General features: G+C 41.6%; 2 protein-coding genes and 2 pseudogenes across 2 annotated transcripts; all 4 read left to right on the forward strand.

Moving 5' to 3' along the window:
• Positions 1–59,024: 59,024 nt before the first annotated feature.
• LOC147447420 (uncharacterized) lies at positions 59,025–59,627 on the forward strand (annotated as a pseudogene).
• A 1,506-nt stretch (positions 59,628–61,133) lies between these two features.
• LOC147447421 (uncharacterized) lies at positions 61,134–67,223 on the forward strand (annotated as a pseudogene).
• A 16,836-nt stretch (positions 67,224–84,059) lies between these two features.
• RIN1 (P-loop containing nucleoside triphosphate hydrolases superfamily protein) lies at positions 84,060–119,374 on the forward strand. The gene is made up of 12 exons (XM_086523224.1): positions 84,060–84,307; positions 84,400–84,588; positions 92,954–93,085; positions 93,233–93,382; positions 93,563–93,718; positions 93,795–93,929; positions 94,328–94,393; positions 94,492–94,598; positions 118,443–118,542; positions 118,617–118,708; positions 118,958–119,027; positions 119,135–119,374. The coding sequence occupies exons 1-12, from the start codon at positions 84,227–84,229 to the stop codon at positions 119,225–119,227; spliced, it is 1,371 nt and encodes a 456-aa protein (XP_086379350.1). The 5' UTR covers positions 84,060–84,226; the 3' UTR covers positions 119,228–119,374.
• Positions 105,646–108,292, forward strand: LOC147447423 (uncharacterized). Its single transcript, XM_086523223.1, has one exon. It carries the CDS (start codon positions 106,976–106,978, stop codon positions 108,290–108,292), a length of 1,317 nt encoding a protein of 438 aa, XP_086379349.1. The 5' UTR covers positions 105,646–106,975.
• Positions 119,375–144,179: the final 24,805 nt, after the last annotated feature.

Genomic DNA, 144,179 nt, shown 5'->3' on the forward strand with positions numbered 1-144,179 from the left:
CTGAGACTTTAATAGATCCAAGAGCCTCAATGATACTCTTGATCTTCAAGGCATAATCATTGATTGAGAGGTTGTTCCTCTTAACCTGATTTAGCTCCGACTTTAGTTGAAGCTTCTTGGCCTTGGTGTTCACCTCGAACACTCTGCCTAAGTTTTTCCATGCAATGGCGGGGGTTTCAGCATCCTGTAGATAGCCCATCATGCCATCTGCGATGCTCATAGAAAGCCAATACATCACTTTGCTCTGGCCTTGTTGCCAGTCCCTCAAAGCTTTCCTTTGTTCTGTTGTAGCATTTGCCTCGGGAATCTCTGGTTCCTTTTCATTGTCCCCTTCTACATAGTCCCAATAACCTTTTCCTTTTAGGAAATTAGTTATTCTGAACTTCCATGCAGGGTAGTTATTTTTCTCAAGCTTCTCAGTAACAATCTGACTGAAACCGTCAGACATCTTGAAGCACTAAGACAAAATAGCTGCAATCTGCAAAAACCTGCAAATTTGCTGAACCTGCTATCGTGGTACCTGTAACGCTTTCTACACTCAACGAGTGTCCACAATCAAGCGTACATACAACCACTGTACTTGTACAGTAAATCTCTGTGTACTGCACTTTGGAGACCTCTTCAGAAACTTGTACGAAAAACCTGGTCGTGGATTGCGAACGAAGGGATTGTGATGCTCTTGCTCTCTTAGCCTCTCTTGCCTGCACCAGGCTCTGATACCATGTAAAGAATGAGGATGCAAGAGAGCTACACAAGACAAGCACAAAGCACACAGAGATGGAAAGCTTCTTCTTCTTCTTTACAGAAAAGAGAGTACAAAATGACTAAGTGCTAAAGCTGAAAAGTAGCACATATGTACATGCGGTCACTAAGTGTGAACTCGCTAGAAGCGTACTAGGCTGGCACTATATGTGTAGTCCAGCTGTAGAATCACTGGCAGAGATCCTCCGTGTCGGTCACCTAACGCGCCAGTGAGTAAATGTCGTAAGCGGCCAAGACCCGTAGTGGATGCCAGCTCAAGATGTAGAGCTCGACATCTCAACACAGGATGCTCCTGAGAAGTTTATTTAATACTTTGTATTTAGTTTTTCACATCCACATTTATTTTCACACTTTCACACTTAGTACTTTAGTACTAAGGTACCCAGACATTGTAACAGATTCACCACTTTTGTATCAGTTTGGTCTCATAGGTCATTTTGGCCTTTTGAAGACGTTAGTATATAACATTTCATTTCATTTCATTTCTCTCTCTCTCTCTCTCTCTCTCTCTCTCTCTCTCTCTCTCTCTCTCTCTCTCTCTCTCTCTCTCTCTCTCAATCGCATATGAAGCAAGTCAAAAGGTCCAAAAGGCATGCAAGAGCAAAATACTAAGTTCCGGGTGGATGCTTGACATCAAGAAATGGTTTGGAAGATGGGATGCATGTCGCTTGGTCAAGGATGCGTCGATCGACTCCCAAGTTAATCTGGCCTTCTTACAACGCCAATGTATCACGGCTTGGGAGAAATATGGAGGTTCTCGCTTTAGCCATTACACCACACACATTGCCCCAAACTACAAATCTCTCTTCTTCTCCGAACACGATAACCGAACCCATCCCTACATCCTTGAGCCCATCCCATTGAGTGCAATCCGCACCATTGCCTCCATTCGTCTTAGCTCCCATTCTCTATGCTATGAGACAGGACGTTGGGGCATTGGTGAGGAGTCTCATCGACTTTGCACCTTATGCCCTCGTCAAGTGCGAGAGAGTGAGTACCACACACTACTTGAGTACCACATTAGGTCCTCTTTTCCCCAACCATGAGCTCTCCCTACATACCTTCCTCTCCCAACCACGATGTGGACTCTCTATTGCGACGCTCATTTCAGCCATTTTTGAGCATAGAGAGTCACTTATGACCTCCACTCACACCACGTGACATTTTCATTTGGTCCCATAGGTCATATTTGACCTCCACGGACGATAATAGAACTCTCTCTCTCTCTCTCTCTCACACACACACATACACACACACACACACACACACACACATGTTTATCTATACAGTTGTTTGATTATATATATAGAACAAAAAAAGACATGTATCATTTTCTTCATACGCAGGTCCCTTGTGGAAATATTTTTTGAAAAAGGAATTAGTTGGTGTGGTGTTTTCTTAAATGGGGGGTAACCCTCCCCCTCCCAAACACCACATGGGAACCCACCCCTTGGTGGATTTTTTGAGGTAGTTGCTTCATTACCTTAAACCTCACACCCACTGGCTCAGTCTGTCACACTTAACTACACTGCAATGCATATGATACCCCCTACATAGGGTCTCTCTCCCTCTCAAACTCCCCGTATGTAAGCAGGAGTGGCCATAGAGGCGGCTTGGGAGGCAATAGCTACTGAGTATTTGATCGTGGGCGTCTTCACCTTGAAAATGCCAGAACATGCTATATAAGGTGAGGGTGCTCTAGCCCCTTACTTAGTCTATGGGTTTATTTTCCTCTGCGTGTGTTTTTTAAAGAGAGGTGTGAGGGCTTTTTTACTAAGCAACAAGGGAAGTTGTTGAGCTACCATCTCAGGTCGGTACTCACCTTGATACCTTAATGTGATATTTAATGGTTTTTTTCTGCTAAAACATGCAGTTACCAACTGACGATACCTGGTTTTTCTCCTTTGATATAATTTTTGTTTCTTTGCGACGACTGCATAACTAGGCAATTGAAGATGGCTTGTTTAATGATCATACTAATTAATGTTTGGGGCATTTGTGGTATCTCAAGGTAATTAGTTTCTGGATTTACAGCACCTGTAAATTATTTTTGAAGAAGTTTTGATAACCTATACAAGAGGTGCTTGATGTGGCATTATTTGGAAAAAAATAATGGGGGATCCTATAAGTGATACTGTCTGGGCTTTTTTCACTATATCAGATACATGGAAATTCCTGCATACTATTGCGTAGTGTAAAGGGGCTTAGTTTCATATGAACAAAAGGTTTGTTTTTTTTAGCTTGTACAGCACCTGTAACTCATTTTTGGATGATTTGGTAACCAATGCACAACCAGTATAGTGATGCTTGTTACCATATACATGTGGTAGTGATGTGTGTGAGCACACTAGGACCGCCGGGGCATTTTTTCCCTCTTTAGGAGGTTTTTCCCCCAAGCATTGTATATATGCCCATCACTCTAGGGCTATCTATCTTTCCATTGCACACTAAGTAACATACTCTCTATTGTGTGCCTTGAGCTTCCTTCGCCTTCTCCAAGCCGTGTGTGTTTCTCTGCAACCCTAATTCCAACAATTGGTATTAGAGCAGGTTACGTCCTCTCGGGCTTAGTCGCCAGCTACTCCAGCACATGCCTGCTCATTTTCTCCGATTACAATGAGGTTTGGCGAGCGTTCAAAGGTCGACAAATATTGCCGGCTCATTTCAGCCTCCGTTTCCATTAGAGGCAAGTCTGCACAGGCAATTCTGTCATTTTGTGCAAAATTTTTGTCAGTGCCAATTTCTGCATAACAGGTGGCTTACAGTCTACTATGGTTGTGCTATATAGCACGTGTTGTTCCCGCTCCGTTTCTCCTATTTTTAGGCAATTTTCACATCAGGTGCAACATTTATCATGGCTGAAACAACACAGATGTCTTCAAGATGTTTGCTGCTGAGGACAGGTTGGATGGGGACCATTACCCTATGTGGGCTTATATGATGCAACACATTCTTGTGTCAAAGGGCGTCTGGAATATTGTTCAGGGCATTGATGTACGTCCTGGTTCTGAGGATGTAGGCGATATTGGGGATGTTATAGGTCTTGCTGCAAGATTGTTGCAATTAGAGTTGTTTTGCCTACGACAGAACAAGCTCGTTGGGATGTAAAGGATGCGCAGACTCATGCATTCATGGCGTTGTCTGTGAAGCGCACTATTGTTGCTCACATCCGTTCAGCAAAATCTACAAAACAGGCTTGGGATATTTTGGCTGGTCTTTATGCAAGTTGCAATGAGGCTAAAATTGCTTTGCTGCGTAAAGAGTTGGAGTCAAAGATTATGTATGAGGAAGATGATATGGACACTTTCCTTGCTAGTGTCAAGGATATCAATGAGCAACTTATTTCTGTAGGTGAAGTCATTTCAGATAGTTTCCTTGTGCAGACTGTTCTTGATGCCTTACCAGATTCTTACCAGACTTTTGCTAGTACTTGGAGACTTATGACCCAAGGAAATCCACAAGTTGTCAAGTTTGATGCATTATGCACATTGCTATTGCAAGAGTCACTTTTGAGAAAAAACAGGACTAGAGAGCGTGCAGTTGAACAAGCTTTTATTGCTTCTCAAGAAAGGGTGGTAACAGCAATGCAGCCACTTCTTATGGTTCTGCTGCGAGTGGCAAAACTTCTGTTCCCAATGCTTCTACTGGCAGCACTTCGTCTGGCAATTATGGTGATAAGGGCAAAAAGAAGATGCGTTGCCATTATTGGAAAGCTAATGATCACTTGATCAAGTCGTGTCCTAAGTTGAAGGCCAAAGAGGCTAAGAAGAAAGAGGGTGGTTCCACTGCAAATGCTGGTTCCACTACAAATGCAGCCATTGTTGAGTCTTCTGTAAAAGGAGACTGTAATGCTGATGTTGATGCAGAATGGGCTTTTAGCGCAGAGTACACTTACAATCCTATTTTCCATGATGCATGCTTGTCAGTTGCTGTAAATTCACATGTGTGGTATTTCGATAGTGGTGCTACAAAGCACATTACCTCACATCGTGAATTGTTCACCTCTCTTGAGTCTGTCCCTCATAGGAATTCAGTCACTTGTGCCAACAATGCCTCTTATCCTATTCAGGGAGTTGGAAAGACTGTACTTACTGCTGCTAATGGCAGTTCTTTCACACTTGTTGATGCACTTTATGTACCTGGGATCAAGAAGAATCTTTTGTCTATATCTGCACTTGCTAGACTTGGACTTGTAGTCAAATTTGTGGATGACAGATATACAGTTCATGATCTCAGTTTTGGTGATGAAATCGTTGCATCTGGGCTTTTGTGCCGTGGGCTGTATAAGCTCACTTTGTATGACAAGTGTGGACAAAATTTTGCAAATGCAGTTGCAGATTCAAGGGCTATTTCAGATGCAAAACTTTGGCATGCACGTTTTGGTCATCTGAATTTTGCCAGTTTGCTGCGTTTGCAGAAATCTGATATGGTTGCTTCTTTGCCGCCTCTTGAAGCACCTGTCAAACATGTTTGTGAAGGCTGTATTTTGGGTAAGATGCAGTGTTCTAAGTTTCCAAAGGATGGTTCAGTTCAGGCAACATGCAGGTTGTAGCTTGTGCATAGTGATGTTTGTGGACCCATGCAAACTCCGTCCTTGGGAAATTACCTGTACTTAGTGACTTTTCATTCATGATTACTCCAGGCATGCATGGGTATTTCCGCTTAAAGCAAAGTCCGAAGTTTTTATGTGCTTCAAAAAATTTCTGGCTATGGCTGAAAATGTCTCGAAATGTACTATGGGCACCCTCCGTTCCAATCGAGCGAGGGAGTATATGTCTAATGAATTCAATGCATTTCTCGCTAGTCGTGGGATAAGACACCAATGTACAGTGCCTTATACACCTTAGCAAAATGGTGTTGCTGAGAGGAAAAACAAGTCACTTACGGAAATGGCACGATGTATGGTCAAAAGTCAAGCTTTGCCGCATTCTTTTTGGCTTGAGGCCATCATGTGTGCCACTTATGTACTAAACAGGTGTCCTACGAAAGCTTTGCAGTCTATTACTCCATATGAAGCATGGCATGATAGAAAGCCTTCTATTGAGCACATGCGTGTTTTTGGCTGTTTGGCATATGCTTTAGGGCCACAAACACAACACAGAAAATTGGATGATAAGGCTGTCAAATGTATTTTTGTTGGTTATAGTGCTGAAAGCAAAGGTTATAGGTTGTATCATCCGCAAACAAAACGTATTCTAGTTTCAGGATGTAGTGTTTGTGGAAGATTCTGTTCGGCCCTTGCTGTCATGTACTAGAGACAATAATGTAAGCTCACATGACATTTATGACACTTTGTTGCCTCTTTTCAATGGTGGAAATACGAATGTAAGTTCCAATGAGGCAAATGTACAGCCTATGGGGGTTTTCGAAAATGTTACAGATCAGCCTATTACTGATGCAGATGTACATGATGTACTTGATGAGGAAAGGGCTGAAAATGAGCAGACTAGAGGTATGCCAAAATGGCTGGTGCACACTTTGCATGATAGTAAATTGGATGCACCTTTATCTAGTCATACTCGTTCAGACTCTCGCCATGCATCTTATGCATCAGATTGTTATGCTTTGGCTGTGTCTAGATTACATGATGTCGAGGAGCCTCTGTCTTTTGATGAAGCACAAATTTCAAAAAATTGGATGGCTGCCATGCAATCAGAATATGATGCACTTATAGAAAATGACACATGGACTTTATGTGATTTGCCTCCTGGCAAAAAGGCCATTGGTACAAAGTGGGTCTACAAGTTGAAATGCAAGCCGGATGGTGAGATCGATCGCCATAAGGCTCGACTTGTTGCAAAGGGTTATGCATAGCAAAAAGGCATAGATTATGAAGAGACTTTTTCTCCCACTTGTCGTATGACTACTATGCGTTTTCTATGTGCATTGGCAGCTCATTTTGGTTGGGATGTACATCAATCAGACATTGTTACTACTTTCTTGAATGGTGACATATTTGAGGAAGTTTATGTAACGCAGCCTCGTGGTTTTGTCAAGAAAGGACAAAGTGTGCAAACGTAACAAGGCTTTGTATGGGTTGAAGAAATCTCCTCGTGCTTGGTATGAGAAAGCTGACACTCATTTGGTCAAACAAGGCTTTCGTAACAGTCCAACAGAAAGCACATTTTATGTAAAGCGTGAGGGTGATGTACTTCTCATTGTGGTTCTTTATGTCAATGATTTGTTGATTATTGGACCAAATGAGAGACATATTGCTGAATTTAAGGCTGATTTGAATGCTACTTTCAAGATGAAAGATTTGGGGCTGTTGCATCACTACTTGGGTATACAGTTTAAGCAATGTGATGGTGGTATTGCCTTGTGTCAGAAAAGTTACCTAGAGACATTGCTATGTAAGTTTGGACTTGAGGATTGCAAACCTATTTCCACTTCCATGGAAACATGTTTGAAGTTGAGTCTACATGATGCTAGCGATCCTGCTGATGTCACCCTTTATCAAACTGTTGTTGGCTGCCTCACTTATGTATGCAACCCGAGGCCGGATATTCAGTTTGCAGTCTCATAGGTCATCAGATTTATGCATAGCCCAGGGTCGAAGCATTGGCAGGTTGTCAAGAGGATTTTCCGCTACCTTAGTGGCACTTTACATCTTGGCTTGTTTTATCCCAAGGGCGGATCATTGCCACTAGACTTACATGCTTTTTCGGACTCAGATTGGGTTGGTTGTTTTGACACGCGAGTGTCCACAAGTGGTTGAGCAAGAAGCAACCTATTGTGGCCACTTCGAGTTGTGAGGTTAAGTACAGGGTAGTCTTCACAGCTACGGTTGAGTGTATATGGCTCAGACGCCTTATGGCTGATTTGGGTGTTGGACAGGACACTACCAACACTATCTACACTGACAGTTAGAGCGCATTGGCAGTTGCGAGGAACCCAGTTTTTCATGCTCGCACAAAGCACATTGAGGTGCATTACCACTATGTCAAGGAGAGGCTCTCAGCAGGAGAGATCAGCTTCGCTTATGTGCCAACACAGGACAACCTTGCAGATCTTTTCACAAAGGCATTGTCTCGTGAGAAGCTTGAAGCTTTCCGCAAAGCTTTGGGCTTACTCCCCTTTGTGGACTGATCATGTCCTCAGGGCATGGCACTTCCCTTTACTTATGTGCCAACTCTCATTCACCGCATCACTCCAGGGGGGATTTGTTACCATATACATGTGGTAGTGATGTGTGAAAACACACTAGGACCGTCGGGGCATTTTTTCCCTCTTTAGGAGGTTTTTTCCCCCGAGCATTGTATATAGCCCATCACTCTAGGGCTTTCTATCTTCCCTTGCACACTAAGTAACATGCTCTCTATTGTGTGCCTTGAGCTTCCTTCATCTTCTCCAAGCTGTGTGTGTTTCTCTGCAACCATAATTCCAACAATGCTTAAATGTGGAAATACTTGGATAGTGAAAAATGGGGGACCTTATACTTGATACTGTCATTTTTCTGGCCTAGAGTCAGGGTTGTTGAGACTCTGTATCAGATGCATGGAAATTTTTGCACACTATTGCGTGGTGTAAAGGGGTTTTGTCCTCCTCATGCCACTTTCGGGATTGCTACATTTACAAAGGATCCCACGTAGTAAGTTATATTTCATGAAGTTGACAAGTATTGGTAACATATGTGGGTTTTTCCTCCTTACTAATCTTCTTAATTTAAGCACTTTTAGTGGTTTTTTTCATACAAACTCTGGTAGGTTGAGATTCATAAATGAATATGAATTGTTGATTCGGCTTGACAAAAGTCGAGAGAGTTTTTTTCAAAAAAATGGAAGTTATCTATAGTTGGCATTGAGAAACACTTTATGGCTTCATGATACTTAGTAAAGATAGTGTAATCGGAGCCTGTCAAAATTGGCTAAGTTGTTCTGGTATTGGTACATATCTCAAGTTGTTAATTAGGTTACTTTATGCTTTATACTTAGGAATTTGGGCCTAACAAATTGGCATAACAGTATTTAAAAAACTAACCTATGGGTTAAAATAGGACACTTGGATCAAAAGAGGTAATGGCCTTTTGATCAAAATGATATATCTGTTAAATTTCTATTTAAAGGTCTTTTAAAACATTGGGCTATAAAGAAACCATATAGTTACTGACATTTGATGAGATAAATAAGCTGTTTTTTCTAAAAAGAACTAAAAGACATAAACATTTTTTACAGTGGTTTTAAGTTCAAAAGGGTTGTAAGTTGGACATGGATAATAACTAATATAGTCCATTGACACCTATAATACACATCCAAGGCTAATGAATTTGTTGTCTTGTTTGGATGAATGCAGGTGAGGACCATCCTTTCTTGAAATTTTTTTTGTGGCTTAAAGCTGTTGTCTATCGAATAGTATACCTGCTCTTACCACTTGGGAAGTAATTTTATTGGACCACTATCATCGTATACTAGAATGAGGCTTCATTCTCATATGCCATGTACAAAGATAATTCTAAGACTGAGTTGTTTTTGTACTAATTTTTTCCTTTTCTCTGAAGCCAGCTGTATTTTGAATGTAAAAGCTCATTTATGTCTTATTATATAAGTTCATATTCCAATACTATAATTTGGATCTAATTTTATGCTCAACCCAATCCAAACATTTGGCATTGTTCACCAACCAAGCCAAATGATATCCAAGATATTGCACTAGCTGATCAGGCTTCACTATCTCACCAAGTCATAATATAGAATGCCAATCCATTTGATGCAATGGCAAAATCTTAGATTTTTGGAAGTTACCATGAAGACTATTAACCAACCCATAAATGTGCAAGGCATCCATGATAGAACAAACATCATTTGGATTATTTTTGGGCCAGGAGATAGAATCATCAGCATACGCTTGCACCACAAAATGATTGCGAGAAAGTAATTGTAATCCATGCAAATGACCAGATGCTGTCAAGGAGTCCAAGTAAAGAAATAGAGGATGAGTGGCAATAGCATAGAGCATGGCACTTACAGGGCATGCCTAAGATCCCACAACTGTGTAAGCTCACCATCATTTATTCCAGAAGATTGATTATGTTCATAAAGAAAGTAGACCGCACGACACATCTTCAATCCAAAACCCAAGCTTGCCATAACTTGTGAAATGAAGTCCCTGTGAACATTATCAAATGCTTTGTCTATATCAACTTGCATGATAAGCACATCTTGTCTAGTATATTGCGCATACTCAATGCCAATGAAAACATTGGCAAGATTATCCATAATTTGCCTATGAGGAATGAATCCGTATTGAGTGGCAAATATACCGGTCAAAAAATGATCTTTGATGCGTGTAGCAATCATTTTTTACAGTAATTTATAAATGACCGGCATAAGCATAATGGAACGCCAATGAGAAAAGGATTCACAGAGTGCCTCCTTAGGCAAGAGTTTCACCAGGACTTCTTTCCATGATTGTGGCTAAGATTGTGTATTCCATGCATGGTTCATCATGAAAAGTAGAGGTTGTTTTAGGGATTCCCAAAAGCGAAGGAAAAATCAACCGTAAGACCATTCCACCTAGGAGATTCCCGATGACCAAGATGCAACAAACTAGTTTTCAATTCAGATTTGGTAAAGTCAACTCCAAGTGTATTTTCATCATCCATAGTCACTATGGGATGTACAATGATAACAACAATTGTCTACCTTGCAAGACCTCTCACGAAGGAGCCTCAGGAGCTACAGACACCTGTTGAAAATGATTCACCATGGAATGTGCTAATTGAATTTTAGTCATAGTCCATTGTCCAAAATTATCCTTAACTCTTTTAATGGCCATAGATTTCCGTGAATGATGCAAGTGCTTTAAGAGACTTTAGCACCACATAACGTCTCTTTCTCAGAGACATTGAGGAGTCTAGAATCCACAAGATTTTCTAACTCTTGACAGAGGCCTTATTTGCTTTTACGTTTCCTCTTTGTTGTTGCATATACCATGCACAAAAATCTTGTATGGCTCTCCAGATGCGCATAACAAAATGATACCAAGCTGCATCCACATCAATAAACATATGAGACATAAGAGGAGGAATCATTGCTTCAACCATATTTTGGAAGGCTTTGTGCAAAAGATATGCATTAATTTCTTCTGAGGAAGAGGGGCCTCATCAAGCGATGCATCAAAATAAACTAACAGCCAAAGAGGAAAATGATCAGATAAAGTGAAAGATCGATCAACCCTCATAGTACATGCAAACATATCACATTGTTAAGCACCTAATAGGTACCATTGATCCAATCGTGATCGATGTCTTAAGTGTGCATGTGGTCATTGTAAGGGTTCACCTCCAACATAAAGATAGAATGGTAAGAAAACTACCCTTGTAGCTTACATTCAGAGCTTAACATCATCTCCATCTCTAAGTTTATCATGATGGAGAGAGAAAAACACTATTTAGCTATAAAATAGTTTTGGAGAGACTTTTGAAAGTGGGAAGTGATGTTTTGAAATTGAAAAATCAAAATTTAATTTTTGGGATTTTTAGTGCACGCTTTTGACTTTTGGAGGTCAAAAAATGATTTTTTGATCGTTAAGTAGGTTTGGAGGCTTTCAAGAGGGAAATTTTGAAATTTGAAATTTTGTGATGTATTTCTAAATCCAAGCCAAAAAGTGGGAAAAAAGAGGTCAAAGTGGTCCCCCCCCCCCCAACCATCCCTTTCCCCTTGCCACCTCCCTTACCTTCTCATTAGATAAGAGGCCATTAAGAGGTGTAAGGCTACCTTGTTTCCCACTTTTTTTGAGGGCATAAAGTGTGTCCACCACCCTCTTACTATTGGCTGGACTAACCTTAATCCCAAAGGGCCCTTAGAGGGTTCATATTTTTCCTAATGTAAAGAAAGCATTGTATGGGTTGAAGGAAGCACCTAGAGCTTGGTATGAGAGGATTGTGGCATTCTTCATTTCATTAGGCTTTGAGATGTTTGATGCAGATCATTCATCGTATGTGTTGAAGAATGAGGCAAAAATTGTGGTGATATGCATCTATCTAGATGACTTGATTTTTGGAGGTGATGATGTAGTTGAAGTAGAGAGTGTACAGGCTCTACTTATGGAGGAGTTTGACATGAAAGACTTGGGAGACTTGCGGTATTTCTTGTTGGGGCATAAAGCCCAATGTGGTTGCCTAGGTAAGTGGGCGGGCCGCCAAGTATGTACACATATTCTTTTGTAAAAACCTAATAAGAACTCACTATGCTCTACCCATTATAGTAGAGCGAGTTCACCATATCGTCGTGCTCTTCTTCTTGCACTCTCTCTCTCTCGCATCGCACTTCCTCTTGTACTCCTTCAACTGGTATCAGAGCTCAGATCGAGGCTTGGGGCAGCATTTGCAGGCAGCCAGAGTCACCTGCTCAGACTGGAGTGAGATTAGACAGGCGAAGACACGGCCCAAATTCCTATGGGTAAGCCCAAAGGGCTTGGTGTTCTCATAATTTCATTCTGAGGTCATCTCGGCCACCGTTCGGCTTCGACAAAGTTTTGCGCAGGCCATTTTCGAGTACGTGGTCTCAGCGGGTGCAGATCCGACTCTACAAATTTGGGGTTTCGGCCTACGACTGCAGGTGTTGAGGATATCGACACTCCCAGAGTGTTGATTTGTGGCTGTCTACACATCGAAGGACGGCTCACAGTTCTTGGAGGCGTGTCGCATACGACACAGGCGCATCTACACACAGACTGTAGGCGACATTCACTAGTTCATCAGGTAGCTTGTGTTTGCTTCTTGATATTCCAGATTTCATCCTGACATTGCAGGTACTTCCACATGGGATGTATTGTCAGAGATGATATATGTCTGTTGAGGGTTTGTTGGCTGTGAGTCATGTAGCAAACAACCGCCGCAACGGTTACATCATATAGTGGGAAATTTGTGGATGTATGACTTTGTGGGAAGTCTATGTACTGTCAGATTTACTGTAGCCTTTGTTGCGGGTCGAGTGAGGTTTTATTGAGTTGGGGGATTCTCGAATGTTGAGATCCTTTCGGTGATACAGGTCTTGGAGCGATCCCTCGAGCACCCTTAGATAGGCTGCTAGGATGTATTGACTGTGAGTTAGACATTTGGGATTGCATCTTTGATTTACTTCCGTTGAGGCATTGTCGTAGTCTATGCTTACAGGACAGTGACAGGACAGTGAGAGACAGTACAGGTGCAGGACAGGTTTACCCACAGCTTACAGTGTTAGAGAGATAGTGGTTTTTTGAGCTGTTTTTTGGTCTGTTTTTTAGTACACCATAGCCATTTTACAAAGGAGACTCTACTGAAATTTATGCAGAATCTGAAGCTTTCTTGATTCATTTGACAGGTTGATATTGGTTCAGAGGTCAGTTTACAGGGGAAACTCTGCCGAATTTTTCCCAGGAAAGTAAACTACTGTGAACCGTAGCTATGGCTGGATCACAGGACACTGCTCTTTACAATATCAAGAAGCTGGATGGAACCAATTTCCCATTGTGGAAGAAGCAGATTTGGCACGTGTTGGTACAAAAGAAGCAGATAAAACCTATAAAGCTCAAGGGGATAAAACCAGAAGATATGGACGAAGATGAATGGAGCAAAATGGATGAATTGGCACTTTCTACCATTATGCTGACTTTGGCAGAAATCGTTTACTTCAATGTAGCAGACGAGATGTCGGCTTATCAAGCATTGTTAAAGCTGAGTGATCTTTATGAGAAGCAGAGTGCAGCTCCACAGGTATACTGGCTTAAGAAGCTTGTTGACTTGAAGATGAAAGAAGGGACACCTATGTCCAATCATCTGAATGAATTCAACAAAATCTACAGTCAATTGTCAGCTCAAGGTGTCAAGTTTGATGAACCTGTTAGAGCTATGTTTCTGTTGATCACATTGCCGGAAAGTTGGGACCCTTTTCGCACAGCTTTGAGTAATTCTGCACCTCCAGATGGTTTGAACGTAGCAGGTGTAGAAGGAAATCTGCTTACTGAAGAAACCAATAGAAAGACAATGGACAAAGGTAAAGGAACAGCCTTAGTTGTCAGGGGAAGGACCAAAGAAAAGTACAAAGGTGGAAAGAGGAATCAGTCTCGTAGCAAGTCCCGCAGTGCTAAAGGCAAGAGTGACATAGAATGCTACCATTGTGGCAAGAAGGGTCACATGAAAAGAGACTGCAGAGAATGGAAAGCAGAAAAATGCAAAGAGAAAGCTGAAGACCATGGTGAGAAGAACAAGTCCTCAGTGAAGATTCAAGAAATAAATGTGACAAACACTGTTGCAGAGGATGACAGTCTAGTGTCAGGAGACATCTACTTCTTGAAGAATACAATGGACTCAGCTCTTCTTACAGCATCTGATGGAAATGCACTGAGTGACTGGATTATAGACTCAGGGGCATCACTTCATGTGTCTCCAAACAAGGAGTGGTTTACCTCTTATGTGACCACTAAAGATCATGTTCGGCTAGGCAATGGGCAGACATGTGAGATCTTAGGTGTTGGAGATGTTCAATTGAAGTTTCAGAATGGCTCTTCTTTCACGCTAAAGAATGTGAGACATGTTCCTGCAATTACAAAGAGCTTGATCAGCACAGGTTTACTTGATGATGCTAGCTACATCACCAATTTTGGACAGAACATGTGGAAGATATCCAAGGGTTATATGATAGTAGCACATGGAGTAAAGTCTGGAGGACTTTACATGATTTATGTATCAAATGTCTCTAAAAATGTAATCAATGTAACCAAGCAGCAGAACGTTTCTTTGTGGCATAGCCGGTTAGGACATATGTCCAAGAAGGGAATGGAAATCTTGTCTCGTTCTGGTTATTTGCCTGGCTTTTCATTTAATGATTTTGAATTCTGTGAACATTGTCTGTATGGTAAGCAAACACAGCAGCCACATAAGCATAGAAGCAGTAGAAGCAGTAGAAGAGATACACAGTTGGCACTTGTTCATAGTGATTTGTGTGGACCTATGCCTAACCTATCTCTAGGGGGAGCTTCTTACTTTATGACATTTATAGATGATTACTCGAGGAAAATATGGGTTTACTTTCTCAAGCACAAGGATGAAGCGTTTAGTGTTTTCAAAACGTTTGTGACACTTGTGGAGAATCAAAGTGGCAAGAAGCTTAAATGCTTACGCACTGACAATGGTGGAGAGTATGTTTCAAAGGCCTTTCAGGAATTTTGTGAGTCAAAAGGTATAAAAGGTGAACTTACTGCTCCTTACAATCCTCCTCAAAATGGTGTTGCTGAGAGGATGAATAGGACCATACAAGAGAAGGTCAGAAGTATGTTGTCTAATGCACAGCTACCAAATGGTTTTTGGGCTGAAGCTGTATCAACAGCTGTTCATCTTGTAAATGGATCTCCTAGCAAGGTTTTGCAGAAGGGTTCAGTGCCAGAGATGGTATGGTCAGGCAAAATTCCCTCATACAAGCATCTCAGAGTTTTTGGCTGTGAGGAATATACTCACGCTCCAAAGGAATTTAGGAACAAACTTGAGCCAGAGAGTAGAAAGTGCATCTTTCTAGGCTATGGTAATTCTGGTGAGATGGGGTACAGACTTTGGGATCCCGAGTCCAGAACGGTTTTCCGCAGCAATGATGTTCACTCTAATGAATCCAAATATCATTCTAAACCAGAGAGGTTTGAGGAGATTAGAAGAGTTGTCTTCCAAGAAGATGGACTTGCACGTGCAAGACAAAATGTCAGGGCTCAAGAGGAGCAAGGACAGGATAGATTGGAACCACAGGTTGTGGCTGAGCCTGAGCCACCTATTGTGCGTAGATTTGGACGTGTCACATGACCTCCTGATAGGTTTGTTCCATCTATGAACTATGTCATTTTGACTGATTGCAATGAGCCTTCATGTTACAAGGAAGCAGTGAAAATGAAGGACTCCGGGAATTGGCAATTGGCCATGCAGTCAGAGATGACAACTCGGCATAAAAACCAGACATGGAATCTAGTTAAATTACCACAGGGAAAAAAGGCTCTACCTTCTAAATGGGTTTACAGGTATAAGATTACCACTCATGATAGTCAGCCAAAGTACAAAGCAAGGCTTGTTGCCAAGGGCTTTAAGCAAGAACAAGGCATTGACTTTGATGAAGTCTTCTCTACGGTGGTCAAGATGACTACATTGAGATGCTTTCTTGCATTGGTTGCCATATTAGATTTGGTGTTGCACCAAATGGATGTCAAGACAGCGTTCTTGCATGGTGATTTAGATGTGGAAATTTACATGCAGTAGCCAGAAGGGTTTGTTGCGAAAGGCAAGGAAGATTGGGTATGCTAGTTGTTAAAGAGTCTTTATGGCTTAAAACAATCACCGAGGGCATGGTACCATAAATTCCACAAGTTTATGCTTTCTCAAGGCTACAAACGTAGTGAGTTCGATCACTGTCTATATACAAAGAAGGCTAAGGATGGTAGTTGGTTGATCCTTATTTTGTATGTGGATGACATGTTGATTGCTGGCAAGCACTTGGAAGAAATTTCAGCTTTGAAGTCAAAGATGGCAAAATCGTTTGACATGAAAGACATGGGTGAGGCAAGTCATATACTTGGTATGCGCATTGAGAAGATCAAAGAAGTTGATTTGGTTATCTCAAACAGAGTATATTGACAAGGTTTTTCAACGTTTCAATATGGAGAAGGGAAAGGCATTGAGTGTTCCATTGCCACCATATGTGAAACTTAGCAAACAAGATTTTCCTGTGTCTGAGGAAGAACAAGCTGAAATGGATAAGATTCCATATGCATCTGTAGTGGGTAGTTTGATATATGCAATGATTGCTACTCGCCCAGACATTGCATTTGCAGTGGGAGTAGTAAGTCGATACATGTCAAACCCAGGCAAGAAACATTGGGAGGCAGTGAAAGGAATATTGAGATACCTGAAAGCTACAAAGAGTATGCGTATATGCTATGGGAGTCAGGAGCTAAGTGTAAAGGGTTTTACAGACTCAGATTATGCAGGTGACTTAGACAACCGAAGGTCTACGTCAGGGTATGTCTTTACATTGGCTGGTGGAGCAGTATCATGGCGTTCTAGATTACAAGATTGTGTTACTCAGTCTACTACAGAGGCGGAACATGTTGCAGCATCAGAGGCATGCAAAGAATCAATTTGGCTTAATCGACTAGTAACAGATTTGGGAATCAAAGAAGAGATGTCTGTGTTATATTGTGATAGTCAAAGTGCTATACAATTGGCTCGCAATCCAGTTTATCACTCAAAGACAAAGCATGTGGATGTGAAGTATCATTTCATCAGGGAAATGCTCGAGGATAAGCAACTTCAGCTTGTCAAAGTTCACACCACAGAAAATCCTGTTGATCTACTTACAAAAGGACTTCCCTTAGAGAGCTTTGCATATTTTCACAAGCAGTTAGGTGTAGGGTAGTACATCACTTCTCTACATCTCTTGTATATTAGCTTGTATAGTAGCTTCTCTCACACTTAAAGTACCACATTGGACTTTAAGTGGGAGGTTGTTGGGGTATAAAGCCCAATGTGGTCGCCCAGGTAAGTGGCGGGCCGCCAGGTATGTACACATATTCTTTTGTAAAAACCTAATAAGAACTCACTATGCTCTACACATTACAGTAGAGTGAGTTCACCATATCGTCGTGCTCTTCTTCTCGCACTCTCTCTCTCACGTCGCACTTCCGCTCGTATTCCTTCATTTCTCGGGCATTGAAATTGTTCTCACAAAAGAGGGTGTGTGGTTGTCACAAAGGTAATATGCTTTGGACATGTTGAAAAAGTATGGTATGGCTGATTGTGATGCCCTTAGATCAAAATTTGAATTTGAGAAATGATGTAGGTCAAGTACTTGAGAATGCTACCATATACAAGAAGATTGTGGGTAGCTTGATCTACTTGACTATCTCACATCCAGATGTGAGCTACACAGTTGGATTGGTGTGTCAGTTTATGTCATCTCCTAGGAAACCACACTTGGATGTAGTGAGTCGCATGTTGCGCTATGTGAATGCTACTTTGGATTATGTAGTGCAATGTGGAGTTGCAACTCTATGGTTACACAAATTGTAGATTGGGTTGGTAGCACATTCGATCGCAGGTCTATCAACATATTCATGTTTTCACTTGGGAGTGTTGCTATCACATGAAGTAGCAAGAGACAACCTACGGTTGCTCTTTTGAGTATAGAGGCAGATTATGGGGGTTCTGCAATGGTGTCATGTGAGGTAGCACGGTTGGGATTGCTACTTCAAACTTTGGAGTACATGTACAGAGGCTGGTTGGGCATCTATTGTGACAACCTCCATAGCATACAGTTGGCAAAAAACCAGTATGTCATGCCAGAACAAATCACATTGAGATGCATTACCACTTCATCAAAGAGAGGGTCCTAGTAGGTGACATCTATCTTGAGTACGTGGTGATGGATGAGCAGGTTGCAGATATCTTCACAAAGATCCTTGGAGAACGTACGAAAATTTTGAGCAATGCTTGGCATATGGGAGATGGCATTGAGCTTAAGGGTAGTGTTGAGATTTCAAGCTCAACATGTACGACTCTTGGATGACTATCACCTTCAATCATCATCAGTGGCACGCCTTGGTAGATATGCATATCTTTGCCATCGATACTACACCAAGTTGGTCTACCTACCCAAGTGATGGCACACTTATATATTCATCTCCTCAGTGGCGGTTCATACTAGACTATTGTACTATTTTCCCTTTATGTTTTGGAGACCTCTTATCTTGAATTACTAAATAAGAAGAATAATAATAGGTTTCACCTCCATGTGTGTGTGTGTGTGTGTGTGTGTGTGTGTGTGTGTGTGTGTGCACACGCGCATGCGTGCACGCTTGCAAGAGCTCAAGCTCTCTCTTTCTCTCTTTCTTAACAATGCTCGGGGCAATAACTCACCTAGTATGAGTGAGCCCCTTATTCTTCTATGTATATAAAGAATAAGTGCGTGAATTAGTGAGGTCAGTGGGTGGCCGTCTGTGCTAGGGCAAGGAGTCACATACCACCTTTACCCCAACATCTTGTCCTTGTTGAACATTTGATGAGAAATTTTCAGCATATTCATGTGGTCTATACATGGCATCAACAAATAGATTGGTTAACTCGAGAGCTTGAATAGTGGACTTGTTTGGAATCAACTTAAAAAGTTTAGTCTTACTAGATATCCAACATTTTCTGGCCATTGAAATTGTTCTCAAAATTGCATGCTTGAAATGGCCTAAAAAACGTATTTGACCAGCACATAGAGACTTTGTCACAACACATAACCAAGAAAGAAGCGCCATTTCGGTCCCAGAAACTCATATTCTCCGCATATGGAGTAGGACTCATATTATGATGTTAGTAGATATGACATCCATCAAGTATGAGAAGTACATGTGTATGGAGGTAACTAGAAACATTGAGCAAGTGAGAAGGACCCTCATAAAGCTTGCTCCACATTGGCTAAACCAAACTCCATGACTCACGAACATGTGTATGGAGGTAACTAGAAACATTGAGCAAGTGAGAAGGACCCTCATAAAGCTTGCTCCACATTGGCTAAACCAAACTCCATGACTCACGCACATGACACTATGTACATTGTAGCATTTGGTCCTATATATCAAAAAGCATAAAGAGTGAGGTGAACATTTAAATTCACATTGTAAACATACTGCAGCAAAACATCCACCCCCTCTATACCTACACATTGTCCCACATGTGCCACACATATCTCTTTACACGTTCAGTCTTCATTCAAGTCAACATACATGTCAATCTTATTTTCATCTTCAATAAAGTCTAGTGCATCATCCTCCCTTTTTTCATCCCCATACATGGCATTTTCATCGTGATGCTCATTTTGACTTTCTTGCGAGTCAAAGGAATCTATGTCTCTCTCGTGAGTCAAAGGGAACTCTATCAGCTCTTCTTTTGAACATCTTGATCCTTTTTTGTGCAATGGGAATCTTCATTTCTCTCCCATCCAACTCATACAAATTGTAAGTTGCATTCCCATGTACATGCTTAAGCACATAAGGACCAAGATCAAACCCATCTTTTTGAAAGCTTTCTTATTGTTGGATGTTGGTTGTCAAGACTATTGTCACACACCCACACCCAATCACCTTCCTAAATAGCTATTGTTTTGAGCCTATGGCTTTTGTCAAACCTGTCTTTATTCTTTAACCTTACATCTTTCAATCATGCTATTGCAATTTCAATATCTTGAGGCCTTCTTTTGAATTGTTGTATACAAAAAGAAAGAAGGTCTTCCCTACTCATTCCATCCTCCCAAGGCTTACATGTGGGAATTATATCCTCAATCGGCATTACAAGTTTTTGACCTACATCAACTCAAAAGGCATATAACCAATGATTGAGCTATGAGATGTAAGATCAACCCATAAAGCATAAGGCAATAACCTTAGCCGCTCTCCTAGTTAACCTTTGCAAGTATTATCTAAAGATTAAATGATAGGAGGATGTCCACATTACCATATCCTCTAAGATTGTAAGCACTAGTGAGAACAGGTTTGATGCCCAACCTAGAGAAAAAATCTATGGCATTGTCAGCATCTAACTCACCTGTGTCTGCTAATATTTTTCCAACATAGCCATAACGACTAATCACATCATCCAAGAGGAACCTACATATCTCTTTTGTGCTTTTTGTTCTTAGAGCATGACCTTCAACGTGGTTGGTTAAGTCTTCTTGTGCAAGCACTATGTATCTCATTTGACATAATTGACATAAGCACAATGGCATTGTAGCTAGATCTATTACCCACTTTTAGTGCATGGCCAATGGGTAACTAGGGTGAAAATCATCACAATAATGCACATTTGAATACATTTGATAGGTTTCACAAGACTCAACAAAGTGAGATACATCTTTATACATACCTTTCTTCCAATATCTCTCTTTCATTTTAGTAAAAGTGGCCCATACACCTTTGTATCCAGCATAAAGACTCTCATGAAACCTTTTGATAAGCTCATTTTGAGTGTCCTTGTCATTCACAAGTCTCAATGGCATCCCATTTCTTTGTTTTGTATGCTTCCACAAGTACCCATCTTCAAAAAGTATCCATAGGCTTTTGAACTCTTGATCAGTCCACCCTTCTTGCCTTTTCAAAGTGCTCACATAACATCCAATGAGCAACCAATCACTTTGATATAGGTCCTTTGTAAATGATTCAAGTGCATTTGATATGCAAACATGAGAGCTACTTTAAAACCTCATGCCTATATCATCACCCTCGACAACCATTTCTTCTTCATTTTCATACCTTGCTCTAGAAAGCATATTTGCAAAAACTGGATTAGCTTTACTCACATATATTTAAATTTTGGATTCAAGGACTTTATGTAGGAAATCCATCTCAAATAGCAATGTTAGAAGTTGAAAAACTTGTGATCGTTCCAAGAAGGGGTAGATAATTAATCTCCACTATTACATTTGCTCTGATCAAATACTCTTTACCACATTTTAGTGTTGTGATTGTTCCTCATAATTCTCTTTTTACCTATGGATAATTGCATTGATGTGAACTTAGGACCTTTAATCCAAATCTCACCACATATCACTTGACATCATCATCATCATCATCTTGCCTTGTCGTCCATCCAATTCTTGTGGGGCTAGTATCCACTATCATAATCACATGTCTTCCACATTCATAGTTTACTTTCCTTCAAGTTGGAGATCTAAGCAGAAACTTCTTAATTTCCTCATGGCATGTGTATGTATTTATTCCCATTGGAATTTCTGGTTCTCTCTCAAGAGTTTGTGCGAAGGTTTTGCCACATGCGCATAATGTGGAATCCAGATAACATTAAACACACATGAATCCAAGGACCTTCAAAACTTAGTTACATTAATACATGTCTCTTTCATTCCTTGAATTGCATCGATTTTTGCCCGACAAGGTCTTTTACCATATGGTTTGCACATATGTCCTACAATAAGAGCTTCATTCACACCAAACATTGACTTATGCTCATACAAGGAAAGGTTCACTTTTTCTAACCTTGACAAGATATTATCATAATCATTCATACGATTTGTTGCATACTTGTAAAACACCCTCAAGTCCAAAGCCGCATCTATATCACTTACATCACATCCTTTGATTGGCACATCATCTAGAAAGGGCATTGTAGTTTGAGAAATGATGTCATGTAGGACTTTGTTCATACCATTCATCATGTGTGCAACTGAATTAGTTGCTCCTTGAGGTAAGGTGAACGTAATTTTTTGGCGAGCATTTTTTGACAAGCGCTTTTTGAAATCCAGTGAGCATATTCCAAAATGACTCTCTCTCTCTCTCTCTCTCTCTCTCTCTCTCTCTCTCTCTCTCTCTCTCTCTCAGATGTGTGTGTGCCTTGCCGATGGTTGTATGTGTGTTAAAAAAAAAAAGTAAAATGGTTCAACCATTCTACCACCCAGCTTGGTAGATGAGTTTAAGGTATTTCCATCCTGAATAACCTGTCTTGAGTTCAGCTCTCCTCATTGGATAGATCTCCAAGATTGGGATAGGGATAGTTTCCTACAATGTTTGATCAATCTGTTTCTTCTTCATCATCATCATCTGCTTCTCTCTCTCTCTCTCTCTCTCTCTCTCTCTCTCTCTCTCACACACACACACACACACACACACACACACACATCAACAAACACTCCTCGATCAAACATTCATCATTTATAAATCTCTTTCTCTCTCTCTTGTCTCTTGCATGTGCACTCATACAAACACATAGTCTTCTCAAATGTTGTGATATATGTTGGGCAACAAGCTTAAACACCAACGTGAGAAGTGTCCTTCTATTTTGTAACACTTGTGTGCACTCATACACAATCACACTTGTATACAAACACAAAAAATATACCCATAGTAGGGCACACACACTCTTTTCAAACATCATGATATACACCGTGCAACATGATTAGCCATCATCCGGGCAATAATACAAGCACAAAAAATGTTCACAACAAGCCAATTTCAACGATTAATACTCCATAAAAATCAAATTCTATTTTGAACAACATTTAAAGATTGTAATAACAAAACCACGTACTAATATTAAAAGGGTTTAAAGTACACAAATTAAAACAACAACTACAATAAGATAGATATGGACCAAAACAAAACATTACAAAATATGAATATGGTGTTAAGGGCTTATTTCTCTAATATTAGCAAGGAAAGGTGAAATCTAGTTGTCCTCATTGCTAGTGTATTGTTGTCATTGTTGGCTTTGTTGTTGTTGTTGTTGGCTCCATTGCTTTGTCCTTGTGCAACAATGTATGTCATCCACACTTCTACCCAAGCCTCCACATGTCGTTTGAAGGTTGTACACTCCAAATTATGATTGCATTGCTGGCTAGAGCGGCAACTTGCTCGATATCCCCTTCGGTTGGATGTGCATTGATATCAAGGTCTTGCATGGCATTGAATATGATACATGTGGCCGTGCTGACTGCACAGAGAGCATCTGTGTAGTTATGTGCACTCTGTCCAGTGCATACAGCATTCATAACATATACATTGTTGACAATGTAATTAGTGTGTACATTGTTGATGGGATCAACACGGGGGGTGGTTGGACATGCTAATTGTGTTGTCCACAATTCTCTCGATGCTCCAAAATTTGTGGTGATGAGAGTCGCAATGAAGAGCCCACATTGGGGTTGGGAGAGGAAAGTGTGTAGGTCTAAGTTATGGCTGAAAATGTGAGAGAAGCAAGTTCGGATGTGATCAAAAGCTGAACACTCTAGTAGTGTGTGGTACTCATACTCTCAAACTTGCAGTGAACATAATGTGCTGAGTTGATTTGACTCTTTTCCATTGCCCCAACGCCCTATCTCACATCGAAGGAAATGGGAGCTAAGCCGAATGGCTACGATAATGCATATTGCCGGATAGGCTCAAGCATGTAAGTGTGAGTACGGTTTCCTCTTTCAGCGAAGAACATGGTTTTGTAGTTGGGGGCAATATGGGTGGTGTAATGTATGAAGCGTGACCCACCGGATTTCTCCCAAGCTATAATACATTGGCGTTGTAGAACAGCTTTATTCACTAGGGAGTCAATTGAAGCATCATGTAGCAAGTGTAATTTTGAAAGGGCTTTTCCCTTTACCAATGGGAAGATTATTTTTGGGATAAAATATCTACAAGATAATGTTGTACCACAAACATTTACTGCTTTGCATGCAATTGTCATGGTTGGGAGGACGAGTTGACAATACCAATGAAGAACAAGCAATCACTTGGGAAGGAGTTTTATGTTGCGGACGAATCACTCTCTACAACGTTCATGGTGCTAGTCGAAGATGACACAGTCTCAAATTCAAGTGGCGTGGTTGCTCCCTTGGTGGATGTTCCCTACATAGACCTTACTAGTTCAAGCAAGGAACAACTCTTTGGAGAGCAAGCATTGCAAACCTCTATCGAGGTAAGGAGTACAAATAGTATTTTGTCATTTTTTAATGCAATGACAAAGCCCAACACCTTTACAAAGCTTCTTTCAAAATAGTGGAAACCTAACAAGTGTCGAAAATACCATAGGTGCACAATGGTAACTTGGTGTTTGAGTTTCCATTAGGAAAGGTTCATCCAATGGATTCTATGGAACATAAATATGATCCACACCATTGGACCAAACCGCAAACCTTGAACATCGCATTTCTTGGAGTGTGTCGCAAAAGTCAGTGTGTAGGTGCTCTAAAGTGTTGAAAGGTGTCCCAAATTGATTAAGTTGGGGAAGTCAGACACAACGCATTTCAATGGCAATATGCTAAAATACCTTGCACTGGCAAGTTTTGCGATGGACTTGGTGGCAAGCTTACTTGCCACTATTGCGGTCGACCACCCATTTATTTGTGTACATGTGATTGCTTCGTATATTATGTCATGCCAAGGGATGAAAGCATGAGCAAATTGATGGCAAGGAACTCACCAATATGACATGAGAGATGGTTCGTCGAAAGGGCTCATCGATAAAACCAAAGAAATGGTTGCACGAGCTCTCAGTGTGGATAGACATGTAGACACAAGAAAGGTACAAATGTGTGTGGCAAAGAAAATTGTGACAACAACTTTGATGCAAGAGGGGGGATCTAGCCATGTACTTGGTGAGCAAGAATTTCTAAATGTTGTTGAGCCAATGGGTCCTTTACTGAAGGACAATTGGTGAACATGCTTACTTGTTTCTCTTGTTTATGCATGATATTTCAAAGTAATTTAACTCTGAAATACAAATTTTGAAGGTCCATGGTTGCAACAAGAAATGGGCCAACAAAGGAGAGCTTCGGTGTGGACTCCTTGCTGCGGCTAAAAAGAGATTGCACATATGATTTTTTTCACAAAAGCAGGTTTCCCGGGCAAGAGCAAAAGGGGGAGCAATGCTTTGTGTTCAAGATGTCTACAGTTGGTCCTGCATCTGGGTTGGATTTGGATAATCGAATGTGATGTACTAGACCTAGAGTTCTTCGGCACACTTGGTTTGATCACACTGACCAAGTGTCGGATTGGGTGACCATGGCATGCCACATTTATTATCCAAGGTTTTTTGGTAACATATTTATGAAGTTTGGCATATCTTAAGAAACAACCAACAACAAGTTAACTAATGTGCATGTCTTATGTTGTAGCATGCAAGATCTCCTCACTATTGCAGCTTGTGAGATGAAAGAGGAAGACATGGAAGCACAAGTTTTTTTCTGGCAATGCATAAATGAAGTTATGGAGGGTCATGGATGTGAGAGAGAGGATTTCCATGGATTCATGGCAGACGAAGCTCAAGCCAACTAGAATGTAGTTTGCACCATGTTCAATGGTCGTGAAGACAATGTTCTACAACATTGAGAGTGATCTTACCCTTTTCATTGGAAACAAAGCATGGTGGCACACACCACAAAGTACATTGTCTCTTCATCTCAACAAACTCACAAAGACATGTGCGGAAAGTGGCATTTAGCCCCCTCATTTATTGTGAATACCGTGAGCTATATAGGGGCATTTGTGTGTGTTTTGGGTGTGTTCCTCATTCCCCTTCTCCATCTTGTATGGTGATTGAGGAGCACACGAATTGCTCAAGTGATGGCATGGTTTGATAAGATGGTTCCACATTGCAGGCTAGTGTTCATAAGTGAAGAAGATGTGGAAGATAGGATATCAGATGTGGATCTATGCATGATTCAATGCAGCTAGTGAGACTATTAAAGATAGGTTAACGGTTGTGCCACTGTTGATGTGACTCATGGAAATCCAAAGCTTTGTTTGAGAGGTTGGAAGTTGTTGATCGATAGTCATGGAAGATGGTTCGAACGCGTTTTATCCAAGACTTGAAGAAGAGGATTTTGCGTATAGATTTGGATGCAAAACTCCAAGGTATTGAGATAGGATGTATGTGAAGAATTTTGTGTGTATTTTGATAGGTTTGAAGCTATTTGGAGGCAGCTAGCTACTGCTACCTGGTTGCAAATTGGAGAAGTTCTTGGCATGTTTACATCCAACGATTAGAGAGAAGGTGGAGTATGGAGATCCAAATAACTCTACTGATGCAAGTGGAAGTTGGAGCTAGGGCTCCTCAATCATGAAGATTATGCTCCCCTATCATGCAAAGAGAAGCCAAAGATAGCACAAGCGAGAGGAGTTGCAACAATTATAGCTAATCTATGGGTAAAACAAGATGCATATTTTTGAAAGTACCAACCTTATGTTTCTCATGCAATCATATGGGACGGTAGTGATAGTTTCTTCAATAAGGAAGCAAGCCTCAAAGAGACTTTAGATATGATTATGCACGAAGACTAGGGTGTAGCAGGTTCTAAAGGCTATAATGCAAAGCAGAATGTCAAGCTTGACATAGAGATGGTGGAGCTAGTTTAAAAAGAAGATGAAGCACACAAGGCAAGGTTCAAGATGTCAACAAATTGATGGTAAAAGAGTTGCAAGTAGAAGGTAGCAAGGGGGTTGGGCAACCTTGCCCTATCGATCATCTTGAAGAGCCTCATCAATGTGCTCCAGAAGTGATGGTTGGTCGTGAAGAAGGAGCTCTGACACCATGCTTTGTAGAGATAGGTGGAGAAGCCCAAACGACATGAATTGGAGCGGAGGAAGCTGGGCTTATGCTGCTAGATTTGGATAATGTCAACCTACCAAAAAACAAGGTAGGGGCCAACTTTGTATCTTGTTTAGCCAGTGATATGGCAATAGAAAAAGTGTTTGAAGAGCAGGTAAAAAAGATGTGTGTTCAAGATTTGGTAATTGAGAAATTGAACTTGCTTCCACTTGAGAGGTTGAGGATATAGTATCCAAGGTTATGGTGGTTAAGACTTGCATGTTGTCAAGTACAGAGTGTCTGTCATTTGAAGAACCAACTAGTTGAGGTGTGTATAGAAAGCAAATATGCTTGTTTATGTAAGAAGCAAAATTGAAAGACAAGGGTACTAAAGGTATATGTTATGTTATTGATGGACATGCTATTGACGGTTGTTTAACAAGCAGCTCTACACCGACTACAAAGCTTTCTTGAAGTAACATGCTAATATTGTGTACAAAGATGGCTTATGGATATAGATTGTTAAGGGGCCATGCTGTGAAAAGCTACAGGAGTGACTTATGTTTTGATTTACAGGTGCAACAAAAGGATAGAGTATGCATGTTTTACAGTGGGTGTCAATGGTCAATGCCATCTACTTGATCAAGAGGTGGAATTCACATCACGCTTGGGTGAGATTATGGCATTTTGTTTGACCCTAGAGGATTGTGCAAATGATGACTTTCACTCTCTGTGTCTCTATACTAGCTATGTAGCTACTATATTTCACTTTTTTCTTATGCAATCTCCTTCTTCAAAGGCCTAGGGTCCTATTGCATGCTCATGTCCACCCATCAATACTCCTTTAATATGCCATTGGCCCTCCTAAAGGAGACACCTTGACATACATGAGTAGTTTAGGCCTTGCTCTCCCTGGTCTTACCATAGGGCTGACATTACTCTTCCCTTGGAGGAGATATTTTTTCCTCAAAAACAAAATTGGAAAATTTTTCTTAAAGACACTATTGTTCCACAGTGGCACCTCCCTTGATTCCGACTGTCCCCTTGAACGACACCATATAAACAAGAATATGTGCAGCTTCATACAATTCAGTAGGAGGTTCAATGGAACCAACAAGATTCAGGAGGAGGTTCATACGATTCAGTAGGAGGTTCAATGGAACCAACAAGAATGTCTTGATCATCTACATTGTTGTCCCTTTGTAAGAATTTTTGGAAATGGCTTATATTCAACGAAGGATAAATGAGTTACCACAATTATGAGGTAACTATAAAAATGACCAATTTTTTGACTTTCTGGAGGTGTTAGAACACATAAGAATACCCCTTCTTAACTTTTTTTGAAAGTGACTTGCCGACATGTCTCATCAGCATGGTTCTTATATATATCTTATCAATGAGCAACATTCAACATATCCATATTATCATGGACAAAGTCCTTGACTTGCTGATGGTTAGCGGTCAGGGAAGTGACTCAGATGGGGAATGGAGAATCTTTGAGGGTGTTAGTTCTCAAAAAGTAGACCTAACCAAAAAAAAAACAATAAGTCAACAAGAAAATCACCAACTCCTAAATCAAAAAATTTGCATGTCCTATCTCACCACTCTCAATCATCATGCCATTTCAATGACTAAACATACTCAAATAGCCACAAAACTTTAAGGGAAGCTATATTAGGTCTAAGGGGACAAGTCTACAAATTTTGGTAGCAATCTAACAAGGTACCAAAATCATGATCCATCATCTACTAGGTCATGAAAACTGCAATAGAACTATTCAAACAAGTTGCCCTAAGATCTACTAGCACTCTCCTATGGTCGAAATGTCAAAAAGCAATGATCTAAGCACCCAAAACTAAATATAAGGCTCGTAGACCTGCAATCACAAACCACGATAGAACTTGACATGCTTACACTTGAATGAAAGAGCAAGGGACAAGCAGCACAATACAAATCTCAATTCAAAATACGATTACCTAATTATTGGAATCAAAAAAGGATTACCCAATCATGAGAAAAGTTGATTACAAGTTAGAGCTACTTGGTCGCTTGAGCGTAGGTACACAAAGTTCCTTTTGTTCTCCAAAAAAAAAAAGACTCTCTTTCATACTAAGGTTATTATCTTTCATACTAAGGGCTTTCTAACTGTCCAATGGCTAAACTCAAAAAGGCCTTTACAAATATCATAAAAGAATTACAACTCATAGACTAGATTTTACATTATGGAATCAAGATTTATAGATAGTATTGCTACACTAGCTCGAAAAAATAATAGAGTACAAATATATTAAAAACGTGGTGCCTGGCTAGGTGGGCATACGTGTGGTAAAATGGCTAAACACTCCTCCCTTGCTATCTCATGTCATCCCTTGACACGACCATGTGCAATCTGGTTGTTAGGGTTGTCTTCAAGTTTGTCTTTAATGTAGTCTTTAGCTTTGAAATTGCTTTGTAGTTGATGATACTCTCCCCTTCCTTAAGTGGTTCATATCTGATGTGTTCTGGTTGATACGTGAGTTAGGCTTCTATTGTTGAGTCAACTTTGCATTTTGTTGCGTGTTCTCCTTTTTGTTGCCACTTTTGGCAGTGACGATGGCTATTGGTGTTACCAACCTTTTTGAGAATTGAGCCTTTTTGGATAGTTGACTTTGTGATGAATCTTGCCCTCAGGTTCCATTGCAATGCTAGTCCTCTATAATATTTCACTAGCTTTAAAGCACTATGTGTGCTTGTTGTTGATGGCTCTCTTGCTAAATTTGTCATTGCTTGTCAGTTGTTTTTGTATACCATTCTACAACTTGTCATTGTTTAATGGAGATTTGTTGTTGTCCTTGAAGATAAGATTTTCTCTTGACAAGCATAGTTGAGACCTGCAATTGTTGCTTTAATTCTTTGCCGATTGATATATGGGTAGCAATTTCCTTATGGCTAGTACCTGATATACAAGAAATATATACAAGAGGATAGTGATGAGTGTTTCTAGATTAGGGTCTAAAACCTGGATGATGAAAGGAGAAAAACCCAATGGGAAAGATTTGCATTTTGTATACACTGTTATTGGAGTTGAGCAGTTAGACTTTAAGTACCTTTTCATGCAAGGTGAGTGCTTGGGAGAAACAAAGGAACAGTGTCTAATGCAAGTGTCAATTATGGGACACTCTGCATATAAAAAAAAAATTCAAACAAAATCATGCAGTGTGAAAGATGGAGTTGATGGGTGCTTCAAGGAACAAACACAGCACATGTGACATCAAAGGATGTCGCAATAGATTCACGTTTCCAAGAAGGGTTTTCAATGTAGAAGCTTCTCCACCCATGCCTCATTGTGCTCACTGCGTGAGTGTCTTTTGGACTCTTCATTCACTGCACTAGGCTTAAAATGCATAGCCTTCGACTCTTATGCTCACCTATACTTTCCAACTTGAGCAGTACCTGAAATAGCTAGGACTCTTAGACCACAAAGAATATTACTTGAAGTTTTGGGACTAATGCCTTGCTCATTTAGTGACTTAGTTGCCTTACTCTGACTCTTATGCCATGTATTTTCAATGGTAACTTGAACATACATGTTCAAGGCCAGAAACCCAATTCCATAGGTTCTTGAGATTTAGTGCCTCTTTCATTGTTTTGGTCTTTGGATGCCACCATTTTGTCCAATAGGTTGACATACTTCTGCTTCTCTTGATTTGTTTGTCATATGTTGATACTGCTTTGTGAAACAGGTTCTACGATTGCAGTAGGGATTGATGGAGCCTTTGCTTTATCTCCCACGAGAAGCGATCATAGATGTTTGTGGGTTCTCTATGATTGAGTTTCCAATAGCAATTTTGGAGCCCACCTTGTTTTTTAGTTTTCGTGTGACTGTCTTTTGCATTTTCCCTTTTGGTATATGACTTGATGGACACTAGGCTTTGGTATCCATATCTTATTATCACCGTTGTAAAAGCCTTATTTTTGTAGTAGAAGACGGGGTATACATTTGGCGGTTGTGTCACCCTCGATTGTGATTGGCTTTTGTTGTCTCTTGGTTGTGATTGCTTGCCTTTGGGTGGATCTTTGTGGCACATGACTAATCTTAGTTGTTCCATGTTGTGATTGGCTTTCATTGGCTCTTGGTTGTGATTGTTTGCCTTTGGGTGGAGCCTTGTGGTACATGACTAATTTTAGTTGTTCCACGTTGAGCTACTACTTTTGGTAACCATATTTGAGAGTTACCTTCATAAAATCCTTGTGCTTTGAGCAACTTGACTGGAATTATATGTTGCTTCACATGTCTTTGTTGGGTAGCTTGGTAGAAATCAGACTTTGGTACCCATACTTGTCACATTTCTTGTTTCTTTGAAGGTCTTTTCTTTTGCCTTTTGTGGTTGTTCTTTTGTCTGATTGAGGTGTTTTTTTTTTTGTTGATAGCTTGGCTTTCTCTTTGTAGAAATCTTTTCTTGAGGTGACTAGGTCCAAGCTATTACCTTAGGCTTTTTGGCCCAAACATTAGTGTTTCCTTGAAAGTAGCCTTGAGCGGTGATTGACTCATTTGATGTTACCCACCATATTACCTTTGGTTGTTGAGGTTAAACTTGGGATTGGTGTATCCAGATTGGATTTTTAATTTTAATGTGCTCTTTGGATACTAACACTTGGTTGATTACTTTCGGCTTTTTTTGGAGGCTTTGTTGTGATGGAAACTTTCGTTGATAAACTTTTTGCTTAGATTTCATTGCATTGTCGATGGTTCGGCTTTTGATGTAGAGGTTGTGTAAAAAGTTTGATGAAGACTCGTTCAAGGTAAAGTTGACTCATGAGGTTAATCTTCTTTAGTGTTTGCTTTAGCTTTACCTTTTTCTATCATGGTTGGTTGTTTCTTTTTTTCATGAATTTCAGATGCTTCTAGGACTATTACTGTTGTTGTTGTTGTTGTTGTTGAAGCTTTTTGTTGTCGTCGAAAGAAGATGTTCATCTAGCTTTTTGTCAGGACCAGAATCTCTTTGACGTTGGTGCAGCCAAAGCTAGGCGGTCCTGTGAAGCGGACAAGGTAGTGCTATGGGTGCCTACAGATGTAGGCCAGCGGGCTCAAGTAGGTAGGAAGGACATGGGCAGACATGTGTTTGCAGGTATGCGTGCATAATGGGGTTGTACAAGCTAAGGTACCCTGCTATGACACCCATCAAAAGTGACAGGTCAAAAGTTTTTTAAGTGTTGAAATTAAGTAGCAAGATGTGGTCCTTCAAGTGCTCTCTAAGCTCCTCTAGACGGCTCATCAATCGGGGTTGTGGGAACCAAGATGCGCCCAATTGAAGTTGGAAGCAGTTGCAAGCGGGGTGGTATCAAATGACTTTCTCCCCATTTTGGGTGCTTCGTTTGCGGTCTTGAGAACGTCAAAATGTGGTGCAGCTCTTGGGACTCAAAGTTGGGAAGGTGGACATTAGCCCAAGCCTTACAACATGTCCAAACGATTCAGGAGCTCGGAGCTATGAGCTTCTCAAGTGGTAGGAAAAAGAGGCTTTTTTGTATGCTTTTCAAACCCCAGGGGGCGCATGGAGTGTGGATGGGCCACATGGCGGAAAAAAAATCCCACATGGGGAAGTCGAAGAAAGGAGCTCGAGGTATATATATAATATCAAGACATTACATTTGGTGTATCAAGGGAGAGAAGGAAGGAGGCTATGGTGCTCTCACCTCCCCCCTCACACATGGCGCAGCTGGTGCTAATCGTGGCCTTTGGTGGCAGGTCTAGGCAGTTTTGGTGACGGTGGCTGCCGCATAATGGTAATCGGTGGTACTATGTATGCACGGTGGCGCTGATGATGTGGTAGGTGGCAACCCACAAGGGGTGTTCACACGGGGGTCCTATGGGACCAAATAGATTCTAATGTAAATTTTTTGTTTAGAATGCTTATTTGGCAGTCTTGTAAGGTTCTAAATTGAAAATCAAGGTCGTTTTCATGTTCTAGTAGGTCAGACGGACATTTTTTTTTCATTTTGGAAAAATCTGCTTTTTGGACGCTTTTCACACTACTTTTTAGTTTTCAAGATTTTTAGTGTCTTTTATTGAAAAGCAAGTCCGCTTTCTTGTTCCGATGGGCAAGGGGAACTTGTGGTTTAATTTTGAGAATTTTTTCTTTTTTTGCTTTTTACGCTATTTTTAGCTTTTCGTGCTTTTCAACGTTTTTTGAAAAGCAATATGCCTTTTAAGATGACCTAAACATAAAAATATTATTTTGTCACCATCAGATTTAAAAATGACCATCCAAAGAAAACACAAGATTAAATAAAATTTTACAAGAATTATTTTTATGAAAAGGCGACCCGTAAATATACCGTGGCCGTACGGGAAAGTCACAATTATGTCGAGGCATCACAATGCAACATAGTTTAGTTACGGTCACATTAATTACCAAGATTCTATCCAATTAGCCAATTTTTACTGTAACAATTGAAGAAAAATTGGGAGAGTTGACCATCAAAAGCCAAGCCATGTTTTTAGCAAAGTGTCCAAAAGTTGTGTAGCTATATCTAGTCAAAGAGGTAGCACTAGTAGTTGGCTTGGGGCACACTCCAACCTCATCCTATGTCTATGAATTCACATATAGGCCTCAGTTTTAAGTGCCGATAGTTGTGTCTACTGCCACATGGCAATATGTACCAATTATACGGAGTGGTGCAAGCTCTCTAGCACCCTCTCCATAAGCTCTTCTCTCTCGTTCGCAAAAAGAAGAAGAAGAAGAACACACACACTCTCTCTCTCTACTTGCTTAATATCTCCTCTCTCTTTTCAAAGTGTGCGCTCTTCAACGACTTTCGTAGTGAAAACCTCTACTTAGCTCTCATCATCGCTCTCTTGCAGCAAAGCAAGAAGCCTTTTGATAGCTCATAACCAATTCTAAAGCACGGTGAGAAGCTCTAAACTCCATAGACGTAATCTCTTTCTCTCTCTATGTCGTTTTCTAAGTAGCTACCCTCTCGATGGTTTCTTTTTCATATACGAGTGCATGTATGGACTTGCCGGGTGTGTATGAAGTTGCTCCATGCTTATTTCAACATGTTTAGCACGCTGATTTATGCCCACAATGTGTTTATGGTCATGTGTGTACATAAAAAGAACTTTTTGTTTCGCATCACGTAGGCAGTAGGAACACTATTTTGGTCATATCTCACAAACCATTGTGAATCAGGCCAAACCCTTTAAGCCAGTGATAAAACACATCATTTGGAACATTTTCTCTCTTGGGTGTCATGTGAAAATTCCACACGAGCTAAGAGTTATGGTCAGAAAACAACTTTCTGCCCACTGCAGTCAAAATTTTGGACCCCAAGCTCCTTAGAGAACCACTATATAGATTCATCGGATGAGAAAACCCACTTAGCCAACTATCAATCTTGATTAAACTTGATGATAAATGCATTTAGCTCTTCGATATCACTTTGTGAGTGCGAGTTATTAACTATTCCATGACTGGGTTTATCTACGCATGTAGGGGTGCTACCTAGGAGGAGTACCATATGATGTCGTGAGTTGGTCGAGTTGTTTATATATGATTTATAGTTTGTTTTGGTGAGTTGATTTCAAGTGTTACATGTCCATAAATTTATATGAGGGTATATGGTTAGTCACTCTGAAACGTATAGGCAGATATGAATAAAGTGGCTTTCTTTTCGTGTTACCATTCGTTGCATTAGTACCATATGAGAAAAGTGATGTGATAAAGTGTTAGTCTATATTATGGATTTGAGCTTGATGCTTTGGTTTGAAGTCAACGCACTTTCATTTGTGCATTATACATGCACCCAAAAATGGCAAAAAGTTGTTTTTCACATATATGACAGGGTTGTTTTGCATCAGTTTATGTTAATGGAATGATTTCATATGGTGTATGGAACCTCATGGATGGATGTGGATGCCTCATGTGCATGTGTATGTTGCTTTCCACACTTTCTAGGTCAAAACTAGCTCTATGTACTAGGGAGGTGAGATGCAGTCATAGTGTATCGCTTATGCATGGTTGGGTATTGTCAAAATTGGGTTTTGATATCATGTTTAGTTTCTTTTTGGACTTATTTATGCATAAAAATTTCATGTCTTAAGGGCCATGTGTGTGGGCTCAGTTTGATTGCAGTGGGGATATGCCAAACTTCAAGTGTGGGAGTCGGTTCAGTATGGAATACGGTTTATGGTCAAGGGCTAAAATCCCTCATAAATTATGGTTGTGATTTTTGATTGTGGAAGCCAGTGTGGCTTTTGGATCTATTTTTTGGGATATGGTTATGCTACCAAATTTTTTGAAGTCATGTTATGTGCTAAAGTGGTTTTGGAGGAGTGGATGTGCATCACCCTGACTTGGATGGAGTGCTCACCCATGTGATGTGATCGGATTATAGTTTATGGTTTGGATTAGATCATGAAGTGGTTTTGATGGTTTATGGTAGACATGTAAGGGTAGAGATCATGTACTCTGTGACTACTTGCAAAAGATTGTTTGTGCCTATGGAAAGTGCTATTGTGATTGGACTCATGTGTTGTGTTTCTCATGGTAGCGTTGCTACAAAACTAGGATCACCTACATCGCTTAGCCTTAGACAAAAGGATCGATGACCTAGGCTTCACTGGATCAGGGGTGTTGCCTAGGTCTTCTTTTCTTGTTAGGCTCACACAGTTAGTGTGTTGGGGGTTGAATGGTCTACACGGCTAACATATCGAGGATCTTGCCTTGGCTTTGCCTAAACACCCGATGTTGGGCATCGAAGAGACGTGGTGCCTAAACTGGTATGGTTGGTGTTGATACCATACAAGCTACTGGTATTTCGAATCCTTTTAGAGCAAGGAGGGAGACGAAGCGGCCTCAGCCTATGTCTGGCTCAGGTAGGTTGAAGGTGTTCTGGTTTAAGGTCTCCACTACCCTAACAAAGGGGGTCTCCATGCAAAAGTTTAAAACAATTAAATTTATCAGACCATTTCCGTCATAAATAGAAAGTTTCTATTGTTAGCAGTTTGTTTACTACTGATGAGTTAATGATGTATATATTAATGCAGGCTTTTCAAAAATGGAACTTTTTACTTTTTTGTCGCTTTCATCTAAAAATAATAAGTTTTGAGGTGCTTTCACCTAGCTAGACGTGATCATCTCATCTAAATCTACCCCACCCAAAAATTTTATAAAAATAGCTATATGTTCCCAAAACTTCTAAATATAGCAAGTGTGTGCATTTGACGCCTTAGTTCGTTGTCCTCAAGCTTGTCTTTTAAAATCAACTTTCAAAATTGAATTCTAATGAGCTAAGCTCAATCTAGTCAATTATCATTATCCTAATGTCAATGGAATTATTTCACAATTCTAAGGCATGTATGTGTATGCATGTGCATGTGTATGCATGTCCATGGATTCCCATAGAATGACCCATAACCATGGACCCATCTCTTTTAAGAAGATTGACTCTAAGCATGGAGTTACATGAGGTGTAGACCCAAAATTGGTATAGTAGTCAGACGGAGTGGTCACTTGACACCTTCATTGGCAAGTAATGAGACTTGTGACACCAATCCACCTTGTAATAGCAATAGGGGGCACCCTAGGGAGGTATGGGCAAGCTTGGGAGGCAAAGAAGCACCAAAAATCTATAAAGGGGACCTTCTCTCACTCATTTTGGACACACACTTGGAGGAGGAGACTATGTTGTGATGTTGCTACTAGACTTCGTGATTACTCCATAAAAGCTTTGAGAGATCAATAACTCCAAAGCACAATTATTTAATGGAATTTACTGTTTTCTTATGCTTAATCAATCTATCTTCATTCTCTTCTCTCATTCAATTGGAATCCTTTCCAATTGTTACAATTCTATCAATGCTATACTCTTATTCACTTATACTTAGTAGGAAATCGGCAATGATTACACCTATTCTTTGGTAAATTCTCTATATATACTCTATGGAGTAATGATAATGGTCTCATTGCTTGATTATATAATCATTTGTGTTGACCATGCGCTCAAATTATTCATCAGTTTAACATAGATGCTTGTAGAAATTTAGCCAGTCTCGTTCAAATTTTTGTCCAACTAAAATGATGGATTGTGCTTGCAAGTAAATCTATGTAACTAATCATGTGATTAGTGTACAAATGGATAGTATGAATGCATATGACTTTTAAGCTTTACATAAGAAAAATATTTGCTTGTCCTAAGTATGAACCATTGGAAAAAGGGGTGTAGAATTGATGAAAGTGCCATCCTCTAGACCTCATTATCAATTGGTTTTTGTACAATTAGTTCTTACATATTTTTGAGTTAACTATTAGTGGTGAGATGGCCCCAAAAAGGACCCGTATTAGCGAGACTCACTTTGATGAGGCTGACACTAGTGAGGAAGCTGATAAAGAAAAAAGAATCGCAACGTAGGATGTGCCATTGAACTTGTCAGGCACCGATGTTACACTAGAAAAGGTTAGAATAAATAAGTTAAGAATCGCATGCATTGCATAGACGATGAAGGAGGAAAGGAAAAACAAGCTCAAATGGAGCAAAAACCATTGCAAAATGCGGCATATGTTTTCTTTATCATTTTTCTTTGTAGTAAAAGATTGTTTGGAAAGTAGACTGATTGATCATAAGAAAGAAATGTTTGCCTAGTAGAAAAACTCTCAAACCTTCTTCATTCAAAGTCCTATACTGATATAGTCAAAACTCCCTTTGATATCCAAGGAGGCGGTCTTAGCGGAGTGAACACTAAAACAATGCATATGGGTGCACATATCTTGCGGGTTTGTGCCCAGATTGCAAGATTGTTCGTGCAGGTTTGTGCCTAGATTGCAAGAGAGTCTTGCATGTTTGTGTCCATATTGCAAGACAATTTGGTTGTATGGATAGCCAAAGACACCGGGAGCAATAAACTCTCGCCAAGAGGAGTGAACTCTTGGAGTTTGGATATTTTAATGAAGAAGAGTCTTATGTTGTTTTCCTTTTAGGAAAGATTGTTTTGATGCCAATTGAGATCTTTGAAGGGAACTTAACAAGGAACTTTATGTTATAAAAAACCAAGTGGTAGTAATTAAAAAACAAGATTAAAAGTGTGAGTGTGGGGGTGGAAAGTGGGGACTTTCTCATGTTGCAATGTCAATGGATGGGTGGTTTCAATTAGTCGAGAAACTCTCCCTCCCTGATCGTTTAGCAAAAGAGAAATTAGAACCTCATTGCGCCAAGAGTCGAGAAGTCTCAAATGATTTGTGCCTCTAGAAACTATGGGGAAAAACGCATTTGAGTTTCTCTCTTTTGGACGATGAGATTTAGGAACGTTTAAATATTCGTGCTTTCCTGTTGAAGATGATGAAACAGGAAACAGAAGGAAGACAGCAACTCAGAGTAGGAAGAAGATGGAGAAGGAGAAGACACAGAGCTTGTGTACGAGATCTCTGTAGTCTGTCTCTCTGTATTGGAATAATAATAATGTGTATACAAACTCAGAGCTACAAAGCTTATATGAAACCCTAAGAGATAAGGTGTCCTTTCACACCAGATGTCCAGGGGGAAAAACCCAGTGGGAGAAAAGTGCCCCTGGTGAAGCGCGTATACACACTAACACTACTACATGTCTACAAATCCCCCCTGTAGTGATAGTGTGAATCCGTACAAGGTAGCAGATCATCATGTGTATGAGAGTAAGCCCAAAGCTTTTCGGAAAGCTTCAAACTTTTCTCGTGATAACGCCTTCGTAAATAGATCTGCAATGTTATCCTATGTAGGACAGTAAGTTAGTGTGATCTCCCCTGCATGTAGCCTTTCCCTGACATAGTGGTAGTGAACCTCTATGTGCTTTGTTCTTGCATGAAATACTGGATTCCTTGCAACTGCCAGAGCACTCTGACTGTCAGTGAAAATGGTAGTGGGTGCCTGTTGACACTCACAAAGATCTGCCAATAACCTGCGTATCCATACACAATCAACTGTTGCCGTGAAAGCTGCCCTGTACTCAACTTCACAAGTTGATGTAGCCACTGTGGGTTGCTTCTTGCTTAGCCAAGATATACATGCATTTCCCAAGAAAAAACAATTGCCACTTGTGGAATGTCGTGTGTCAAAATCACCAGCCCAATCTGAATCGCTGTAACCAAGAAGCTGCATAGAACTGTGCTTTCCATACATATCCCCCCTTGGAAAGAACATGGCAAGATTAGGGGTACCTGAAAGGTAACGAAGTATGCGCTTCACAGCCTGCCAATGATGCATACCTGGGCTGTGCATAAATCTGCTTGCTTGTGAAACCCCAAATTGAATGTCTGGACGAGTGTTGCCTGCCAAATATATCAAGCAACCAACCGCTGCTGCATAAGTATGTACATCAAAAGTTTCTCCAGCATCATGCATGCTCAACTTTGATCCAGTTTCTACGGGTGTAGAGATTGGCTTACAATTTTGCATACCAAACTTGTCCAAAATTTTATGCAAATATTTTGCCTGCAACATGTATATGCCATCCTCTGATTGCACAAACTGAATACCCAAGTAATAATGTAGCAAACCAAGATCAGACATCTCAAAGGTTTTTCTCAAAGCATCTTTAAACGCTTCAATTTCATCTGCAGTATTGCCTGTAAGAAGCATATCATCCACATAAAGTGTTAGCATAATGAGAACTCCATCTCTCTTTTTGACATACAAAGTACTTTCTGTTGGACTATTCTGAAATCCCTGGCCAATCAAATAAGTATGTATCTTCTCATACCATGCTCTTGGAGCCTGTTTGAGACCATACAAAGCTTTACGCAATCTACATACCTTTTGCTCTTGACCTTTTACAACAAAACCACTTGGTTGACTTACATAAACTTCTTCCTGCAAATCACCATTCAAAAAAGCAGTTTTGATATCCAACTGATGCACTTTCCAACCATGATGAGCAGCAATTGCAACTAGTGATCTAACTGTGGACGCACGAGAAGTAGGAGCAAAGGTTTCATCATAATCTATGCCTTTCTGTTGCGCATAGCCTTTTGCCACAAGCCTTGCTTTGTACCTGTCAACAGTACCATCTTGTTTCCTTTTTACCTTAAAAACCCACTTTGTACCAATAGGCTTTTTACCTGTAGGCAAGTCCACTAGATCCCATGTATGATTCTTATGAATAGAATCAATTTCTTGCTGCATAGCATCTTTCCACTGAACACACTCTAAAGCTTGTTCAAATGAATCAGGCTCATCTGCATCACAAAGAGTGCTAAAGCAAGCCAAATCTACTTGCTCTCTGCCAAAAGTAGTACCAGCACGTGTTTTCCGTGGCAACGGTGCATCCAACTTGCTATCCTGCAAAGTTTTCTGAACCCATTTAGGCAAGGTTCTTTCTTCCCTGAGAACTTCTTGCTCTTCACGCACAATTTCCTCTACATCATGAGGTATCACATGCTGATCAAAAGATTGATCAAGATTATCAACCTGTTGTGAATCTTGATTTTCCACAAAAGAAGGAAGCAAACCTTCAAATACATCATGTGTCTGCATATGAGGTACATCAAAAGCAACCATAGGTTGAGCAGTAGTTTCTGCAAAAATTACATCACGACTTTCAAAAATCTTGTTTGTAGCAGGATTGTAAAGTCTATAACCTTTACTTCCACTACTGTACCCCACAAATATACATTTGATTGCCTTATCATCAAGCTTCCCACGTAACTGCTGAGGGATGTGAGCATAAGCAAGACAACCAAAAACACGAAGATAACTGACTGAAGGTTTTTTGTCATACCAAGCTTCATATGCAGTAATGGTCTTCAAGGCACGAGTAGGACACCTGTTCAAAACATGTGCTGCACAAGCAACTGCCTCCATCCATAGCTTATGAGGCAAACTCTTAGCCTTGAGCATACATCTAGCTGTCTCCATTAAAGACCTGTTCTTCCTTTCTGCAACACCATTCTGTTGTGGTGTGTATGGCATAGTGCATTGGTGTTTAATGCCTTTCTTTCCCAAAAAATCCTTAAATGCACCTGACATGTATTCACCTCCTCGATCGGTACGAAGAGTCTGTACTTTGCAACCTGTTTCATTTTCAACCATGGCGACATAATGTTGAAAAACTGCAAACACATCTGACTTTGCTTTGAGTGGATACACCCAACAAAACCTGGAAAAGTCATCAATGAAGGTCACAAAATAAAGGCTGTTTCCTATAGATGGCGTCCTCATAGGACCACATACATCACTGTGTACAAGCTGCAACTTTCGTGTCGCTCTAACTGAACCATCCTGCGAAAATGCAAATCTGTGCATCTTTCCAAGAACGCAACCTTCACATACATGTCTTGGTGGCATCTCCAATAAGGACAAATCATGCACCATATTATGACGTTGTAAAGTCATCAAACTGCCATAACTAACATGCCCAAATCTAGCATGCCACAACTCAGCATCCTGCATGGCCTGAGTCTTTGTTTCTGCAATACATACCTGAATCTGCTTTTCATAACGATCTAGCACAAATAGTCCATTGTCCAGCGTACCTGTAGTGATAAGAGAATAACCATTCTCTCGATCTCGTACAACACATCTGTCATCCTCAAAAATGACCCGAAGACCATTTTTTGCAAGAGAGGATACAGACAACAAATTCTTCTTGATCCCTGGAACATATAAGACATCTGGCAAGCATAAATCTGAACCATCTGAAATGGTAATCAAAATCTTACCAACGCCTTTGATTGGATAAGAAGCATTATTTGCACATGTCACCTTCTTTCCTGCTGGAGCTGCATCCAATGAACAAAACAAATCCTTCCTTGAAGTAATATGCCTGGATGCACCACTATCAAAGTACCAAATCATTTGTGTCTTGTCAACACTGTAAGCAGAAAAATTTGAACATACTACAAAAGCATAAGAATCCTGCACAAAGTTTGCAGACTCTTCTTTAGCTGTAGAAGAATCACCAGAAGCTGAAACAACCAAACTTGACTCTTTCTTCTTTTCTTTAGCAATTCGCTTTTTACACTCACTAATGTAGTGACCAGGTTTCTTGCAGTAGTGACATTTACCTTTCTTCTTGGACTTGTCTGAATCACCTTTAGACTTCTCTAAAGACTGTCCTGCACCAGACTTGGAGTGATGAGCACTCTCTTTACCCCTGTTTTTGTTCTGTACAACAAGAGCATGATCCATACCATCCACCTGTAAAGATTTGTTCTTACGTGATTGATCCTCCTGCAATAGCAATGCCACTAACTCTTCAAAATGAAGAGGGTCAGGATTAGCTCGCAAAGACAGAGTCAAAGAAGTCTGAAAAGTCAAATAAGATGGTGGTAGTGAATTGAGTGTTTTGGAAACCAAGACCTTCTCTGGAATCACTTCATCAATGCTAAGCAAAACTCTACACAAAATCTCAGCACAAAGCTAAGACAAGCTGCTTCCCAAAAGAACTGTTTACCTGAAGAAAATCTGTCAGAAAGCACACCCTCTTGATCTAAACGCCTCGGAAAAGTAACTTCTGCTACGCTGCTCAGAACGAAATTCTGAGGGCTCGAACGGCTTCGAAAGGGGGGTAAAACGCCAGGTCGCCTGGTCAGAATACTCCCGGAACGTCGAGGATGCTCCCGCGAACAAATTTTCCGAAAACTGCCTGAAAACTGCGATTGCGCGCGCGGACGCGAAAACGCAAGTAGAGGCTCTGGAAATCACCTCGCTCTGATACCAATTGTTGAAGATGATGAAACAGGAAACAGAAGGAAGACAGCAACTCAGAGTAGGAAGAAGATGGAGAAGGAGAAGACACAGAGCTTGTGTACGAGATCTCTGTAGTCTGTCTCTCTGTATTGGAATAATAATAATGTGTATACAAACTCAGAGCTACAAAGCTTATATGAAACCCTAAGAGATAAGGTGTCCTTTCACACCAGATGTCCAGGGGGAAAAACCCAGTGGGAGAAAAGTGCCCCTGGTGAAGCGCGTATACACACTAACACTACTACATGTCTACATTTCCCTGGGAGACAGGACTAGAAACCTATCTAATGGGTTAAGCTCAAGTTAAATTGTGATGGAAGCCTGTCCATTGGAATTGATCAGGTACCCTCCAATTGCCAAGTGGACTTGGTGACGGGACAGGGAACTCACATCTAGCTCACTCTCGACGAAGTGAAATTCTCTATGTCTGTAGTGAATGTGGATGGGTGGACGGATCGGTCCCTACACATGGTCTAGTGCTCTGCTAGTCATTTTATATATTTGATATTATGGTATACCCAAATTTTGTTATTGCCTTAATATATGGTTGTCTGTTTCATTTAGATGGGGCATTGAAAAATTCTCTTTTGTCTCTACACACTGTATTTCACCCTCCACTATTCTCTCTCTCTCTCTCTCTCTCTCTCTCTCTCTCTCTCTCTCTCTCTCTCTCTCTCTCTCTCTCTCTATCTATCTATCTATCTATCTATCTATCTATTCATGCAATGCGGTGTACAAATACATTCACCCTCCACAATGTTATTTTTCTTGAGAATTATTTCATTCATATCACCCATTCAAAGGTAGCACTAGTCGCTAGTGCCTTTGGATGTAGTCTGGCTCATGACCTAACCTCCATGCTAGGTCGGACGTTGAGAACTCCTCCCCTATAAAAATGCTTTTGCAACTCTGATTGTTGTAATTGTATATTGAAAATTTTATAAAGTCTAAGTTGTGTATTTTGTGCTTAGACCCTTGGGGAGGGTATCTCTCACTAAGTGCTTTTTCCCGTGGAAGCAAAGCCAAGGTGAGAGAGTGAGGCTTTTTCACTTGTAAGAGAGCACATGTATGGTGTCTTTGAGTGTGATCAAGCTTCCATAGCATTTTTCTCAAGCGTCATTTCCCATGTCCCTCTTTTCTACTTCTTCTGCTTTTGTGTTGTGGTGCCAGTGGGTGTGAGAAGGAAGAATCCCAATCTCCGAGCGAGCACTAAACCGAGAAAACAAATACAAAGACATTGAAAACATTTAGACACATATTTGTTGATGACCAATAGTTTCCAAAGAAAACCCAAAGGATTCATATAGCAGGCAAATCAGAGTGAGCACTAAATCGAAAGACATTGAAAATATTTAGACACATATTTGTTGATGACTAATAGTTTCCAAGGAAATAAATTGGTAGTTTATCGTGCCTCTGACGAGGTAAACCCATATGATTTAGAACTATGTTGTCGTATAAGGTAAAGCCAATATATTCAAAACCATGAACTCTCTTACCACGGTTGTTGGTAGTGAATGCAAAGACAATGTAGACATTCAAACACAGTGCTATTGATGACCTATAATTTTTAAGAAAATATAGTCGAGAGCATACTAAGTAACTGAACTCACGCAATTCCTTACACGCAATTCCTTACAAGGTAAAGCCAAAAGATGCAAAAATTGTCAAATCCTAGGATAGAAGCTGATAGTAAATCCAAATGCCAACAAAAAACGACCACAATATACTAAATACATGGAAAGTTTATGTGTTCGAAGCCTTATATGTTCGATGTATCCCAAAAATTCAAAATTGCAACCTAAAAACTCCTAAGATGGTGATTGATAGTTAACAGAAATGCCCACAAAAAACTACTGCAACGAGCAAATCTGAGTGAGCACTAAATCGAGCAAAGACATTGAAAACATTTAGACACATATTTGTTGATGACCAATAGTTTCCAAGGAAATAAATTAATAGTTTACCGTGCCTCTTACGAGGTAACCCATATGATTTAGAACTGTGTTGTCGTACAAGGTAAAGCCAATATATTCAAAACCATGAACTCCCTTACCACGATTGTTGGTAAGGAATGCAAAAATAGTGTAGACATTTAAACACATTGCTATTGACGACCTATAATTTTTAACAAAATATAGTCGAGAGAATACTAGGGAACTGAACTCACGCAATTCCTTACAAGGCAAAGCGAAAAGATGCAAAAATTATCAACTCCCAGGATAGAAGCTAGTAGTAAATCCAAATGCCAGCAAAAAACGACAACAATATATTAAATACATGGAAAGTTTATGTGTTCAAAGCCTTACGTTCGACATTTCCCAAAAATTTCAAAATTGCAACCTAAAAACTCCTAGGATGGTGATTGATAGTTAACGTAAATGCCCACAAAAAACTATTGCAACGGTGTGCAGTATATAATTTGAACATCATGTTGTGTAAGTATCCTAAGGACGCACAGCTGCCCTAGTGCCCCCCAGAGCCTGAAAAATTTCTACCTTGGATAAAGCAGCCTGGTGCATGAACTCATGGGCATGTGAGTCTAACCCAAGAATATGAAGAAATACATAGTACATGTGTTTGCACGGCACATAGGTCTGTTTTTTTTATTCTCTCTTTTGGAAGTCCTCGCATGTGCATCGTGGAAAATCAGAGATTGTCACTGAGTATGTTATCCCCTTTGCCTTGGACCCCTCTGTACTGACATAGAAAACATGTGTTTCATTGCACACAATAATCACTTCTTTCACCAATTTTGCTTCAAGTGTGCTCCCCAAAGCAATCCTTGTATGAAAATCTTTTGTCAGCTTTGATCTCCACTTAACAATCTTCCCACCCCTATACCTAGGACGGAAGGCACTGGGAACACTATTTCTTGATCGCAAACCACTACCTAAATTGGTAGCTTTTGTTGTCGATTGAAGGACAAATCCATTTGCTTGCAAGTGCTCCACCTCAACTGGCAACAATTGTGTTCCCTGCGCTATAGGCCAAACACCTGGTGCTCGCCCTGGAGCCCCTACAATCATTTCATGTATCCACCATGTATGCATGTTATTGGAGTTGCAAAACCACACAAAACCTTCCACTAAACCACCTGGATTTGAACCAGAGGCAAGATACTTTCTGCGTCCCCAAAAGCATGGAGCAACAGTTCCACGTGTGACATCGCATTCCCTTCATTGATGTATCGTGCACATCTAACACTCTGATTATCAACCATCCCAAAGCAAGTCATCTTTCGACCAGGCTCAGTTCTTCTTATAGCCCAAAGTGTCTTTGGAACATTAACCTCGTGCCAATATTTGCCAACTACACAGCTAGTCTCTGGATGCACATCTTGCCCTACAACCAGCTCTGTAACTGTCACAAATTCTGGTCTATGACTGTCTTCATCAAGCAGCTCATCTACATCAACAAATGTTGGTCGCTTCTTCTTAACACTCTTCTCTCACAAGGGAGCTCTATTCATTTCAGGGCTTTGAAAACCCATCTCAGACATTGAAGAGTGTGTCAAGTCAATGAGGGATTTGGAAGCTGACGTTGTTGATGATCGGCCCAAAAATCGCTTTGCGAGATCATCGATCCCAGGACCAGTAGACCTAACACCTTTTAGATAAGCATTGTATTTGACGCTTTGTAGCACTGCCATTTCCATGTCTGCACCAACTGCCTCATACAAGCTAATTTTCTCTTTGTAACCAATAGATGCACGCATGCTTACATGCTTAACCTCAGACAAGTTTGTTGTGGGCACAAAAATTCCAGACTCATCCTGTGTTACAAATCTCCCTCCCCAATGTTGTACTCTTACATCCCACCAAGCCATCCAAGTCTCTAAACAAGCCATCTCTCCATCGACAACATGCCCTGCCTTCCAAAATTGGCGTAGATCTTCTTTACAAATGTCTGCTTGATTCTCAGATGGTGCACTCCGCCATTTTCGGCACAAGATTTTGTGATCCTCTTGTGAAGATGGACGGATACATTTCACTGCATGTCGAATCATGGACTGCTCCCAATGAAAGCCACATGATCGTTCTTTGGAAGGTATTTTTGTTTTTGCCCCACCAAAGTAAACAGCCCAAACAACAATCCAATTTGCATTTGCTTCATCTGCCCCATAAACCCTCTGAATTTTGGCTTTTCATACCCTTGATCTTGCACCACTTTATTTAACATTTTCCAAAACTTCATTTCAGCAAATTTATTTTCAACAGTGAATTCACAGGTGGCAATTGTCATTAATTCACGCACAAATGGATCGTAGACATGAGCAGACATTGTTGGCCACCCTTGAACACGGTGCACATGATCAAAGTGAACCCACATTTTCTCTACTAAAGTTCCTCCTGGACGCATCTTATTCACCAAGTCAACTCCACTCCCTGGACCTATGATCGACATTTTGAACACATGTGGCTGCTCTGAACCTCCAAGCTGTCTAGGAAAAAGTACACTATGAATGAAATGATACCTACACCTGCTCTTGAGGTCTAGGATAGCTTCCAAACCTTTTGCACTGAAATGCTTTGACCTCTTGGCAATCTCTAAGCTCCTCTCTATTCTTCGCTTGTTAGATAGAGGAGTAATGGTATCAAGAAATTCTGAAAACTCTCCATCTTCAATAGTGTCATTTTTGCCAACAGTTTCCATCACTAGCTTATCTATTATCACGTCTTGGGTAGCAACACGTTCTAATTGCTTGGCAGTTGTGAAAGGATCTTGGTTTGCTTTAGTTTGCAGAAGCGAATCTATCATTTGCTCAGTAGACCTATTCTTTCCCTGAACAAAAGGGTGCTTATGCTCTCCCATGTGAATAGCACATCGAGTAACTCTTTGCTTATCTTTTGGCAAACAGTAATAAATAACTGTAGGACATGTTGCAACACAAAAAGGCATTTGATTGCAATGGACACAAACCACTGTCCCCAGCTCAGGTGTCAATATTCCAATGGAAATAACTTTAGAGAGACGACCACGCCATTGTGATTCATTATGAACTCTTGCTCGCAAATAGAAAGGACATGCATCATTGACACAACGGAGATGACCTGAACACCTACTAAAGCGAATGGCACCAGGAAAGCAATCACTACTACAAGTGACATATTATGTCCACAAATGACAATCATGACGCTGCTCCATGCCAACCATTGTATTGTCGTTGCTTGTTGGTGGCAATTCAAATGCAACATATCCATCGTATTGAGCAGGAATCTCCTTACATTGAACAATTTCATTAGTCTTTTTCAAAGCAGAATCAAGATTGTTTTTATTGGGCATTGATTGAATTATATCCATGACACTGGTCTGATTCTTTGTGACATCACTTGAACCAATATCCAGAACTATTGGAGAAGCTTCACTTCCCAGGGAGTCTTGATGTTCATGAGTGTTTGTTATTCGAACTTTAAAAAACTGGCACACTTCATGATCCAGTAAAAAGACCTCTTCACCAGAACCTGACCTCAAGGATTCCATTTTTACATGTTCACCATTCAATGTTAATGGGTGTAGAGTAAAACAAGCCAAAACTTTCTCTCACTGACTGCAAAGGTAATTCATGGAATCTGTTTTCAAGAAGTAACAAAAGTTTCTGACCACGAACTGGACCATATATAGTAATCTGACGACCCATTGCTGCAATCCACTAGAATGACACAACAGCTTTCAAATATGACGATTCCCTCTTTAACAAATCTAAATATGTTTTTTAATGTTTACAAAAATAAATAAAAATGATTTAATATAAACTTTAATTTTTTTTGCAACAAAAACGTTTCATGATTCTCATGCAAATGATTATTCCATATCCTACTGCCATAAATGCAGAATCGCACGTTGCAAATGATTATTCCATATCCTGCCCGCAATTCAAGACACATTAGTTACGATTTTCTTTTCAACATATTTTCAAAAAAATAAATACAATTAGATTTAATATAAACTTTTTAAAAATCAGAAGCGTGAACATTTAATGATTGAAAATTATTAAAAACTAAAATAATGAATGCACCAACAAACGTCGTTCAAGACAAATAACTACTCCACCAGCTCAAAATCACTACTCCACTCAAAATTATTCTAACAAGATCTCTGGATTTCCTATGAGAGCTTGATGTGAGCGCACATTAACATGTAGTTCTGGAAGCAGCTCTCAAATCTGCAACAGAGGCACGCACTTTGGGAGCAGGTGTCACAGCTCTAAACATGCATATTAACGTGCAGTCTTTGGGAGCAGGTCTTTGGGCGCAAAGTGGTGCAGGTCTCGATCGGAGCAGTTCTCAAAAAACAAAAGCTAAGTTGTGCGCACGTTAACGTGGGGCACAGGTCTTTGGGCTCAAAAAACCAAAGTCTTTTGAGGTCATTTCCTACCCTGTGTTTGATCGAAGATGCTTGTAGCTGAGCAGTGAGCGCACGTTAAGGTGCGCTCTTTGGGAGCAGTCTCAAATCAGCAATTCGCGGCAGGTCTCGACAAATCAGGGCAGGTCTCAAATCGGCAGTTCGCGGCAGCAGTTCAACAGCGGTCTCAAATCAGCGCAGTTCGTGGAAGCTCTCGGCAAATCAGGGCAGGTCTTGGCAGTTCTTAAATCATGGCAGGTCTCAGCAAATCAGGGCAGGTCTCGGCAGTTCGCAAATCGCTTCTTGGCAGCGCCAGTTCTTGGCAGTTCTCAAAGCGGCAGTTCTCAAATCGGAAGCATGGAGAGGAGTTGCTCACTCACTCTGTAGTGGAGAGCAAGATTCGAGCAAGGCGTGCAGTCCCAACTCTGTCATTGTGAGCTCAGATTCGTCATGAATGAGTGAGGACGCAAGGCGTGCAGTTCGTATTGATGAGTTATTAACAAATGGGATAGTGTTTGTAATACTATAACTTGTTGAGTTCATTTTCATGTATTATGATTCACTTTCTTAATTTGTTTGCTCGGATCTGTGTTCGCTCAGAAAATGTCGCTTGGGGTATGGTAAGACTCTGTGAGAAGGTGTGCCTCTTGGGCCATTTTTTGTCGGCAAAGAGAGAGTGGGAGAGAGGTGTTGAGTGTGGCAGTGGTCTGTGGATTGAAATGAGCTATGAAATGTGTGTGAGTGGTTTTGATGATGTGCAACCGAGTGTGGTTTTGCTCTTTGTGTGTGTGTGTGTGTGTGTGTGTGTGTGTGTGTGTGTGTGTGTGTGTGTGTGTGTGTGTGTGTGTGTGTGTGTGTGTGTGTGTGTGTGTGTGCGTGTGTTGTGGTTTGTGTGCAGGAGATGTTCTATAGTGAAAGGTGTGAAATTTTGAAGGTGTTTTTGAGAGGACAGGGGTGTTGTGAATACCCTGCGCTATAGAGTGGCAAACTGTGTGTGTTTTGTTCCCCATTCCCCCTCTCCATCTTTTGGTGTCCCCAGTGAGGAGCACGTTGATATCTCCTAATTAATTTAAAGTGGAATTTGAAGCCGATGAATGGCTAGCATATGGTGCGGTGAAATGTTTGATGGTCGAATTGCATGTTGATTTTCACAGCAATTGAAGACCGAAAGGATTGGGTAGCAGACTTTGAGCTATGGATGTTGTTGATGTGCATGGTGATAGACACAGAGAAGTTGAGGACAGTGCCACTACTGATGCACCGACATGCGAAGGTCCGGCTTGATGGTTTGTGAAGAATGAAGATCGAAGCACATGGTAGGGATTGCGGACTTAATTTCTTGAGTAGCTTCAAAAAAATTGTTTCTCCTAGGGAAGCAAGTGCAAAGATGATGGCGCTACGTCAAGATGTAAGTCAAGATTTTTTGGGTTTTGTTGAGAAATTTGAAGCTTGTTGGAAGCAGTTGGAGGTTTCTACGGGGCTCAGCGGAAACCAATACTTCAAATTGTCAAATTTCCTGAATTTGTTGCATCCTAGGATTAGAGAAAACATGGAGTTTGGTGGGGATAGTTATGAAGATATGGTCTATTTGGCCAAGGTGAAGTGGAAGCTGGAGTTGGTCTTGCTAAAGCCTATAGATTATGTGTCTATTGCAATGTCAATGTGTCCTATGGGTCAATCAAAGGTGGTTTTAGTAGTTCAAAGTGCAGAGTTTGTAAGGCCAATGGTTAATTATGTTCCTTTGAATTTTTCTATTTGCAGTATTCCCATGTCAATGGTGGACCAGCTCATCAACCAGGATAACAGTCCTATCGAAGAGGCCCCAAGTGCAAACGGGGTAACTAATGCCATGTCTTGAGAGCAGTGTGAAGAGGAAGAAGAACATGTTCCCATGAAGTTTATGCATGTGGAGGTGGAAAAATGTAGCCAGGTTGCATATGTCAAGGGCCTGAAGTTAGATGAAGAGTGTGTGTGAAGCCAAGACAGTGGTTAAGCTTTTGTGGAGCAACAAGAAGATGAAGATGTACACACGGAGTCAGCTTATGGTGATGATGATGAAGATACAAGCTAGAGCTTTTGGGTGATGATAAAAGAGGATAGTTGGGAGGATGAGTCCACTTCCTATGGCAAGCAGACAGGCTCCCATGAATTTGTGTTGGTAAGAGTGAAGCTGCCTTGTTGTGTGTCTAATACTATGATGGTCGGCAATGTGAATGAGGAGCAGGGGAAAGTGTCGTAGCTGCTATGTGGCACCATGCTGATGACTATGCTCATGAAGGTCATTGTGGAGTGTGCTACAGTGGTGCAACAGGTGTGGAGCTCTTCCAATAAGGGTAGAGTAGCCTCATATATGGGAAAACAGTAGGTAGGCAAAGCGATGGTTACCAATCTACCTTGTGGCTATGGCAAAGTGGACCCATGTTCAAGTTTGGTGGAGACGAACAGTGATGAAGTGGGGAAAAGTGAGTACACATTCTCCTACGAGGAGGGAGATTTTGTCGATGCTATGCTCCACGGTGATGCAGTATGGGATGATTTTCTCTCTTCTTTATATGAGGATGTGGTGGTAGAACAGGTGATTGAAGAGGAGGGAGATGAAGTTGACCTACAAGAGGTGTTGATTGACCCTTGTGGACCAGCCAATATGAAAGGGCTTGATGATGTTGGGATTGAGGATCCTGTGGTGATGAAAGGCATGCCTGAAGCTAAAGATGGAGGAGTTTCCAGTGTAGCAGGTGTGAATTGATCGTGCATGAAGGAGAATCCCAAGGTGTGGCCTCGTCCAAGCTTTCTAAAGAGGTATGTGTATCATGGCTGAAGGGTATGCTTGTGATTGTAGTTGTGCAGTGGGCCATTCCTCAGTTATACAGGGTTCTCTTGGGGAGGACTCTACTCTACATGGTTGGGATGGAGGGTCAGGTATGTGTAGTGAATGTGATGGTGTGCACTATGGTGCTCTCTTGTAGGCAGGTTGGATGTACGGTGATTCTTGGCGCGGTGTGAGGTTTTTGTGTGCGTTTTATATGCATTAGTGGCTATGTGCTTGGCTGCAGCACTATGTGAATCCATTGTTGCATGTGGATGGGCATGCTCAGTTGGCAGGCATTTGATCTAGGTGGAAGCTATGTTGTGATGCAGGGGGTTGGGCAACCCTCTTGTGGAGAGGCAACAAGAATTAGAAATAAATCTTTGTACATATGGTAGTAGCAGGTTTTGTGTATGCACATTGTTTACTTAGTTTTATGGTTTTGAAGTTCAATAAAATGTGTTTGTGGTTGAACATAAATGTTCAACAAGGGGGTTAGGCAATGATGGTGCAGCCAAAGTTGGTCAGTGCTATGAAGCAAGCAAGTAGTGCTATGATTGCCTATAGGTGCAGGCCAACGGGTTCAAGCAGCTAGGAAGGTCATGGGCAGGCAGGTGGTTGTAGATATGTATGCATAATGGGGTTGTACAGGCCAAGGTTCCCTGCAACGGCACCCATCGAATGTGATAGGTCAAAGTGTCTAAACTATTAAAAAGGACTACTTTGTAGAGTGGACCACGTTTGTCAGTTTTGCAATTGCCTTGTCACTTTGCCCCAAGAGATGGACCAGAAGGTAACTAGTTTGTAACCAACACTAGCAATTGAACCCCCAACCAACCATGGAAACATTTTGAGTTCTCAACGTTTTTAGTTTGTAATCAACACTAGCAATCGAACCCCCAACCAACCATGGAAACATTTTGAGTTCTCAACTGGTTGGAAGCGAGGCATTAACGTAGACTAGATCTTATGCAAGCGGGTGTATAGCAAATTAAATCATGTGGGCATGAATGACACGTGTGTCAAATGATGCTGGTATGTAGAAAGCTTGAAAATTTACAAAGACAAGGAGTTGTCTCTTCTCCCCTCAATGGGCTAAAGGAAGCTCTTAGCCCTCATTTTTTTCAACTTTGTTCTATCAAAGCGTTTATTGTCATAGATTTTCACACAACATTGCATTATTAAAGTGTAACGCCTAAAACACAAGATAACAAAGCACAAGTGTTAGATGTAGCTCACACACGAGCCCAACTTCCTAATTTTAGGTTCATTTCCAGCATAAACCTACAGGCCTCAATTACCTTGGTATATAGTGTCGACGAGCTTATAGGTGCTATGCATGCACAAAAGAAGGGGTTTGTGAGCTGTTTCTAGCCCCATGCTATCAGCATGTGAGTTAAAGGAAACTCAATGCCCCTACGTATAGGGGCTCATGGTTTGACAAGCATCACAAAGGCAAGTAGCTCCATGCTTTAAAAATAAGGCAAAATAATAGTATGACAATGCCCATTCTTGGTGTCCCAAGTGTTTATTGCCGTCTAATTCCGTTCTTGAGAGACAATGGACACACACAAACATCATGTGTGCATGTATGAAGTCTCCTTCTAAGAATCCTCTCACTCCTTGGGAGTTGAATTCTTTCCACTGGTGAATAGACGTGGCAAAAGGCCATTTTCTTGCCTTCAAGCAAAGCTATGGGAAGCAATGTTAAGGGATGCTAAAGTGACTATTCTTGCACTTCCAAAAGTTGAGGAGGCTAATGTTCGTAGGCTTCAAAGTGTTTTATTTTATTGGCAAATTTTAATTTGGAATGTTTTGATAGTGAACATATTATTTGTAAGTTGCACATGCTTCTGTCATGGGCAAGTAGATAATCAACGAGTCTAGTAATTCCTTGCATAGTTGTTTCTTGGAAGAGACATTATTTTGTCTAGCTTGTGGATGTTCCCTTTCATTCTATGGTATCATTGGATGATTCTTGATACATAGATAAGTTGTGGACTACAATGGCGATTGAATTTTTAATGGATGTGCACCATTTGGCTTCGATCGGCCTCATTCACAAGCACACGGAGTTGCGCATGCTTAGATGGAACTTTGTGCACTCACGGTGGCAGGCTCTTTTTTAATATTCCATTTGATGGATCAAACTTGCCTTCCATTGGTGTGCCTCATTGGGGCCTTTGCATAGAGGATCACATTCAAGTTGTCAAACACCTTGCATTCTCAACCTTGAGAAACTCTTGGTGACTCTTATTCATATCCCTCTTTACAAAGATTGACTCAAATACAAGTTCATGACATGGAATGAAATATAAGTAAGCCCAACATCAAAAGAAATACATAGCGCAACATGGGTTGATGCCATTTAGATAAATTTGCTCGGGTTTTGGTTTGCTCGAGAAATCTCGCTTGGGCTATGGTAAGACTCTGCAAATTTGACTTTGGGAATATGTTTCTTTATGTCTTTGCTACTCAATGTTCAATCTTTACCTATAACGTCAGACTCAAGTACATGGATGGCGATCCATGTTCCACCTCCTTTTGACATCAAACTTTGTCAACTTGTAGTCTCTGCTATCTGGAAGATATTCCCAAAATCGTTTTTTGTTTGGATGAGAAAAAGTCACAAAAAAAAACCAAATTTGGTCTAGTACACTAGTTTCTAGATTTTTCCCATCAATTTCTTGATTTTGAGTGTCTTTTTGAGCTCAATTAGATCCCAAAATTTGGTCTTAGTCAAATGAAGTCAATACTATCAATTGGTCTCTGTTATGCCCAGTTTTGTCTCAGGGGTACATGGATCACGATCCATGTTCCACCACAAGTGAATTTGCAATTTTCACAGTTGCTAAATGTTGATTTTGTTTAAGTGGTCCACTTGGTATTTTGGATCTCAGATCATCAAGATATGCCCGATTTTGTGTCTAAAACCCTTGTTTCTAGGGTTTTTTCCCTATCAGCCAATTTTGATGTCATTTTTGAAATTTTCTTGCAACCAAAAGTTTCTCAGAGTAATGCATGGCCAAGCACAACATTTTCAGCATAAATACTGGCCAAAGCATTGTCATGAACAACAATGGCATGCATATTTACCAAAGCATTGGTAAGTACCACTTACTACCGATCCACACAAAAAAAGACATTTTTAACACTGCCATGTTTGGTATGATCCCACTTAGCTCTTTAAGTACACCACATTTGACTTACATACCAACCAAAGCATTGCCAATCACAATATATAGTGTACACATCAATTAAATCATTTCAAGTCACAATATATGGTGTACATACCAATCAAAGCATTGCCAACCGCAATATCAGGCATGCATTTCAATCAAAGCATCAACAATGAGGAAATTTTTCCCAAATAGCCTATACCCAAGTTGGTAACACATGCCAATAATCCACTTGAGTGATACTATTGTCCAAAAATCAAAATCCTCTCTAAATTTCTCCTTCTAGACGTGGAGAATCATGACATTCACACCCTTTAAACTTGCACATCCTTTGGCATGTGCCAACCATCTTCAAAAATTGCAAGTATAAAATTTGTCCTCATGCAACTACTATCCCACTATAAGCATGCTATCAATAATATCCCAACCTTTGGCTTCATGCAACCATAAGCCTCCTGCATCATAAAACCTGTAAATAAACTACCATAACCTGTAAGCATCATGGACACCATCGAGATCATACGGTATATAGATCAACTACCACAGACCATGCACATAACCATGTCCTCTTGGATCACATGGCATAAGAAGCAATTGCCCAAACACCAGAGCTTCATAATATCTATACGAACATACATTTCTTGGTCCAACCAACATTGAACATCCTTGTGCACGTATGCTATTCCTAGATCAAACATCAAACAATGACATTGTGCTTCCAAAAGAACCCATACATATTGAACCTGCTTCTTAAGATCCATAGAATCTCTTGGATCGACTACCATTGAGAGCACATTGCATTTTTGAGCCCCACAATAAAGTAGAGCTTCCCTTGAACGACAATGCAACATCTACATCCCATAAAAAATTGACACCTTTTGGTCATAGCATATAAAGACACTTACTCAATTTTATCGGCATCTATAACATCATTGGCATGAGCATCAATAGAAAGAGAATCCAAACCCAACCATAGTTGATACACTGTCCAAGAAAACAAAAGAAAATGTGCATCCTTTAGAATAACCAAGTGATTTATCATCATCACCCCTCTGAATGCATAGTCATCATGAATATAGTAGATCAACCTGGCTGCTTCCTCTTGCATCTTGTGAGAAATAATACAAGGAGAAATTTCCCATGTATCCTGCACTTCACTCATTTCAAAAATATTAGACACACAAAGAACTTTGTCCATACAATCTTCATATGTAATGGAAATGGCCTATGAACTTTGAGAGTAGCGGAATTAGGAAATTAGGTGAAGCAATTTTGAGAGATTACTTTGTGAGCATAGCAGGTGAACTTAATTGATGGTAGCAACATAAACATGGTACTTAGTTAACTTGGCATGAACAATACTTTTGCAAGAGAGAGAGTTTAGAGAACATGACAATAGTTGAGGACCAGATTCATATGGAGCTGGTCCCCTCTCCAATAGGCATTTGTATTATAGTTTCTCCCATCAAGAGAGACTTGGTACAATACAGCCTTTGTGTTCCTTGTGACCTACGTGATGCAATGAAGATGGAAAGCTTCATGCATCACAAGCATAACATAAACTTGTAGAAAACATTAACTATCCCAAGCCTCAGTCCCAAGGCCTCAAACACCTTCAAAGGTGGAGAGAGCTAGCAGGGAATGAGGGTAGGGAAGAGGAAGAAGAAACATTCCATAGGAGAAAGAAATAGTTCCTCGACTCTTCTTGCTAGCATACATAATAGCATAGTAATGAAGATGGAGAAGATGGCAAGCTTAAGCATTGAAGCATGGATCTTGGTTGGATTTGCATTCCATAGCCAAGAGTGTTGATGTAGGCTCTCTCTTCTCACAAGCTTGGAGAAGGAGGTGGTGTTCCTCAACTTTCACCAAGTGAGGATGAGTCCCCAAAATGAGTGTGTGCGTGTGGTGTATATCCCCCTAGCACTCCCCTTGCTTGCTTGGGGCGAGTTGTAACTTTCCCACATGATGCAAGCTCATTGGACCCCTCTCCCTCTAGCCAATCACATGCTGCATGCATTCAAGTACATGGGTAGTCTTTTGACAAGTGTCCTCCTTACCCCTTAGAGAGAGAGAGCACCTTCCTTCCTCCTTACTTCCTCATTAAGTTTGTAGGGTCTCTTTTTGACTCAAGCACCTTACCCCCCATGAATAGAAAGCTTCTCAAGCACCTTCCTCATTAAGTATGACAAGTACCTCAAGTACCTTAGTCATCAAGCATGACAAGCACCTTAGCTGGAGTTCCCACCTCAAGCTCAGCCCTAGCTTGCCTAAGGTCAAAGGCAAGTTTAGGTCGGGTTCCCACCTCAAGCTCAGCCCTAGCTTGCCTAAGGTTAAAGGTAAGTTTAGGTTGGGTTCCCACCTCAAGCCCAGCCCTAGCTTGCATAAGGTCAAAGGACTTTTAACACTAACCATTGGAGGTCTTTAATGAAGCTAACCCTAAGGTCTTTTAAGCTCCATTAGATGCACATTGCTCTTTGATAGACTACCTCATTTTGGACCCTTAGTGAGATGTAACCATGTCTCCTCTTGGTCCCTTGCTGAAGTAAGCCTAGAATCACTTATTGCACAGTGCTCTTTGATAGACCATCTCCTTTTGGACCCCTATTGAGATGCAACCATCTCTCCTTTTGGTCCCGTGTTGAGATAGGTCTAGAAGCACATGTCTCTATTCTAACTCTTGTTCCCGTTTATTCTCCCACATTAAATGATCAGTTTAATATGAGAAAATCATTTGGTAAAGTTAGATATTATATTTTATGACATTACCTCTCTCTTGAAATCATAGTCGTCCTCGACTATGAGGTAGAGAAGATAAAGCCTAGTCATTAGTCCATGTTACTTAGCGGGTAGAGGATCCCTTTTTACCCTTCGACATCATTCCAAGATGGATGACTAATCCATTTGGTGCTTGGGAGACTTAGCTGCCACAAGCATGTGTGCTCTTTAGTCCATATCATACTTTCGAAGTAGAGTGACAAGTTCTACTTGGTATTTGGGAGACGTCGTCACCACAAACATGATTTTAAATTTGTGCACAATAAAAAGAGAACCGGTCTTATAAGACAAAAACATTTTTCATTTAAAATGCATTTTCATATGCTTACTGTAGTGCAACATTGTAAGCATTGACAAGGTTCATAGTATCCTTAAGCTAGGTTCCTTGCATTGAGTTCTACCAAACATCGAGCGAACTTATCCGAGCAAGTTCAAAACCGAGCAAAGTTACTAAGTGAGTTTCCCACATGTATATATGCTTCTTTTCTAAAAAGAGATATCACACACACACACACACACACACACACACACACAGATTTCTCTAAACCCAATCAATAAGTGTCAGTACCATTACTCCCCAATCATGATTATACAAATCTAGTCGTCCTTATACATGTCACCATTGCTAGCAAAAATATGTTTTTTCGGAAACTTAAATAAAGATCAATTAAACAACTTAGTTCACAAAGATGGAAGATTCAACTCCTTTCCATTTTGGATCATTGTTTGGAAAAACCTAGCAGATGTCTAGAAGGCCATAATTTGTTTGCGGCAAATTTCAATCTCTTTTGAGCTTGATTTGCAGATGATAGAGACTTGCCAAAACCAAGAGCTACCATGTATGTCCACTAGGAAGAGTGCTAATAAGTGAGAGAAGATGCTTAGATCTCTCTCTCTCTCTCTCTCTCTCTCTCTCTCTCTCTCTCTCTCTCTCTCTCTCTCTCTCTCTCTCTCTCTCTCTCTCTCTCTCTCTCTCTCTCTCTCCACGTTGAGCATACACTCATTAGAAGTATAACAAGCTGACATTTGTCCAAAAATGATTTGCAGGAAAAACCCAGCAGCAGTACCACAACGTGAAACTTACTTTAGCAGTGCTACATTCTAGAGAGTCACCTACCTAAGATTAATTAAGATAATTCTCTGGAATCTCAACATCCCCATCGTCAATCTCTGTTTGCAAAACCTTGGGATCCTTCCCATCCACAGAGCAACCCACAAAAACGCAGTGCTGAGAATTTCCTTTACTGTGCCAATGAGCTCCTTTGCCATCGAACAGGGATGCATCACACGGGCAATCTCAATCACATCATCGAGAGAAATGTTGGCATTGTTCTTGATGTTCTTAAATGTATAAGGAGAAGGAAGAGGAATCTGCAGGTCGGAGACCCACTAAGAGCTCATGTAGCACACTAGCATGGAGCAAAACCCTCTCTCGTCAATGCTAGGACTGAGGGGCAAGCAGAAGAAGAAGAAAAAGGCAATCGAGTGATGTAGCGGCTTGCATGGCCACATTAATAAGAGGAATTCTGACATTGTAATTATGAGAGTAGTCACTCATGAGGAGCACCTGCAGTATAACAATGTCATAAATAAAAATGATGGCATCTTTGTTGTTTCTGTCAATCGGCTTCATCATTGTGGTATTAATTATGCATTGAATGGACAGGAATCTGATTGTCAGATCTCGCCCTCTTAGAGATTAGGAAGGGAGATAATTGCTACACGAAACTCAGAGCGGATTAACAAGGCCCTTAGCACTAATCATGAGTAGCTCTAGCTGTCTTCAGAGGCTGTGTTCACACCAAAGCACAGGCGCCCACCACAGCAATACTCGTTCTTGAGCGATAATTATAACACATTTAGCTACTATTTCAGTCCCGCGAGGAGCAGCAGCTCCAGCAATGCATTCATCTTCTTCCTATCGCGCTCGGGCTCCTTGAGGGCTCTGATCACAAGGACAATGGCGCTAATTTCTCCCTTACTTCTAGTCCTGCTCCAGTTCAATGTCACCATTGAGGGAGCCACCCGTAAACTCCACTAGACGGTAGACACAAAGCTGAGTGATGCATGCTTTGCACCCACGATGAAGATGCAATGCTGATAAAGAAAGGGCAGCAAGAATATGAGGAGGTTGTTTTTGTTCGTTTAACAGGAGGGGAAGTTGGAGTTTCCTCTTCATTGGCGCCCAAGATCGGGCCTCTGGGTCTATTGCCCAAGAAGGTAGGAGAGGACATCGCCAAGGAGACTGCCAAGGACTAGAACGGCCTGCGCGTTATCGCCAAGCTCACTATCCAGAATCGTCAAGCCAAGGTCGTTGTTGTCCCTTCCACTATCTACGAGGGATCCAATTTGGACAGCATCTCTTTTGGCTTCGTCTCCTTTCTTTATGCTGCTTTTGCTTTTGCTCTCGCAACCATGCGTTGCCCTCACTCACTCGATGATCTGTGTGTGTGTGTGTGTGTGTGTGTGTGTGTGTGTGTGTGTGTGTGTGTGTGTGTGTGTGTGTGTGTGTGTGTGTGTGTGTGTGTGTGTGTGGAAAGAAAAACCTTTTCTGAAATAACTATGCAGCATCCAACAGCAATAGAATTTAACATCAATACAGTTTGCCTATCTGAACGGGTGCAAACCTCACAATTAAAAAGTGTCATTCTTTGCACTCTTACATATGCAAGAACATGCCATCATAGCCCGCGCTAAGCATGACACATTTCAGTTGTATGTATGCAGCACCCCCCAACCTCATAAGGCACGACAAAGCAAAAGGTTACGAGAGTGCACTGACCTGTCTTTTTTTGAAACCATACTTCTTATGTTCATTGAACAAATCAGTTTTGGCACTGCCAAGGTTCACAATTTTGGGGCAACCATCTCTATCCTTGTCCTGTTGGGTGCACTCTTTACAGTAGTAAGCATCAAAAATGCCGGCACCTCCGCAGATGATGCAACGCCCTTGGAAGGAGCCATAATTGCACTCGTTGCACACTCAAACCAGAGTACAAGGGCGCACATATGAATCGCAAATCACGCACTCACTCCCATGTCTGCTGCTGAGAGAGGAGGGAAAGGATGGAGGCAGTAGTCTGCCTGTGGGGTTGAGGGTATTTAAAGAAGCGCTGCTTGCAAGGAAGAGCACTCGGCAATTGAGTTTTCTTCGTGAGCAAGGACCTGAGGGTGAGGTCACGAACAGGGGACATTGCAGAGATGGTTGGGCTCTGCGGATAGCGAGTAATGGTGGGACCCAGACAGCGCAGTGCCCCTATTGCCAGACATTCTCGAGCTTCCCCTTTGCGCGCTTCAGTGATGTCCGCCTGCTTGTCGACCTCTTATGATTCACCATGGCTGCTCGTGAGTGCCCGCTTGCCCTGCGTATGCTGAGAGAGAGTCTCTCTCTCTCCCCCAAAAACAAAAACTCAACTCTATCAAAGAGCGCACGCCGGCGTGCGGTCTTAGAGAGAGAGAGAGAGAGAGAGAGAGAATCCATCACTTGCATTCTACGCCACCTCTAGCAAGGTATTCACTAGTCAATAGTGTCTGTTGTAGTACTGCAATGGCGAGCTCTTCTTATGTGGGTAGCAACAAAGGTCTGGCACTGCTACTTCTTGCCATGCTTTTGGTGATAGGGGTGGTGAGCCTCGCGAACGCAGTAGTAGCGATGAAGAGGTTGCCGGAGAAGAGAGAGAGCCAGCTTTCGGCCTGCAACGCCCCTTGGAGTTGGCCTCATTAGACACTCAGCATGCCAGGTATAACCCAACGATGGCAGACCCGTATGAATTCCTTGTGAGAGAAAGCACGGTAAGTTCCTCTCAGGAGGATGTTTTGCAGTGCAGTCTGTTATAGAATTGATATTTTATGCAGTTAACAGGTGGAAATACTAGACCAAGCTAGGCCTATGCGAATGGAAATATATATATATTGTACATTTTATTATTCAAGTGCTCTTTATGAGCCTTGACCATTTATGATCGGCCGGCCAGTTTGTAATCACTTTGACCATTTAAGAAATCTATAAATGAAATACGTGCAAGAGGGAAATGGTCACTCTTGCATGGGGGGAGATTGCACCCAGCGTCGTCTTCTTCTTCTCTCCTCTCTTCTCTCTCGCCGTGCTGGCGTAGCACTCCGCTCTAGGAGGTGCGCCTGCACGTGCTCTCTCGCTCTATCTCCTTCTTTGTCTCTCTCTGCTGTGTGCAGCTTGATTATGTGCAAGGATGGTTGCCAGGTATGCAGATTTGTGTGTTTCATCGTCTGTAGTATCTAGTTCTGGTATTTTGCAGGGCTCTCCACGCTCCCGTATGTAGCAGTGGTATCAGAGCCCGGGCTACGCTCCAGAGGTTGCAGATTCAGATAACCAAAAGCTAAGTGCTCTTGTTTTCTTCTGATTTTCAAAATTTATAATTCTATGTCCTTGTTTTATATTATCTTTTTCATGCAAATTTGACATTAATCCTTCATTAATTTATAATTAGTGAAAAGATTTGAATAAGATAGTAGAAATGATAAATTTTTAGTGCAAGAAAAGTTTACATAATATTAATGTGTGTGTGTGTGTGTGTGTGTATATATACATATATCTTTTAATATTAATAAGCATGATAGATATCGTCATACGATTTGTATAGGATACGGAGAAGAAGAGCTGTTGTCGATAAATTTTAAATACTTTAGGAACAATCTAGCAGTTGTAGAGGGTGAAGCATTTGAGCAATTTTTCTCATTAGTTGTAGAAGGGAATCACGGCACTGTGGCAAGAGTCTCGAGCCCAAGATCACGTTATAGAGAGGGAATAAGGATCAACAAACAAATTTGCATGGGAACGAAGCCCAAAAACATATACTATTTTTATATTATAGGAGCAGTTACGGTCTATAATGGGGATGTAATCATTGAAGGTAGTAATCAGAGAAGTGCGCCAGCAATCGGATCAACAATCGTCAAAACCGTAGCATTAGTAGTGAGCGACGACCTAGGTGACGACGGTTTGGCAATTGACGGCGTCTCCTATCTCCCAAGCACTTACACCGCTTCTCACCACCCACAGCAAGCTCACAACAACGCTGAGGGCGACTGCCTAGCAGCTTCTCTATCTCTCTCTCTCCTCGTTCGCTTGTGGCATGCACATCCCACCCAATCTCTCTCTCGTAGTCTAACTCTCTACCTCTCTTTTTTCTATTGCGTTGCACCAACCACAGCTTAATTAACTGCCCGCTCTCACCCACCACCCACTCGCATGCTGCTGCACCCAACCACTCTCTCTCTCTCTCCACGACCACCATCAAATTACCCTCTCTCACTGGCCGTCAACTAACACCCACACAAAAGCTGCCATCAGCGCTACCACTCTTCTCGGTACTGCTCTCCGTTGCATGAGGACTCCAAATTGGTTGTAAATCCCCACACTCACACACACATGCGCTGGTGTGGGATGACAATTCTCAACCACTCCTTTTCGGTCCAGCGCTTGAGCTTGTCTAACTTCGACTGCAGATATATACGCTTCAAGCTCACTTCAGCTCTTTATTTCTCAGCCTCTCTTTTATTCAACCTCACTCCTCCACTAACTCTAGTCGTCGCCATGTACTCTCCCTCTCTCCCAACCTACAACAAACCGTCACCCTTACTTTTGCATCCTATTAGTGTTACTCACACACCCGACATTCTGACAGTAGCCCGCTACCCAGCACACTCTCTCTAATCTTCACACACAGCCAACCTTCAATCTCGCCCAGCACACTCTCTCTAATCTTCACACACAGCCAACCTTCAATCTCGCCCACTTTTTATTCGTGGTCTGCACAGGGTCCCCCAACCACACCAGCCGCATAGAGTTTCCGATCTTCTTCTGTGTATCAACGTAGATGCTTCACAAGTGGTTATTGCAAGAATTTGAGGTACTGCCCTTCGGGCCATGTCATAATCCAACACTCAGTGTATGGTTGTGAATGCATGTTGAAGGGGAGTCAGAAGCATGGCCGCTTGATAGGAGGGAGCATAAGCGAAGAAGGCGACCAAGAAGGACTTGGCACATGGGGAGCACTCTCTCTCTCTCTCTCTCTCTCTCTCTCTCTCTCTCTCTCTCTCTCTCTCTCTCTCTCTCTCTCTCTCTCTCTCATTTGCCTGCATGGCATCAACCACCCAAAAACCAGTCGTGTGTAGACACTCAACATGCAGCTTAGCTTGCAACCGGTTGCTCTCAGAGTCTCAACTACCTGCCTCGCTAGTATCCTACTTTGCGTTGCTCGTGCTCATACTAGCTGCATGTCACCGAGTTGTCCTCTCACTGTTGTTGCTACCAGACATGCAAGTGGCATCTGCACGTTAAGCGGGGCCGTGCCTGGACGCTATCCTAGCCGAGTACGACTACTTCCACAGGCGGACATTCATGAAATTCTGCTGCGAGACGGCTGCAGTACTTTCTTAGACAACGTCCAATGCAGGGCATTGTCGACGATGTTGCTGATGAAGATTTGTTTATTTATTTATTTATTTATTTATTTATTTTCAACTTTACTTCCTTTTAATTTTTACCCTGGCATTAGATTAGATTCACACGGAGTTTGGCCTCATATTTAATTTGGTCTTTTGAGGATGTTTAATGTAACATTTCATCTCATTTCTCTCTTTATCCCCCCTTCCACTAACGGCTCCCTACAAAGAGGCGGACAGTCACAAAGCTTTTCAATAATCAGTGCAATACTCTCTCAGACAACGTTTTCGTCTTCACAATCTTTCATTTTACTACATTTTATTTTTATTTTTATTTTTGTCCCCATACATTAGCTTAGATCCATAAGACTTGTATCTTTTGGTCCCATAGCCATTTGGCAAACGAGTAATTTAACCTTCACAACGTAATTTGAGTCAGTGGACGAGAGATTCACTTTCACAATAAAACTTCAAGCAAACAGTGCTGATAATTGCAATATGGAACCGATACAGCTCTTAATAACGAGGAAGAAAAACCATGGCTGCTCAGCTAACTCCCTGCTCTATTTGGCACACTATCCCTAGCCATTGCTTGTATACCCACACATATGCACACATATTGTATGCGTGTCTTGATAATGTGCAAATTGGCATCCCTACTTAAGCGAACCTTTTTTTAAAAAAAAACCAAGCTCCTTACACATCTACCTCGCTAAATTTTACCAAGACTACAACCACTGCGGTCTGCACTCACCGACTTTCTACGCATTGTCTAGTCAAGTCTAGGTCATTTGTATAAACTGCCAACTCCCATCCTACCTCCTCCTAGTTAACATCCAGAGGCTTAAGTAGATCGTTTTGCAAGGGATTTTCTTGCTGCACCGCAAATCTACATTCTCATACAAAATTCTAGTTCTAACTAGCAAACACCTATCGTAACTAAAGGCTTCTAGGAAAGGGCCGTTCAAGATCAAATTACTTTTGGGTTGTTTGCCCAATCAGTCCCATCTATCTTTCTATTCGTTCCACGACTAATCATCGTAGACATCTGTAAATCCTCAATGTAATTTTGCCTCCCACAATTGCATTATACACTCCAATCAGATCTCCTTATCTACATTAGGACTTCAACATTTTCTCACATTTCCATTTTTGCAGGGCTCTGGCTAACCTTTTTATTTGTGTTCCAGCCTCATTTTATTTATTTTGTGAATCAAAGTGCTAACACTGTCCGTTCTAAATATGTGATCGCATACTAATCTTGAATCAAATTCTACATAGACAACCTATTCTTTTATTTCATTTCAAATTACTAACACACAATCAACATATTTGGATTTGTTAATTATACTATGGTGCAAGTTTGATAGTTGCAATTCTCCCTAGCTTGTACAATCTGTTTGACACGCCTCATATGCAAGTTACGATCATATCTCTCTCCACAAACACACTGGCTCAAATATTTTTGCTCAAGGTATGTACATTAACCTCACTCCCTTTTTCATAATTCCTTTCCTGACAATCTTTTATAAATTTGGCAACCCAACATCTCTCATATCATCACTAGTACTTATAAAATGGAACCACTTCCTACATCCTGTCGATAGGTATCTCACATACATCACTCCTATTTTTTAATTTCATTTCTCTACATTATCTGCTCAACTGAATACTGCTTCAAATGTTAAGATAATGACTTCTACTTGTACTACAAGTAATTTCTGAGATGCCTTGTCGATTAGCTATGCAGTTCTTCAATTGAGCTAGGGTGCTCTCGGATATCAAGCCACACTTCATAAGTGCCTTGTTAGTGGAACATACTCTAATTTGGTGTCAAATAGGTGGCAAATGTTTGTTTTTTTTAATGTCTTGCTTGGTCCATTGGTCACATACACACAGATTCGCCGATTTAGGCAGTGTGTCAATGCTCATCTAGTGCAGATTCGCCGATTTAGGCAGCACAACACTAAACTACAGATTCATGCTTTTTAAACAATATCCAATGCAGATTCGCCGATTTAGGCAACACCAATCACAAAATCATGCTACAGTGGTTGGCCACCACTGTAACTGGTATGATTTAATTACCCGGGTACATAATGAAAGTGATTTGGATTTGAACTTATATTGTGGAGCTGGAATTGGATTGGGATTTGGTATCTGATGATTACTTTATCAGGACAGTGTTTATGTGATGAGACTTGACATTATGAGCTTGATGATGAGTGTGACCAATGATATCCTGATTCCTCGGGGTATGACATATACTACATATTCTAGTGGTATGGGACACTGGAATAGATAGTATATGGATGATGGCAAGCATAACCAATGTGTCTAATTTTATGCATTTTTCTTTTACTATTTGATACAGATTTCTAATCATTGTTTTTGACAAGTACTGTTTGCAGATTTTTATCTTGCGGAACTGAGGACAGTTGCTTTCCAACGGAGAGGTATGTTATAGAATTAATATTTTATGCAGTTGACAAGTGGAAAGGACTAGACCAAGCTAGGCCTATGCGAATGGAAATATATATATATTGTACATTTTATTATTCAAGTGCTCTTTATGAGCTTTGGCCATTTATGACCGGCCGGCCAGTTTTTAATCACTTTGACCATTTAGGAAATCTATAAATGAAATACGTGCAAGAGGGAAATGGTCACTCTTGCACGGGGGGAGATTGCACCCAGGTCGTCTTCTTCTTCTCTTCTCTCTTCTCTCTCATCATGTTGGCGTAGCACTCTGCTCTAGGAGGTGCGCCTGCACGTGCTCTCTTGCTCTATCTCCCTCTCTGTCTCTCTCTGCTTGTGTGCAGCTTGATTATGTGCAAGGATGGTTGCCAGGTATGCAGATTTGTGTGTTTCATCGTCTGTAGTATCTAGTTCTGGTATTTTGCAGGGCTCTCCGCGCTCCCGTATGTAGCACAGTCTTGGCTGGGAAGAGAAGGGGGCGCCTGCTTTGTCGCCATCGCAGGAAGATCAACCCCTTTCTATGCTCTGCGGCACCTCTGGCAACGGGTGGGGACAAGGGCCACTATGGCGGCAAGGGTAGTGGTGGTTATGATCAGCATGGCGGTCAAGGTGGCAAGGGCAGCTATGGTGGCAAGGGCAGCTATAACAATAGCCATGGAGGCAACCAGGCAAGGGCCATGGCGGCAGCTGCGATAAGGGGCATGGCGGTCATGGTGGCCACGACCCGCATGCCTAGCTCGCTAGCTTCTACCAGCTAGCTATAAGCACTTGCTAGTCCTCTCTTGTATGTAAACTGCCAGGTCTCTTTAACTCTCTCTCTCTCTCTCTCTCTCTCTCTCTCTCTCTCTCTCTCTAGCATAGCAATGTCTGCTCTCTCACAATGCAAGTTTAATGTCTTATCATGTCAACATAGGGTTCCCTTATGCTGCACAACACTTGAAATTGGTGTTTAATCAGAATAAGCAAAAGATATCACTGAGAGAGAGAGAGATATCTCCACGACGAAGAGGAAGCAGAAGCAATTGTGGCATAAGCAGTCATAACGGTCAAGCGCCGCAACGGTGGACGTAACAAGCATGGAAGAGGCCACACCAACCCCATCAGGTGCTGCGATTGTTGGCGATGTGTGCCCAAGGACAAGGCTATCCAGCGGTTTCATGTAAGTAACATTGTTGAACAAGCTGCTTTATGAGATGTGCAGGATGCTTTCGTTTATGATGGGTATACACTTCCCAAGCTTTACACCAAAATATAGTATTGTGTTTCATGCGCCATTCACTCTCACGTTGTCCGTGTAAGATCCCGCACAACAAGAAGAGTTCGGGAGCCACCACATAGGTTTAGACGCAAGGAGGATATGCAGAACCAGAATCAGCGTACAAATGTTCCTGTTGTTAGGAAGTGAAGAGGTGTCTAATTAGTGCGTAAGCCAAGAGAGGAAGAAGGCTCATAAATTTTGACTTCTATCATAGAACTCTTAGAAGACACATGCTACGAGCATTGCCACTATGGTTGAAGCCATCAATAAGATGGGCGTTGAGGGACTTTTGAGTCTTTTGGACGGGCTTGTATCTTATGTTTTTGAAATGTCTTTCTAAAGTTTTTGAGAGAGAGAGAGAGAGAGAGAGAGAGAGAGAGAGAGAGAGAGAGAGAGAGAGAGAGTTGCTTGTGAGACTGAGAGTGCGTGAGGGAGAGAAGCCCTACGAGTGAACAAGAGACACGATACTAAAAATTCACTAAACTTGGCCGCTGAGAAGGAGTGACCAGTGCTCGAAAAAAAAATTAATCAAGAAACTTGTCAAACCTACATGTTAGAAACAATAGAGGTAAACTGACTAAATCTGAAGGTTTTTATACCAATTTACACTAATTTTTTTCAAATTTTGGAGGTTTTCTCACCTTCAACTATAAAATTTAGAGGTAAATCTCAAGATTTGTAGGTGGGGTTACACTAAACCTAGGTTTTTTCAAGCATTGTGAGTGACTTATAGAGGCGATGCTGAGTCTGAGAGGAGAGAGATAGAGAGAGTATAATTGGCTAGATTGGTTGAGAGTATGCACACCCCTTCCATGTAGAGCTCGCTGCTTAGTGGCAGAGTTAGGCCCACTTTTGTGGAACTCTAGAAGAAGGTGGAGGTAGGGATTGCTGAACAAGGGCATCGGCGCATCAAAGTCATTTTTGATGCGCAACCAGAAAGACTGATGTTTGAGAAAAGATTCCTCGGCTGTGATCCTGCAACTGTGGAAGAAAAATCTCATTCTCTCTCTCTCTCTCTCTCTCTCTCTCTCTCTCTCTCTCTCTCTCTCTCTCTCTCTCTCACACACACACACACACACACACACACACACCCAAACTCTTCATCTTGGTTCTCGTCGAAAGATGGGGCCGAGGTGATTGTGAAGGCACTGCATAAGAGGTGATTGCCAAGATGTTGGATGCAAGTGGTGATTATCATTCCTTTCGACAATACCTTATGATCTTCATCACCTCTCCCACCCTTGTCCACAAAGTCCTCGTGATCGGGGCCTCCTCTTTTGCAACTCACCATGAAAACTCTAAAAGAGTCCGTAGTCCATGAAAACTATTATTTTCAAGTATGTGATGTAAGAGATATTTTCCTTTTCCTCTTCGTTTCTCAAGTGTCATGATTATACACTGAAAGATCTTTTTTGCGAGCCAGACTAAAAGGAGTCACTCACCCAAAAACAATTATCTCCAATTTCAATAAGGTACAATCTAGCACCAAAGATTGCAAATATAGATTGTTCATATTGGCTCCAACCTACCAATACGATCTACCAAATCTACTTCTTCTATAATTTCCTTAGAAGCACTTGCCATAGTATTATGTATTGAGAAACCCTCCTCCCCACTCCACAACATTGCACGCGCACGCACACGCACACACGCTTTTACTTGTCCAAGCATCTACCATGGCTTTAATATTGATGACCACAAGCTGTGATTCAGAGGAGGGAGCATAACCTTGGATAATCAAGAAGTTAATATAAGGGTGGATGATTAAAGTCTCCATAAGGAATGCTCTAGACAGTTAGAGACAATGATAGATAGATTGTATATGTAATTTGATGCTAAATATTTCTATTATGATTTAAGTTCTATGTACCTTGTGGGGTTTTGCTCTTTTTATGATTTCTCGAAAAGATTTGTTTGGAGTTTGAAATTCCTCATCCTGCACTCAACCATGGCTAGGTACATAACCATTTATGGATGACAATGTGGCCACAAGATTGTTCTTATGTTTGACGATAGCATCTATGCACTTTCTATATCTTTTGTGATACAACGTTATGAAATAATAATGCATTCAATTTGCATCCATTAACTCTAACGGGAGAGCAGGTGAAGATAAAGGCTATTGAACTTGCTAGTGGTGAACAAATCTTGCTTCTCAATCATGGACAATGTCAATTCTAGAAGGTTCGCATTCCTATTGAAAGCACACAAGGCATTGGAATGAAGGACACACTAGTAATAGTCCGATGGTCCCTCCAGAGTAGTTGGTATACTACATGCAATGCCTTCACAAAAAAGCCTACACATGGCACTCAAACAAGCAAAGGATATCATTCAAGTTCAAGAGCTACCTATGCATTATGATGGACATGTGGCATTTAAGTTACCATCTTTTGATCTATTTGTGCACGAACTTATGAAAATTGCAACATGTGAATTTACCATGGTGAATAAGTTTGCACAAATAGAGTTTTGGAATATGCTCAGCAAGATGGTTTCAAAGCAAGGATATGAATGTGTATCAATGTGTGTGTGAACACATTAAAGGAAGAGTATGGCTCTTTTGTTTGAGATTATTTGAGATGCAACATGGTTACCTTGCTACACTATACTCTATAGAGTGACTATTGAGATCTTGATCTAATCTTTTTCATTGCTTATGCTCGCTCGGTTTCTTGTCCGCTCAGAAGTACTCGCTCGAGGATTGGGATTCCTCCCTTGCATCCATTTAGCATATATAAAAGGATAATTCTTTAACTTAATAAGATATCGTCAAATAATCTTACCGTTTCTTAATATCTTGTCTTCATATCATAGGATGGACTCAGATTGAAGTACTTCTTCTTTATCTTTGATTTTTGGAGGGTCTGCAACTATTGCTTCTTTTGATGGCACTCCTTTGTAAGGCTTACGTAGGCTCTCATGGAAAGCATTGTGTATGAGCCAATGGTTGGGCAACTTTAATTGATAAGCCATCTCATTGATTGGCTTAAGAATTTAAAAAGGACCATAGTATCTTTTTGCTAGTTTAGCATAATACTCTTCGTGGGCCGAAGGATTCTTGCCTGTAGTATGCCTTAGATGAGCCTTGAGAAACTTTAGCAAGATCCAATCATTTTTCACAAAGGCTAAGGCTCTTTTATGCTTATTAGAAGCAGCCCCTTTTGCCTTTGCTTTGAGATGGATATAACCTATTTAATCTTTGGAAAAGATTCGTGTGAGTCTCGGCTATATTCATCAGCAGGCGAAGATCTTCCCATGTACTTTAAGTAGTAAGGGACTTTTGGATCTTCCCTCATTAACCTCAAAAGGTGCTTTCCCCATAGAAGTATGTACAATGTCATTGTATGCATACTCTATAAGAAGTAGGTTTTTCTCTCATTGAGAATGTTGATCTACTTCCATGACATAGGCTTAGATCAAGAATCATTAGATTAGTTATTTCACTTTGGTCATCCGTTTGTGGATGATAGGCCAAAAGAGAAATTTAATCTACTTTCTAGATTCTCAAAGAGACCCTTCTAGAAATTACTGGTCATTCTAGGATCTTTGTCCAACTCTATGGATGCTGGAAATCCATGATGCTTGAAAATTTGAGATCTAAAGAGGGTTGCCGTTTGACGTGCCTTAATAGTCTTTTTGAGAGGCATAGAGTGTGTTTTCTTGTTAAGCCTATCGACTAAAACAATCTAAGTTGCTTCCCTCAATCAAATTTCAACTTTTGGTATACCATGCATTTTAAAACATACTCTTGTATGTTTAGTTTTCATGATAGACCAACAGAAATACATTTCTACTCCTCGAAGAGTAGACTATGAAGTCCCTCTTTGCTCGCATAAGGAGAAGTATGGGATTCATACATGACTTTCTTATTGTATGGGTGATTAACACATAGCCTATTGCCATTTGGAAGACAACCATCCTTCAAGGTGAATGGTTCTTTTTTCTTCCCTGTCGCAAAGGTTGTAATTATGTACTTAAAGTCTTGGTCATACCATACTCATTTATCATAAAAGATAGATCATTGTGAGTTGCTATAGACACCACATTTACCCTTGGTCATTGTGAAAGTGCATCGACCACTTGATTGTGCTTGCCAACAATGTGAGCAATATGAAATTTAAATTGCAAAAGAAAATTTGCCCACCTCATTTGTTTGTCGGAGAGCTTGGTTTGCATCGTGAAGTTCTTGAGGCTTTGTGATCCATTCGTAGGATGAATGGAGTCCCCAAGAGATAATGTTTCCACATGTTTAGGGCATATAGAATAGCTAGTAGCTCTTTTTCGTATTTGCCCAATACTCGCTTAGTGAAGTTGAGTCTTTGATTCTCATATGCTATGGCATGCCCTTCTTGAAGCAAAATAGCTCCAAAGCAATCGCCACAAGCATCACATTGGACCTCAAATGGCTTTGAGAGATCTAGTAGTGTGAGCACACGTTGAGAGATATGATTCTCCTTAAGCTTCTTCAAAAGCTTCTTGCACTTTTGCAGTCCATGAATACTTAATGTTCTTTTTTTTGTTAAGTCATGTAATGGGCTTGCTATTAGCGATATTTTTTTTTTTAATGAAGCATCTATAGTATGCACACATACCTATGAAGCTTCGTACCTCCTGTAGATTCCTTGGATTAGGCCATCCTTCTATTATCTCTAACTTTGTTGGATCCATACGGGTGCCATCTTTAGAGATCATGTGACCTAAATATTGAATCTCTTGTACAAAAAATTTTACTTTTCTTTTGATTAATGAAAAGCTGATTCTCTCTCACCACTTGAAAGATTACCTGGAGGTGTCGTTTGTACTCTTCAAGAGATTTTGAATGGCCTGAAGATTTTTGTCCATCATGAGTTTGAATGCGTCTATAGCATTTGTTAGGTCAAAACTTGTAAAGTATCAAATAGATCTTCTACCCGCGGCACGGGAAATCTATTTTTGATAGTGATCTTATTTAGTGCTCTATAGTCGACACACATGTGATATGTGTCATCTTTCTTTTGCACTAAAAGAAATGATGAACAAAATGGAGAGGAGCTAGACCTCACCATCCTTTTTTTTCACCAAGTCATGCACTTGCCTCATGATCTCCTCTTGTTGAGCTTGTGAAACTCAATAAGGAGGCTTGTTAGGTGGTGAGCTTCTTGGTAGGAGCTCAATTGCATGGACATCATCCCTCATTTTAGAGGTAACTCATTAGGGATGTCATCAATGAAAACATCATGGGATCCATTTAGGAAATTAGACAACTCTAATTCCTCTTTATTCCCTTTATTGCAAGGATATGGTGTTCCCCGACTCATTAGCATCTATGTACATGCTCTCTTCCCCGTAGGTGAAGTAGATTCTCCTTTTAGGGAGCTTCATGTTGGAAGCATGCGGTTAAACCATGGTGCCCCAACGATAACATTCTCATATTTGAGAGGAAAGATGAAGAAATCCCTTTTGTCCACATAGCTTTGGACATGAAGCCTTAATTTTCCAATGAAAGAAGTAACTGAGACATCTTGTCCCTTGATAGCTCCATTGGCTTTCAATGCATCTCCTATCTTGTGGGCTTGTATGCCTAGCTTAGTGGTTAACTCCGTGGATATGAAGTTGTGAGTTGAACTAGGGTCAAACAAAATAAATTCATCATGCTCTTGCATCTTTTCCCAAGCATAGGAAAGGAGAAATCCTTGGCAATGAGCATCCTCTTTTGGAGCTTCAAACATAGAGACTCTAGGAGTCTCATCACGGGCAATTCTCTTGGGGCAAGGACGATAAAGCTTCTAGCTCTTTAGGAGAGAGTTTATATTTACCTTTGTAAACTCCCTTCTCCTTGGATCGATTGTTGTTGTTGTTGGAATAGCCTTGGTAAGAATTTTGGGCATTGGTTTTCCTCTTGGCATCACTTCTGTCTTTATTTTCCATGGGCTTGACATTCCGTCTAGCCCCTTGTTGGAAATTGATGCGCGAAGCAACCATGGGGTGGTGGATTACTTCAGTGATAGAATCAGGCCATTGAGAGTTGACGTGCATGGCCATCTCTTTGGGTAATCCCGCACAGAATTGTTGCTTTTGCTTGACAAAGTCTATCTTTTGAAAAATAGCCTTGAGATGTAAATCCCAAAACTTGACCACATATTTGTGGATAGGCTCATGAGAGAGAAGCTTTAAACTTCACCATTTGGTAAACACTTTGTCCTTTGCATCACTTGCAAGGAATTGCTTCATGATGGAAACTCGTAGAGTTTTCCATGTCTTTGGGGTTTCATCGTTGCCACGAAGGCTAGCCCACCATTGACGAGCCGATTTTTGGAAGTGCATAGCTACATGGCATAGCTTGGAGGACTCCATGAAGCCCTTGTCTCCAAAGGCCGCATCAAATTTTTGGATGAAGGCCAATACTTTGTCGGTAGCACCAAAGGTGCCATCCTAGGTGAGAAAAGAGATACTCTTTCCTCCCTCTTTAAACTTCTTTAGCTTTTGTGACCTTCGCCATGCAGGGTAAGATTTGCGATGTCCTCCCCTCTTGTATTCTCTAGGAGAATAACTATTGCTTTTGTCAAAAGAGGAGGAAGGTGAAGAAGAAGGAGAAGAGGGTGACCTCTTTCTTGCCCTTTTCTTCCTTGGTTTCCTCTCTTCCCTTTTGGAGTGACGAGGAGAAGGACTATGGGTTAACCATTTCCTCTTGGGAGGAGTGGCAATCGTTTAGTCCGCCTTCTTCGTGGAGCCACGTCTTCGGAGGAATTTAGGGATTCATTACTTACTTGATCTTTGGATTCCTCCTCTCGTATGGGAGAGAGTCTTCTTTTGGGGGTTTCATCAAGAGGCCTCCTAAGCTCTCTCTCCTCTTGGAGAGGAAAGGAAATCCCATAAGCACGAATTTGTTGAGTAACTTCGGCTTGCAAAGTGGGGTTGCCCATAGCTTGTTGCAACCTAGTAACAAGATAATTAACAAACATGGGGGCATCATCATTGGCACCTTCATGTGCAAAATCAAAGTTATCAATGTTCATTCTACTCTCTTAGTTATTGTCAGCCATGTTAATTAAACTTATATGTTTACTTAGTGTAAGCTTTGTCAATTCAAAACCTTAGTTGCTACTCCACTTAGCCTTTGAAAATAGGCACTTAAGTATCTACACCCACAGCTTGAATTGGTTAATTATAGAGAGTAGTGGAGTGAGTCTAACACAGTGAACTTTCCGAGGGATAGCTCCTTTCGGACTTCTTATGGCTCAATAATGGTAAAGCCGTAGGCAAGTCTAAAAATATTCCATTATTAAGACCAAAGCTCCCGACGTGTGCACCATATCCCACATAGTGGGCTCAACAAAACCGATAATAGATCCCAGACCCACTTACCCTAATATAATCAACAAAAACAACCATTAATAGGCTACTTAAGGACCTCGACCTCTCTTCTTAAGAAAGAAAAGAGAAACCAAATGCTCTGATACCAATGTAATGGAAATGGCCTATGAACTTTGAGAGTAGCGGAATTAGGAAATTAGGTGAAGCATTTTTGAGAGATTACTTTGTGAGCATAGTGGGTGAACTTAATTGATGGTAGCAACATAAACATGGTACTTAGTTAACTTGGCATAAACAATACTTTTGCAAGAGAGAGAGTTTAGAGAACATAACAATAGTTAAGGACCGGATTCATATGGAACCGGTCCCCCCTCCCAATAGGCATTTGTATTATAGTTTCTCCCATCAAGAGAGACTTGGTACAATACAATCTTTGTGTTCCTTGTGACCTGCGTGATGCAATGAAGATGGAAAGATTCATGCATCACAAGCATAACATAAACTTGTAGAAAGCATTAACTATCCCAAGCCTCAGTCCTAAGGCCTCAAACACCTTCGAAGGTGGAGAGAGCTAGCGGGGAATGAGGGTAGGGAAGAGGAAGAAGAAACATTCCATAGGAGAAAGAAATAGTTCCTCACTTATCATTACTCTTCTTGATAGCATACATAATAGCATAGTAATGAAGATGGAGAAGATGGCAAGCTTAAGCATTGAAGCATGGCTCTTGGTTGGATTTGCATTCCATAGCCAAGAGTGTTGATGTAGGCTCTCACTTCTCACAAGCTTGCAGAAGGAGGTGGTGTTCCTCAACTTTCACCAAGTGAGACTAAATCCCCAAAATGAGTGTGTCTACGGTGTATATCCCCCTAGCACCCCCCTTGCTTGCTTGGGGCGAGTTGTAACTTTTCCACATGCTGCAATCTCATTGGATCCCTCTCCCTCTAGCCAATCACATGCTGCATGCATTCAAGTACATGGGTAGTCTTTTGACAAGTGTCCTCCTTACCCCTTAGAAAGAGAGAGAGCTTGAAAATATCTAGATAGTTTGTTGGATGGAACTAGAAGCTCATTGGACCCCTCTTTAGCCCAACCCATAGCATTCAAGTACACCATGTGGTTAAGGTTAGTGAGAGTCTGACATGTGTCCCACGTGTCCTTTTAGAAAAGGGGTGCCCTTTGTGTGAGTGGAAGGTTAGGTCAAAGATTCCCCTAACTTTGGGACTTTCATGCATAGGAAGCTTCTCAAGCAACTTCCTCATTAAGTTTGTAGGGTCTCTTTTTGACTCAAGCACTTTACCCCCATGAATAGAAAGCTTCTCAAGCACCTTCCTCATTAAGTATGACAAGTACCTCAAGTACCTTAGTCATCAAGCATGACAAGCACCTTAGCTGGAGTTCCCACCTCAAGCTCAGCCCTAGCTTGCCTAAGGTCAAAGGCAAGTTTAGGTCGGGTTCCCACCTCAAGCTCAGCCCTAGCTTGCCTAAGGTTAAAGGTAAGTTTAGGTTGGGTTCCCACCTCAAGCTCAGCCCTAGCTTGCCGAAGGTCAAAGGACTTTTAACATTAACCATTGGAGGTCTTTAATGAAGCTAACCCTAAGGTCTTTTAAGCTCCATTAGATGCACATTGCTCTTTGATAGACTACCTCATTTTGGACCCTTATTGAGATGTAACCATCTCTCCTCTTGGTCCCCTGCTGAGGTAAGTCTAGAAGCACTTATTGCACATTTTTCTTTGATAGACCATCTCCTTTTGGACCCCTATTGAGATGCAACCATCTCTCCTTTTGGTCCCGTGTTGAGATAGGTCTAGAAGCACATGTCTCTATTCTAACTCTTGTTCTCGTTTATTCTCCCTCATTAAATGATCAATTTAATATGAGAAAATCATTTGGTAAAGTTAGATATTATATTTTATGACATCATATATCTCTTCATCCTCTTCTACTTCACACGCTTCTATGGCTCCCAAAGATCCATTGATACCCTCTAAAGGTTCTTGATGCACCCCCTCTGAATAGGTATTTACATCACAAAAGTCATCCATAATGTTATGTTCATACATACCACAACCTGCCAAGAAAACATTAACAATAGCATCTTCTTCTCTCATTTCTAGCAAAGAAGCATCAATATTAGTATCTTCATCTTACTTTGTGACATTAGCACCTGCAAGCACGCCGTTAAAAAAAAACATGCATCCATTTATATCCTCATGCACACCCTATGTTATCTCCACCATTTCTTGCACTTCATTAGTTGCCATATAAATGGATTTTATATGCAATCGTCTTCGGCAAACCTGTTGTCCTTTTTGGCCTCAGATGCTTCTATGGTGCTGAAAGATCCATTAGTACCCTACAAAGGCTTCTCTTGAACTGCATGAGAACAATCTATGCAGTGGTCACTGGCCTATGAAACACTGGCAACACAATTCTACCTTCATCTAAACTTTGCTAGAACCAATGATGGAGGTAACTACCATGCGAGAAATCTTTGAAAAGTTTCCATCAATTTCAATTTTAGCATCAAATTCATTATTTACCTATTTTAGATTTTCGAAAACAAGATTCTTTGGGACTAAATCTGCTACTTTCAAAGCTGCATTTTCTTTGGCTTTACTTCTTGCGTAAATTTGTTCCCAAAATTCATCATAACCAAGTATCTGCAACAACTGATCTTCATCACCTTATTAAAAGTAATGTTCTTCTTCTCAGTCATCTACTTTATTTCTAAGTTTATATATTAGTCACGCACCTATACGATTGCTCCTTCAAATTTTGCCCAACTATCCCCATTCATGTCAATAAGTTCCTATATTTGATCACGCAATTCTGGAGGTAATTGCTCAAATTCCTTGATCATGTGCTCAAGTAAGTTCCATCTCTAACTTGTAGCATACAAGATATCCGTTGCCATTGTAGCCATCAAACTAACCCCTTTCAGCATAAACTTAATGTAACACTTCATCCACCACTTTGTTCTTTTTTGCTTGCTTCATCTAGGCTTCATTTGGGGAATTAACTCCTCGCAATAACTTTGTTTATACCTATTCATCCATACCAAATTCCTAGTAAATAACCTGTTGTTACTGCTACTACACAAAAGCAAAAAATAGATGTAACATCTATTGCATCATCTGCCCTATTGGCATAGACATCTTCTCAATCACAATTTTCCCACCCCGGCTTGGTTCATGTCGGGTTCACCAAAGATGTCGGGAATAAATGTCTGGAGGCGGGCGAGCATGGTCAACATCGGGCTTCTTGCTATGGGAAAAAGGCAAAGAAAAGGCACAACACAATGAATCCAAGCACAAATGATGCTTTGGAGTTAGAATTTATATTACTAATGAATTATGAAAATGAATACAAAATCTAACTACAATAGGGCTCATGTTCTAATTCCTTTTACTTAGTTAAGAGAGCATGAGAGAGAGAAGTGGTGCCATGACAAGTGAGAGCACAAGAGAGGGCATCCTCATCCTCTTCTCGCCTTGCTCTTCCGCTTTGCTTTAGCACTTGCCTTCTCCTTTGTCTTCCCTTGCTCCTTCTCTTTCTAGTTTTTTGTATCAAGTACCTCTTACTTCATGCAGACCACGAAAAGCTTTGAAAAGTACTCATTAACTTGATCTCACTTGGGCATACCTCAAAAAAGAACTTGCGAAAACTCTTTATCTTCTTTTTGTTAGAAAAAACTATCCGTCACACAAAATTTGCTGCTTGTAAGTTCCCTCCACTTACTTGCTCACTCTTCTCCCTTCCCGAAAAGCTCCCAAACAACTTCTTCAAGACTCCCCTACTGCTTATTTTGTAAAAACTCTCTAAACTATCGTAAATCTCCTCCTTTGTGATCCTTAAAACTTATCATAATTCCCCCTTCAAAAGCATGCAAATCCCCTGTATTTTTCTCTTCTCTCCTTGCTTGTCGAGGGAAAATTGTTTGTTCCTTGTTCAAGAAACAATTCCCTTATTTTCAGCCTCTCAAGTGCTTTTAAAGTCTTTTCTTGAGTAGTATAAAATTTTCCTTTTTGTTGCCCTTAGGAAACAACCCCTATTGATGTGGTAGGCTATCCTTGCAGATGCTCCAAACCGACTCTTTTTGGAGATGAAAGTGATTGCCCAGGTGTGTTGTAGAGCCTTCCTCTGAATGACCTCTTTTCCCCCTATCGTAGCTTTAAAGAAACCTCTTGCACGTTGTTCCAAAGACACTACTCATTTGCTTGTCATATTTTACTTTAAATAGCTTTGCTTTTTCTATTTTAACCACCATGAGCAGCCATTGTGTCGGCGTTCTTACATATCTACCAAAGCATTGATAAGTGGTGTCAAGCACAACATTTTCAGCATAAATATTGGCAAAAGCATTGTCATGAACAACAATGGCATGCATATTTACCAAAACATTGGTACGCACCACTTACCATCAATCCGCAAAAAAAACATTTTTATCACCATGTTGGGCATGATCTTGCTTAGCTCTTTAAGTACACCACATTTTTATCACCGCCATGTTGGGCATGATCCCACTTAGCTCTTTAAGTACACCACATTTGACTTACATACCAACCAAAGCATTTCCAGTCACAATATATGGATACATATCAATCAAAGCATTGCCAATCATAATATATGTAATACATATCAATCAAAGCATTGCCAACCACAATATCGGGCATGCATTTCAAGCAAAGTATCAAGAATGAGGACATTCCAACCAAACCATCAACAATGAGGACATTTTCCCCAAATAGCCTACACCCAAGTTAGTAAACAGATGCCAATTATCCACTTCAGTGATGATCCTATCCAAAAGTTGACAACCTCTCTGAATTTCTCCTTGTGGACACAGAGCATCACAACAATTCCATGATGCAACTTGAAAATATAGAGTGATAGGCCCTTGGTAACAATCATAGCCTCAATTGTTTGAGTTGATACATTTAAGTATCTTGCACTATCCAAAACTAAAGTGGCAACATTAAAGCAGAGGTTGACCTTGTCATACAAGAATGTAGATTCCCCAAACCTATGGGCCATTTTCCTTGATCCTAATTTGATGAGGAGTACCTTCACATGGGCTAGAAGCTCTGCTTCACGTTATGTCCTTCAAAGCACTTCTTTTGTTTGCACAACAGGAGATCCTTCCAAATTAAACGTTAAAAAGTGAAAAAACAAGAACTTAAAATTGTCTAACCTTGTTAACCATTTGTGGCCAGTTGTCTCAAAATCCAAAAGTGCATGCTCGATTGAGAGTGAATTTTAGTATGATTTTACTATCCTTGCTTGAATCTAGCTCATAGCCGTGGACTCTAATAGTTTGAGAGTTGTCATATGTACCATGTAAGCCCTCGTTGCTCGGTTCATGCCAACACCCATTAAAAAACCGTTCAAATATATTCCAAAGTCCCCCCAAGTTTGTATGTTGGTAATATATCTCAAACTTTGGAAGCTACTACGTGATATGCATAGAATTAAAGCCTTGCTTCACATAATGATGAGCTTCTTTGCTCATATCCATTTGATGTTTCTGCAGACATTCACATGCCATGCATGATGCCCAATCTCAAAAATAAAATCGACCTTGTCGATCATTGACAAATAGTCAACCTTGTTGAGTTGTATGGAGTAGCAGAAGCCTTAAAAGTACTTGCAATTAATGCATGTCATAATTACAACGACAAAGCGTATACCTTATATTGGCCAATGCTAAGAGCAAATGCACGGGATATTCATTGGAGAACCTTGATGACATAATGGGTTCTAATTGGCTCCTTGACCACAAAATCATAAAATATGCATAAAGATTGCTCCAATTAGGAAACCTTCCCATTTTGAGTGGTCAAGCCTTGGAAGGGCTTCCCCTTAGAAACTGCTACGCGATTGCCTTATGAAATTTTTGGGTGGTCTGCATAAGAACTAAACAAATGCCTTGATAGGCCATTAGCACCATGAACTAAATGTACTTACCATTAGCATCACGAAGCTTGATCAATGTAGTATGGAAACTTTAATTGCTTCAACGTCGCATGGATGTGTCATACAGATGGAGATGTGTAGAAAGCATTGTTTCCATGCACGTAAAGAGCATGCCATGCATACATAAAAAGGTGCAAATGAATACAGACCTTCTTTGACACACAAATCTATGCATTGCCTATTCCAAGTTTCCATGAAACTTAAAAAACATAAACAATTGTGGGCATGCGATGCACGAGCATGTAGTGCTGCAGAAACTCTCCGTGAGAGAAGAACATACACATGTATCTCGTGAAAGCAAGAAAGCATTCTTATGATACAAGCCCTCCCTCTTTGTGTTGCTTTGGACCTATTGTCTATTGTGGGCCTTCTCCGAGTATGTAACTTTGGTGGTGTTCTTTGTGCATGCCATTCTTCTCTATTAAAGAGGAAGTTACAAACAAGCTCTTGGCCTTTTTATAGTTAGAAAAAAGGATAGCCTCACATACACTAAAGTCAAATTTTTACGTTGTCTAATTACTTATCAAAAAAGTGATTTACAATTCATTATGACGCATCCAAACTCTCCCTATGTTGATCCTTGTGGCATGCAATTTGCTAAGCCTTTGTGGCCCTTAAGACATATGCCATCACCAAGAAATGTTGATGTGTCCAATTCGTTGGACTTTCTTTGTAATGACACAATATTGTGCACACTCCCTAGTTTAAGTACACCCAAAGGTAGTATGAAAAAATTAGTCAAACATCTTGGCAAGGCAATTAAATGGTGTGTGGTCATATCCATGGCAGGCCTTCTTAAAATAGATCCCTTTTGCATGGCAATGAGTTTCTCCATTCCTTGAGAGCTCCACATATTGAGTGATCCATATGTGTTCATAAAGTACGTGCTGTGGGCAAATAACATGCACACCAAGCAGACATCCTAAACTTAATAAACTATATAAAGAAGTTAAAAAAATAGAAAATAGTTTCCATGAATTTATGAAAACACCAGTAAATTCACATAAGGATTTGTGAAATTCTTGCCATTGCTATGGAACTATACTCAAAAGATTCATTAGTTGCACCTTCTTTGAAAAATATGCCCAAACAAGTTTACATTTCTTCACAACATCCACATATGTATCCTTGCCAATTGTACAGTTACACAAATCTCTCCACAATTTTCATCATTTTCCTTACTTGTTGCTAGCGTCACATTGGCCCCATCACATTGAAATACCGCATCATTGGCTTGGCTATGCGTAGACGTCCAAACCTTTTAAAATAAACCTTGTGCTCTATCACTACTCATCGATTTTTTTGAACCAGCTCCCAAGTGTTGTCCCACTATTGCCTACTAATAAAGAGACGTGTCCCTTTTGACAACCAATAGAGTTCAATGTTTTCTTATCATGACTAAGCTTAGTCCCTTCATGCTTATGTAACGTTTTCAACCTTGATCACCGGTTATGGTGGGGTTGGCTCGTGATGAGGAATGACAACAAGTCACGGACTTAATCTGTGGTGCTAATGAGATATGTTGGCATGTCATTTTCATGAAAAGTTGAAAAGAGGTACTCTTACATGTTCAAGCACCTTTAGAAAGTTTGAAGACTAGTCATTCATTTAGCTACCTCTTAGCTGTGATAGCTCATTTAAAATACTCAAGTGAGTTATAAATAAAGTCTATACACTATTGTATTCATCCGATTTTGGATATACACCATTTACAAAAATGCTTACAAAGGGACAACAATGTAGATGATCAAGATGCTCTTCTTAGTTTCATTGAACTTCCTAGTGAATCATGTATCGGTCAAGTGGACAGCTAGACCCAAGGGAGGTACCATTGTGGAAAGCATTAGTGTCCTTAAGAAGATATCACCACTTTTGCTTTCGAGGGAGAAAACGCTTCTCCAAGGGGGGAGTAATGCAAGGCTTAAGGTAGGATTGGGTGGGCAAGGCCCTAATCTATGCATGTATGGTCGGGACTCCTAAAATAAGGACCATGGGTCTATATAGGGGGAAGGATGGGTGGAGATGAGCATGCGGTAGTTCATTTGTCCTTTCACTAATGAGACGAGTGCGGGCCCTTGGTGGTATATCCGATCCAGTGAATTGTAAAATTCTAGAGTGAACCATAAAGTAAGCTATTCACTAGATTGTAAGTCATATAAACAAAAGTAAAGACTACATTAATATCTTGAAGAAGCTGCTGGCTCTATTACCTAGCCATGTTAATATTGCTAACTAGAGAATTCCTTTTCATAAGAGATGCAAGAAAGCGATAGAAAACTTAAATGGAGCAAAAAACGAGGTAGCAGAGACAGACCTAGATGGGTGCTAAGAGTGCAAGCCCACTTGTAGCTTGTTGTTGCAAATCTCCTTTTCGACTCCAAGTGTTCCTCATCTTTAGCATCTGTGCCTACTGCTTATTGCATAGGCCACATCCGACTGCCGCTCCCCCATTGACGCTCTTTCAAGCTCCAACATGCACCTCAGTCATGTTGGCCTCACTTGGTGAGACTGTGCTTAAAACAAAGCAGAGCGAGGATATTTGCTTCAATGAAGAGAGAGAGAGAGAGAGAGAGAGAGAGAGAGAGAGAGAGAGAGAGAGAGATGTAACCGCACATGAGACATTCGTGGCGCGATCGTTGGTACCATGAATGTCCTTAGATCAACTGCTCCTTTGCGCACATGACACGTTCAAGCAAACTCGGACTTGACGTCATGCTGACCTTCAAGGTGCAGAGCATGAAGGGAACCAACGATCCCCACGTATGCTGTGCTGCAGCTTTTATAGACGTGCAACATCTTCACGCCATGCGAACGCAGTGGCCGGTTGCTGAACATGATGAGGGGGGGGGACTCCATTGCGGTACCAACGGTGGCGAGCCATTTCATTTCCTACAGGGGCGTGGTGGGCCTTGCTAATGTGGAGCTCTCTTTTTCACCGAAGTAGCCCAGCATGTGCGCAACACAAGAGAGCAACTTTCAAGTTCCCCAAAGATACACAACGTTTGGAAAATGGGCAAAATCGACATAGAGAGCTGCTTCCAGCCCGCGCGAAGGGGGGAGAAAAGGCCCCGCGGTACAGCCATTGAAAATATATTTGAGCTTTTTTCTGGAGCGAGTCTAGAACCCTCAAGAATAACTAACGTACATAGCTGCCCAAGAAGAAACCGAGCTCGCGCGCTGCCCGTGCTCCAAGCTTTGCTCGAGCGGAGATGAAGATAGAAGAGGTGCAGTCCACTACCAAGAAACAGCGTGTAGCTTCACATACGCACATTAAGGGCCTGGGCTTGAAGGTAAGGCCCAAGCTTTTCACTGTCTCATGCCATCACCCTTTGTTTTTTTCTCTGTTGTCCTGAGGCTTCCACTAACGTCTGCACACACCCAGGAGGATGGCACTGCTCTAGGTATCGGGTCTGGTTTTGTTGGACAAGAGCAGGCTAGAGAAGCAGCAGGTCTTGTCGTTGATATGATCCGCCAAAAAAAGATGGCTGGCCGTGCTTTGCTACTGGCTGGTGCCCCAGGAACTGGCAAGACTGCCCTTGCACTGGGCATCTCCCAAGAGCTAGGAAGCAAGGTGTGATGCCCATCCCTTGCTCTTGCATATGTCCATCTGTGTTTCATGGTTTTTGGTCCCAGGGTATGATTGTGTCAAAATCAAACATGGTACCTGTCTGGATTGCAAGTCTTTTCATTCAGTGACTCACTTTTTATGTGTAGATTATTGATATACAACACTAAGAGATATGCCGTAATGATATACAACACTAAGAGATATGCCATAATGTACACACACACCTACTTTATGTATGCATCCATATTGTTAGAGTTTAGGCGTCACAAGTGAAGTGCCCAAAGTGATCTCAGTATTCATTTTGGATTTTAGGGATTTATTTCACTTATTTGTCAAAGTTTGGGTAGGGCAATTTACTAAGGTCTCTATACAAGAAACCCTAAGCCCCCATTGTATTCATATGTTATCTCATTGCCAAGGTTGGTTGGTTTAGGAGCATCTCTCTCTCTCTCTCTCTCTCTCTCATGCTTTCTCCCCTTGGTCTATACGCTTCCGCATCGTCGACTTTGACATGGTATCAGAGCTATGTGCTCCATGATCTTGGGTGAGCAAGGTGGCTCGGAGAAGAGGAGCACCTGTGAGGAGAGCCGGCGGCGCCGTCCTCATCATCTCTTTGCAGCGGCATCACAAAACGCCAGCGTTTTGTGAGCCGGCGCTGGTATTTTCCCTCCTAAGGATCCTACGTGCGTTTTGAGATGCCCAACAGGCGGCAATTGCTGTCGCGGTCTCTGCAGGCATTTTTAAATGCTACCTGTTTTGTGGTAGTGGCAGTTGGAAGTGTTCTTCACTTGTAGGTAGTGCGTTTTGAAACGCTGCCTGATTTGTGGTCGGGACCTCTGGGAGGCTCCCAACCTGGGTGTTATTGCGGCCATCCCTTGGGAAGACGACTTGCGAACGCCCCGAAGACTTGTTGTATCGGCTTGGAAGGAGAGGGTGAAAGTGAATCGGCTTAGGGCAAAGCGGCTTGGGAGTTCTGTGCTGCCAACCCTTTGGAGTACGAGAAGGCGGATATTATTATCTCCAAACCTCGTACCTTCAACATAGCTCTCTCCCATGCAGATTTTGGTGCGGCTTGGTGGAGTTGTATGCAGCCCTTGGAGTGCGAGAAGAAGTACAAAAATCCAGATCTTGCAATGTCGCGTGACATCCAACCCTATGTGTCCGTGGACAAGCTACAGCATAACAGGGTTCAGTCAGTCCAGTCAATCTATATTTAGAAGTGATCTGGCACTTTTGTGAGTCTATTCATAGACCGTGCATGCCCAGTCACTTAGCATAGATGCATATCCTCTGGTTGCACACAACATGATCATTAGTATTCCCATCATAATCCATTAGAATCAGTTAGGGGATTTTTCCAGTGCATTTAGCCTATTTTCCCTATTTTTGACATTTTTTACTTATTATTTTTAAGTGACTTTCCACCAAAAGTAGGTAGGGCAATTTTGCTAAGTTTGTATATAAGCAAACCCAAGTTAGCACTAAATGGTAGAAGAAGTAGCAGGAGCTCCCCGCTCAACAAGCATCTTCTCAGCAAGAACCCCGCAGTACCCTCAGCACCCCTTGGCGTTTTTGGTTTCCCTCATCGCCCACACTTAGCCTTAGCGTTTTTGCAAATCGCTAGCACCTCCCCCTGACCTGGCGTTTCCAGTTTACCACCATCGCAAGCACTTTCGAGATTTGCCTAGTGTTTTTGCTAACGATTCCCAGATCTGCCAGCGTTTTCATTTTCAGCCTATAGCGGAGAATTTGCAGCAGCATTTTCAGCCTTGAAGACAACAGCAGATTCAGACCTAGTCATTGCAAGAGATCCACCATTTTTAGCCTTCAAAAACGCAGCCGAAACAGCATTTTTCAGCCATCCGAAAACAGTCCCAGATTTTCAGCCATAGCGTTTTTATGGACAGCAGATAGAAGACCGCAGATTTCAGCCCTAAAGTCGTTGTCGTCATCCCCGTCGTCGTCACCGGCATAGTCCCAAGTTGCATCAGTCCATTGCATCATCATTGTACCACTTGTGCAATCAATAAGTAGACCACTCTCGCCGACGAGAGTGGGGCCTTCGGAGGAGGGTTTTACGTCTCTGGTGTCGTATCTCTCTTCTCTCTCTATCTCCTAGTCTCATACACTTGCACGCACAGTGTCCATTCACTTTGTTTGTGATCATAGCACTTTCCATCAAGAACGGAAGGCTCTCCCTTCCATAAGAACTAAGATCCTGACGAATGAGTAGTGATCTCCGTCCGAGTGACTGGCAGGGAGGGTGCATCCAGGGAATACTGAAAAGGAGGCAATCTATCCATGCTGAGACCATGCCATGCCTCTGAAACCATGCCATGCCTCTGAAACCATGAGGTCATCTACGCATGCCAACATGATGCGTCTCCCTGCATCGCTAACTGTCTAGAGGACTCAAGAGCCAATCTAGTATATCTGCCTCTATGTGTATCCCATAGACTGTGCATAAAGGACACTGATCTGGTAAGAGCCTCAATCTCTATAGGAGGGGCGGCTACCTTCGCTCGAATAAACGCATGTGGTACGGAGGCCTTGGCTCTAATCATCCGGGATATCATAAATACCAAGGGTCTTTCCATGTTCCTCCAACTGTCATGATTCACAGATGGTCCCCAAACTTGGACCCCATAAAGCATAGCTGAAGCAACCAAAGTATCAAAGAGCCATAGCTTTGTTCGTGGTTCTTGAAATTGAACCTGCGAACACATCCTCTCTAGCCCTCCCAAGGCCGCATAGGCTCTGGACAGTCTAGTCTTTGCTGGCTGAGAGAGAGAGAGAGAGAGAGAGAGAGAGAGAGAGAGAGAGAGAGAGAGAGAGAGAGAGAGAGAGAGAGAGAGAGAGTTATACCATTTTTCTCTTTTTATTAGCACACACACCCGGGAAGGAGAGAGAGAGGTTATACCATTTTCCTCTTTTTATTAGCACACACACCCGGGAGAGAGAGAGAGAGAGAGAGAGAGAGAGAGAGAGAGAGAGAGAGAGAGAGAGAGAGAGAGAGAGAGAGAGAGAGAGAGAGAGAGAAATGAAATGTTATATTAACGTCTTCAAAAGGCCATAATGACCTATGAGACCCGAAAGTTACAAAGTGGTGGATCTGATACAAAGTCAGAGTAACAAAATAACCTAACAACAGTACAAAACAAAGATATATACTATGGGGTCCTAAGTTGATCGATGTGAACCAAGCAAAAGACCAAGCAAAAAATGGGTGGCTTGTTGGGATAGCTGAATCACAAGAGATCTAGCATCGGTCGTTGGCGAATCTCATCAATTTCCTCCATGGTTAGTAGTCTGACCGGGCGTCCTACATGTCTGGCCAGCGTGCTCCGAATTTTCTGTCGTAGCCTCCGTCGATGCTGTGTAGTTCTTTGCAGTCGTGGGCGCCTAGATTTCCCCAGTTCAATCGCTCGGTCAATCAGTCTGCCTCTGGTATGAGACGAGGGGGAGCTCTGCTGTGGGAGTGGCTCTTGCGGCTGTCTCGTGTCTGGTCTGAAGAAGTCTGTGATCCGTCTTTGAGACTGGCTAGCCTCGCCATTCATTAGGCTATCTCTGTGTCTGCGCAGCTCGAGCAAGAACAAACCCAGACATCTCTGATCTTCATATCCCATGACTCTTGAGAGTGGTCCAAAACCTTTTTTGAACAAGCAATGGAAGCGGCCTCGTATCTCGTAGTAGACGGAGCAGCGACATGTATAGTGTAGCTCTTTCTCAGGTTCCATGTTACACAAGGGGCATGTCCTGTCCTCTGCTGGTACTCCGCTGTATCTCCCCGTCTCAATCTGCAATTGGTGAGAAGATGTGCGTAACTGGCCAATAGCACATCGTATCCCATGAGACAAGTGGGTATCCATGTATCTGGGTCTTGCCACAAAACCATCTTCCGTAAGCTGGAGAAGGTGGTCTTTGTAAAAAGCCATCTTCGTGCCCAATTCTTGTGCTGGTTGTATCCATGTCCTTCTGGTGTCTAGCTGGGTCAGGCCTTGGCGTATGAGCTTGGTGATCTCTGACTGTGTAAGGGTGAGAGATGGTGCATCCAATGAGTAATGGAATGGTGGCAGCCGGTCTATGCTGAACCCATGTGCCTCAAACCATGATGTCATCTCCCCATACCAGCATGTTATATCTCCTTGTATGGCTAACTGTCGAGAGGCTTCAAGTGCTATGCGAGCATATCTGTCTTGAGGAAGTGCCCATTGCGGTTTATGAAGGAGACTGATCTGGTGAGCGCCTCCACCACAAGTGGGGGGGCCGCTAGCTTTGCTCGGATAATGGCCCGTGGTACTGATGCCTTGGCTCTAATGAGCCGCGAGATCATAGAGACGAGAGGTTTCTCCATGTTGCCCCATCCGTTTGAGCGACCTGTCCTCCCGTGGTGATCCGGTGAAGGTCCCCATATCTCGGTTCCATAGAGCAATGCTGAAGCCACCAAGGTGTCAAAGAGCCAGAGCTTCGTTCGAGGCTCCTGAAACTGAACCTGCGAACACATCCTTTCCAATCTACCCAATGCTGCGTGGGCTCTGGTAAGTCTGGTTTCTGCTTCTCTTCTGAGTGAGAATGTAGGTCCGCTAAAAACCACTCCAAGGTAAGTGTAAGCGTCTGTGTACTCCACAATCTCCTGGCCGTATGTGAGTGTGGGTGCTAACCTCCTGATCCACTGTGGGGTGGTATTAAACACCATAACCTTGGTTTTACCCAGGTTGACAGACAAACCACTTTCGTGGGCAAACGTATGCAGAGCATCCAATTGACGTTGCATTCCCTCTGGGGATTCGGAGATCAACACTATGTCATCAGCATATAACAAAAGTGGAATCCATGTCCCTGCCAACTGAGCACCTTTATCCCCATCGCTGTCAATGTAGTTAGAAATCTCATCCACATACATACCGAAAAGAGTGGGAGAGAGCGGGCAGCCCTGCTTCACCCCAATAGTGGAGTAACCGGTGTAGAAAGTCCCTTCGGGGTGCGTACATGCCCTACTACTGATCTGTACAATGCCATGATCCCCCGAATGAGTTCTGTGGGTACTCCCATTTCCTGTAATCTGCACATCAGTCTAGCTCTGGGTACCGTGTCGAAAGCTTTGCGGAAGTCCACAAAGCTACAATAGATCCGTCTCCCATGAGATCTGCCTTCCTCGATGATGGCCCTGAGTGTTAGGATATGGTCAAGAGTAGAGAAGCCTCTCCTGAATCTTGCCTGCCCAATTGCACGTATTCCTTCCCTCTCTGCCCATCTACTCAGCTATTGCTCAAGAATGGATGCATACAACCGTGCTAGTGTGTGCCCAATCATAATAGTGCGATAATTCCCAGGCTCCATGGGGTCTCCTGATTTGAAGATAGGTACGATTGTAGATAGGCTCCAAGTGTCCGATAGGCCCTCACACATGGCACGGTTAAACATAACTGCTAGAAGCTCTGCTAGTAGGTCTTTGGCATGCATGAAATGCTCAGCTACTAGGCCCTCATGATCATATGCTCTCCCAGTCTTCATCCTGTCAAAAAGACACATGTATGTGGGCATGGGTCGGGGGGGTTGGGGAGGGGCGGCTGTCCAGGTACTGTGTACAAAGATGATGCGTACTGACCCTAGGTCTCTGTGGAGGAAATAGCAGGGGGGGGGGGGGGGGGGACTGCTCATGAAAGAGCTGCCACGCCTCACGCGAGTCTTGACTCAAGAATAGTTGATATAGATCCTGCTCGAGTCTAGCCAAAAAAGCCCTCTTCTTCCGCCGCACCAAGCGTCGGAAGTCCATCTGTGACTGTCTATAAGTGACGTCCCCCATCAGCACCTCCCTCTGAAGTCTGGCTCTAGTCTGGCGGCACTCCTCATCGTACCAGCTGTTCTGAGGCATGCTCCCAAATCGGCGGCTCTGCTCAAGCTGGGTGTGTGGGTATGCTTCAGCTGCTGCCTCATGTAGTGTCTGTGTCAGTATATTAGTTAGCTCCTCCAGAGGTCGTCCCGGGTCCTCAGTGCATAGCCGTCTGTAGATTCCGTCCATGTATACAGAGTTCGTCTCCCTTGTGAATGTGTAGCGAGTAGGGACTGCTACTCGTGGCCTGTGTGCTGCACTGAAATGGAAGGAGATGGTCATTGACACCAGAGCATGATCCACCGCCACTCCGATCGGTCTGGGCCCAACTGTGAGATCCTCGATACTAGAGATGAGATTCGGTTGTGCCATGACATAGTCCACCGTGCTGGCTCCATGTCTGTGTGGGAAGCAAGTAAAGCCTCTCGCAGCAGGAAATCTCTGTAGGCCGTTCAAGATGGCCAATCCATGTGCAGTCCCCATGTCTATCAGGTGTCACCCATACTCAATATATTCCATATCGTGTGATAGTCTGGAAAGGCCCGTCTTTGCCACATCTATCTCTCTTAGCATCTCCTCTGAAGTATCATAAAACACTGCCTGGTGATGGGCAGTCCTAGCATTGAAGTACCCGAGGATGATAATGTCACCGTCCCTAGAGAACTTCCATATGTCATCATCCAAAATAGAGAAAGGGGACTGCCCTTTGGGTGGTGCATACACTGATGTACTCGGGGGAAAGTAACAAATAGCTAGATAGAGGTATCTGCCTGTCTCTGCTTTCAGTCTCACCCACATGTACCTAGCCTGCTCGTCCCTGCGGGCTATATGTATCAGTGGCTGCAGATCCTCTCTAAATAACACTGCCACTCCTCCCGAGCCCCGCCCTCTGTGCTCTGAGCGTGTCTCCTGTCTGTAGGCTATCTCCCACCTATATCCACTGATGTGAGGCATGGATTGCCCAGGGGCCTGGTGTGTCTCAGAGTAGAAGATGATGTCTCTTCCAGTAAAGCTATCCTCAAAAGCACCCACATCAAGACGCATAGATCCATTGCAGTTCCAGGCAGCTACTTTGAGTGTGGTCCCATAAGTTTCGCACCGTCATGTGGAGCGTCGCTCAAGTATTACCACTTTTCCGTCTCGGTAAAAAGCGATCTTGCCTTTTCCCCTTGCCGCTCTAATCTCCGGCATTACTTCCTGCATATGAGCGATCTGCGAGAGGGTGAGATCGTCCCCAAGAAAGATGCCAGTCTCTTTAAGAGTTGGTCTTTTCTTCAAGAATGACTTCTTTGATTCCATGGAGGGAAAACGGAGGATGAGTGCTCTTTCTTTTGAGGTTTCTCCATTGCCTCCATTTTTCTTTATGTTGCCCACTCTCCATGCCCTTGTGTGTGTCCGCTCATGAATCCCCATCAAGGCTGTGAGTTCTTTTACTTCTTCGTCCACATTGCCTTTGTCTGTAAGACCGCAAATTCTCACATGTAAAGCGCGCACCCTTCTTCTCTGCTCCTCCTCTAGTGTCTGGTTAATGATGTTGTTGGGTGTGGACCTGGGCATTATCTCCTTGTCTTTTCCTTTCTTGGCCACCTTGATCCATTTCTCGGCTTCGTTTGCCTTCTGTTGGGTTTTGGTAAGAACATCCACTCAAGAAGTCGTCATTTCTTTGTGCTGTTCTTCTCCCTCTTTGATGGCCCGTACTTGTTCCTTGATCGTGTTGATTTCTTCAATTACTGAGGGTTGTAGTTCGCCCTCTTCCAGTGTATTTCTTGATCGGGCTTCGGCGAGTTCTTTCTTGAGTGACGTGATCTCTTCTTCTTGGGTCGTCACTCGGTCTTCCAGCGTGCTTATCTTGCTCTCTTGGATCAGCACACGTCCTTCGAGAATGTTTATTGTGCCCCATAGATTGCGGTTCATCTTGGTGATGGTCTCCGTCATTTCCTCTTTGCATTTTCGAATGGCATCCTCTAGGGGGTCGGCTTTTTCGTTCGTCTTCCTCATGTTTGATCACCGTCCGCAAGGGGGTTAGATGCGCGTGTGCACCCACTCTAGCAGCGGGCGTGGCACTGGATGTACGTGTGCACCCACACTGGCGGCGATCGCGACGAGCGGCGGAGCGCGAGGCAGTGTGGCCCGGTGCCCTCAATATGTTCAGCTGTGTGTGTGTGTGCGCGCGCGCCTTGAAAACAAAAGTGAAGGAGAGGGGGGGGAGGGGGGGTGTAGAAATGAAATGAAATGTTATACTAAAGTCCTCAAAAGGCCATAATGACCTATGGGGCCCAAAAGTTAAAAAGTGGTGGGGGCGGGGACGAGAGAGAGAGAGAGAGAGAGAGAGAGAGAGAGAGAGAGAGAGAGAGAGAGAGAGAGAGAGGCAGTACGATAGAGTTAAAAAGTTAGTACATTAAAAGATTAAAAGCTTAAAAAGTTAAAAGGTTAATGGGGTTGAAAGGTTTAAAAGCTTTAAAGGTTAAAAAGAGAGAGAGAGAGAGAGAGAGAGAGAGAGAGAGAGAGAGAGAGAGAGAGATTGTTTAATCGTAGGTACCTTTTTGTCCTATGGTGGGCTCAGAAGTTTATTCCTCAGAGGTAAAGAAGACTGAAGTGTTAATGGAGAATTTCCGACGTGCAATTGGTCTCCGCATCAAGGAGAATAAAGAAGTCTATGAGGGTGAAGTAATTTCTCACCCCTATAATCCTTCCCTTACCCTTTAAGGTTGCAATTAAATAGTTTCTAAATTTCAAGGTTATTTTTCCAGTGGTGTTTGAGCAATTACAAGGATGCAATTCTTTATAAACATACTCTTCTTTGTGTTCTTACAGGTTACAGAGTTGACACCAGAAGAGACAGAGAACGCAACAGGTGGCTATGGAAAGACAATCAGTCATGTCATCATTGGGATGAAAACTGTGAAGGGTACAAAGCAGCTAAAGCTTGACCCGACTATTTATGATGCTTTGATCAAGGAGAAGGCATGTCTCTGCTACTCAGCCATCACCTTTTTTTTTGTTTGTTTGTATCATAAACGCTTCGGATTGACTGGAGGAAATGGTTGGTGTTTGTGAACATATAACTCATTTGTGGGTTTTAGAACCTTGTGATTAATAAAAAGAAAATGGCTCTTACGTGGATTTATAGATGTCTCTATACAGGTGACAGTAGGAGATGTGATCTACATTGAAGCTAATAGTGGTGCTGTAAAGAGGGTTGGTCGAAGTGACGCCTTTGCCACAGAGTTTGATTTGGAGGCAGAGGAGTATGTCCCGCTTCCAAAGGGAGATGTACACAAGAAGAAAGAAATCGTACAGGTACTGAGTAATGCTAATTCATACTCATGCAGGCCTCTACTTCAAGCATGGTTTTACAGCTTTAAGGTCTTTACAGGATGTCACTTTGCATGATCTGGATGCTGCTAATGCCCGGCCGCAGGGAGGACAAGATATCTTGTCTTTAATGGGTCAAATGATGAAACCACGGAAAACTGAAATAACGGAACGGCTTCGACAAGAGATTAACAAGGTTCTGGTTAATTCATTATATGCACTCCTTTCATCTTCTTACAGGAAGCAAATGCTTGGGGTCATTAATTGATGTAGACTGAAGACTGCTAGATTGGCTTTCCCTCACGTTATTTATAAACTGCAGGGTGCATATATCGAGTTTACTGAGCCATACTGCTTTTGTACAATGTTTGATTTTCTTGCTAATGCAGCTGGGCCATGGGAATGTTAAAATTGTAGGCTTTCTGAAACTTAAGCAGCCCTTGAGTATTCTTCAGTCATGCTTTTTATATTCTCATGGTGCACTGGTTCTTATTATTTCCCAACCATATTCTGTTTTGTTGCCCTTCCAAAAACTACATTGCTCTTCAAAGCACCTCAGGCAACTGGTTGAGGAATGTTTTTACACCCTTTCAGGTTGTCAATCGTTACATTAATCAAGGAGTGGCAGAACTGGTACCTGGAGTTTTATTTATTGATGAGGTGCTCTAGAAAGTGCGAATTGGTATCTTAGTTTTTGCATGTTTTCACACAATGCATTCAAGATCCAGGTTTTTCTTTGAAATCCTCTTTCAATGCAGGTACATATGCTTGATATGGAGTGTTTCACATATCTGAATCGGGCATTAGAAAGCTCACTTTCTCCAATTGTGATTTTTGCGACAAATAGGGGGATATGTACTATCAGGTAAGCAAGTGGTAATAATACTCGGTAGAGTAATTTGGACATCTTCTGATTCCTGATGAGCGTTCTCTATGGTTAGTTGCGCCCCCCCCCCCCCCCCCCCCAACACACACACGCACACAGGAAAAGCATCATCTCCTTTTTGTTTGCTACCTTTTTTTTTGGTAGGGGTCCTTTTAGGTTCAGTAGGTATTAATTGTGGTGAAGGTGTTGTAACCTGTAGACCCTCTTGGGTTCAGTGTTTATGAACCAATCCCCCTCTCCTTTCTCTCCTCCGTCTTTGCTGGAGAGATTGTGTATGCTTGTGTTTTGTGTGTGTGTGTGTTTTGGTGGGGGTCCTTTTTAGTTCGGTAGGTATTAATTATGATGAAGGTGTTGTAACTTGTAGCCTCTCTTAGGTTTAAAGTTTTTGGAAGTATAGCTGCCCCCAATTCTCTTCTCGGTCTTTGCTGGAGAGATTGTGTATGCTAGTGTTTTGTGTGTGTGTGGAGCGAGCGAACTTCTGCCCTTGCAATCGCACGATCGTCTGCCCCTGCACGCTCGCGGCTGAGTGCTGCCTGCGCTTGCAAACCTTCTCCGGAGTTCTCCCCGCTGCACCTGCTGTTGTCCTCGTCAACAGTGTTCAGCAATCAGCAGCCACTCGCAGTTCTGCGCGCGCATGTGTGTGTTTGATCGCTGGGTTTCAGCTAGTTTACGTCGCCTAGCTCTGCTATGTACATTCTTTGCTCTTTGCTAGTGTGTTGCCTTGGTGTATGTGTGTGTACCACTAGATTGGAGAGTGTTTACTGCATAGGGGTTTGCAGTTACATGACGGATAACCCTTGCATCTACAAGCGACGCAAAGCAATGGACTCTTCATGCTATCCCCTCTTTATGCTTTGCTTGCATGAGGATTTTGAGGATGCTTGTAGGGCCTGAGAGGGTCCGGGTCCGGAACCTGAGAAAGGAGTCCTCATTCCGGTTCAACAACCGATGGATCCTATCGCCCAATATGCGCTAAATGCAGTTATAATCTTCTTTCTTGGCAAAATACCTACGACAGAGGATGTGGCCAATGAGTGGATTTTTTGCTTAAGCGTCAAGTGGTTCGAGGAGTTTATTTCGGGGCCCGAGGATTCTATGAGGTCTTGTTGGTAGACAGTGAGGCTAGAAACACCTTGCTTGAAATGTCACCGTTGTTCTTTAGCACACAAATGACACTTGTGTTGCCATGGGCTCTTACCAAGGATTATTAGAGTCTCATTGAACATAAATGCCCGATATGAATGGAGGTGGTGGATTTCCCCTGCACATGCCTCCTCCAGCTATACCACCTCCACAACCTTTCCCTCCCCCAAAGTCCCCCCCGAGGAACTCAGTCAGAATGGCACTTCGACTTTCGCAACACCTTCTTTTGTGGATAAAGGGAAAGGGAAGCAAGCATTGATGTCCACAACACACCCCATTCTACAGTATTAAAAGAAAAAGAAAAAGAAACGTGAAAAGGCAAAGACAAGAACACATTGAAGGATGCCTATATCGTTCCCACAAAGAGAGTTAAAGTTCAGCTGCTTCCTGTAATTATGTGCCCCTGCCGAAGACTGCATCTCAAACGAAGCTTCCCTATAATGACAATGTCTCTGGCGGAGGCATGGGATAACGTGGTGCGTTCGTATAACGAAGCGGTTACAAGTGAATTAACTTCCTTGCGGGGTGCCCTACAAGCCATGTCTTCTAACCCATGTCATGGCATACCTACAATTGCTTCTTAAGCGGATGAAGATGTGCTTATGTGCTGTCTCTTGTTTCTTTGTCCTTTGTACATACCACATAGTGTGCATAGTTTTTTGAGGTGCATTTCATATAATGTACGTGTGTTATGCAATCCCGATAAGTGGAGGCTAACCTGGCAGTATGTACATACATGTAAGGCAGATGTGGTAGTTCTTCAAGAGCATAATCAACATCATTTTGCCGGTCAGACATCTTATTTTGCGGGATATTGGATAGCTTATGCAAGCAAATGTTTGGCATGAATTACGACCAACTCTTGCTTTCAATGACCTAGATGGTAGGTGGTGGTTCATGTATTGTTAATGGAGAAGTCTTTGAATTTGGAAGGGTATATGCTTTCACAACCTCTATCTATCGCGCAAGATTATGGAGAGTGTAATATTTTTAGCTACGGCTACATTTAAATGAAAAAGATATTTGTGCACACAGTGAATTTATGAATTTATTTGTACCGATAAATGTTTTTTCTAGTGCAATGTGCCATCTAGAAATTTATCTGTGTCCGGATAGTATGATAAGTAGAAAAGTAGCTAGATGCAATGCAGAATAGTTCAGAACAAGCACATTAATACGATGATGGTGTCCCCAGTTCACTTAGAAAAGTTATAAATTAATAGTTTTTGCGGTGGCCGCCGTCGAAGAAGTGGCCGACCGGACACAATGAAAATACGACGCGGCGGGAGCCGGCAGATTGAGTCGGAAGAGACATGAAATCAGCCGAGTTATTAATGCTCCAGATTGGTGAGAAAACCGAGATTTAACGCCCGTTTTCAAGTAAAAGGTTCAAACCTTTAAAAATAAGCAACTAGGCCACTTTGAACGCGGCGAGATTGAATAAATTTTTAAACAAACCCAATCCTAGTGCAAGAAAACAGCAGCAGCCATATATCAGAACTAGCACTACCTATATGGGAGGCTTTGTAGCAATTTGCAGGCACGCAGTGAGCTCTCCCTCTCAGTACTCAGTTCAGCCCTCTCTCTCTCTCTCTCTCTCTCTCTCTTTGTCCACGCTCAGTTCAGCTCTTTCTCTCTCTCATAAGCCATCTCTTGCTTAGAGCCCTTGTGAGAGCACTGCAGAGCCTGCACAGTTTGCGGCGAATGTGCAGGGCAGTCCATATATAACCGGCATATACACCGTAGAGGGCGGTACTAATTCAATTACCTGTTAACTTTACACAGAGCACTCGGAAGAAAAGAGAACGCAGATGCGTACAGCGACTAGAATGTCACTGCGCACACGAGACCGACACCCTGTAGGCCCCAAAGATTGGTGCCTCTTGCGGTATTTCTTTATTCTGAAAATAGACGATCCAATCACTTAGATCAAAGTCTCCAAGTTGTCCAAACCTCGCGAGGGCTGAAATTGCAGGTTTTTTACCCAATTTCGGCAGCATAATGACGCCAAATCCCTTGTAGGTCAAAAGTACCTGTCTGGGATGGATTCCCTCGCAATTTGGAAGCTTTTTGGCGAGCTGTAACAGAATTTCAGTGTGCTGTAATTCTCTTTTTTTCCACTGTTGGGTGCCCAAAACCGTGTACGCACATCCCAAGGCTTTCCCAAGGTCCCCTCATGTTTCCTTGTAGTTTAGGTGCAAAACCCTAAACTTGCAGAAAAACACACCAGGCTGTAATTCTTTGTTTTGGATCGCTTTTAGCGGAGCGAACACGTCTACGTGTGGCACTGCTGAGACCCTTGGACACGTACTTTGTGAAGCATTAATAATAAAGAAATACCGAAAGGGGCGTCAGTCTTTGGGACCAATCTCTCTGAGCGCGGAACTTCGCTGTGCCTTGTCGTCTCTCTCTCAATTTTGTTCGGTTCTTTCAGTTTTCTCACGTGTTGTGGTAGATTCTCGACTTGGAGTGTGCAAGTCCGTTACAATGGTATTAGAGCTTAGTCGATTCTTCTTCTATGAAGGATCCGATCTCTTTACTCACAACACCATGGATTCAGTCGACGAATCCCGCCAAGAAGAAACTGTGGCGTCCGACCATTGCAGCCTGAGCGAGAACTATGAAGATTTCAATGGACATTGTTCATCTTCTGAAGATTTGGAGCAGTACTGGCCATCTCCTCCTACAGAGTATGAAAGGATGGGGATGCAACGTCAACAACAGGTTGACGCGTGTGCCCATTCAATGCTTCGGCACTCTAAAGATCCACTATATGCGAAATTTTTGGCAAAGTATCCGCTTGACGAGATGCATTCCAAATGGCGCTCTGAAGTCAGCATTGAAGAAGTCGATTACACCTAGGACTCTTGCTTAGAAGGTGTATTCAGAGAATGAGTTTGAAGAAGCAGTAGAACGACGAGTCAGCAGACTCATAAAGACCAAGAAGTTGCTTGGAAGGAAGGGTTGAGCAGCAGACTATCTAGGCTACTTGGGTCAGAGATCTACTTTTGAAAACGCCAAGAAGGCAAAGAAACGAGTTAGATTTGAGGATGAATCTAGTTCGTCCTCATCCTCTTCTGATAGTTGACAGTTCCGTGACCTCCAAGTCCAACGATGAGGGAAGAAAGGGCAAGAAGAGGAGAAAGATCGAGAGACATAGCAGAGGCAAGAAGAAGGCAAAGAAGAGTTGGTCCCACAGAAGATCTTAGAAGTATTTCAGTGGTTCATACGAGGATTCCTCTTCCTCGGCCAATTTAGAGTCAGATGAGCCGATGAAGCATTTTTACAGAGCCAACCGGTATGATTTCCTCGAGGACAGGAGTAAGAAACCTAAAGATTTTAAGGAGGGTAGGCAAGCAATAAAGTTTGATACTTTTTCTGACTTCAAGGATACTCACATAGCCCTTGCTTTTATTCAACAGTTTGATATTGCGTTCTCTGGAGGATGCTATTTAGAGCACTCCAAAGTTCGGAGGGCGGCATGCTACTTCAAGGGGAACACATAGACTTGGTGGTCTACCCTTCTTCTACGGAGGGAGCACCAACAAAGTGGCTTTAATCCAAAAGAGTATTTACTTCCTCATGGCTCACTCAAGTATACGAACATGATGTGGTTACTGCTTGGATTTATCTGAGGATGACCAAGGAAGACACCTTAGATACTTACTGTCAGAAATTTTGGGACACTTTCTTACCGGCCTCTTCTTTCAAGAACATTACGTTCAAGGAGCAAATAGAGCGATTTTGCTGTGGTCTACCTAAAGAAATACTAGATTATGCTGCAGAAGTCCAAGTCCATGCAACAACTGATGGGACATGCAAAGCAAGGGTTTGCAATGCATGCGGGTACTCTTTTTTTTTTCGAGAAAAAGATCCTTCTATTAGTTAATGAAACTGTCCATAGGGATACAACCACCTCTACAAGAGAGGGCTACAACAATCATGATGGGGAGACTCTCCCAAAGAAAAAACAGCATATGTACAATGAGGCTAAATCAAGAGATGAAAAGCCGCACAGGTGGACTGTAGTGCCATCTCAGCACACCCCGGACCATGGTGAAAAAAGGCCCAGGACGCCAGAGTCGAAGGAAAGCCTCTCTGCGCTCCCGCATGCGGTCGGAGGTGCCCTGGAGTCTCTCGAACTGTCCTCTTAGAGTATGGATCAGCTCTAGCCAAAGATCCCGAACAGTCTCTGCAGGGCGAGCCTTGAAGATACGGAAGCAGCGGGCACGCCAGATGAACCAGAGTGTCAGGCCGCTGATGAGCTCCCAACACTCCTCTCTCTCTTGCACCACTCCTGTGGAGTAAGCTCTGTAGCAGGCTGGAGTGTAGGTCGACCCCCTTGCATCACTATCATCCTGCTGGTGGAGGATAGCTCAAACTGAAGTGCCGGGCTCGTGAGAGTGGACCAAGAAGCAGCCAAAACTCCCCTTGTGCAACTCACTGCACCAGATGTCCGGCCAAGCTGATTTCGGGTTTCCATTTGTAGTAGACTATGCTAAACCAAAAGCTTCAAGGTAAAGTTTCACAATCTGAGGAGTATCTGCTAGGTCCTCCTCCTCCATCCACTTCGCATCCAATGCAGGATAGTTCTTGAATTTAACCAAGAACCACCTTGCGACGATGGCGATCTGCTGCCTTTTTTTGTGTTTCCTGAGATTTCTGCAAAGCCTCACGGACCTTGGCAAAAGCCGTGTCTAAGTCGCGGTTATACTCATATCAGCTTCAAAAATCTTATCTTTCTTGCTTAGGAAGGGTGGAACCTTCGGATGACCTTCAGTAATCTCAAATGGCGCCTTCCCCGTCGAAGAGTGTATCGTGTTGTTGTAGGCAAATTCCACCAAAGGTAGATACTTTTCCCATTGAGTCTTCTAATCCGAGATATGAGACTTCAATAAATCTAAAACCACTGAATTCGCAATCTCAGATTGCCCGTCAGTCTGCGGGTGGAAAGATGACGAGAACTGCAACCGCGTGCCAATGTTCTCCCAAATTGCCTTCCAAAACAAACTCGTAAATCTGGGGTCCCTCTCGGAGACAATCGTCTCAGGCATGCCATGTAATCTGAAAATCTGGGCCACAAACAGTTTGGCTAAGTGATCCGGCTTGACTGTTTTCTTCACTGGAATGAAATGAGCCTGCGTGCTAAATCTGTCAATAACAGTCCAGATACCATCATGACTACTCTGTGTTCTCGGGAGGTCAAAAATGAAATCCATTGCAATACTTTCCCAGGGGCGGGTGGGTATGGGCAAAGGCTGTAACAATCCCTGTGCTTTATCCCTGTCAAACTTGACCTTCTGGCATACCAAGCAACTACGCACAAACTCGTCCACATCCTTCTTGAGTCTCGGCCAAAAGAAGTATCTCTCTACCCCTTTCAAGGTGGTAGCAATGCCGCGGTGACCCGTAAAAGGTGGACAATGGCATTCGATCATATTTTTTTCTTAACGGTTGTGTAACGCACAACGTGGTTTCCTTATCAAGTAGCCATCCCGAATGGAATATCCCGCCACTGCCTCCCCATCCCGTATCCGTGTGAAAACGTTTGCAAAATCCGTATCTGTGGCATACTGGTCGACTATATCCTCGAAGCTCTTATGATGTATCGCGGACCAAATTCTTATGTCCCTGCACATGGACAATCTGGAAGTGAAACTGTGACAAGATGTTCACCCACAGCATCTCCTTTTTCGATAGCTTCTTCTGTAACAAGAAGTAGCGTAAACTCTGATGGTCTGTAAAGACAGTAAAATCCGCTCCGAGTAGGTAGTGCCGCCACTGAGTAAGAGCATGGATAACCGCCAAAGGCTCTTTTCTCATAAATCTATGCTGTCAATTCCGGCCTTGAGAACAATCGGCTATCGTAAGCAATGACACGGCCTTCTTGCATTAAGGCCGCACCTAGACTACGACCACAAGCATCACAGTATACTTCAAATGACTTTTGCAAGTACTACAAAGTCAAAACTGGTCCTGTAGTCAATTTCTCTTTCAATGTCTGAATGGCAGTCACCTCTGTGGGTCCCCACGAGAAAGGGACTCCTTTCTGTGCAAACTTTCTAATAAAGCGCCTGTAGTACGAACACAATCCCAAGAAGCTTCTAACTTCATGGACGTTCTTCAAATCGGGCCAATCATAGATAGTCTCTATCTTGGCCGGATCCATTTGCACTCTTGCTGCCGAGACAATGTGTCCCAAAAAGTGTATTTCTGGTAGGAAAAATTCACTTTTCTTCGCATTAATCACCAACTTGTGGTCTCGTAATGCCTGAAAGACTTGAAGCAGATGATCTCTATGCTCTGCCTCATCCTTGGAGAAAACAATGATATCGTCAAAGAAAGTGCCAACGAATAGTCTGTACTCTTGAAAAATCCTGTCTATCATCCGGTTAAATGTCGCAGGAGCATTGGTTAAGTCAAAAGGCATCACCAAAAACTCAAATAACCCAAAAGTCGTTCGAAAGGCTGTCTTGTAGACGTCTCCCGGCACGATTCGGATCTGATGATATCCACTTTTCAAGTCGATCCTGCTAAAGCGCGAGGATCCCTTTAGTCGGTCAAGTATATCATCGATTCTAGGAATCGGAAATCTGTTCTTGATGGTGATTTTGTTGAGAGCTCTATAATCGATGCACATTCTCCAAAATCCGTCTTTCTTCAAAACCAACAACACTGGAGAGCAATACGGGGGGGAGTACTAGGCTAGACAAGACCCTTTTTTAAGAGGTCTTTCACTTGGTTCATAATCTCTTCGTTCTGGGCTCGCTCGGCTCACACGGTAAGGTGGTCGGTTCAGTGGTGTGCTTCCAGGTATCAGATCAATGGTATGATCTTCAGGATGAGCGGGTGGTAACTCGCTTGGCAGGCCCTCTAAGAAGCAATCGGCATGAGAGTGGAGCGTTCTTTATTAAGTCCAGACATATTTGTCCTATCCTCGTCACTCAACTCTTTTATAAAGATTGAGTAAACAAACAGATTGGATTTCATTAATTTTGAGATGGCCGAAGCCGATACAATAGGGACAGACTCGCCCTTAAGTTTTATATCAACTACAATGGTTCTGCCTTTCTCTGTGGTCAAAGTCGCTTTCCTCGTCCGATAGTCGATCACGGTGTTGTTCTTGTGGTGCCAGCGAATTCCTAAGAGAACATCACAACCTTCCAAAGGCATTATGTAAAAGTCCTCATGCCCCAAATACCCCTGACAATGCAACCGAAGTTTTCCAATGGCTACGTCCCTGCCGAGTGCCGCTAGAACTGCCTCTGGAAGTGGTCCCATCCGATCGGGAGTGATCTCGAGCCGCGCTGCCAATTCCTGTGAAATGAAGTCGGCCTTGGCTCCTCCATCAAAGAAGATCAGGGCTTCTTGGTCTCTCACTTTGCCCCAAGCTCGGCAAAGTTCTGTACTCTCGTCCATCGTGCTGGGATCGGTACCCATGGAATCTGGAACTTGTCACGTTTTCATCTTGCCTTTTCTGCCACGTTTCTCAGCTGCTCTTGATCTCTCAGGCCTTTCGTCATCCTTGTCGTTCTATTCTTTCTGTGCCTTGTTAGGGCACTTCGTGGAGATATGCCCAGTTTCCCTGCATCCAAAGCACTTCCCCTCCTTGATGTAGCGAGCCCTCTCTTGAGGAGTGAGTTTGGGTCGTGCATCCTTCTCTTTCTTATCCTTTTCTTCCTCTTTCTACTTTCATTTGTCGAAGTCTGTTCAGCCTTTTGCAACATGATTTCATATGTGGGGTAGGTCAAACTGCCTGAGTGTATGGCAAAACCCCGTTTCGCATGGCTCATCAACTCCTGAATGGAAGCTGACTTTTGTTCTAAGCAATGATCTCGGATCTCTTTAGGAAGACCCAAGGTATAAAAGACAAAGCCTTCGAAGCATCTCTATAACCAGAAAACGTGTCAAATATAATTGACTGCCCACCTTCCTTAAACTCTTGGACTTTCTTGCTTTTATCTTCCAGAAAGTCATACTGGTTGGCTTTATAAAATTCTTCTTCTTTGCGTAAAAGCTGCTGTCATCAGAGTCCGAACTATCTGAAGACGAGTCCTCTGTAGAACTGTCAACCACGGGGCGAGATTTAGACTTCTTTGCCTTTTTCTTACCCTTTTCGAAATGTTGCTTTTGCTTCGCTTTTTGCCTTTTCTGTCTCCTTCGCTCGAGTCAGAGGAGCTAGAAGAACTCTCAGAAGAAGAAGAACTGGGTACTCCTTCAAATTGAACACGCTTTTTTTGTTTCTTTGTCGATTCAAATGTAGAATGACGACCTAAATAACCCGAGAAGTCAGCGTGTTTCTTCTGCTTTTTGTCGTGCTTTTTAGCTTTGATCTGCGCGTCAAAAAGCTGAGCAATTCGTGCACCAATCACCTCTTCTAATTCTTGCTCTGCATACTTCCTGGGAGTAGGAGGTTTCTTGAGAGCGGGTTTGCGGGGTGGTTTTGTGGTCTTCCGCCACAGAGTGCACACCTCATCAAAAGAAGTCTGGCTCATATATTTTACAAATTTTGGATCCTTCGCAAAATTGAGCATCATCTTTGTTGCATCGCCAATCAATTTTCGACGCTCCATCTCTTGAAGCTCCGTCGGAGTAGGCCGAGGCGGGTCGTACTCGTGTGAATCTTTGTTGTGATCTCTTCCCGCTGTCGTGACGCTCCGCCTCCACAATGTGAAGCTCTGTCAGGACATGACTTTTGGATATTATCATTCCTTAGGCGGAATCATCGTGATTGCAAAGACATGCTCGACATGGTAGTAGAAGAAATTTATATCAAAGATCATTGATGTCGCGTGCTTCAAGTGATTGCAAAGCTGCTTGTTTAGAGGATCATCCGTTCGAAATATTTTGATGTGATAAACTACGATTAGCATGCTTTAGTTGACAGGCGATGGCTAATAACATGGAGACAGTGAGGATGCTACAGATAATAGTGCCTTGGTCAATAAGAATGTGCTTAGCATTGCCTTGGTTTCGGTGTATGCCGAGAAGTTTGAAGGCAAGGCCATGAGTTGTGAGTGTGAATGACCACTTACATTATGGAGCTATTAATAAAACAAGGTTGGATAATAATATCAAGGAGTTGACAGGCTTAAAAAGGAAAAGCATGGCGCCGTCGACAGGAAGCGATAGAGAGAAAAAAAAAGCAGGTTGACGATGTGAGCGGGATGAAAACACACACAGCGCCTCTATAACGACCCGACACACTCTTGGAATGATACACACACACACACTCTTACACAACACACCTGGTCGAGACAGGGAACACACCTCTGGAGTGAGAGGAGAGAGACTATCCAGTTGCCCACTCCACACAGACACACACACACACACACCCAAAAAACTCAGCTCAAAAGAGGAGAATTTCTGATGTTTAGATACAATTGAGCTTGGGCCAACACCAATGGGGCATATAGCTCACACAATATTGAAGAAATACACCAGATACAACCACAAAGTTAAGCAGAGGCTTCACTCACCGGAGAAGATTACACAGAAAAACAACAGAAAAAGAGTGAGGAATTTGGCAAAATGGACAGCGCCATCGCGTCCGGAACGGCCCAAAACCCCAGTCTACAATGTCAAAGTCCTCAAATCCGACCTCGGATGAGCAGTTTACGGCCAAAACAGGCTCCGAAAACCCCAAAAACACACCTGCGGCTGTTCCTCCTCTCTTCTCCACGTTTTTTATGGTCTTCTCTCTGTTTTTTCAGTTCCCACACTTAGCTTTATTACTCGGGCACCCTTGGCCTTTTAGATGACCTCAAACGGACCCCGAATAGGCCAAAAACTGACCTCGCAATGCATAGTTGTCACCTTTTTGCATCATCCACACACCTGGCACTCATTTCTTTTCAAGAATGCATCCCGCCACCACGTGAAGTGGCCCCAAAAGATGGTCCTCATGATGACCTTTCTGCATAATTATCACAAGAAAACATCCACGTTGTGTCTGTACTCATCTGCGTGCAAGTATTGACCCCATTCGCCCTCCTGACGCCACTAGATGCCATCTGACGCACCTGCTTACCTCATGTCGTCGGTCCGCGGATAGCTTCCTCGAGACATTTTACGTGCTACCAACTCCTCATTATTGTAGAAAAAACACACTGGTACTGGTAACGATGAAAATCGATGCACTATGTACACCTTGTCCTACTTGTACACATGTGGGCCCCACGTAACCACCCGGCTCTAGAAAATGGGCAATCCTTTATTCGATGCACCATGCATGGATATGTACATATGCGTAATTCCTTGCTCCAAAAAACTCCTGACAACGAGTCAGAAGAGGGGTCGCTTTTGGCGGGCGAGGGCGACCAGTCGAGGATCAGGGCGGAGTTGGCGACAACAGGTGCCACTGAAGAGCCAGGGAGGAGCTTTTGGGCCAGCACAAGGAGCAACAAGAGTTGAGAGCGTCTAGTGGTGAAGTCAGCAACTGCATGATCGATTGAGAGCTAGGTGTTGGAGTCGGCAACTGTAGGAGTTGAATAGCCAGGAGCAAGGGCTCTCATACCCGAGAAGCTGGTGGCTGGGTCGTGAGCAGGCTTTGAAAGGCCGCTTGCTGGATAAAGGTGGTACACACTCTTACAAAGGGGAGGCTTGCCATGCTCATCAAGGTCACATCGAGTTAGTGTCAAGAGTAGGTGCTCAGACAAGCTGAAGGAAGCCACCAACAAGCGGCCGTTAAAGCACAGTTGAAAAGAATGAAGGCTAACACGGGTTTTTTTTAATAAAAAAGACTTCAAGGGTTCTTTCTTTACTTAAAAAAGTAAACAGAAGGTGGTTCTTAAGATTACTCTCGGAACAACAGAGAATTATATTCAGACATTTGAAGTTTATTTTCCTGAAGAGATCGTTCGAGGGCAAAGTGAGTGCACGTGAAGGTGGTCGGGAAGAGCAAGGGCCTGAAGGGCATTGAGGCCATACAGATTTGGCATTTGCACTTCCGCTCATAGCCTCGGCGAGTTGAAGAGCACTTGTTGCCTATTGCAATCAAGTTACTTTTTTGTATTCAGATTTTAGTTCATTTAAGTAATTCAATTCAAGGTGTTCTTTTGTGCTATATTCTCTTGAGGTGTGCATCTTTCTCTCACCGTTTTCCACAGCGAGCAGCCCGGTGCTGACCCGGCTCAACTTGTGAACAATTTATGCCCGACATCTTTGGTGAGCCCGACGTGAAAGCGAGCCGGGGTTGGACTTGGTAGCAGAAGATGTCGACACCACAGGAAGTAGCAATGCAACAGATGATGCAGCAGTTCGCAGCCTATATGCAACAGCAACAGGCTTCTCAACAGCAGTACCAACAAAGTGAACGTATTCGTCAAGCAAGGTATACAGTAACTGAAAAGATGCAAAGATTTGAAGGTCGTGATATTTCAAAATTTTGTACTGTTTATGAACAATCTATGGAGGATTATGGAGTTAATGATCATGACTCAGTGGAAGGTTTTCACTTAATTGCGGCTCTTGAGCTTAGGGCTCGAATTGAAGAAATTCGGGTAACACATGGTGCAAATTGGCAAGAGTTTAAGAAGGCTTTACAAGAAGAGTATTTTCTCGAAGATTCTCAACGAGTTACCAAGCAAAGTTTTATGAAATGGATACAACAGAAGGAGAAAGGTTTATCTGCGAGAGAATTGCTACGAGCTTTTGAAAAGAAGTTTGAACAGTTATCTACTGCTGAGCAGAAAACAATGCAACCGGAAAAGGTCGAGCTATTTATTCAAGCAGCAGATTCGCGCCTTCAGAAGAGCTTGATACATCTGCTCGAGGATCCATCTGGTGAGTTGGGCTTAACTTCTGATTGGAAATTGGTTACAGAAGCTGTTAATATGATTGTAAAGCGACAAAAGAGGGTCATAGTGGCTGATCCTATGGAAGCGCTCGAAGAGGACCTAGTGGAGAAGCCGAAGCCCAAGCTGGAGGAGCCAGTCCTTGATGAGCTGGTAAAAGGTATACAAGAGTTGATTTTGAATTTGAAAGTTGTTAAACTTGATGGTTTGAGTGCAAGTGGATCGTCTTCAGAACCCAGACAATGTCCTCCACAACATAAAGGATGCATGTGGTGTGATAGCTTAGATCATATACGCAAAAATTGTGATGATTTTAATGAAGCTTACAAGAAGAACACAGTTTTTTGGAAGGACGGCAAGCTGCATCTTAAAGAAACTGGTGAACGTCTACGTTTTAACTATGGGAAGGGCGGTATGAAGAAGCTGGTTGAGGAGATGCAGCACAATGCCTCTAGGGTTGATGCAACAACTTATGGATTACAGGTATGCAGTGCGGAGGATGAAGAAAGTACCAAGGCTAAAGGGAATCTATGGCCATATGCTTTGAGGACAAATGACAAAGGTAAAATAACTCGTGACACATTAAGTCAAGCTGGGAATTACATTCGACAAACTACGGGGTGGTCAGATCCTGTAGATTCTCTTTCTGTGTATGCCTTTCTTTCAAAATCTCAGGCTAATGAAGCTATGGTGGAAGAGAAGCGCAAGAGAGATGAAGACATTGTGGGCTCATAAAAACGAGCTACGAGGACTAGCGGCAAGAAGGAAGAAGGGGCAAGTTCTAAAGCAGTTCCTACACCTGAAGTGGTTATGGAAGAGGCATCAAAAGATAGAAAGCAAGGTAAGCCAAAAGGGCCTTCTTACAAGTTAAAATCTGATATTGAATTGGCTACAGATCTGAAGAAGGTATTTGAGGAACGCATTCTCAATAGCAAGGTGGAACTTACTTTGGGCGATGTCTTGGGCATTGCTAAACGTGAATTTCATGAGGAGATCATTGATATTATAAAGAGAAAGCGACAAGTACCAATTGAGCAAGAACCTGATCCGGTCAAGAGCCAAGTGATTCAGCATGTAGAATCGATTCTGGATGCTTATGAGTCAGAGATTGAAGAAGAAAGTTTACAGTCTACAGTGATCTCCAATCAAGTTACACCCGAGGTAAGACATGTTCACTTCAATAATGATGATGGTGAGGAAGCAGTACCTAGGAGTCATTTTTTCAGAACACATTGGGCGAGAGCCACTACAGAGACAATTGTTAAGATTGGTGATATTGATGAGCCTATTCTAGCACTTGTGGATCATGGTTCAGAAATTAATTTGATGTCAAAAAGCTTGTACCAAAGAGGGAAATGGCCTATCGATATGGATCATGGTTGGCGGATTCGAGCTGCCAACACACAGCCTGGCGATTTATATGGTGCATGTGCAAATGTCAAGGTTACAATTGGAGATGTTTGTGATGAACATAACTTTTTTATACAGGAACATTCCTCTTATCCACTTATCCTAGGGCAACAAAGGTTTTGGATGATGGTTCAGCATATGCAAGGATTCGAAGTAAAGATGGTAAGAGAGCGGTTAAATTTTTGACTGTTTGTGTTGATCATGTCAGGAATAAAGATACCTTAAGAGAACAGCCTTTGCCAAGGGTTTGGAAAGAGTTTAAAGAGTACAGGTTTGCTCAGGATTTTCTTGGGGTGCCACTATAGAGTGGGACGATAGTGGTACAGGGAAGAAGAAGTTCTCGCAAGAAGAGACTTTTTCTTCGGGGTTTCTGGGACTAACATCTGAAGGTTCAGTTTCATATAGGAAGTTCATGGAGCTACCTAAGTGGGAGAAGCAATATGTGGTAAGTGTTCAAAGTGATTTGCAGGGATGTGATGTACTTGAACATGATGATGTTATCTCAGGAGTCTTTGAAGAAGTTTCTTATGTTGATACGATGTCAGAACTCGAAGTTATCAAGAAGTGTAGGTTGCAAAGTGGGACTGAATTTGTGCGAGTGCATTCGATGGACATGTATGACATTCTAATGGAGGTAAGTAAAGAATTGGGTGGTGCTTTTGAAGTGGAGGTGGATACAAAGTACAGGACTATTGCAAAGAAGGTTAGGCTAGTAGCTACCCCACTCCCAGGGGAGAGTGAGGAGGTTATCGAAAAAGCTTCACACCAACCAAAGCTAAGGGATCCCAAGAACATTGGCCACAAATTTACTGAAGAGACCTTGAAGCAGGTAGTCATCGGCGAAGAAGGGTTTCTTACTAATGAGGAGGTCAAGTGCTTTCAAGAGATGCTTGCAAAACATGGTAAAGCCTTTGCTTTTGAGCCCAGTGAAATTGGATGTGTAGATCCAAATGTTGTAGCACCTATGATTATCTTTACCGTTCCACATATGCAATGGAATTTGCGCCCTATTCCTGTTCCTAAAGCCCATCTACCACAGCTTATTGACTTGTTAAATGAAAAGATACGTATGGGTATTTTGGAGCCATCTTGTGCACCTTATTCTAATCGATGGTTCACCGCCCGAAAGAAGAATGGAGCCCTGCGATTTATTCAGGACATGCAGCCAGTAAATAAGGTAACAATTCGTAATGTTGGCACATGACCAATTGTGGACGAGTTTGCCGAAGCTTTTGCAGGTAGGGCTATATATTCCATGGGTGATCTTTACTCAGGCTATGATTAGTTTCAGCTTGCTTTGGAGAGTAGAGATCTCACTAGTATGCGTACTCCACTTGGGTTGGTAAGATGTGTACTTTACCGCAAGGTGTCACAAATTCTGTTGCTCACATGATGAATGGCATGAACAAGGTATTAAGAGAATTCATTCCTCACATTTCTATGCCTTTTATTAATGATTTGCCAATCAAGGGTTGTGAAGAAGGTTTGAAAGACGAGGTAAAAGATCAGAGGGGGTGCCGAAGCTTTGTTGCTCAACATATTGCAGAATGTGAAGCTATTCTATCTAAACTTGAAGAGGTAAATCTAACACTTTCAAGTCAAAAATCAATTTTTGGTACCAAAGAAATATTGATTGTTGGACATATGTGTGGGCCACATGGACGACGCCCAAGTCCAGCTAAGGTGGAAGCAATACAAAGGATGAAGAATTCATGCACATCAGTTACTGAAGTGCGTCGTTTTTTGGGTGCTTGCGTGTTTTATCGTATTTGGTTACCTACTTTGCTCATGTTGCAGAAGTACTTTACTAATTATTAAGAAAAGGGAAAAGATTTGTGTGGGAAGATGCCCATACAAAGGCCATCAAGAAATTGAAGAAGATGCTTTTGGATGCTCCTACCTTAAGGAAGGTTGATTATAAATGTGGAAGGCCAGTGATTTTGACGGTTGACACTAGTCCTACAGGCATTGGTTGGGCTATTGGTCAAGATAATGAGGATGGTCATAGATATGCTATTCGGTTTGGTGCAAAGGTGCTTAACACTCGTCAATGAAGTTACCCACAAGTTAAGAGAGAGCTTTGGGGCGTTGCTACTGCTCTAAAATCTGACAATGAGTATTTTATTGGAGCTTCAGTTGTAGTGGAGACTGATTGCTTACCATTGATAGGAATGATTACGAATTGCTTCACTCCGGATATTGCTATGTTACGATGGATAGCTTTCATTAAGTCTCTTAATCCTGAATTCTGTCATATTCCAAGAAGGGACAATCCGGCAGCAGATATGTTATCAAGAGCCAGGTATGAAGATGAGGAGGAGATGCTTACAGAGAGTGATGATGTGGGCTTAAAGTTTTATACTTCTTCTCATTTGCATGCAAGTTGTAGTGTTCTTGCTCATGTTTTTGAAGCTTTTTTAGATGAGATGTACGATGGAGAGTAGCTTTTGATAGGCCATTATCTCAGCACTCTCACCAAGCAAGAGGAATGGAGTGATCAAGAATACAGGAGGATCATGAAGAAAGCTTATGGTTATTTCCTTAAAGATGGGCACTTGTGGAAGCAACCAAAACGTCCAGGAGGATCACCACAACGAGTAGTATGTGACAAAGTAAAACAACAACAGGTAATTAAAGAGTTTCATGAGAATTTATGGGCAGGACATAGAGGAGTGTGGGCAACATTTGCCAAGATTAAAGACCGCTACTGATGGAAAGGTATGTACAGAGATATTGCTCGATTTGTGGAGACTTGCATGGTTTGTCAACAGTATTCAAATGTGCGACATCGAGATGAGTTACATCCTACTTATCCATTGGCTATGCATTATAAGTGGGTTGTAGATTTGATTACTATGCCAGTCGGTATTTGGCAAATGAGGTATATTGTTCTTGCCAGAGAGGATCTCACTAACCAGGTGGAAGGAAGAGCTTTGCGTACCAAAGCTACAAGTTCAGTATGCAAGTTTTTGCTTGAGGATGTGATTTGCCGATATGGTTGCGTTGGAAAGATTACTGCAGATAGAGGAGAATTAGATGCAGATGAAGCTTATGAGTTCTTCGATCGGTTGGGAATTAAGTTGGCTCTTACTACAACATATAATCCGGAAGGTAATGGAAAAAGTGAAAGAGGACATTCGCCTATTGTTAAAGCTTTGGCCAAGGCTTGTAGAGGACGAATTGGTGATTGGCCTAAACTTTTACCTTTTGCTTTATGGGCTGACATAACTACTCATAGCTCAGTTACAGGATTTATGCCATTTTAATTTATGTATGGGCAAAAGCCAATCATGCCTATAGAAGAGACGATTGTTTCTTGGACCATACTGCCATGGGAATCAGAAATGTCAACTAAAGACTTGCTTGCTATGCGCATTCAGCAGCTTGAAAGACGCCAAGAAGACATTGACCAGGCAATATATAAGCTCAAGGAGGCACGATTGAAGAACAAAGCGGCATTTGACAAGAAGCATAGATTGAGACCATATATTATCAAAGATGGAGATTGGGTACTTGTTTATGATAGCAGTTTGGAAAATCAATATTCGGCCATGCGTAAAGTGATTAAGAGATGGTTTGGACCTTATGTTGTGCTGCACGTTTATGATAATGGAAGTAACAAGCTTAGAGAACTTGATGGCACCAAGCTTAAAGTACCCATTGCAGGAAAGAGGATCAAATTATTCAAGAAGCGAGAAGGACAGGTGGTTCTAGGTGATATAGATTCTGGAGAATGCCAAGAAGATGATAAGATGTATTCGCTAGAAGAAGCTTCTGGCAATACTTTTGCTTATGATGATTAGTGACTTGAAGACGGTTGGCACATGCCGCAGGATGTGCAGGTTCAGAGGGGGTGGATGTTGCGACGCTCTGCCTCCACAATGTGAAGCTCTGTCAGGACATGACTTTTGGATATTATCATTCCTTAGGCGGAATCATCGTGATTGCAAAGACATGCTCGACATGGTAGTAGAAGAAATTTATATCAAAGATCATCGATGTCGAGTGCTTCAAGTGATTGCGAAGCTGCTTGTTTGGAGGATCATCCGTTCGAAATATTTTGATGTGATAAACTACGATTAGCATGCTTTAGTTGACAGGCGATGGCTAATAACATGGAGACAGTGAGGATGCTACAGATAATAGTGCCTTGGTCAATAAGAATGTGCTTAGCATTGCCTTGGTTTCGGTGTATGCCGAGAAGTTCGAAGGCAAGGCCATGAGTTGTGAGTGTGAATGACCACTTACATTATGGAGCTATTAATAAAACAAGGCTGGATAATAATATCAAGGAGTTGATAGGCTTAAAAAGGAAAAGCATGGCGCCGTCGACAGGAAGCGATAGAGAGAAAAAAAAAGCAGGTTGACGAGTCAGAAGAGGGGTCGCTTTTGGTGGGCGAGGGCGACCAGTCGAGGATCAAGGCGGAGTTTGGCGACAACAGGTGCCACTGAAGAGCCAAGGGAGGAGCTTTTGGGCTAGCGCAAGGAGCAGCAAGAGTTGAGAGTGTCTAGTGGTGAAGTCGGCAACTGCAGGATCGATTGAGAGCCAGGTGTTGGAGTCGGCAACTATAGGAGTTGAATAGCCAGGAGCAAGGGCTCTCATATCCGAGAAGCTGGTGGCTGGGTCGTGAGCAGGCTTTGAAAGGCCGCTTGCTGGATAAAGGTGGTACACACTCTTACAAAGGGGAGGCTTGCCATGCTCATCAAGGTCACATCGAGTTAGTGTCAGGAGTAGGTGCTCAGACAAGCTGAAGGAAGCCACCAACAAGCGGCCATTAAAGCACAATTGAAAAGAATGAAGGCTAACACGGGGTTTTTTTTAATAAAAAAGACTTCAAGGGTTCTTTCTTTACTTACAAAAGTAAATAGAAGGTGGTTCTTAAGATAACTCTCGGAACAGCAGAGAATTATATTCAGACATTTGAAGTTTATTTTCCTGAAGAGATCGTTCGAGGGCAAAGTGAGTGCACATGAAGGTGGTCGGGAAGAGCAAGGGCCTTAAGGGCATTGAGGCCATACAGATTTGGCATTTGCACTTCCGCTCATAGCCTCGGCGAGTTGAAGAGCACTTGTTGCCTATTGCAATCAAGTTACTTTTTTGTATTCAGATTTTAGTTCATTTAAGTAATTCAATTCAAGGTGTTCTTTTGTGCTATATTCTCTTGAGGTGTGCATCTTTCTCTCACCGTTTCCCACAGCAAGCAGCCCGGTGCTGACCCGGCTCAACTTGTGAACAATTTATCCTCGACACCGCATCTCCGGATGCAGAGGAAGTCGACTGATCTTTGCCTGAAGCCATAGGTGCCGTGTAAAAAGGGATCGGATTTCCCGTAGGAGAGAAATCGGCCGCGCTCTAATACCAATGTAACTGACTTAGGCACTCCAAGTCGAGAATCTACCGCGACACCACAATTAATCACTTCAAAACAGTTCACAGTTCACAATTGATTTGACACTGGCCCGACGGAGTTCCGTGCCTAGAGATATTGGCCCCAAAGGCTGGCGCCCCTTTCGGTATTTCTTTTTGTATTAATCTGTGTTCAAAGTACAAGAGTGTAGGCAGATGCTCACTCTCAGACTGTGCGTCTAGACGCTCCGAGTTGTGAGGCCTTGCCCACATATTTAAAGATTACAATGGATGCTAAAAGCAGAGCCCCAAAAGCTGAAAATCAAAAGCTCTTCAGAAAATAAAGCAAGGCTATTTCTCTCTCTCACAAGCCCTCTTTCTTAAATAAAGCAGAGCTTTTAGCTCTCTCTCTCTCTCTCTCTCTCTCTCTCTCTCTCTCTCTCTCTCTCTCTCTCTCTCTCTCTCTCTCGCCAATTGCGTAGCCAAAAAGCCGGGCCAAAATTTGCGTAGGAAAAAAGCAGGCAAATTGCGCAGCCAAAACAGCCCACGCTTTTGTGCTTGTTACCGTACTCTGTTGCCACGTCAACATTCCGTGAATGGCGCCGCAATTTTCGGACAGGTCCGTACAGGCCCGCCACGTCACTACCAACATTTTCGGGAGTACCCATCGGGGAGGGTGTGTGTCTATGAGTATACCGGGCAGCCGCAGCCATGTCACCAGTTTGTGACATCTTGGGCATGCCTTGGCACGACAAGAATGATACGACTCTCCAGGTTCGGAACCGAACCATCACCGTGATGCAGAAGGACAAGCTTGTCGTCCTCAAAGTTCGGTTGTCCGAACAAAACCTCGAATAAACTCTCTCTACTTGTTTTTCTTTATAGCTAGAAAGTATTGTTTTAAGTTTGTTTGAAATGGATGGTATTTGTTTTGAACTTGTTTTGGTGCCGATTTGAAATGTTTGACTCTGGTTTTAATACTTTTTTCAATGATTGGTGATTTTACTCCCGGGTGTAGTAGTGAGAAATGATGATTGAATAGTGTTGTTTTTACTCATGGCCTGGACCCTTGTGGTTATTTTACGGGGGGAGTATTGTTTGTCGTGACTCCCGGCCCGGACCTGGATGGTTATGCGGGAGGAGTATTAAGAAGTTTGAGCAGTGGTTACTCTCAGCACCTCCAAACGATGCAGGCTGCGGTTTGGGGGGCGTTTGGTTGTAGAAGGCCTCTATATCTCCCGGCCCGGACCTTTTTAGGTTATGCGGGAGGAGTGATGAGGGGTCGTTGAATATCTCCCAGTCCGGACATTGTTAGGTTATGCGGGAGGAGTGTTCATCGGCGGCTTTATGTTTCTATGTCTTGTAACATGCATATGTGAGCATTTGTGTTGCATTGTGATGTGCCAACCATTGAATATTCTTGATTGGATGAGATTGCCTGGGTATGTAATTTTAGTGCATCAAGACACCCGTGGAAGATTAGTACGATATGGGTGTGATGACTAATTTTACTACGCCTGAATAGCAAGAGTTCCAATCTAGACGAAAGTAGAAGCTAACTCCTTTATCAAAAGAGCCAAAAGGAGAAGCTAACTTCTTAACAAAAAGAGCAAACTAATTGTCCCTCGGAAAATTTTGAGCTAACTTGAGTTGTTTTACAGATATGTTGTAATCGCGGACGATTACTCTCTTTCAAGAAGGGGAGATGTCACAAACTACTGACGTGTCAAAGCCCTGAAGAAGGGAGCCAACTTGCAGATGCCGGCCGAGGGGCCTAAACCCTAAGAAGAACAAGTAATAGAAGAAGAAGCCCTACCAACTTATGTGGACCCCGTCCAATGGGGCACCAAGTGACATAAAGAATTAAAATAAAGCAAGACCCACACACACACAGAAAAGGGCCGGCGGAGCACCGGATGATGTGGCAGCTGTACGGAAATTGCGCTGACATGATGACGTGGCAGACTGTACGGATTTCCGCATTTTGCACTGACTGCTGTACGAAATTCTGCGATTTACGCTGGCAGCTTTTTGGCATTGCTTTTGGACTAGAAGCTTTTGAGTTTGAAGGCATTTCATGTAAAACTGCTTTTGGGGCCTAGGGCCTTTAAATATGAGGCTAGGGCTCATTCTCTGGCACGCTTCCTTGCAAAGGTGCAGAGTTTGGAGTACCGGTTTGTACTGTGTTATGCAATATAAAGAAATTCCGAAAGGGGCGCTTGGGGCCGATACTCTTTGGGGTAGAATTCTGCCACTCTGTGTCGCGTGTCGTCTCTCTCTTTCAGTTCAGTTGTTATTGAAGTGCTAAAAGTCCGTTCAATTTGTAATTTTCTATTGGTAGGTGGTGCCTGTCTTGTGACAGTGTTCTTACAACTTTAAATCTTATTTACTTCTTTTCATAGGACTCTGCACGACACAAAACTGAGAGAAAATGCAGAAAACTCGACACCACGTTAGGGACCAGAAGTTGGGCTGGTCCCCCTCCCCCCCTTTCAAAACTATTACAAGCATGTGAACCCAAAATAGAATTCATTGTTCATGTCCCAAATATTTTTTTGATATATAAAGATACATGGTTTCATAAGGCTATTGGCTTGAAATTCATCATACCTATAAGTCTGCTTCGTACTAAGAATTGCTGCGCGGGAGAGGCTTTTACTTGTATTTGCTCGTGTAGGGGATGCCTACATGGGTTGCCCTTGTGCTGAAATTTTCATGGGCAGCCGGTACTCCGCTTGTCTGAGTGCAACTTTTCTTTGCAGGGACGCACACAAGCTCTTATGGCTGCACTTTGCCTCTGCCATAGACTTCACAGCCTCTGCACGGCCTTCTCAGACTACAGAGTAAGGAAATCGTGAGAGAGAGAATGGGCTGAACTAAGAGCGGAAAGAGGCGGCTCTGTGTGTGAGTGCAAATTGCTGCAGAGCCCTCACAGATGATAGCGCTACCTGCTTATATGCCGTGCGCATGATTCCTCTGGCCATCTGGCGCTTAGAGAGAGAGAGAGAGAGAGAGAGAGAGAGAGAGAGAGAGAGAGAGAGAGAGAGAGAGAGAGAATGGGCTGAACTAAGTGCGGAAAGAGGCGGCTCTGTGTGTGAGTGCAAACTGCTGCAGAGCCCTCACAGATGATAGCGCTACCTGCTTATATGCCGTGCTTGTTCTGAACTATTCTGCACTGTGTCCGACTACTATTTCTACCTATCACACTATCCGGACGCGGATAAATTTCCAGATGGCGCATGCATGGCACCGGAAAATTACCCTTTCATAATTGGTACCAATAAATTAATTTATTCATGAAGTCATTCTGTGTGCACAGAAATCATTTTCATTTATCTGTAGCCATAGCTTAAAATATTACAGGATCTCTTCTCTCTCTACAAGGATTCTGTTGATGGAAATCTTTTGAGGCCCCCAAGTTTCCTCCTTAGTCTTCTTGGAGTTAGCCTCCCTAGCTTTGGATTACAAGAGCCGCCTTCAGCAAGGGACTACTTTCTATAGTGGCTGAGACCTGCTTGATAGCTCTAGTTTAGAGCTCTTGATGGTTCTTCCTATTGATTTCCCTTAGTATATTTCTTGGTGATGCCAGTTGCTTCTTATCTATCCTCTTTGCCATCGACTGTTACCCCTCTTCAGTGCCTCCTCAGCTCCATGGTTGCAGATGATACTAGCTAGTGGCCTTGCGAACATTGAGCAGCTGTCATTGACAACAGGTTCCTTTCTCGCTGATACTACTGGTGCAATACAATGAGAAAGAACTGCAATAGAGCAAGTTTCTTTCTTGTTGATACTACTGGTGGCTTTCTGGTTATCTTGAGATTTTGGAGCAAGGTGGTCTTCATTGATTCACACGGTCTGGCTATCTTTCAGATGCAGCTGTTGTCCTCTCTCTTCCTTACATGGCAGGGCACTTTTTACTCTCTTTAGGAGAGGTCTTTTCCCCTGGCCTTTGCAGTTTTTCAGTTTTGCCAATGTGGCTACTTGTATATGGTTTGTGAGGCGTTGGCTTTGGGCCTGCTTCGTATTATATATATATATATATATATATATATATATATATATAGAGAGAGAGAGAGAGAGAGAGAGAGAGAGAGAGAGAGAGAGAGAGAGAGAGATGGTTATACGCAGGGGAACAGACATTTCTAGTCCTCATGGCATTCCTGTAGATCTACTGGATCGTGTTGTGATCATTCGTACACTTCCTTACACGTTTACAGAGATTGTTCAAGTAAGGACTTCCAAGTATCAATGGCTTTAAGCATTTTTTTTGGATTGTTAGTTCTGATCTCTTCTCTTTTGCAGATTCTAGCAATCCGTGCACAGGTAGAAGGCTTAACAGTAGATCAAGATAGTCTTGCTTATCTTGGAGAGATTGGGGAACGTACATCTCTGAGGTATGCTTCTGAAATGGTCTATCGCTGCACATTTAAGAAGTTGTGGGTTCTCAGTTGTCTTTCGGTTGCTAGTTCTGCCGCCTCTTAGAACAAAGTTTTGTGCATCTGTGATTGCCAAAAAGCTTGAGAATTACTATGCAAAATTTAAATTTTCACTTATCAACTTACATTGACATTGTCAAGATGGGGCAGGTGTTAATTCATGGTTGAATGACAAACTCATCCTTCATAATGTGTGACTATTGACAGACATGCAGTCCAGCTCCTTACTCCTGCAAGCATTGTGGCCCGCACAAATGGACGAGATGAAATTGTGAAGGTATTACTTGTTTTCTTATGCTGAGTGCTGATTGTAGATACTGCTTTGTGCAGTCGTAACCATACACGGTTAATTCTGTATGGAGTCTTAACGTGCATTGATTGCAGGGTGATCTGGAAAATATTACCGAGGTTTTCTTAGATGCGAGAGCATCAGCAAGACTTCTTCAAGAGCAGTCAGACAAGTATGTCTCTCAATAGCTTTCTTGTGTGGCTCAAGAGCTATCCTCATGTGCACTATTCAATCGTGCGATGTAATCGAGCCAGCGGCACTTGTGGGAGTTTTGAGTCTTCCCTTGTCTAGAAACCATAAGCTGGACTTTGTGGTTTCAAGCAACAACCTTGTCAAGGCTGGTTCCAAAGAGCTCTCAAGTAAATTTTGTATCGAAGTTTGGATCCGAGAGTAGTAACTTGATCCAAGTGAGGTCCTGTGCCACACCGATGTTTGTGAAGAGAAAGCGGTCTTCCTTCTATTATACTGACCCCTCGTTCTAAAGCAAGGATGTATTTTGCACTTCTCTTCGTATCTTTTGGTTTGGAGAAATGCATGTATTATCAAGATGGCCTACAGCACAAAAATATTATAGGTGATCATATTCCTACGCTCCACAAAAATTAAAATTTACAGAGAATCTATAGAGCTCTCTCTCTCTCTCTCTCTCTCATACACACACGCGCGCCCGTGCGTGCACGCGTGCCCGTGCGTAATCTTCAGGTCAGCCACGTACTGCACGGTTCTTTTTCTCAATTTTTGTGGTTGACAAAGAAGAGGGAAGCTTGTGCTGTTTTCACCAGTTGCAATGGAAAGGCCTTTCTCTAGATGCAATCGTCTTGTAGGCATGTCGCCTTATGCGAGGTAAGACATTGAGATGGGGGGTGTGAATTCACAAGGGACTGACCAAAATTTTGAACCAATTTGCCTTGCTTTTTATCTGACATGTTTGGGGAAGTTGTGGAGAGGAGGGCAGGGGAGGTGGAAGGAGGGCTGTAGGAGGTGGGGATTGAAGGGGATGTGGGCAGTTATTGCTGTTGGAGGAAGGACCCGTGTAGTGCCCACCAGTATTCGGGAAAAATGTGTCTGAGCTTATATCGTGCCGTTTTCAATTTCCAAAATGCCGGTTAAGGGCAAGGGGAAAGGAGAAATTCTGCCCCAAAAAAGATATGTTTGGAAAAATGATTTTTCCTTAACATTGGTGCCCGCTCTTTTTTTTGGGGGGAGGGGGGGGGGAGGGGATCTAATTTGCAAATGGATTTTATTTCATCTAGTATATCAAGTGTTGCTTGTTAAAGTGTCACTCTCATGTAACTACCACGAGGTTAAGCATCATACATGTTTGAACATCCTTAGGGAACGCATTTTTGGGTGTTGTATGGGCCCCAATTTGTAGTTTTTGAGTTCAGTCATAATAAACAATGCCTTCAAGTCGCGTGTCATGAGACTCGCAGTTTGTTGGAAAAACTAACCTTGTTGGAAGTGTTGTTTGCTACTTGTTTACCACCTCAATGTAGTCCACGAAACTAGTGTTATTGTGTGAACCATTCAGAAATGATGGGTCTTTGGTGTTCAATCTCTTGTGCATTTCAATCATTGTCTGGATGTAAAGATATGAAAAAGCATTCAAAACGGAGATGAATTATGTTTTCTCATGAAGATAACCCTCTTGAGCCCAATTCACTTTTGATACTATGGTGGTCATTAAATACCTTGATTGATTGTTTTTCTCCTATAATTTATAGAAAACACTTTTTATAAATTTTATAATGTATCTATAGCTACATTCTTTTGTAATTTCTTTCGGCATTGTCAAAATAATGTCACACTAAGCGTAGTTCAACGCTGATTACATAGTGATTATTAGGTGATGCATACGTGTGCACAAATGAATCTCCACTCGTGCCTTATGCTATGCAATTAGGATACTAAAAATGTTCATTCTCATAGCGATTATGGAGGAAGACTAATGATCAATTTAGAGCCTAATCATAAATTTATTATACTTAAAAAGTAGACTTAATTGATGAACAATGCACAAAGCGAATTTGGTTGTGAAATAAACTTGATTGATATGCATAAAAGTTGTACATTATCTTGGGGGATTTACTAGTAGTACTGGGGAGACGTCAGTTGTGGGCACCGAAACTATCTTATTTTCCCCTATATACAGAACTCCTTTATTTAAAATCTACCTACTTGGGCTTACAAAACCCTCCCATTGTATGCTCAGGTGATATCACTATACTTAAACTAAGACTTAATCGATGACAAATGCACAAAGTGAATTGGTTGCAAAATAAATTTGATTGATATGCATAAAAGTTGTACATCATTTGGGGGGGTTCACTAGTACTAGGGAGACATCACCTGCGTGCACCAAAACTATCTTATTTTCCCTCTATACAAAACTCCCTTATGTAATCTGCCTGTTTTGCCTTGCAAAACCCCCTATTGTACGCTCGCATGATATAGTGAATACTCCAGGTACATGATAAACTCTTTTTCCACATAAGATGCATCACATGGTTAGTGAACATTCATTAGAGAGCAACCAAATTGGCATCCAACAATCCTTCCCTTGTGGGTTTTGTTGCAAGCACTACACAAACCTTTCCTCAAAACTCATGAAGGGCAAGGCACACAATACACAAGCGTCCTATTAAAACAAAAGTAAATGGTAGACAAACAAACCTCCCCTACACACAATAGGATAAGGAACACACATCTCTTCAACACAAAGGATAGATGCACAATCTTCCCCTACACAAATGATGGGTGATACACAAAAGTGTGTTGATTTAAAATATATCATTGGTGTCATCAACTAGCCCCATATGGTTGTCTTTCTCAACAGCAAGGTTGATTTTTGATGTGTCTTGATCTTTGAAATGTTGATTTTTGCTATGTCTTGATCTTTGAAATGTTCTTTGTGAGGTGAAGCCATTGAGACCCGATCCCACACCTCAAGGATTCACAACATTAAGCCCTTGTTCTGATGGCTCCAACCCTCCCAACCATAAGCCAACTAGTGCATGTTTGCCTTTATCTAATGGCAACGCCACACAAAAATACAAGGCTTCTTTTAAACCAAAGTGCTCCCAAAAGATTTGTTACTGTATTGAAGCTTCAAACCGCTCTTGTTAAAGGGTAGTATACATAAGCTAAGGGTCTCAAAAATTTAAGCACTACATGGTTGAAGGCATTCTACAACTGGTGCAAGAGGCATCATTGGACAATCACCTCTTTGTGTATTCATAAAAATGCACATCTCTCCTTCTACATCGCATTAAAATCAAAGCTATGTATGCTATATTTGATGAGTCTCATCAAAGAGGATTGGACACTGCTTGCCTATTACAATTGATTAAGACCTTCCTCTCATATCATAGAGGTGCACCATCATGGGGAGAGAAAAATACTAATAAATTTAATAGCCAAGGCCTTCAAACTTGGCAGGCAAAAACCAAGGGTTACCTAATGTACAAGCAACTTTGTCCATTGTCAATCACAAAATGAAGGTGAGAGAGTGGAAAGAAAACAAAGCTAAGCACAATTTGTGGCCAAATATGAGCAAGATCAAGGCATGTATTACCTTAGACAGACAATTTAAAGGGTTGTTATTACCACAAATATTTGAAATGCTCCACAAATGTGACAAGGATTCAGTTCATAAAACTCTTTGAAACGTGATTTGTCACATGTGGATGTTTATCTTGAAGTATACAATAATATGTAACATTGGTTGTTATTTCTACAAATGTTAGAGGGTTCACTTCATTCTTTAAAACGTGATTTTTCTTTTTGGTGCTTATGTTGTAGCGGTTGGCCACTAGTGACAACTAGAGCTCCTCTTGTGCCTTTAGTGCTATCTGTAAGTTTTCTCTTATGCTCTTAAAGAGAGTTGATGAAATATTCAATTTAGGCATGATGAACTTTCCTGTTGATGTACATCCTTTAAGACCACGACAACCTAATCTTCCTCTCTACCATGCTTTTAATGTAAATCAGCTGACTTGCAAATGATTTTGAGCCTATTAACAATCGAAGACATCTTGCTCGGGCTTTATGATAAATCCATAGAGTTGCATTTTCAATGAATTCTTTGAGTACTTCGCAATAGCTTCACAATGCCATTCTAAGGTAATCCATGCATGGTGTGCAGTAGTATAAGCATCAAGATAGTGCACAAAGTTGTCAAGTGAAGAAAGTAGGATGCCTAAAGCTAGCTCATATTTGGCTACAAATTGTGCTTGGCTTTGTCTTCTCTCCACACTCTCTCATCTTCATTTTGTGGTTGACAATGAATCAAAGTTGTTTGTACATTAGTAACCCTTGGTCTTTTCCCGACAAGTGTGAAATCTTTGGTCATTAAATTTTGTCAATATTTGTCTCCAAGTGATGGTACACCTCGATGATGTGAGAAGAAGGTTTTACCACGTTGTAATGGGCAGTGTCTTATCCTCTCTGATGATAACTCATTAAATATATCATACATTGATTTGATTTTAATGCAATGTAGAAAGAGAGATGCGCATTTTTATGAATACACAAAGAGACGATGGTCTAATGATGCCTCTTGCACGACTTGTAGCAAGCATTTAATTTTGTAGTTCTTAATTGTAGAGACCCTTACTTGATGTGTACTGAGAGTGTACTACCCTTTAACAAGAGTGGTTTGAAGCTTCAATGTGCCGGTAACAAATCTTTTGGAATTTTTTTGGTTAAGACAAAGCTTTGTATTTTTATGTGAAACCGACCATAGGTAAAGGCGAGCATGCACAATTGGCTTATGGTTGGGAGGGGATGAGCCATGGGAACAAAGGGTTAATTCTATGGATCCTTGAGGTGTGGTATCGGGTTTGAATGTCTTTTACCAAGGGGGTCATGGTATCATGTGATAGCGAGCCTCAGTGGACCGAGTGCATGCAGGTCCAATTGTGTGATAGATAGGTAGGTGTAGGACTCAATACTCAGCAACAAGCAATAAGGCAACATCCGATGCTCATGCATAGTTGGTCAGAAGTAGTGGAAGGCAATCAACTGCGGAAGCTGGTGGGTGCAAACATTTGTCCACATGGAGTACACCTTGACTCCTTGTTCGGACCCAGTAGTTGAGCTAAAAAAATATTTTAAAAGATATGTTGTAACCCATGAGCCTCTGCCTCTAGTCAATGAAAGCCTTTGTCCGTGTCCCCAAAAGTGATGGGCCTCCCACAATTATAAGTGTGTGTGTGCGTGCACACACACACACACACACACACACACACACACACACACACACAATTTTAACAGTGAGATGAAGAGGACAAAGAAACTCTATTTTAAGAGCTTAAAGGTTCTAAAAGGATATGTTTAAAGCTTTATTATGGCATTAGACATCTAGAATCAAACTATAACCTTATAATGCAATCTAGAAAAAGAGCGTGAGAAAAAAAGAACTCGGACGTGACCTAATTAATAACTCTAACTCGCAATAATCCCTTCGGTTATGACCTCAAATTGAAACAAGATGATTTAATTGCTGAAACCAACATGTGAGGTAGCGTTTTAGTGAATGAAACTAATTAAACATAATCTAATGCATCTTACTCATGTAAGTGTAATGGCTCTAAGCATAAGCCATGAACGTGCCCAAGACATAGGCTATTAGCAATGAGATAGTGTTAATCCTAAATGCTTATGTAAGGAGAGAGAATAAATTTTTATGACGATCAAGTGTGTCGTGACACTTAATCTAGCATAGATATTAGGAGCTACTAAAAATAGGAACGTCTAGACTTTGTTAGGCTTTTATATCAATTAAGGGCAGTTACGGAGGAAAGACTAATGATCCATTTATAATTAGACTATACTTAAATTAGGACTTAATTAATTACCAATGTACAAAGTGAATATGGGTGCAAAATAAGCTTAATTAATATGCGTAAAGTTGTACAACATAAGCTCTTTTGTAGAGCTAAAAAGGGTAGTCGAGTTGTCACATAGGACCTGACTTTATCACATGGAATGCCCTATCATGCTATATACCATTTGAAAGATCTTGATGAGTAGAATCTAAAAAGCTAGTCTCTACAAAATTTTGATATATTTTTACAAAAATTTCACCTTGTGCCAGTAAACCATTATTGCTGCTTAGTTTAATCTATTTTTCTCAAATTCAAGAAAATATTTCCTTTTGATAGTGGGAAATTTTGAATTTCTAACTGATTATTTAAACTTTGACCCTTCACCATGTCTTGACTTTGTGCATGTCACCGATTAAGCTACAATAAATAGTAGACTAGAGAAGGGGAGATAGAGATGTACGCTATGGCTTAACTATAGAACGTGGGATTCCCCCATAGTTTTTGGCCAAGGTTGTGTTTCATAGAAAAACAAATGGTTATGGTGAGTGCCATATCATTGAAACATCAAAAAATTGCACTTATCATTGCACCTGATAAGACATGTGCAAAAATTATCAAGGTTAAGCTCAGACACATTTTTCCCTAGCACTAGCTAAAGCTCTCTATTTTCATCTATGCTCCTCCTAATCTTCATTTTATTAGAAAAATAAAATTCCGCTTCATACAATATTCTATGAATCTTAAAAAGATTTTGCAGGGAAGCAAATTGTTGATTGAATGTGCGAAGAAGGTTAAGATCTAATGAAATATTTTGCTTTTGATGGACAATGAAGATTTGAACTTCATTGGTCGCACACACTTTTTGCCAATTTCATGCCTCTCTCTCTCTCTCTCTCTCTCTCTCTCTCTCTCTCTCTATATATATATATATATATATATATATATATATATATATATATATATATATATATATATATATATATATTATATATATATATATATATATATTATATATATATATATATATATATATGTGTGTGTGTGTGTGTGTGTGTGTGTGTGTGTTCCTGCAACATTATAAATCCACCTCTCTCTCTCTCCCTCTCTCTCTCTCTCTCTCTCTCTCTCTCACACACACACACACACACACACACACACACACACACACACAGAGTCAATGTACTGGAATTAGTTTCCATTTCTTCTTACAAAAACCCTTTTCTTAACCTGTGTTTTTTTAAAGAGTTGGTTTGCGGCGCTCATGTGAGATTTTCCTGCCTTTGGCAAAACTCCTTGTCAAACTGGTTCTAAACTTGGTCATACAAAGGCTTTTTTTACCCACCAGTTTTGTCCTTGGGTTTAAGGGTTCTTTAGTGATTTTTGCCATTCCAAACTTAACAAAAGCTTTAGAGAAGAGGGTGAAAAAATCCTTTTGGGCATCTAATGGTCATTTTCTTATGAGGGAGGGCTCTATATGAATACCCCACGTGCTCAAGAACGTGTTCACAACATTTTCTCACAATTAGGGTAACCCCCACTCTCCCTTCTCTACCCAATTGCAAATAATTCAATTACGTCAAGGGTTGAAGTGAGAACTAGCTTTTGGGAGGTGGGTAATAACCTACTTTGCTCTAGAGGCTTGCCTACAGACATTTACATTAGTTTTACGAAAGATTCACCCTCCCAAAGGATCTCAAGACTTTGTTTTTCTCTAAAAATGCTGTCAAATGGTTATGCCAAAATTTTCTAAGGCTAGTTTTTAGGCTCTACTCCCTCAACGAACCATGGCCAACTCTAGTCGTAGAGCAAGGAGAGGGTAGTGAGAAGATAGAGTCCCCTGCCATGAGAGAGGAGGAAGACATTATTATTAGGGAAAGTTTGGATGCCAATTTGGACTTTTTAGCACTTGAGAGAGAATTCCATCCACTTAATTAGGGGAGGACTATTGTACGTATGCTTAGAGCTTATCCACATTTATATCTTCTTTTTTAATGTTAAAGAAAGACCCAAAAAATGCTTTCAAAAAGTGAAAATCAAGAGTATAAGTATCTTCTCAAATGCCATTAAGAATCTGCACACTTTTTTGAGAGTGAGTTCATAAGCTAGTTTAGAAAAATGGAGAGCAAGGGTGGCTATCTACCTCCATCAACATTTTTAGTCATGTTCTCTTGTAGACAAGGATGAGAATGCAAAATGGTAATGAGTTCATCCATCATGACAAAGAATGGACCCATAACTTCTCATTACCACACAAAAGCAAGATTTAAGGAGATGCTTACGCAACATGGATACATGACTCTAAGATTTGCATGCAAATGAAACCGATAGGGTTTTATGAAAATAGACCAAAGTATGTGTGCCTTCTCCACATAAAGGCATGGCAAGATGGCCAATGGAAACCTCACATGGTGGTATATTGGTTGCATCTTTTTCTAGCCATACTTGTTCAAGCTCTTAGCACACCTCTTCTGCAAAAGATTGTTCTGTTTTGGTTGTGTCTAGTATATGATGGCGAAGAGATTTTGTCAATTGATGAAGCACAAAATTCAGAAACCTGGTTGGCTGCAATGCAATCTGAGTATGAATCTATTGTGAATAATGAGACATGGTCTTTGTGTAACTTGCCTCCTCACAAAAAGACCATTGATAATAAGTGGGTTTTATATTAAAATGTAAGCTTGATGATTAAGTTGATCGCTAAAAGGGTAGAATTTGGAAAAAGGACATGCTCAAGAGAGAAAGGCATTCATGTTGATGAGATATTTGCTTTTATTTGCTATCATTCATATCATTTATGCATTTGCAATTCATAAAGGTTGGATGTAAATCAATTGTTGTACATAAAGAGTGAATTTTTGAATGGTGATTTTTGTGAGGAAGTATATGTAGCACAAAGTTGTGTTTTGTTCAAAAAGGGCACAAAAACAAGGCATGTATGCTTAAGAAGGCTTTGTATAGTTTAAAGCAATCTCCACGCACTTAGTATGAAAGGATTCATGCTTACCTAGCTAAATTTGGTTTTAAGAATACTCCAACTAAGTGAAATTTGTATGTTAAGCATGCAAATGATGTATTTTTTATCATTGTATACTCTATTGATGTTGTGTTGTTCACTAGACCGAGAGACACATTGCTGATTTTAAGGCCGACTTGAATGCTAATTTGATATCCTAGATTTGGGGATTTTGCACCATCATTTGGGAATAAAGTTGAAGTAGGTTGATAAAGGTATTGCTTTGTGTTAGTAGCAAACAAAGTATATAGAGACATTATTGTACTGTAGATTCAGCCTTAAAGATCACAAACCTATTGCTACTTCTATGGAGACAAATTTGAAGCATATTAATACTTCATGATGTTGGAGACTACTTTGATGTCAATCTCTATCAAGATGATATTGGTTGCTTGACTTTTGTATGCATTACACACCCAAATGTTCAATATGTAGCCTTGCAAGGGAGTAGATTTATGCATAGACCAAGATCTATGCATTGAAAGATAATTACACAAATATTCTTTTGCTTGAGTGGCACTATAAATCTTGGATCATTTTAACTAAAGAGGGAACCATTAACACCAGATTCACATGCCTTTTAATACTCTAACTGGGCTGGTTGCTATGCCACATTAGTGCCCACTAGTGGTATTTTCTTCATGCTTGATAGATCACACATTAAATTGGTTGAGCAAGAAGCAACCTATAGTGGTCACTTCTAGTTGTGAGGTTGAGTACATGGCCACTTCCATATCTATTTTTGAGTGCATTTGGCTCATATTCCTTTTGATAGGTACAATACAACATTATAGCACCACAATCTTAAGTGATAGTCAAAGTGCTTTGGCAATTGCAAAGAACATAGTGTTCCACACTTTCACAAAGCACGTTGAGGTGCATTATCATTATTTTAGGGAGACACTCTCTACAAGAGAGATCAACTTTGGTTATGTGCCTATGTAAGACTTGTGAGAAGTTTGAGGTTTTTCAAAAACTCTTTGGTCTTACTCTCCTTTGTGCACAAAACCTGCAACACAACACATTTTTAATGGTATATAATCCTGGTTGAATATGATTTCATGATAGTAGTCAAAATGGGGACAATTCACTAGAGGGCTGATGATCACCTTCATGGATGATGCATGGAGAAGCACCAACTAGAGTTGATGGTGATCTACTCGATTCTTATCTTTCAACATAGAAATGGTGCTTAGATGGAATGGAAGTTATTCCTCTTCAATGTTCAAATAGAGAGACAACTTGAGATATTTAAGTGGATGTTTCTATAAACAAGGCTGCGATTAAATATTGTGATTATGCGTCGAGCCTGAACAGAAACCAATCTATCTAGGTCAAGTGCATGTTCTAAACACTATTCTTCATAATGGAAATCTATCAACATCTAATGATATTAGGTGTTTATTGGCCAGACATATGGTTCATGACTATATAAACAAATGTGTGAATTGTAGTGCTAAACCTCCATGGGACCATGTTTCTATGTTCCAAATCATGGTGGCACTTGTGGAGTAACTAACATCGTAGAATACATGACGACTCAAACCTTCCCTGGAGTAAATCAACAATCAAATCAATTAAAGTGGAAACTTGATACTATGAATTGATTTCTAATCATCTCTAAAAAAGGGGTCAAGATAAGCAATTATAAATGTGTGCGACAAAAAGTGAGTATGTACCAATACTTGAAAAAGCACATGCAAGTCAAGCAAGGGAACATTTTTCTACTAGCAAAATAGCCAAAGGAGCAATGGTTGTTGATATTTGGTGGCCTAATTTGTTTATAGACACCAAAATTATGTCAAAAGATGTGACAAATGCAAATGCACCAAAGTGCCTACCAAAAGAGACAAAATGCCTTTATGATCTATGATGGGACGAGCTCTTGCAATATGGAGAATCAACTTTATGGGTCCCATAGCTCCGCTTGCCTATCAAACACCTATAGAATACATCATAGTTGCTACCAATTATCTCACTAATTGGGTTGAATGGTTGAAGAACAAAAAAATTGGTCCTCAAATGATTGCAAAACTCTTATATGAAATTTTTTTAACATTGCATGGGTTATTGTAGCAAAAGCAGGAGAAGAGAAATTTGGAGAGTCGTGTGGTTGTGTAGTAGAGGACTCACACACACACACACACAAGCAAGAGTATCAAAATCTGGAGAGTCGTGTAGCCATGTAGTAGGGGACTCACATACACACATGACCTACTGCATCTCCCTACTCATGACCTCGTTAGAGCGCCATCCTTGCATGTGCCAACTTTTCCTCAGTTAGGGAGCCATCCTTGCATGTGCCAACTTTTTCTCGTTAGGGCGCCGTCCTTACATGTGCCAAATTTTCCTCAGTTTGACACATGGATTTTCCTTACATTCCCCACCTTTTATATCTTTAAGAGGTGGTTCCCCTGTAAGGCCATGACCCCTAACTCAACAGTGTGTGCGCTCCCCATATAGAATGTGTCACATTCCTTCCCCTTTAAAGAATTTTTATCCTCAAAAATTTCATTGAGAAGGGATAGTCCCAAAGTTGGAACCTTTTTCGGAGAGTGCTTACTCGCTCCCATGTCAAACTCTCTTTAGTAAAATCTTTCCACTTAAGTAAACACTCTTTATATATGGTATTTCTAGTCCTTTTTTCTCTAGTGTCTAGTATTTTTAGTGGAAGAGATTATCTATGAGTTCCACTATCTGATCATCTTTAATAAAATTGTCAGATCCACCCAATTTCCTTTTCTCTAGTGTCTAGTATTTTTAGTGGAAGAGGTTATCTATCATCTTGGTGATAATTTTGGGCATGATCTCGTCTTCATGGTTTCAGAATTTTCAGGCACTTTCAAATAAACTTTTTTCCCTTCCTCAAAGGTAACATTCCTTCTATGCAAACCAATATATGTGTTTGCTCTATCTTGAGCCCTTTTAATACTATCTTTAGCAAGTTTAAGAATTTCATTCATATCTTCTAGAAAGTATTTAGTTGCATGAACCTTTTTCTTTTGCAATCCTACTACATAAGGAGCTCTAGGTTGAAACCCATACATTAACATATATGGACTATATCCAGTGGAAGAGTGCTTGACACTATTATATGCAAACTCTACTATAGGTGAATACTCTTCCCAATTAGTTTTCCATTTACCAACATATGCTCGTGGCATATCTTATAGGATTTAATTAACCCTTTTAGTTTGACCATCCGTTTAAGGATGCTCAACTATGATCATGGTTAGTTTAGTATCCAACCTTTTAAAAATAGCTCTCCAAAAGGGGCTATTAAATTCCTTATCTCTATCAAACACAATATCTAATGGTAATCCATATAGTCAATAGAGATTTTTTACAAATAATCTAGCCCAATTCAAGAGTTTAACATAAGATGTGGTTGGAATAAACCTAGCCATTTTAAGGCCATTTTGGTTAATCTATCCACTATCACCTAGATAGAGTCGTGCCCCGTCTATGTTCTAGGTAATCCAACTATAAATTCCATGGTGATACTCTCCCATTTCCCTAAAGGAATGTCTAATGGATGGAGTATTCCTCCCATCTTAAGCCTTTCAGCCTTATTGATGTGGCATTTATTGCATTTGATCACATATTCTAGGACATCATTATACAATCCAAATCAATAAAGTTTCTTTTTAACAAGACTATGAGTCTTGTTTACACCTGGTGTCCCATACTTCAACTATCATGACACTCATAGAGTATCTGGCGCCCAATTTCCTCATCTTTTGGGACACATACCCTACCTTTGTAGAGTAAATAGCTATCATCTATGGCAGAATTCTTTGACTTGAATCCTGTTAAAGACTCCTTCAATGCTTCATTTTCATTGGAAACCCCTTGTTCTATAGAGATCCCCTTTTTGAATGGTTTCCGATATTTTGGAATATGTAGGATCAACCTGACATTTCCTTCTTGATGATTCAAGTAAATCATTGAACCACCTTATCATAGGCATTCTACTAAAGGAATATGCTACCACATTATATTTTCCTTTGGGATACCTAAGCTCATAATCAAACTCTTGTAAGAGGTCAACCCATTTGACCTTACAACCCTTCAAGTCTATTCGATTGAAAACCACTTGACGCTTTCCTGATCAACACTATCATAACCTTAGCACCATATAAATAGTGCTTCCATATCTTCAATGCATGGATAATAGTATACGACTCCCTCTCATATATTGAGTGCTTCCATTTCTTCAATGCATGGATAATAGTATATGACTCCCTCTCATATATTGAGTGCTTCCATTTCTTCAATGCATGGATAATAGTATATGGATCCCTCTCATATATTGAGTAATTTTGTTGTGCACGATCTAAATTTTTTCTCTCAAAAGCTATTGGTCTACCCTCTTGAGTTAGAATTGCACCTACAACAAAATTACTAGCATTTGTCTCAACAAAAAAAGGTTTATTGGGATCCACTATGTATAAAATTAAATTTTTAGATATTGCTACCTTTAGGTTTTGCATACTTTTCTTCCTTTGAGTTGGTTATTCATGGGGATTGCCATCTTGGCATAATCCTTAATGAATCTATAATAAAACCCAAAAACTCCTAAGAAGGTATGTAGCTCTTCTAGATTCTTAGGTTCAGGCCTTTGCAATATAGCTTGAACTTTCTCTTGATCCATCCTGATTTCATATTTAGAAATGGTATGACCAAGATATTTCACTTCTTCAGCAAAGAATTCACATTTGGATTACTTTGCATAAATAGAATTTACTCTGAGCAATTGGAACACTTTTCCAAGGTGCTCTAAATGCTCCTCTTGAGTACGACTATAAATGAGGATCTCATCAAGAAAGACTACTACAAATTTTCCTACAACTTCAAATGTGGCAGTGGTTGAGACACCTCTTCAAAATATAATGAAGGATTTGTTGGTTGATGTAAAAAAACAAAATCTTCAGAAATCTTGACTCGTTGAAGGAGGAGAAGGTTTGGATCAAAGAAGAGATCGAAGATATGAAGCTTCTTGCTTGTTCTCACAAGCTAGAGAAAAGACAAAAGTACACTAGAGTACATAGTGTTGAATAGCCACTAGTACTTAAAGCTAAGTAGAATGATTTCAAGATTCTTAGCTAAGAAAAAGTTGGTGGAATTGCTGCAAGAATATAACGGTGATTGCGTCTATGAATTGGATCCTCTATCAGAAGGTGTTTCCAAAATGGTAGGGACGGAACAAAAATATGACAGCCATTGTTGGGTAAATCCTGTTCAATCTAGAATGAAGTACCTTGATGTTATTAGGCAAAGTAAATGCAGTGGACATCTAATTTGTAAAAACAATACATGCCCAATTAGAGCAATAAACGGACATGCAAATGAGACATCTTGGACTGGAAAGTTGAGGACATCAATTTTGTCTGTGGGAATGTTAAGCTCGACAAATGGACCTTTGAGGTGCTTCCCACTGCGGACAAAGTCTAGTGCTTCTTTGAGAATGACCTAACATTGTCTATTACTTGCTCAGTGAGAATAACTGGACCCGTTTGTTCATTCATATAGGAACTCATAACCATCTAGTTTCAAAGGGTGTATTGCAATTACAAATCCAACAGACTAGAGAGCTTGTGTCTCATGTCAGAAGCACCTACGACTAGTCCTATGCATTTACAAGTCAATCTCGCCAAGCAAATGGCGAAGGGAGCGGATGTTCAAGAAAACAGAGAACATCTTAATAGTAGTGAACTTCTCTCTATTTTGGAAGAGATGCAACCATTGATGCATAGTCAAAGGTGAAATTGCATCTTAGCTAGAAGGATGGTCATCTTTCATGCAGTCTAACTGTCAAATGATGCCCTTGTTTTTAGCTTTAAGCACATGATGAGAGAGGCAATTGCTACAAGGATTGGAATTGGCACTGAGTCTCAGTTGCTTAGGTTGAAGAACGCATGCAAGTATAAGTTTTTTCATGGCATGTTGTTTCTAGGACAATGCACAGATCCGCATAAAAGGTGCCACATGTTCAAAATGTCAGTGAGTGGTCTAGGGTTCGATATTGAGCTTGTCAATAGAATGCAACAAGATGGGAATGGAGACTTGCAAAAAAGTTGGGTTCAATTTGATCACGTGTGGAGAGTTGTGGGATGGACAATGATGGCATCACATGTTTACGATCCTACATAAGTCTTTCCTACTCAAGCTATGAATCTTTTCTTGTTCATTTGAGGCATTGAACAACCTTGTAACTATGTAGAATTCAAGAAATGAAAACCATTGCTATATGTGAGATGAAAGAGGGGGACACACAAGCACAAATCATGTTCTAGGAGATGATGAATGCGGTGTTGCTGGGTAATGGACACCGTCCAACTAGTTTTAGAGGATTCATGGCCAACAAAGTCTGAGCAAACCGGAAAGCAATTTGCACGGTGTTTAATGGAAGGCCGAACAATATTATGGAGGGAAGAGAGCACTTGTGCTTGTTTTCCATTGGGGGAAAAGCTTACAAATTCACATGAATCAATATGTGCACAATAATTTCCAAGATGAGCACACACATATGTGTGAATTGTGGTGCTGTGAAATGAGAACAAAGCTACTAGCTTGTAAATAAACATACGAGCTTGGTGGGTATCTAGCAAAGTGCTGGACTATATTTATTGCAAATGGATTGTTGGCTAAGTTGGTGGCATGCATGATACCCTCGTTGGAGGAAACATTTTTTTGGGGTTAACATCACCATGCCATTTTTTGGGTAGAGTTCATTACAAGGAGTGTGTATTGTCACCACAAAAAATGTATTGCTAGAAGTAGATGATTTGTCATTTATTCCTACAACAAACTTGGCAGAGACGAAGCACACGAGTTGGTTAGTAGGCGAGGGCAACAAAGAAATGCTTAACTTGTATGATGCTTGCATGTCTGATCTATAAAACGCTTTACTCCAAATCATGAAAATGCTTTCTTTTGTGGAGGGGAGGTATCATGGATTGGATCGTCTGTTAAAAGTTGGCTCGTTGGGCAGAACAAGGACGAGCACCCACATCAGCCACCGTTGCAAGAGAGATTGATGATCAACTCAAAGGTACACCTCTCTTTCAACAACCATCGATAAAAGGAGATAATAGTACAATATCTAGAAAGGAAAAATAGATAAGTCATGTAAGATGTGAGGAAGAAAATGCTTCTCACTGACCCGAGTTTCTAACACACAACATTCCACGTAATCGAGGATGTGTCCAAGTAGATGGTAGGGTGGCCAATCAGGAAGGCAATGAACAAGAGGGTGGACTTGCGGTGAAGAAGACTAACATCCACAAGACAATGTGGCCAATTTTCCATATACCAAAGGGCAACAGAGCTCAATGCCAAGGATGGTTAGGATCTGGAGCCGAAGAATGCAAAAAAAAACATTGTACAAGCATTGTTGCACCATCCTTTTGAGGTATCAGAACTTGAGAAAGTGGGACATATATTATGCATGGTAAGGGTTCAAGGCTAAGCAATGATAGTGTGGATCATACATGGCAGATTTGTAACACAATCACTCAGTGTCCGACTAGAGTGCCTAGTATATGGCCGGTTGAACAAGGAACAAACTTGACTGCTTGAGGTTCAAACTTTGGAGTCTGAAGGGTTCACAATAAAGAAGGTTGCACTTAAGGAAATGTTGGGGTGATGTGCCTAAGTGTTAGACGACCGAACACTAACCGGGAACTAATGTTGACCATTCATTCTACATAAAACAATGAGGACTCTTAATCTTAAATACTATTGTGTTTGGAGTCCACAACTTGTGTCTCCTCTTATTCTCTCTTCTCCATTGTTGCACACACACACACACACCTCGGGGTGTGTGTGTGCGTGTGTGTGTGTGTGGGGGGGGGGGGGGTGTGTGTGTGTTCCATCTTAATAAGTATGTGACTATCACGTGAGTGCAACATAAGTGGTTATTAAATTTCATTTTTTCTCACATTTTTACATACAAAAGGGTACCATAAAATGGAATTGGAATTTTTTTTTACAGATTGAACAGGAAAAGGATATATTTTATTTGGCAAAAATTCACAATAAGGAGCTTTAAAATGGTCATTGAACACACGTTATATAAATAATCTATACATAGTGACCCCCTTAAGACAGACACATGCTCTTGCTCGTTCTCTTCAAGTGGTATTGGAGCTCCAGGATTGGAGAGCATTATTGGAGCTTCGAAGGGAAGCAGGCGGGGAAGCTGAAAACACAACAAAAACTTCAGCATGTTTTTGCATATCTATTTTCATCTACCAAAAGGTGTCCATTTAGGCTAATTTTTGTTGTACGTGACCGATTTTTGTGCTCTTCAACTTTGCAAAGAAAAGTTTTCTAAGAATTCTCACTAATTTTGAGTTACGTTGCTCAAACTGCCTATAGGTTGTGTGGGATAGGTTGCAAATTTTGCAAATCAGATTTCTCTTGGTTAGTAGCAGCTTTTTAGGTCAATTTCCATTGAAGCTAACCGTTTCTGCGTACTCTACAACTTTGCAACAAATTTTTTTTGCAAATTTGGCAGAGTTTGGGATATCTACTTCAAACAGCAGGGTGGTCTACTTTTGTAGGTTCTTCTGCATACAGGTTTTCATTGCACCCTGCTGTCTACTTTTACAGATCCTTTTGCATATTGCAGACTCTTTCTGCAATCTCTATCATATATACATATTTGATGTAAGATCTTGAGAGTTTGTTAAATCATACAAACCCCCGCAACGGTTACAAAAACGGTTTCTGTGGTTGATGTAAGATCTTATGCGGTTTATGTATTGATAAAAAAATATGCAAAGCCTATTGTTGAGGGTCATGGTAAGGTTTTATTGAGCTGGGGGATTCTCAAATGTGGAGATCCTTTCAGTGATACCCCGACATCCCTGTAGTTTTAGCATCAACATAGGATGTATATATATGCGGTTAGTGCAGTATTGGTGTGCATCTGCTAACCCGCCATTGTTGGCATTACTGTCATCTTTATGCGTATGCATCTGACAATGTTCGATTGTTCAGAGACACTCTTCTAGAGTTGGAGACACTAACAGTGACAATTTTTTGAGATTCTATCTTGCCAATTTAGCCACTATAATCAACATTTTAGTCATTGTATACATTTGTTTTGAGTTCAAAACTCATCTTTGTAGGGGATACTCTACCAAAATGTTCCAGGTTTTATATCATCTTTTTTAGTTCAACTGATCTACCACTGAGTGATGGAATCATCATCAGAGGACTCTTTGTTCAACATTGAGAAGTTAGATGGCACTAACCTCCCATTTTGGAAGGAACAAATTTACAATGTCTTAGTAATGAAAAAGCAGATCCGGCCGATAAAGATGAAGGGGATAACGCCTGAGGATATGGATGATTATGATTGGCAAGAGTTGGATGAGTTTGCCAAGTCCACCACCATGCTGAATTTGTCAAAGAATGTGTACTTCAATGTAAACATGGAAAAGACTAGCTACGAGATGTGGAAAAACATGTGACCTGTATGAGAGCAAAGACCAGTGTCACAGGTTTATTGTTTGAAAAATTTGGTTGATTTGAAGATGGATGAGGGCACACCCATGTGCAACCATCTCAATGAGTTCAACACAATTTTTGGTCAGCATTCTATGTAGGGAGTCAATTTCGACGATTCTATCAAAGCAATGTTTTTGCTACTTACATTGGTAGAAATTTGGAATACTTTTTGCACATCCATAAATAACTAAGCACTTTTGATGGTTTAATATGTGATGATGTTGAGAGCAGTTTTCTTATTGAAGAATTTAGCATGAAGAATCTTGATTCTTCTCGTGGTAATTACAATGATCTCATTGTTCGTGGTCGATCATAGGAAAAAGGCAAGCAGAATCAGAGAGAAAAACCTCGTAGCAAATCATGTTGCCAAAAAGACATTGAGCGCTATCATTGTCACAAAGAGGGCCACATGAAGAAACACTGTTGAAAGTGGAAACATGAGAAAGGTAAAGACAAGAAGCAAGAAGAAGGAAAGACTAAAGAAAGCAGTGTGAAGATTAAATAAATCAACAATGTTTGTGTTGAAGATTCTGATGGAGATATTTATCTCGCATCTACCATGAATTTAACATTTTTGGTTTCACTTATGACTATGTTTTACATGATTGGGTTCTTGACTCAAGTGCATCTTTTCATGTGACTCCTCACAGGGAGTGGTTCAGTACATATGATGCAGCTCGTAAAGGTCGTGTTCATCTTGGCAATGATTTTTCTTGCAACATAGTTGGTGTCAGCAATGTTCAGCGGAAATTTAGAATGGTTCTTCATTCATGCGAGACATGTATCGAGATTACAAAAGCTTAATTAGTACAGGCAAGCTGGATGATGCAGGATTAAAAAAATGCACATTTGGCAATAGTTCATGGAAGATCACCAAAGGTTCTTTAGTGGTCTATGATGTGTACTTGCATTGGTTGCTAAAGAGGACATGGAACTTGACCAAATGGATATCAAGAATTGTTCTTGCATGGTGATCTTCAAGAAGAAGTTTATATGCAGCAGCCATAAGGTTTTATTGAGAAGGGCAATGAAGACTTGGTGTGTCACTTAGAAAATACTCTCATCGTCTAAAACAATCATCAAGGGAGTGGTATCGTAAATTCTATTCGTTCATGCTCTCTCAAGGCTACAAACACAAAAATATGGACCACTACCTCTACACTAAGCGAGCTAAAGATGGTAGTTTGCTAATTTTGGTCCTTTATGTGGATGATATGTTAATTGCTAGGAAATGCAGGGATGAGATTTCAGCTTTGAAGTTAAAGTTACATGCAAACTTTGAAATCCAAGACATGGGTGAAGCACGCCATATCCTTCACATGCGCATTAGGCGAGACAAATACAAGAAATTGCTTTTTCAGTCTCAATTTGAGTATATTGCCTTAGTGCTCAAGCGTTTCAATATGGATATGGGGAAGCCATTAAGTGCTCCATTGCCTCCATATGTGAAACTTTCTAAAATTGATTGCCCTAAGTTTGAAGAGGAAAAGGTTGAAATGACCATAGTGCCTTATTCATCTATAACTAGGAGTTTAATGTATGCTATGATTGCTACACATCCCGACATTTCGTTTACAGTGGGAGTCATTAGTAGATATATGTCAAACCTAAGCATGAAACTTTGGGAGGCAGTGAAAGGGGTTATGCGATATTTGAATTGTACAAAAGACATGTGCATTTGCTTTGGAAAAAAGGAAGCATGTGTAATGGGTTACACGGATGCAGATTATGCAGGAGACTTAGACAAGGGAAGGTCCACTTCAGGCTATGTCTTTGAATTCATTGGAGGTGCAGTTTCATGGCGATCTTGTTTGCAAGATTGCATTACCTTGTCTACTATAGAGGCTAAATATGTTGTAGATTTAGAAGCTTGCAAGGAAGCTATATAGCTTGGCCATCTAGTGAAAGACTTGGGAATCAATTTTGAGATGTGTGTGTTACATTGTGATAGCCAAAGTGCTATACAATTGGCAATGTTGGAATTAGGGTTGCAGAGAAACACACACAGCTTGGAGAAGACGAAGGAAGCTCAAGGCACACAATAGAGAGTGTGTTACTTAGTGTGCAATGGAAAGATAGATAGCCCTAGAATGATGGTCGTATATACCGCATGCTCGGGGAAAAAACCTCCTAAAGAGGGAAAAAATGCCACGGCGGTCCTAGTGTGTTCACACACATCACTACCACATGTATATGGTAACAAATCCCCCCTTGGAGTGATGCGGTGAACGAGAGCTAGCACATGAGTAAAGGGAAGTGCCATGCCCTGAGGACATGATCAATCCACAAAGGGGAGTAAGCCCAAAGCTTTGTGGAAAGCTTCAAGCTTCTCACGAGACAATGCCTTTGTGAAAAGATCTGCAAGGTTGTCCTGTGTTGGCACATAAGCCAAGCTGATCTCTCCTGTTGAGAGCCTCTCCCTGACATAGTCGTAATGCACCTCAATGTGCTTTGTGCGAGCATGAAAAACTGGGTTCCTCGCAATTGCCAATGCACTCTGACTGTCAGTGTAGATAGTGTTGGTAGTGTCCTTCGACGAGGCTCCTTATCTTCCCCTTCTTTGCCCGCCCCCACACCAGTCACGGCATCACCATCTACGCGCGGCTATTGGCCATTGCTGGCTACACACCACTAGCTACTCCTCCGGGAGTCACCCCAGTCGACACTCCTCTCTCTGGGGCCCAGACTCCAGTGGACACACCTGACGTCCGTACCCCCATCAAGACGCCGTTAGAGACCCTTGCCGAGACACCTAGGTTCAAGCGTCACAAGCGAAAGGGCTTGCCATACTCGGTCGACATCAGCAGCAGAATCATCTTGGATGACGAAGGCAAGAAGGTGATCTCGCGCATGTGTGGTCTTTGCTCTCAGGTGTTTAGACACTACATACTTGTTGGAATTAGGGTTGTAGAGAAACACACACAGCTTGGAGAAGACGAACAAAGCTCAAGGCACACAATAGAGAGTATGTTACTTAGTGTGCAATGGAAAGATAGATAGCCCTAGAGTGATGGGCATATATACAATGCACGGGGGAAAAAACCTCCTAAAGAGGGAAAAAATGCCACGGCGGTCCTAGTGTGTTCACACACATCACTACCACATATATATGGTAACAAATGCCCCCTGGAGTGATGCGGTGAACGAGAGCTGGCACATGAGTAAAGGGAAGTGCCATGCCCTAAGGACATGATCAATCCACAAAGGGGAGTAAGCCCAAAGCTTTGCAGAAAGCTTCAAGCTTCTCACGAGACAATGCCTTTGTGAAAAGATCTGCAAGGTTGTCCTGTGTTGGCACATAAGCCAAGCTGATCTCTCCTACTGAGAGCCTCTCCTTGACATAGTGGTAATGCACCTCAATGTGCTTTGTGCGAGCATGAAAAACTTGGTTCCTCGCAACTGCCAATGCGCTCTGACTGTCAGTGTAGATAGTGTTGGCAGTGTCCTGTCCAACACCCAAATCAGCCATAAGGCGTCTGAGCCATACACACTCAACCGTAGCTGTGAAGACTACCCTGTACTCAGCCTCACAACTCGAAGTAGCCACAATAGGTTGCTTCTTGCTCAACCATGATATACATGAACTGCCAAGCATGAAACAAAAACCACTTGTGGACACTCTCGTGTCAAAACAACCAGCCCAATTTGAGTCCGAAAAAGCATGTAAGTCTGGCGGCAATGATCCCCCCTTGGGATAAAACAAGCCAAGATGTAAAGTGCCACTAAGGTAGCAGAAAATCCTCTTGACAGCCTGCCAATGCTTAGATCCTGGACTATGCATAAATCTGCTGACCTGTGAGACTGCAAACTGAATATCCGGCCTCGTGTTGCATACATAAATGAGGCAGCAAACAACAGTTTGGTAAAGAGTGACATCAGCGGGATCGCCAGCATCATGTAGACTCAACTTCAAACCTGTTTCCATGGGAGTGGCAATAGGTTTGCAATCCTCAAGTCCAAACTTACATAGCAATGTCTCTATGTAACTTTTCTGACACAAGGCAATACCACCATCACACTGCTCAAACTGTATACCCAAGTAATGATGCAACAACCCCAAATCTTTCATCTTAAAAGTAGCATTCAAATCAACCTTAAATGCAGAAATATGTCTATCATTTGGTCTAGTGATAAGCAAATCATCAACATAAAGAACCACAATGAGAAGTGCATCACCCTCACGCTTTACATACAATGTGCTTTCTGTTGGACTATTACGAAAGCCTTGTTTGACCAAATGAGTGTCAGCTTTCTCATACCAAGCACGAGGAGATTGCTTCAACCCATACAAAGCCTTGTTACATTTGCACACTTTCTCCTCTTGTCCTTTCATGACAAAACTGCGAGACTGCGTTACATAAACTTCCTCAAATATGTCACCATTCAAGAAAGCAGTAACAATGTCTGATTGATGTACATCCCAACCAAAATGACCTTCCAATGCACATAGAAAACGTACAGTAGTCATACGACAAGTGGGAGCAAAAGTCTCTTCATAATCTAAGCCTTTTTGTTGTGCATAACCTTTTGCAACAAGTCGAGCCTTATGGCGATCGATCTCACCATCTGGCTTGCGTTTCAACTTGTAAACCCACTTCGTACCAATGGCCTTTTTGCCAGGAGGCAAATCACATAAAGTCCATGTGTCATTTTCTATAAGTGCATCATATTCTGATTGCATGGCAGCCATCCAATTTTTTGAATTCTGTGCTTCATCAAAAGACAGAGGCTCCTTAATATCATGTAAGGTAGACACAGCCAAAGCATAACAATATGATGCATAAGATGCATGGCGAGAGCCTGAACGAGTACGACTAGACAAAGGTGCATCCAATTTACTGTCACGCAAAGTGTGCACCAGTCATTTTGGCATACCTCTAGCCTGCTCATTTTCAGCCCTTTCCTCATCAAGTACATCATGTACATCTGCATCAGTAATAGGCTGATCTAAAACATTTTCAAAAACCCCCATAGGCTGTACATTTGCCTCATTGGAACTTACATTCATATTTCCACCACTAAAAAGAGGCAACAAAGTGTCATAAATGTCCTGTGAGCTTACATTACTGTCTCTAGTACATGACAGCAAGGGCTGAACAGAATCTTCCACAAACACTACATCCCAAGAAACCAGAATACGTTTTGTTTGCGGATGATACAACCTGTAACCTTTGCTTTCAGCACTATAACCAGCAAAAATACATTTGACAGCCTTATCATCCAATTTTCTGCACTGCACTTGTGGCACCAAAGCATATGCCAAACAGCCAAAAACACGCATGTGCTCAATAGAAGGCTTTCTATCATGCCATGCTTTATATGGAGTATAGACTGCAAAGCTTTCGTAGGACACCTGTTAAGTACATAAGTGGCACACATGATGGCCTCAAGCCAAAAAGAATGCGGCAAAGCTTGACTTTTGACCATACATCGTGCCATTTTCGTCAGTGACCTGTTTTTCCTCTCAGCAACACCATTTTGCTGAGGTGTATAAGGCACCGTACATTGGTGTTTTATCCCACGACTAGCCAGAAATGCATTAAATTCATGACACATATACTCCCCCCCTCGATCGGAACAGAGGGTGCCCATAGTACATTTCGAGACATTTTCAGCCATAGCCAGAAATTGTTTCAAGCACATAAAAACTTCGGACCTGCGAACGCTTGCCAAAGCTCACTGAAATCGGAGAAAGTGATCAGGCATGTGCTGGAGCAGCTCGCGACTAAGCCCAGGAGGACGTGACCTTCTCTGATACCAATTGTTGAACATTAGGAAATTTCGGAGGTCATTTGGAGGGACATATGAAGAGAGAGAAAAATAGAGCGCATCCAATGAGCATGAGGGCTACGCTATGTAGAAAGGTACGTGGAAAGACTCAAAAAATAGGAAAATAGCCTAAAAACTTGGATTGTGGCATCGTAATTTCCTTGCTTTTACCGAGCTGTTAGGTTCTTGCCAGTGGTCCCACTGCTGATATTCTCTTATGGTCATTAACGTACTGGAGGGTGACCATTAAGCCCGCATAAGATATTGGAATTCTAAAACACTTTCCCTCCATTAGAATGCTTTCAAAGTGAATCTCCCTCCACTAAAGCTTTTCTCTGAGAGCTATGGCTTCCACGTCTTCTCGCCCAAGAAGCTCTAGGTGTTTACTGTCTCTCACACCAACAACCAACAGCTGCACTTTGCCTAGAAGGCCAAGTAGTAGCATATCCTCAATTACAATATCAACTTCAATCAGTGCAGAGAACCAATGGGTTGGACAAAGGATAAACAAAGGTTCATGGGTCCTCATGCAACCAAGAAGACCCAAGAGGTCTAGTGGTATCAATTTTTACCGCTCAGCATGGAAGGCCAGAGTGTTGGATTTCAAAGTTGAAATCGACAAAAGATCTGTAAAGGAAGTTCTTGTTCAGCATGTGTTTACCCATCCAGACGTGATAGCAAACGGTGTAAATGTATCAGATATACATCAACCACGTTGCAATTGTAAGTACTCTTGACATCTGAACTTCGTTTGATTTGTCATTTCACTTATTGATACTCTCATTATAACTTTTCTTATATATTTTGCAACGTTTATCCCTCTTCTTATGAGCAATGTCTCCATTCTTCACAGCTCAACTACATTAGATTTGTCATTTTTACTTATTGATACTCTTAGTTTAACTCTTCTTATATATATTGCAGATGTTTATTCCTCTTCTTATGAGCAATGGGAGCCTGTGGAGTGCATAATAGGCCTCTTCCTTGTTGTTCATGCCCACATTGGTTCTC

Source organism: Adiantum capillus-veneris, chromosome 11 (genome assembly GCF_014529385.1).
Source record: "Adiantum capillus-veneris isolate H3 chromosome 11, ASM1452938v2, whole genome shotgun sequence".
NCBI classification, from domain to species: Eukaryota; Viridiplantae; Streptophyta; class Polypodiopsida; order Polypodiales; family Pteridaceae; genus Adiantum; species Adiantum capillus-veneris.

What these genes read in the sequence shown, in the direction of transcription:
- RIN1 (XM_086523224.1), top strand. Translation starts at nt 84,227, where the DNA reads ATGAAGATAGAAGAGGTGCAGTCCACTACCAAGAAACAGCGTGTAGCT. An exon ending in AAGAAGTCTATGAGGGTGAA is followed by an intron (nt 93,086 to 93,232) that starts GTAATTTCTCAC and finishes GTGTTCTTACAG; the next exon opens with GTTACAGAGTTGACACCAGA. An exon ending in GGGGAACGTACATCTCTGAG is followed by an intron (nt 118,709 to 118,957) that starts GTATGCTTCTGA and finishes GACTATTGACAG; the next exon opens with ACATGCAGTCCAGCTCCTTA.
- LOC147447423 (XM_086523223.1), top strand. Translation starts at nt 106,976, where the DNA reads ATGTCGACACCACAGGAAGTAGCAATGCAACAGATGATGCAGCAGTTC.